Source organism: Vicugna pacos, unplaced genomic scaffold, assembly GCF_048564905.1.
Source record: "Vicugna pacos unplaced genomic scaffold, VicPac4 scaffold_77, whole genome shotgun sequence".
Taxonomy (NCBI): Eukaryota; Metazoa; Chordata; class Mammalia; order Artiodactyla; family Camelidae; genus Vicugna; species Vicugna pacos.
In genome coordinates, this window is record NW_027328758.1 from 2,314,337 (window position 1) to 2,439,375 (window position 125,039).

General features: G+C 44.5%; 1 protein-coding gene and 4 long non-coding RNA genes across 5 annotated transcripts; 4 read left to right on the forward strand and 1 right to left on the reverse strand.

Moving 5' to 3' along the window:
- Positions 1-77,611: 77,611 nt before the first annotated feature.
- LOC140694671 (uncharacterized) lies at positions 77,612-86,167 on the reverse strand. Its single transcript, XM_072957813.1, has 5 exons — positions 86,149-86,167; positions 83,785-84,034; positions 82,178-82,343; positions 78,855-78,984; positions 77,612-77,949 (listed from the first exon to the last, which is right to left on the reverse strand). Exons 1-5 carry the CDS (start codon positions 86,165-86,167, stop codon positions 77,792-77,794), a joined length of 723 nt encoding a protein of 240 aa, XP_072813914.1. The 3' UTR covers positions 77,612-77,791.
- Positions 86,168-89,395: 3,228 nt separating this feature from the next.
- LOC140694665 (uncharacterized) lies at positions 89,396-93,605 on the forward strand. Its single transcript, XR_012070250.1, has 4 exons — positions 89,396-89,481; positions 89,829-89,980; positions 92,866-92,983; positions 93,338-93,605. It is a non-coding gene; the product is annotated as an uncharacterized lncRNA (long non-coding RNA).
- A 221-nt stretch (positions 93,606-93,826) lies between these two features.
- Positions 93,827-97,457, forward strand: LOC140694651 (uncharacterized). Its single transcript, XR_012070233.1, has 6 exons — positions 93,827-93,921; positions 94,745-94,895; positions 95,472-95,555; positions 95,692-95,804; positions 96,024-96,112; positions 97,190-97,457. It is a non-coding gene; the product is annotated as an uncharacterized lncRNA (long non-coding RNA).
- A 23-nt stretch (positions 97,458-97,480) lies between these two features.
- On the forward strand, positions 97,481-102,436 carry LOC140694655 (uncharacterized). Its single transcript, XR_012070239.1, has 4 exons — positions 97,481-97,744; positions 98,263-98,451; positions 100,803-100,927; positions 102,167-102,436. It is a non-coding gene; the product is annotated as an uncharacterized lncRNA (long non-coding RNA).
- A 15,328-nt stretch (positions 102,437-117,764) lies between these two features.
- On the forward strand, positions 117,765-119,038 carry LOC140694662 (uncharacterized). The gene is made up of 3 exons (XR_012070247.1): positions 117,765-117,896; positions 118,189-118,252; positions 118,772-119,038. It is a non-coding gene; the product is annotated as an uncharacterized lncRNA (long non-coding RNA).
- Positions 119,039-125,039: the final 6,001 nt, after the last annotated feature.

The window sequence follows — 125,039 nt, forward strand, 5'->3', positions numbered from 1 at the left end:
CACGAATCAAAATTCACCCTGATGAGATAGGACAGCAGGGCCCAAACCAGGCATGGCTAATGGGACTGAAGCAATGTTCTAGTTCCAACACCTTTGCTGAATTCCTGCAGGTCCAGCGACAGACTATAGCCAGGAAGCGTCTGCAGGAGGAGGCGGGAGCAGGCCTTCCCGCCAGGCTCCGGGATGCCGGGGGCCGCGCGCCGCAAGGGGGCCACCCGCTTGAAGGAGGCGGACTTGCAGTGGAAGCCGATCAACTCGTAGAGCTCGGAGAGGAGGCTGCACTGCGGAATTCTCTCCTCGGAATGCTGAAGCACAGGGAGAAAAGCAACAAGCATCTGAACGAAACATGTTAGTGAAAAAAGACCCACAAAAAAGGCTTTCCCTTAAAACAGAGACCCGATGACACAGGAAGGAAGAGGAAGGCTGACTTCGTGCACTGACGGGACCGGATGCAGAAACGCAGGGAAGCAGCGCTGTGCAGACGCTCCAGACCCCCTCCGGGCCCCACCTCTCCACGTTCCGCCTGTCCTTTTACTAGAAATGCCCTTATTCCCTGAAATAGAGGAATCTGCTACCTAAACATGGGACACAAAGAAGGGAAAGAGGAACAGGAAGGGAAAGTAAAGGAACAACATTTCATCTAGTCCCTAGGGTTTGGGCGGGACTTTCACCAAACACACAATCTCTCAAAGCACAGAGCGCACAGTGAGAGGCTGACAGTGTGACTGCGACTTCTTCTCCTTAAGCACCAGCTACCTGCCGGCACACGCTGCGCCCGTTACTGAATCATTACAATCATCTCAGAAACTATTACTACCCCGGCTCACAGGCAAGGAAATCTGAAACTCGGGGAGGAATTATTATCATCCTGGACAATGCCCCACAGCCCAGAATTGTCAGAGCCTCTGGCAGACCACGGACTAAAATGCTCCTCATCACCACGGGCCCTGAGCCTCAGGCTGAGGCCACGTCAGGTCTGCACGGGCCCAGAGCACGAGGCTGTGGTACAGGGAATGCTCCCACTCGAAGGGCCAGGCCAAGACCCTCAGGAAGCTATGTAACGAAACCAAATTCCCAAACTCATTTCCAACCCACTGCCGTGTCCGGGAGGACTGCTCGGCACATCTGCACTGTCACCTGTGCACAGGCTGTGCAAGGGGCCCAGACAGTGACGTGAAATCCCAGTGGAAGTGGCTCGGAGACCACTTCATCACAGGGCAGACTCTCCCGGCTTCCAACGCTAACTCTCCATTCCATTTCCAACTGGAAAGGAAGTTTAGACTTGTTTTCCTCTCCAGAAACAAAGAGAGTGGTAACATCAGCGGGAAACTCAAGACTGAGGAAGAGTGTCCTGGCCATTTGGAAGGATAGACCAGGGAGGGGACAGAGACAGGGATCAGAAAGATCCGTTTTCCAGTCTAAAGTCTGCACGTCACTCGCTTTTACAGTTTCCTTTTTAATATAGGTGATAAAATCTAATTATGATTGTTGGGAAAACTAAATGAAATAACGTATGTCACTAGCATAGGTGTAAAATCCTCCATGAGTGTTCCAGAAATGGACGTGATCGTGGTTAGTTACTGTCTGCCAAGTCTTGTGTTCTAAGCTCACATCAGCCAACCAGAGATGTGCCAGAGAATGCCTCACCAGCCAGCAGCCTTCTCCAAGTTGGAAACTCACAGTGTCCGAGGAGCAGGCAGTGGTGGATGCTTTGGGGCACTGTGGCGGTAGCACTCCAGTGATGACTTTAAAAAGCTGGGGAGAATTTAGGGGACCATACAGTTCAAATACTGAAAACTCATTCCATGTCTACAAATATTCAACTCTAGCCATGATGATTCAGAGAGGAAATACATATTCAAACGTACATCATTTTCCCACATAAGTGCATCAAAACAATTTGGAAAAAATGTAACTTTTTCTCTAGATCACACAACGGGGATTGCAAGGTTTGTACTGACAGCCCTACTTGTAAGTCATCTGCAAACGTAACTGGGTCCACTATCAGTCATCATCATTCGAAGAGAAGGATGGAAAAGAGAAAAGCCAAGCTAATACGCTCCAGTTTTTTGTTTGGTTATGATGTCACAGAGACGGACAGCTCAATAAGGAACCACTCTGCCGTGATCACGGAGCCGGGGAGCGGGATGGGCGGCAAGATGTATGACGCAGTCGTAGCTGTGCCAGCGCTTCTAGGCAGGTACCCAAAGTCACCTCGACAAGGTGTCAAACGTTTATGCCCACGCCCTAATCACCTGACATGTTTTAAAGAGAAATGAAAACCTATAAACGGCCAACACCCTTGGTGGATAAACCGTCCAAAGGCCAAAGTCACAGTTTGACAACTGGCCATCCCAGTTCCCTGGGATTCACTCTTGGAGAACCTTAAAAGCCACTCCTCTGTCCTCAAGAAGTGCTGCCTACTTGTCCTGTCTTTGGCTCAGGGATACAGCACTTTCACGTGGACTTTAATATATGCACAGATTTGACTATCTTTCTCCAGCTTCACTTGTCCATTCTGAAGAGGCCTGAGTTAAGTCCATCTTCCATAAGATCAATTCCCTCCAGTGACAACTCAACGAGCCTGCAATTACAAGCCAAATGAACAGGACTATCCTCAGATAAAAATGTCACCCACCCTTCACTGCTTTCTTAATCTCCTCTCCTGGCTAATTGCAACAGGCCAACACCACCCTCCACCAAGTTCCCCAACTATGTCAAATACAAAGTAAGGTCCATATAAGAGGAGACAACTCCATAGTCACCTCTGAATTCCTAGCATATAGTAATGTCAATAAATAGAACTATGTGGAATTCCTAGCCACAGCAGTCAGGCAAGAGAAAGAAATAAAAGGGATCCGAATTGGAAAAGAGGTAAAAGTGTCATTATATGCTGATGACATGTTACTATATATAGAAAACCCTAAAAGGCCCACACAAAAGCTACTAGAGCTGATTGAAGAATTCAGCAAGGTAGCAGGTTACAAAATTAATGTTCAAAAATCAGTTGCATTTCTTTACAGTAATGATAAATCAACAGAAAAAGAAAGTAAAGAAACAATCCCCTTTAAAATAACACCCAAAGTAATAAAATATCTGGGAATAAATCTAACCAAGGAGGTGAAAGTTTATACACAGAAAACTATAAACCATTGATGAAGGAAATTAAAGAAGACTTTTAAAAATGGAAAGATATTCCATGCTCTTTGATTGGAAGAATCAATATTGTTAAAATGGTCACACTGCCCAAGGCAATCTACAGATTTAATGCAATCCCTATCAAATTACCCAGGACATATTTCACAGAACTAAAACAAATCATAATAAAATTTATATGGAACCATCAAAGACCTAGAATTGCCAAAGCATTTCTGAAGAGAAAGAATGAAGCTGGAGGAATAACTCTCCCAAACTTCAGACAATACTATAGAGCTACAGTCTTCAAGACAGCATGGTATTGGTACCAAAACAGACATATGCACCAATGGAACATAATAGAGAGCCCAGAAATGAACGCACAAACTTTTGGTCAACTAATCTTCGACAAAGGAGGCAAGAATATACAATGGAATAAAGACAGTCTCTTCAGCAAATGGTGTTGGGAAAACTGGACAGCAGCATGTAAAACAATGAAGCTAGAACACTCCCTTACACCATATACAAAAATAAACTCAAAATGGATTAAAGACTTAAACATAAGACAAGATACAATAAACCTCCTAGAGGAAAACTTAGGCAAAACATTATCTGACATATATTTCAAAAATTTTCTCCTAGAAGAAATAAAAGCAGGAATAAACAAATGGGACCTAATGAAACTTATAAGCTTCTGCAGAGCAAAGGAAACCAGAAATAAAACAAGAAGAAAAGCTACAGAATGGTAGAAAATTTTTGCAAGTAAAACCGACAAAGGCTTGATCTCCAGAATATATAAGCAGCTCATATGACACAATAAGAAAAAAATAAACAACCCAATCTAAAAATGGGCAGAAGACCTAAACAAGCAATTCTCCAAGGAAAACATACAAATGATGATAAAACACATGAAAAAATGTTCAATATCACTAATTATCAGAGAAATGCAAATCAAAACTACAATGAGGTATCACCTCACACCAGTCAGAATGGCCGTCATTCAAAAATCCACAAATGACAAATGCTGTAGAGGCTGTGGATACAGGGGAACCCTCCTACACTGCTGGTGGGAATGCAGTTTGGTGCAGCCACTATGGAAAACAATGTGGAGATTCCTCAAAAGACTAGGAATAGACTTACCATATGACCCAGGAATCCCACTCCTGGGCTTGTGTCCAGAAGGAAATCTACTTCAGGATAACACCTGCACCCAAATGTTCATAGCAGCACTATTTACAATAGCCAAAACAAGGAAACAACCGAAATGTCCATCAACAGGTGACTGGATAAAGAAGATGTGGTATATTTATACAATGGAATACTACTCAGCCATAAAAACCGACAACATAATGCCATTTGCAGCAACATGGATGCTCCTAGAGAATGTCATTCTAGGTGAAGTAAGCCAGGAAGGGAAAGAGAAATATCGTATGAGATCACTCATATGTGGAATCTAAAAAAACAAAAATAAAAACAAACAAAAACAAAGCATAAATACAGGACAGAAATAGACTCACAGACAGAGAATACAGACTTGTGGTTGCCAGGGGGGTGGAGGGTGGGAAGGGATAGACTGGGATTTCAAAATTGTAGAATAGATAAACAAGATTACACTGTATAGCACAGGGAAATACACACAAAATGTTATGATAACTCACAGAGAAAAAGTGTGACAATGAGTGTGTATATGTCCATGAATGACTGAAAAATTGTGCTGAACACTGGAATTTGACACAACATTGTAAAATGATTATAAATCAAAAAAAAATAAAAAAATAAATAGAACTATGATTATGGCTTCTTTCCTTTAAAACCTTTCTGGTTATTCGAATGAGACCATGGAAGGGAAGTGTTTGGGTCCAGTATCTTGATCCAGAAGACTCTGGAGGCCTGTTTCGGAATGGCTGTCCACTGATTCATTCAAAACACAACTTGTCTTTCCGGGAGGAGCTACGATTTTCTACCAGGAGTTTGTGGTCACTCTCATGCCAGTACAGCTTTAAACTAAATCCTTACTTTGGATATGTTACTTTTCCCGCTTCCAAAAAAATTGACTTAACTTACTGTCTTGCCGTGAGGAATGCTTTTTTTCTTTTCTTTCTAATTCACCCTTTTGTAAAGCAGGATTCTCAGGATGTGCTTGGCCTAACATAACAACAGCCATCCAACACCCAGTGTGAGAGGCTTCGGGCTCACCTCCTGCCCTCCTGCCAGGGCAACTGAAACTCAGTTCAGGAGCCAACCGGCACCCCAGGGCTTCTAAGGCTCACATATCTCCCAGAATCCCTGCTTTCTGGTTTGTCTTGGCTTCTGAGGATTTCCCCTCACTTTCTTGACAATTAGCCTTGCAGCTTGAAAGATGAGGAAGGAAGGTTTTATTTCTTAATCAGCATTTTAAGGAACTTATGTAATGAAGGTTTTCACGAGTTTCTAGAAACCTCCATTGCCGAGACAGAAAACATAGTAGGTATTTTCTAAATTTAGCTATCATGTGCATCTTTTCTTTGCTTTTGTTTTAACTACTAACAGACATTTTTTAATTAAAAAATAAAATAAGGCCCCAAATAGGATAGAAAATTGAAGGGGCAAACAAAATTAAAGGGCAAAGACAGAAAAATGATAAATACTCTACAAAATTAATAGAATACATACACTATGTATCAGATCAGCAATTCTCAGTAACAGCTAATTGAAACATGACCATGAGGTAAAATGTCTCTCCTGTCAGGACATGGCCAACAGAAAATAGAATTTAATCAACAAACTAAAATTCAAATTCTGGCAAGGTATAGAAGTCTACCAGCTAAATGTGTCTTCTTCTGGAAAAGAGGGAGAATCACCAGCTCTTTTCTTTGGAGCCTGAGCCCACGGGAGGATGGTGAAGTGAGCTCTGTAAGTACCCAATTAGCAAAGTGAGTGATGAATGAAGAGACGTGAGCTTTGATGACAGAGATGATACTACTATTCACTTGTCCTGTCAAGTATGATTTCACGTTCAGTGATCAATACCTCGGCGTCCTCAGGGATTAAGATTATAGGAAAATGCACAGCCCAGGCCGAGACCTCCTCTGTGATTGTGACACTGCACTTAGATGTCTCAAGGGCACCTCCAGCTCCACCTGCAAAGAGCTGACTTCACGGTGTTCCTCCCATAGCCGTCCTGCCCACGGCCCCTGGTCGGGGGGCAAGGTCTCCCTGCCTCTCCCAGCTCAGGCCCGTCACTCACAGATGTGACAGGACCCCTCCTTTAGGGCCCAGATTTCCTCAGTCACCGAGCCCCACCACTCACATCTGACCTACCAGGTACTCACTGGCACTCACTCAGCACTGACTCTGTGCTGGGGACCACGCTGCACACTATGCACACGTCATCTCACTGGATCTCCACAACAGTCCTGGGAATTGGGTACATCACTGCTTCAATTGATTAGATAAATTGTTTCACTTCCTTGAGTGCGTCATCCAAAGTGACACGGCTGCTGAGCCACAAGCCTGGGCCTGAAAACCACTTGAAAATTGAACACTGCTACACCTCGCAGCCACTCTACTATGACTCATCACATCATCTCCTGCCGAGCCTTCTAAATGTTTCCAAGCATTCTACGAGACAAAAGTGAACTACAAGAGCACCCCACTCCCCTACTTAAAATCTGTCAATGACGGTCCACTGCCCTTAGGAAAAAGCCCCACCGGGCCTGAGCACAGCCCAACGGCCCGGCATCCGCGTTCCCTGCGCGGCCGCGCCGCCTCACCCACCACGCAGCCCTACACGTACCGTGTCCAGGACAGGGATGCTGACTCTGTACAACCCAGGGCTTGACTCACTCAAACAATGATCACCCTCTTCAATGCTGACTCTCAGAAAAATGTTTTCTCAAGATGAATCAACATCTTTTTCCTTACAACTTCAAGTCATTGATAATGAGCTCCCCCCAAAAGAGAGAAGACTTAATCCTAAGTCTCCTTATCTTTAATGTGAGAATAACAAGGAAATATGAGAGGTTTTAAGAGAAATAATTTTCATGTGAGGCTGAGGGACAATTCCCAACATACAGTAAGCACTCAATATGTGCTTACTTAATATTAATAAGAATAGATTCCATTCCAGCAACCTTAAATCACTGCTTTATGTCTTTGTCCAAAAGACCACTGACAAACTGTTGGACGAACCCCTTTGAGCAGATCAGCACAAGCGTACTGGGAGAGGTAAGCGCGGACTCCAGTTACAGCTGCAGCTACCCAGCACTACGGGGCAGGGGCAGTTTGCTCAATCTCTTACATGTTGCTTGAGCATTTAGTTGTAGTTATTGAATAAAGAGAGGTATTATGTAGTCAAAGCTCCTGAAACATAAATCTTCAAAGATTGATGCAAATTAGGCTTTAAGTACAACACTTTCAGTAGAAATTATTTGAAAATTATAGTCTTATTTCCTCCGCACATCAAAAGGGCATGTTCTTAATGTATCTGACTTTATACACTGGAAGGATTGTTTGAAAGAAATTAAGATGAAGCCATCCTGAATAAGCCCTCAGTATCATCTGCACAAAGCCCCACCCAACGGTCTCATTTCTCACTTCCACATAGGTGTTCAGGTAGCTTAACCTGGGTCTTGGTTTCTTATAACACGGAGGTGGGAAGAATTGTGGATAGATTTATGTAGCAAATATAAACCTAGGGTATTTGCTGTGTAGGAATCCTAGAAATAAATAAATTGATATATAGTCCCACCCTTAGGAAGCTCAGCCTTTCCATTTACAACACCAAAAATAAATAAAATGAGAGATACATTTAACAAAAATTTACAAGATTTGTACATTGAACATTTTGAAGTATCACCAAAAAATAAATTTTAAAGATCTACATATATGGAAGGCATCCCATGTTCATGGAATGGTAGGCAATATTGTTAAAAATATTAAGGCTCCCCAAAGTGATCTACAAATTTAATGGAATCCCTATCAAAATTCCAGCTGACTTCTTTGGAAAAATTGAAAAATTGATCCCAAAATTCATATGGAAGTGCAAGGGGCCCAGGACAGCCAAAACAATCTTGAAAAAGAAGAGCAAAGTTGGAGGACTCACTCAAAGGTTGCTACAAATCTATAGTACTCAAGTGATTATGTTACTGGCATAAGTTTGGATGTATAAATCTATGAGACACAATAAAAAATTGAGGGGGAAACATACATTTACAGTCAGTTTTCCACAAATGTGCCAACAACACTCCATTGAAAGAGTAGTCTATTCATCAAATGGTGCAGAGACACCTGGGTATCTGCAGGCAAAAGAATGAATCTGGAATATGGACCCCCGTATTTTATATAACAAATAAATATTAATTCAAAATGGATCACAGACAGAAATGTAAAAACTAAATTATAAACTTTCTAAAGGAAGACATAGTATAAATCTTTTTGGTCCTAGGATAGGCTATGGCTTCCTAGATGCAATATGAAGAGCATAAGTGATAAAAAAAAGCAGATAAAATGGACTTCATCAAAATTAAAACCATTTGTTACAAAGGACAACATTAAGAAAGTGAAATGAAAGGGAAAGAGGGTAGCTCATGTGATAGAGTGCATGCTTGGAAAAAAAAAATGAATAACTCTAACTACCTCCCATATAAAAAATTGTTTTAACGTTTAAAAAATGTAAAATGAAACGACAACCTGCAGAATAGGAGAAAAATTTTTCAAAGCATAGATCTAATAACAGAATAGTATCCAGGATGTAAAACAAATGCTTACAACTGACCAATACAAAGAAAGTCGACCCAATTTTTAAATTTGCCACGAATTTAAATAGATACACAATTGGCCAATAAGCAAATGAAAAGATGCTCAGCATCACTAGCCAAATCAAAATGAAAATGTGATCTCATTTTACACCCACCAGGATGGTTATAATCAAAACATGGACAATAACAAGTGTCGGTCAGGAGGCAGAGAAATGGGAACCCTTATTACGCAGCCGTTGGAAAGGAGCAATGGTGCAAATTCTTTGGAAAAGCCTGGTGTTTCCTCAAAAGGTTAGAATTATATGGCTCAGCAATTCCACTCCTACATATAAAGCCATCCCTCAGTATCCTCGGGGGTTTGGTTTCAGGAACCCCCCACCCTGGATACCATTATCCAAGGATGTTCGAGTCCCTTTACAATCAGCCATCTGGATCCATGTAGTGGAAACTACAGATATGGCGGGCCAACTGTACAGCCAACAGAATGGAAACGTATTCTCACAAAAACTTGCACATCAATATTCATAGCAGTATCATTCAGAGTAGCCAAAAGTTACTAACAATATCCATCCATCAATGAACGGGTAAACAAAATTACCAAGAATAGGCCCACAAACTTTTGGTCATTGAATCTTTGACAAAGGAGGTGAGAACATACAATGGAGTAAAGGCAGCCTCTTCAGCAAATGGTGTAGGGAAAACTGGACAGCTGCATGTAAATCAATGAAGTTAGACTACTTCCTCACAGCATACACAAAAATGAATTCAAAATGTGTTAAAGACTTAAACACGTAGACAAGACACTATAAACCTCTTAGAAGCAACCATAGGCAAAATATCTGTCATACATCTCAGCAATGTTTTCCTAGAGCAGTCTACTCAAGCAATAGAAATACAAACAAAAATATAAAAGTGGGATCTAATTAAACTTACAAGCTTTTGCAGAGCGAAGGAAACAGTAACAAAACAAAAAGACAACCTATGGAATGGGAGAAAATATTTGCAATAAATGAGACTGACAAGGGCTTAATTCCCAGAATATGTTAACAGCTTTTACACTTAATAAGAAAGAAAAACAAACAATTCAATTCAAAAATGGGCAGAAGTCCTAAAGAAACATTTCTCCAATGAAGACATACATATGGCCAATAGGCACATGAAAAAATGTTCAATATCATTATCAGAGAAGTGCAAATCAAAACTACAATCAAGTATCACCTCTCACCAGTCAGAATAGCCATCATTCAGAAGTTCACAGACAATAAATACTGGAAAGTCTCTGGAGAATTTGGAACCCTCCTACACTGTGGTGGGAATGCAGTTTGGTGGAGCCATTGTGGAAAACTGAAGAGAGGTTCTTCAAAAGACAAGAAATTGACCTCCCATATGACCCAGCAATACCACTCCTGGGCATATATCCAAAAGGATCTGTAATTCAAAAAGACACTTTCACCCCAATGTTCCAGCAGCACTATTTACAATAGCAAGACATGGAAACAACCTAAATGTCCACTGACAGATGACTGGATAAAGAGGTTGCAGTATATTTGTCCGATAGACTACTACTCAGCTGTAAAATTAGAATAAAATAATGCCATTTGCAGCAACATGAATGGACCTGGAGAATGTCATTCTAAGTGAAGTAAGCCAGAAAGAGAAAGGAAAATACCATATGAGATCGCTCACACATGGAATCTTAAAAAAAGAAAATGAAAGCAAAGAAACAATAAGATAAAATTATGTACAGAACAGAAACAGACACAGAGACATAGGAACAAAACAATGGTTACCAGAGGGGAGAGGGTGTGGGGAATAAATTGGGAATTCAAGATTTGCAGATACTGAGTATGTATAGAATAAACAGCAAGTTTATACTGTATAGCACTGGAGAATATATTTAATATCTTATAGTAACTTATGTTTAAAAAGAGTATGAAAATGAATACAGGTATGTTCCTATTTAACTGAAGTGTTATACTGTACACAAGAAACTGACACAACATTATAAACTAACTAGACTTCAATGAAAATATTTTGAAATAGACCAAAAACGAAAAAAAAGAAAAAGGATATTATCAAACAAAAAGAATAAAGTACTGATTGAGGCTACAATATGTATGGACCTTGAAACTTTATGCTAAAATAAGCCAGACACAAAAGGCCAAATAGTGCCCTTTTAGGTGAACTGTGTCTAAGCTTTTATTGTACTACTCCTGTAAATTTTCCGTAGGTTTGAAGTCTATCAATATCAAAATAAAATGTATTATTCATTAAAAACATAAAACGCTTCCTCACAGGAGGGCTTATTTATTAAATGCAGAAATGCATGGAAAGCTCTTGGAACAACACTTTGCACGTCCACACACAGTCACTGCTGTCACTGCCACTCAGAGGGCGGTGCCAGCTCTGATGAGAGCTGCCTCCCCTCGCTCCCCTGCAGACAGTTGTGAGGGCCTGAGCTTTGACAGGCAGGGTTTGCGTGAACCTGGGTCAGACACAGCCACGTCCCAGACTCTGCGTTACCCAACTTTCTTATACAAACTGCAACATGTAATGTAAACACGCTAGAGGGATGTATCTTACAACACAGGGAATACAGCCAATGTTTTACAGTAACTATAAATGGAGCATCTACTGTACACCGGAAACATATCATATTTTAAATCAGTTATATCTTTATAAAATATTTAAAAATAATTTAAAAATGTTATCACTTTTCTATTCAATTCGGTTTTTAAGTAACTACTAAACAGCTTAGAATGTATAAAACCATTTAAGTGTGCTGTTTGTTTACATATTTATTTACTTTCAGCCTCCTGCTAAAAGAGAAATTAAACAATTTTTTTCAATACAGCTTAACAACCATAACAACAAAAAGGCAAAACTGAGAGTGAAGAGAAAATGGAGATTCAATATTTAAATGAAACCAGGGGGATAAAAAGTCATAAAAATGGATTCCATGAAGTCAGGGCAAGTGTTAAAGACCGACTAGAAATTCAGCTGTAAGATCCTTGGCAGCTAAAGCAAAAAGAAAAAGACGATGGGGCGGGTGGTAGAGCGTGTGCTTAACGTGCACGGGGTCCTGGGTTCAAGCCCCAGGTCCTCCACTAACAGATAAGTACACCTAATTACCTTCCCCCCCAAAAGAGCTCCAAAGAAAAGAAAAAGAGAAATTTCTTTCCCAAAAAACCTTGATATTAAATTTGGATTAAATACTTAAAAATAAAATAGAAAAGATAAGTGACACTGTGAAGGAAAAGCCCAGCTGGGCTAACAAGCTAAGTCACATATCTAAGTGTGATAATTGTCGGTTTACTTATCTAAGTTTTGCTGGGCTAACTGGTAAATCTGAAGTTTAGAGTCAATTTTCTGGACTAATAAGCTAACTCATTAATCCAAGGTCAACAATTGTCAGTAACGTGATCTGTTCCAAATTGATAAGCTTCAGTGTACTGATTCCTTGCTTTTTGTTGTTTGAGCCTTATTGGCTAATAGCCCCATACTTGTAATTAACCCTATAAAACCTCATGTGCACGTCTTGGAGGTGCTCAGAGCTCCGGAACAGAAGCCCCTCAGAGCCCGCCTGCGTAATAAATCTCAGTACTCCCACCCTTTGACTGGTGCTTGTTTCTTGGCTGGCCTGTTGTTTCCGTAACAACACAAGCGGTAATGCCAGTGAAATAAATCTGCGGTGGCTGCTGGCAGGTCCCCATGTCTCAAATGGGAAAATCTGAAACATCCTTCTCACCACTCAGAGTCATCCTCAGCCCACCCTACACTTCCCGCTGTTAAATGCAGGAGCACAGGTAGAGCCCGGCCTTTGCTCTCTCTATGTCATCACAGTGAGACAGGATGGAAGGGGGCAGAGCAGAGCCATTCTAGGAAGGCCACAGCAATTATCATCAAAATGGTGAAGGATTCAACTCCCTATAGGCCTTGAGGCTCAGGATGAAAATATTTTACTCCTAGCAGATCTTGAGCTTCATTAAACACCCATTGTAATAGTAACATGGTGAATAACACGCCCCCAGGCACCATGGCAGTCCCAAGGCTAGCCACAAAAGGTCACAGGGTGGGAAATGGCCAACTCCCTGGGAATCCCAGCCCCTTGCCCTAAGGCTGGTCCTTCTACTTATTAGCATATGAAACCGCCAAGCCCAAGAAAACGAGCAGCACAGCGCCACCAGGCGGTCATCACTCTCTCTCCCTCTTCGGAGAAGACCCACAATCTGTCTGTGGAGTGTGTACCTACTTTTAATCTGAGCATCAAACCCCCACACGTCGTAACGTTTCTCTTGCCTTTCAATGTATCTCTCTGAATAAATCTACCTTTACTCAACACTGGCTTGCTATCGAATTCTTTAATGCATGAAGCCAAGGAACAAAATCTAGTGGGGCAAATCCCAGGGGCCCAACCAAAGCCTGGGACACAGCCCTTCTCATGCCCAACATTTTTTTTCTTGTATCAACAGGACTGGGTTGTGAAGGGAGCTCCGAAGCCCCAGCTAAGGGACAGAAGCAGCCTCCAGGGCTCCAATTGGCGGGCAGCGTCTCCCCCAGCAAGGGCCTTGGGGTCTGCCCGGTTCTCTGTTTTTCCCTGTTGTGCTGACTCCCCAGCCAGAGAGCTTTCTCCTAGGCCTGTCTCCACAAAACCCTTCTCTCCAAAATACAAGCACAACATGCCACAATCCTATTGTTCAACCAGGAAATGCTCAGCCCACTTTTTCCCCTCCCCAGTAAAGTACCCAACTGTCCTCCCTCCCGTCCCACCAATTCTTTCTTTGTGAGAACTCTGCACTCTCCACACACCATCCTGAACGCGGGTGCCCTGCTGGCTGGGACCGACATATTTCTTTCTCACACAGCCTGCGTCCTTTCACTTTCCCCTTGTTACCTTAAAAAGCCTTTCCTGAGACTCCCACCACTCTGATGCTGAACTTCACAAAGTGCTGAGGTTACAGTCACTATGTGCACACCTCCCAGGTTTTGGCAAGGTTTCCTTCGCAAGATCTTCATTAACGAGTTGCATCAAGAAATTGAAGAGGCTATTCTTACATCAGAGCGGAGGAGCCTGCATAAAATTTAAATGGCTTTCAAGAGAGAGTTAACCAGGGACAGAGAGGTCGCAGGTCCTAGTCAACAGTGTCATGAGGCAAAATGTTCCTCAAAGGCTCAGAGTGGCTTCTGAACGCGGAGTTGGCAGGGAGGAGGTGACAGGCAGTGAGTGGGTGAGTGACACAGGGTACGCTCCCCCAGCTGGGGAAGAATTGAATATTTTTCTAGTTTTCCAAACAATTTCTTACTACCTTTTTCTCTTATTGTCACATACCATTTCCTATGAATTAAGAATATCAATGTCAGTCATTTGGGCTGCTTGGGAGAAGCTACAGGATGACATTCAAAGGGCTGGGACATGACAGACACACCAGTGTAGGTTGAAAGACCAGTGGGAGTATTTCCAAGGTATAAATGGGCATGCAGCAAACTCCCCAGCTTCAATGACCTCATCTCAAAGCTGGGGCCAATAAAACTACCAAAAATGTACGTGATGATTATGGCCGACATCTGTTTACTAGGAAAGTGCCCGTGACAGCTGCCGCTTAATGGGCAATGAGTATGATCAACGAGGCCCAGTCTACCTGGCCACACGCGCCCTGCCTTCCTGCCTTGGTGCAGCAGCAGAGTTTGTTTAGCTGAGATGAGCGCCCCCAGAGCAGCCCGACGGGAAAGCTCCCAGCTCTGCACGGCGAGACGTGTTCCTTTCCTTCTCAGAGCTGATCACAGTTTGCTGTCATCTGTTTTTATGTTTATCCCTTTTGCCTCTCCTCCGGAGATTTTGCTCAAGCAGCGCAGGGCCAGGTGTGTCTTGCGGCCTGCCGGATATTCTGGGCTGGGAAACAGCCGACCCCACATTTGGCTCTGGTGCTGAACGGAGAGGGCAGAAGGCCCAGGGGCCCATGCTGAACCGAGGCCCCTGCACCCAAAATTATGGTCTGACTTTAGGCAAATTGCACAGTCTTCTTTACCCTGAGATTCCTCATCTGTCCATGAAAATAAGTACCCATGGCACACAGAGTTACAAGGATTAAAGGAAATCACCAAATTCACAACCTAGCCAAGGGGCTACCATTGCATCCTCAACAGATAAATACTGTCTTTATGGCTCTGACACACGCCAAGCGTGGTGGCCGCACAAAGTGAACACTGCTAAGTGCCAGTGTGTTAAGTGCTTCATGTGTGCTATAATACTCTTTAGAACTTACAACAATCCGAGGAAGAAACGAGTATTATCATACCCATTTCACAGATTCACCAACAGATTAAGAGAGGTTACATTCTAGTCCAAGGCCCTATGGTGAGGAAATGGCGATTTCAACCTGAATATGGGTCCAGGCCTTGGCTCCATCTCTCTCCCATCCTCCTGACCACTTGCCTATGAAATCCACCTGTTCAATACCCAAGTTTGCAGCCGTCCAGCTCTTAAATGCAATGTGTGCCACCGTTTGTCAATGTTCGTTAATTACCATAAACAGTTCTCAGAAAGCACTTCAGAAAAGAATGTTGGACTCACGTCCCTGCCCACAAAGAAGAGGAATTTTGCCTTGCCTTCTCCTGTAATGTGCAGAAACCCTTCCCATTCACCACCGAATCCTTTTGTATGCTTCCTCCGTGTTTATGTTTGCACCCTGCTTTTTAATGTAGAAGGTACCTGCAGTAATTCCATCTCGGTTCCTTTCCAAGATTCCAGATTATCCATAATCAGGGTAATATCATAATTTTCTGTGAACGAAAATACTACAATGTGAATGAAACTACTGCAACCATGTCACTAAACATAGAATTCTGAAACCAAGTCATCAGCGCTGCCGCCACCCCCCAGTGAAGACAGGCCTGCAGCCACTCACAACGGTGCCCTCTGAGCAGACGCAGAATAAGAAAGGACAGATTACTGGCCCTAGATAGCTAGGTGCTTGTCTCAAGAATACATTCAGTGAACCCAAATGTTTGCTTCCTCCCATATATTGAAAAGCACTAAATTCTTGAACTTGAGATAATTAGCTTTCTTTAGATAACAAGCAATGTTTTATTGTTCCAACTACCTGGTCTTTGTTGTAAAGCTCATATATATCCTAGCTCTTCTCAACCTCTTCTGAGCTGTCCGTCAGAGCGATCTGAGTGGTTGTCATCCCAGCTTGAGTTCTCCCGCCAAATAAAACATAAGTCTTAACTTTTAGGCTGAACATGTATTTCAGTCAACAGTTTTGGACACCATGAAGGGACCCAGAGCAGACTTCTCTCCACCTGGACTCTCCGAGTAACTGGGGCCTTGGTACCATCAGTGGCCCTTTGTGACCATCCGTCTCCTCAGGGAGTCCAGATGAATTTGGTTGAGTCTCTCCTGGTTCTCGGATCTCCCATATTGATTGATGTTCCTGAGTTTTATTTGGCAGTGTATCCAGGTACCTGGCCCTCCAGTTGAAAGAGACTGGGGGGAATTACCCACCCAGTGGAGACATGCTGGGTGAGGCCTTGTTGAAAGGTAACAGGAAATACCTACCTTGAGGAGACATCTGAGGTGGGGCTGGTGGGAAAGACACCTGGAAAATACTCACCCAGTGGAGACCTCCCGATTGGGTCCAAGTTGAAAGACACTGGGTCCAGGACTGAGTGGTTAGGTAAGAGGCTGCCCTAATGCTTTCTTCAATTTGGTTATCTCCATTGAATTTTTCGGGATAAAAGTAAAACTCTTATGAGGAACCTTTCAACTCCAAAAATGGGACCCTCCTCCTGGCTGATAACCGCTTTCTCGGGTAACAGAGAAATTTGCAGGAGTGGTAGAGGCAAAGACTTCATGCCACAGAGTTGTCCCTGCGGGAAATCTTACTAGCAATTTTATTCTGACAACCCGGCCTTAGAAAGGGTCATAGAACTTTAAAAAAAATAAAAGAAAAGAATAGAGAAAGTAATGACAGATTGCCAGCCTCCAAATAATATCCCAACCAGGATTATATACCTAGAAAACTTACAACTTTAATTGGGAACTAGAAAAAATAATCTCACTCTGAAAGTAACTAACCAGGCCTGATAAAAACATTTTTTGGAATTCTGAACTTATAAAAACAAAACCCCTTTAGGGGGAACTTGGATTTCTCTTCCTGTGTCCTTGTAATATAAACGTTTTATATTTCTCTGGGTATTTTATGTGTGTGTATGTATGTATATATGTTTCCTTTTTTTTTAAAGGAAACCTTGGACTCTGCCATGCAAAAGGTACAAGTATTGTGCACATATGGTGGCCATGCAAATAAATTGAGATTCTCAACAATCCTTTGATTGTACAATTTTTCAGACATTTTGCGATCTTAACCTTTTTTGCATCAGCCTGGACCACAAAGGCCTTTAGCTTTCGGAGAGTAAACTTTTGAATTTTATTTAGGCAACACCCCCACTCTCATGTGGAAAAGCCTCTTCATCTTTTTGGTTTAGATATATATATATAAATTGATGGCCATATGTTGGATCCTTTAATTTGGAAAAACTTTTTAATTGGTGAAAGTTGAAAGAGCTCTCAATATAAACAGCTGTTTTCTTGGTACGTATTAAAATCAAGTTTAAAGGTAGAAAAATATATCTAATGGTTAACCTAAGAACTTAGTTAAAAAAAAAAAAACTGGTTTGAAAAGCTACATTTGTGTTTTTCCTTTCCCATCAATGGTTTTAGAGATGCTAATAAAAACTTAGAACAATTAATATTAATTAGGTTGAATAACTGGAAAAAGGATTGTAAAAATTTCAATTTTTTCTTAATGAAAATAAAGAAAGGTAAGGGGCTTATCCCAAATGGATAAATATTTTTATATGGTTATTTTGAATGAGATAAATAAAATGGACAATTTTGGATTTAGATACAAGGTTTTGATACTACAATAAGTAAAGTTAAAAAAAAAAGGGCCAAAGAGATCACCTACTTTCCCCCAACATTAAAGTTCAAACAAGTCCGTTTTATTTACCACAGTTTAATATGTATGTATGTATAGGGCTATAATATACATATATATATATGTTTATACTGAGATACTTGATCAATGATTGGGAAAACAGACCAATTAATCAAATTAAAAATTGAGAAGGGTGTAAGCTCTTTGGCTCAAACTTGGGGATCCCAGAGACTTTTCTATAAAATTAGATACAATGCACAAAAAACAAACAAAAAAATGCTTCTGGCACTCCTTCTACAAGTAAGAATTATTGATTAAACCTAATAAATATTAAAATTAAAGTTATAAGAGTTAATAAATTTGAGATAAAAGTTTGTAAAATTGATATATTTAAATCGGCTTTATATAAACCTTTTACTTAATTATGTTGTGGGATAGGTATGTTTCAATGGAAAAACGCTTCCCCTTTTTGGTATTATAAGGCTGGGCACATATCTGTCCCTCAGAAAATATTGACTGAACAAAGTAAAGGAAACCAATAGACTTACATGAGCTGTCCAATATAACGTAAAACTAAAAACTAATAGTGGCTAATAAAAAAATATAATAAGAGGTTTACCCTGGGTTTAACTTATAACTCAAGGGAAAGAGACCTTACTAAATGCCTTATGCAAGCTTTGGGAGAGAAGATAAAGTAAACTTTAAAGTTTTAACACATGGAATTCTTTGTCTACAGCTCTTCACACTGATACAAAAAAGCAAATTAAGGAGATGTAATTGGGCTTGGGTGACAGAGCAGTTCTCTGGGGAACTGGAAGAGAGTGTCTTTGTCTTGCAGATCAGAAATATAAATACAGCAAACAGTGACCTAGGGGCGAGCCTAATTAGCTCAACGAGATAAAAATTAAGGCCAAAGAAAGTTTTCGCATTTTAGAACTGAGAACTCTGACGGGTCCTTCAGACATTGTCAAGAAATCTTTAATATCTGTTTCATAAATAGTTAGCCTTAGTGATTTGAGTAAGCAAATTCAGCTTACTCCAACTATTATTATACCTATCTTATAAGTAACTTTTAAAGTGAAGCTATGAGATCTCTAGCTTTTGTCTGTTTATAATCCTGCATACACATTATAGATGTGAGATATTTCTACCGCTAAAAAAAAAAAAACAAAGTGAAAGAGCTCTGTTTAATTGACGTAAAAAATAAGAGCTTAAAAATTAAGTATTTTTAAAATATAAACTGAGGAAATTGACTTTCAGAGTCACGTGAGCTGGAAAATATTCAATATTAAGGTTATATGGGATATTGTTTAGTTTAAGTATGTTCTAATTAAAATAGACATCTTTAAAGTCATCAATATTAAGTATAATACCTTTACTGTACCTAGGTTTAATGAAAGTCAAATAAGATCCTGTTATATCTGTTGCAGATTTGTCAAAAAAAAAATAACAGTAATGTGGTGTGGTAAAATTTTAAGTAAATTAAATGCAAATGAGATGAGAGCTTTGGGTAAATTTTTAAAATATATTTTTAAATGTATGCTTAAGATAATCTGTAAATGTTTGTTATCTTTAAATTCTAGAGTTGTGCTAAATTAAGTTAAATGATTGGATTTTATTAAATAGCTATGCCATTTTCAGAAAAAATAAGATTGAAATATGAATTACTTAACATTTAACTTCCTCTTACAGTGAAATTAAAGGTGTTTAGAAATATTAATAAATGGTTGTTGCCACACTGAAATAGTCTCTATTAGTAAGGAAATGATCTCAGTATCCTAGGAAAGTAAGATAAATGTGTAAAGGAAGATGTAAGAATGGAATTATATTTTGTTAATGAAAAATAGTGACTTTGTCCTGAGGCTGGTTACTTCTGAATGGAAGAGAAAATAAGGGACACACTAATATGAGTATAGAAAGCTGTGGAAGGCTTGTGGAAGAGGAAACCTGAGGAAAGGATTTTGTACGTGGTCAGAATTGGCTAAGTTTAGAATCAAATTGGGCAACGTAAATGAATCTTCGAAGTAAGCTGGTACAAGACTAGATTTGTTTTTCTCTCTGTTAAGAGGAAAAAAATTTCTTAAAATGTTAATCCACCTTCAGTAACAGATTGCAAAACTTCTTATACCACTTAGCTGATTTGTTCTGCCTTTACTTTTGACGTATTTTCTTGTTAATAAATAAGTACTACTTTACAGTGATCTATATGTTTATCTGACCAAGTGTTCTGAAACCTTTAACAAGCTCCCCAAATATCAATTTCTAATTAAAGTACTTTTAATCTCCAGTTAAGTTTTGGATGCTACAGAGGGCCCCTGAAACATTCAAAAGAGAGATTTTAAACTAGTAAGTTTCATTTGTCATGTTAAATAACATGGTATTGTCAAATCAATAATAAATCTTCTAAGGTTATATTGAATCAGAAAATATTATTAATATAGATATTGTAGAAATTATATGGACTCCCTAAAATTCTGGTATATCTGAAATGTTACCAGTGATAATTCTGGGTATAGTGAACAGGTTTCTTTATCGATTATAGTGCAACGGTGTTTAACCATGCTTTTAAATCTTTTGTCATTTATAGACAGTTAATTGTTTTCTTCTGATGGTTTTGCAAAATGCTTTCTCATCAAGGAGATTTACTGATTTCTAATAAATTTCAAACTATAGCAGTGAAATAAACTGGTTAAGAAATTTTAAAGTTCTAATGAAAACTCTCATTAAAAGAATTAGTTACATGGGACTGAGTAAACTGGTGAATATGGCTATAATTTTTGATATTGTTTGAAATACTACTGGCTTTTAACCTGTTTCCCAGACATAAAGAATCTCTTCTCCTTAAGATAGTTATGGTTCACAGAAATTTGATAAATTATACCTATGTAATCAGACTTGGAACAGTTATCTTTTCCCTCAATCTGATCCCTCAAGAGACTAAAAACACTTAGGTCCCCAGTGGCTCTATCAGACAAATTAGGAAGATCATCTCCTAACACATATAGGAATATAAAGGTATTTTAAGGATTTTAAAGAGAAAAGAATTTACCTAAATCTGTAAGGCAGAAACCCATGACAAGCCCTGAAATGGCTTTCCTGGCCTTAGAAAACCTTATTAACATTCTACCCTGAGACTCCATATTAAAACTTCCAATACAGCCAATTTAAAAAAGCCTATATTATCAAATAATCAGACTTAACTTGTAAAGAAATTAATCTTCATTTGGCTTTATTTGAGAAAACTGAGGATAACTTTAGAAAGAAAAAATTTTATTTTAGTGGATATTAAATTCTAGTTTTGTTAATTGAGGTCCATATTTACTAAGACACTTCCCAGATCATCCTTTGCTGTTATGTTACATTGCTGTACAGTATAATTGAATTATGAAAAGGATACTCTAGGTTTGTTTCTGAAGCTCAGTAATCTATCCTTAGGTAAAGTTCCAATGCCCCATGACCTGCAGCCAGAGGATTATACATACTGGAACAGGCATGACTTAAAGAACTGTCTCCAACCTGAACGGAAGGTCCCTTTGTAAGGTACTCTTAACTAGACCATACGCACCAAAGCTGAAGGAAATGGACTGTCGGATTCATTTCCTATCAGGAACAGCCCCTGCAGTGAACTGGCCTATAGAGCACTGCTCACCTTAAAACAATGCCCAAATGGAGAAAAAGCTACCAGGCCAGGATGAGAAGAAGATGACATCTGAGCTAGACAGCTGACCCAAGACACCGGACCAGGCCTGTATACCAATTACTTTGATAATTTCTCCATCCTTTGATTATGAACTACTCCAATTGTTAAGTTTATGATAAATTACCTATGTCTAGTACTTCTGTGTTACCTTGGAGGGTTTCCCTACTCCAAGGCTCTAACAAGATAGCCCTCAGAAATGTTATTCTCAAAAGAAATTATAGTTCTCTTTAGGCCACTGTTCATCTTACAAGGTGGGAGACTTCACCTGGCCAATTAATACCTGCTCTGACCCTGACCATAAATATGAACTTTCTCATAAGATCAAACTCAATCAGAAACACAAGCAAAATTTTAACCCCAAAATACAACTTCTCGACTATTAAATTCTTACTCGTGACTTTATTAACGTTACTAGCTGTATTATTTATAGCCTGTCTATTTTATAAAATTGTTGTCTGTTAATTTCCCAATGTGTAACTAGGCCTACAAGATTGATGATGGCTAAATATCTTGAAGAAACAGATAAAATTTATAACCCTGAATAAAATAAATATAATAGTGTGATTATAGGTATGGGAATGAGCAATGAAGGGTAAACATTTCCTGGATCATAATAGACTAGTAAGACAGGTGATCCAGAGAACTTTTAGTATCAACAGGGTGTGATAAAAAAACTAACGCCTTGAATGGCAACTCAGAAGATTCTTCACCTGAACTAGGAATGAGCGATCCTAGCACAGTGGGACAAAATTGGTCATGAAATGTATCTCAAAATATTGGTCGAATTTAGGACCAAGGGGGAGAACTGTGAATGAAAATGCTACAATGTGAATGAAAATACTGCAACCATGTCAGTAAACAAAGAATGGTGAATCCAAGTCATCAGCGGCTGCTGCCAACCCCCAGTGAGGACATGCGTGCAGCCTGGCCTCTCAGCCACTCACAGAGGTGCCCTCTGAGCGGACCCAGAATAAGAAAGGACAGGATACTGGCCCTAGATAGCTAGGTGCTTGCCAAAGGAATGAATTCAATGACCCAAATGTTTGCTTCCCACCATACATAGAAAAGCACTAAATACATGAACTTGAGATATCTGGTTTTCTTTAGATAACAAGCAATATTTTATTGTTCCAATTACCTGGTCTTTGTTGTAAAGCTTCTATATATCCTAGCTCCTTCCCTACCTCATGGGAGCAGTCCCTCAGAGTGATCTGAGAGGCTGTCATCCCGGCTCGAGTCCTCCAGCCAAATAAAACAATGCCCTTAACATTTAGGCTGAACGTTTATTTCAATGAAGTCCCAGAAAAGACACAACACATCAATTCTGTAATGGAACACACTGAATCAGGAATCAAAAGCGTGTTCTAGTCTGGAAAGACTCCGGGTTCCTATTTCTTCCTGTCATTATACAATCGCACCAGAACTCATTACTTTGCTGTCTGCTCCTCTGGCAACCAAACTCAGAGAGGAGTCAACTCAGCAAAGCTCCCTGCTGGGGAGAACCCCCTACAGCAGCACTGCAGGCTACCTGCCCTCCCGCATGCACTGCTGACCCCTAGTGTCCTCCGTGGAGACCAGGCCAACAGAGTTGTTCCCAACAGCTGCAAAGTCCCACATGTTAAATAAAAACATTTTATTTTATACGATATGTTACTTATATAACCATCTCTGAAAACAAATTTGCCAGGAGCCCAAATCTTCAACATTAATCTGCAAAGGCAAATCCGGTCCCCAAGGGAAAACAAGTCTTAAGACGATGCTAAGGCCTCCAAAGTCCCCTCCACGACCATCAACCAAACTGCCCGCAGGTCTGCAGCTGCAGGTGGCTACATGTCTGTTTTTAAAGCAACCCTTTCCTGCCCTCGGGAATTACAATGTCCCTCTACGCTCTCCCATCTCAGGGTAAGAGCAGCTGCTGCAGAACCTTGCAGGGCAGCACTGACAGGACTGGACACAGAGGATCAGAGCTAAACTAAGACTTCTGATGAGACGAGCTTGTCACTCTGTCACTTTACAGATGAAGATATATATATAGAGAGAGGTGGGGTGATATTGCTCAAAGTCACACAGATAATAAGTGACAAAGTCTATAACTCTGCTCCTCCCTCGTGCGTGACGCCCCAGCTGGGACGCCCACAGGGTTCTCTTGTGCCTGCCTGACCAGTCCTTTCCTGTCACTCATGACCCACCACAGGGTCTGATCTTAGCCTGCATTTTCAGCATCTGTTCCCTCCAGTTTCTCAGGAACAAGGCTGTTCGGGCCACTGTATGAATTCTGGCTCCAGGAAACCTCCGTGCTCAGGCTAGTCTTGCCTGTGCATCCGGCCTCCTGCTCAGAGGCTCTTCCTCCCCTGCAGGAGGACGTTTCCCCTCTCCACAGGGACACCCCCTCAGGGGAGCCCTCTTCTCGCCCTCAGCACGGCATGTGTCCCAGGCCACATCCTGAGCTGCCCCATTAGGACTGCGGGTGCCCAGGTCTGCTAATCAGACCAGCAGCCTCAGAGCCAGGGATTATGCCCAGGTCACCCTACAAACCTACTGCCCGCCTCACAGCCCCCAGCCAGCAGGTCACCTGGATGTCACAGCAAGTGCCCCACCCAATCCAGAAGCCTCTTCATTTGCCAGCACCGCTGATGACTGGTTTCCAACCTTTGGTCAGTTTCACACAAAACAGCACCATCTAGTGTGAAGTGGATGATTTTCGCTTCTGCTCCGCATCCTTACTGGAAACGTTAAGGAAACCAAAAAGGCCTTTTCTCAACCCTTTTCTGATGACACCCTCCCACCCACAATACTCTCATGTTCAAGAGCTTTGGATCCACGTGATTTTGTTTCCCTTACGCTAAGTGGCTCAAAACACTGCGGGATTCTTTCTCTTTTGAGGGTATTTGTACTCAGTTTCTCGGCTTTAATCTGTTTTTGTCTCTCTCTTCCATATCTCAAGCAGTATAACCTCTTCTTACTCCCTTCAGCAGCCTCCCTCCCAACATCTAGTCTAGGAAATCAGCTGTGATGAGGGGCCCTGGGGCAGTCACAGAAGATGCAACTAAGGCACAGAGAGGCTACATAATTTGCCGAAGAAATCACCTTCAACCCCCAACAGAGTGTGTCACAACCCTCTTTTTAACTCTTATGCTAAGCAAGTTAATTTTTTGTAGATTATGTTTATAAACAGATGAGGTATCAAAATACATACAAGGACACACATCAACTGTATGATGTTCATTAACTCCACTATTTTGTTTCTATTCAATTTATTTCTATTAAAAAAATTAAGAACCCCTACAGTCAATATAGCAAAATGTTACAGGGTTTTAAATCCAGAATATAGAGGGGTTCAGTGTGTCATTACTCATCCTTATTTGTATGTTCACAAGACAAAATGATTTGAAAGTCTCTCTCCCCTCCCCCTACTCACTACTGGCTCTCACCTGAGCTCCCAGACCACACATCTAACAGCCTTTAAATTTACCCACAGCTGAACTCCTCAGTTTTCCCCCAGAACTCCGTCTGCAGCTTTCCCTCCTCAGAACACAGCGGGATCATCATTTACCTGACTAATCCACCCAGAAACCTGGGTCTTACTCCATCCTACCTTCACAAACAGCATTCATCCTTTCCTTTTTACCATCTAAACATGCCTTCAATCTGTTCACTTTTACCCACTGACCATCCCACCGCTCAAGTGGAAGCCACCAACACTGCCCACCTGGACTCACGAGTCTCCCAATTGGCCCAACAGTCACTCTCCCCTTCTTGAGACAAATGGGATTGTTTCCCTCCAGCGCTTTTTGGACTCTTTTCAAACCCACTGTTCTTAGAAGAAACTCCAATTTCTTCACCTGGTGAAGGTCTTTGCCATGAAAACTGTCAGCTCAGGGAGGGCAGGACACGCCGTCTTCCCTCGGACACACCCTCTGGCAGAGCATGAACTTGGGAGGACCTGCTGAGCTACACCAGCCTGTATTCTGAATCTGGTCTTGAGATCTTAGCAAACTGCTTCACTTATCCATACAAATCCAATGTAGATTAGAAAGATTTTAGATGTTGAGCTAGACTATTGATTTGGCAATTTTGCACTAGCAACCTGCAAGTATATGTTCTAATGAATCTGTCTTCTTAAAAACACACCCAGATTTAAGTAGTATTTGTGGAATGTCTTCAGAGTAAAGGGGACTGTACTTTTACAGACTTTATGTTTTATAACATGAGCAACCCGGACAGGGTCACAAATGGAACTGCCTCACAAGTGACAGAAGACAAGAGATAGGCATATAGCAACAGGTCACAAAGATTGTAAGAGCAAAGTTGTTTCTCCAACCCCCGAAAAAATTCCTCTAAGAACCAAAAAATCTGAATTTTGAAAGTAAAATACTATCATATAAAGAAATAAAATAAATAATCATCTTCATCAGGGTTTCAAAATCTGACTGCAGAGTTTTTAGCAAGCCATACTGAATCCTAGCACAGAAAAATCAGATGGACTAGTGATGAGTAATTTCCAGGAAAACGGCAGTAATTCCTCCACTTGTAAGAGGACACACACTCACTTGTCGAAGATGATTGTAAACCACATTCTGCTGAAATTCAGAAGATTCAAACACCACTTCTAGATTGTGATGACACGGAGGACGGCTTGGATGCATGCTTCTAACTGAGTCACCGGCATTCTTACACTGCAGGGTGAAACGGAGGACCTCAGCCAAGAGCAGAGATGTTCCTGTCATGTCTCCCAGGCAGTGCCTCGGGGACTCAGTGTCCTGCAGCAGTCCGGCCCCAGGAGAGGACCCGCAGCGTGGCCCACCCAAACAGGAGGGGCACTGTGCTTTAGAAATCCCATCCCCGATGGGAGCAAGAGGGGCTGGTGGGGTTGTGTGAACCTATAAATGCTCATAGAAATACATCTGCATACATTCAAGTGATACAATTAACAGTAGCAGGCTATTTAACAAAATTTCAATTGTCAGTGTTAATTTTACCATTCCTTTCCTCTTTTCCCCTGCACTCTGAGACAGGCTTAGGCTCTCTCACACCTGCAGCTCTGATGCAATAGATGTGAAGTTATTTTACTTTGCTGCAAGTGTCTTCGCTCCCCGTGTCACTGTGACTATCGTCACTTAACACAGTCAGATGTCTTCCTGGATCTCTCCCTGAGTTCCTTGCTACTGCTTCTCAGATCCTGAGATAAAGAAGAGGTGAAGGCACATGAGCAGGAAAGGCACTGTGCACTTGACCAAAGTCCTCAGTGACCCCTTACGTGAGTGCTGCCCACCCCTTATCTTTGATTCTCAACGTTCTGCCCAGGGTGACATCCAGACAGGAAAGAGTCCTAGGCCCAATTAAAAGCTGTGTGGCTTGGGTGCGGGGAAAGGTGCAGGAGTTGGTTCCGGAGCCGGGCCCCTCCCCACCTCTGCTCCTCTCTCTCCCGAGGCCCCGCTGCCAAGCCCCCGGGCCCCCTGATCTTCTGTCCTTCTCTTCTACGCTACTCCAAGCCCTTTTTTCTCTTCCTTTATTCCCTGATTATCCCCAGCTGGAGTGATTTTTCCATCACAGTATATGAAAAAATTTCCTGCAGCTGAAAAAGAGGTCTCCAGAGGTCAATGCCCATATGGTGGTTCCTGAAGAGAGCCCCTGGTTAGGGGGACGCTCACCAACACTCACGGGACATCAGACATGTTGCAGGGTCGAACACCCCCAAGAAGTTTGCTGTGACCCCAAGGCACGCACAGCATCCCTGCTCACAAAACTGTAGTTGGCCCACTTATCCGTTATTAAGAAGCAAAAATAAAAAAATTGCTCATGTTTCTTACTAAAATTATTTATGAGGGAGAAAAAGAAATTGTAATAGAAAAGAACAAATTTGACTCCATGTTAGATGTGTTCATTTGGCTTTAAACCTGTACCCTATTTTCTAGGCTCAGACTTGCTATCTCTGCACCTTTTGTAAAAGAAAGTTGCCTTTAGCCTGAAATATGCAGTAGAGCCTATTCTCCGGGCTCTAATCTTTAAGGATGTTAGCTCTTCTAGACTTATGTAGAGATGGCAAGTTGCAAAATAGAGAATAACCTTTGGGTTTTTTGGAGGTTTTACGGGGGCACCATGATTTGACCCACATGAACAGCTGCAAGAACAAAGGATTCCAAGGACAAACAATTCGTACAGCAAGAAGTTTTCAACAACTAACCACATCCCCCCCTTTTTAGTATAAAAGGAGACTGAATTCTGACTTGGGGAAGAGAGTTCTCCTGGATATCAGTATGCCATTTTCTGGGTCTGCCAGCTTTTCAAATAGTCACTATTCCATACTCCAACATATCATCTCCCGATTTATTGGCCTGTCATGCAGCAAGCAGAATGAGTTTGGACTTGGTAACAGAATGACTGCATTGGAGATAGTATGACTCCACTCTTTCCTCATCTCCAGTATGTCACAACCTATCAATTTTATATGCTGTTTAACAACATGAACAAAAAACCTATTATACAGAATTGATTCCACAGAAATAAAATTATTTCTACTCCTTCAAAACTTTTTCTTTTCTATTTTATTTTGCTTTGATTATTGAAAAGAGAATAAAAGTCAAATCGTTTTATTTCACCAATTTTTTTATAGCTACATATTATAAATACTGCAAAGATATTTAAATTGCAATAAAAATTGTTCATATATTAGTATAAAGTTATATACACAATCAATGCAGATTAGGAAAGGAGAGGATATTTACTAAAAATCCACTGCACATCCAGTCTTTAAGCATATCCTGCAATATAAGCTCTATTATCCAGGGGTCCCCCACCCCCATTCTCACTGCGGATTCCCTTAGTAATCAACTACCAAGGCACCAGCATAGAACCATGCGATCGCTATTTTAGGTATAAATGAGGGAATTAGCTCATTCAATTCTAAAACAGAAACCTTAAAATAAATACTGAACTTATTTACAGATAAAGAAATATGGATACAAAAAAGAACAGTATCTCCCCCACATCACAAAGATAATAACTGGTAAAGGCAAGATCTGAACTCATCTGCCTGATTCTAAAAACTAAGGTGGAAATCCACTTAGACTGTGGAGGTCCAGTAGCACAGCCTATCACCCTATCTTTCTTCAGATCTAGGCTTAGACAGCCTGAGACAGCACCCCATTCCTATGGAAATCGAGGGCAAATAATAATAATAAGGATTTTATATTAAGTAGTTTCTTAGGTCTCATTTATATAAAGTGTCAGCAGGTCAGCAGAAAACTCTGGGAAATATGAGTGGGTCCAGAACTTTTTGCTGATAAGAAACTCAATCTATGAGGTCAGAGTGACCTTCCCAAGAGAGGCCTCATGGACATAAACTAAAGGCAGCTGAACAATCAGAACTAGCAGGAGCATGGAACTCAAGCAAGGAGGATCCCTGCCATCCCCTGCCCAGTTGCCTCTTCACCCACTTGGACAAAATGGGAGAAGACCCAGGTTCTTGTCCAAGCTACATCATGGATTCTCACCCATAAAATGTTATGACTCTATGCTGTCTTAAGTCTTTTCCAACTCAAATATGATGACACCAATATCTCAGTAGAATGTCTATGTCTCCACCTTCTCTCTTCTATTAGGAGACTATATCTATGGCCACAAAGCAGAAATCCAATTAAAAACACCATGCATGAAGCCTGGTGAAAGTCTGTGTAAGAGACATTTTTCTCATGCTCAATGAATGAAAACTCAGAAAAAATGGTCCTTCTCCCTCTGCAAATGGGAGGTAGCCTGATTTTGTGTGTGTGTGTGTGTGTGTGTGTGCACGCACGTGTGTGTGTGTAAATCAAATAAAATATATTCTGGGATGTGCACAGATTTTTTTTATGATACTATCATTTCATGAGGATGAGCCAACATTTAAAGTAATTTGAATCTAGTATTCTGAGAGAGTCTCAGGCTCTTTTGGTGGAGGATGGTAAAGGGGAAAGGAAAGGAGGAAAGAAGTAAATGAAGCAAAGCTGTAAGAATACTGCTAGGGAAAGGCAAGACATTAATTTTGTTCTTACTTGCATCACACACAAATTAGGGACTGGCTTTCCCCCATGTCTTGTCAGGCACTGAGTTGCAGAAGAACAGGCGACAGCCCATTTCTCACTGAGCTTGTGACTGTACGTGGCATCTTATAGACACAAATTATTTAACCTGATCAAACACTCTAGCAGCAGGATGTAATTCTCCTACTCTGAGAGACAAGAAAACCGGAAGTGAAAGAGGGTATATAGCTTGACAAAAGTCAGAGGACCAGTAAACTAAAGAGGATGAATTCAAATTCAGATCTGAATGCAGAGTCTGATCTTCCCACTCTGAGGGATGGAAAATCCTTAACACACAGGGTCCCCAGCTCCTCTGCATTGTTCCTGGCACCAAGCGTTTCCCATGGCGAAGGTCTCCAGTTCTCAGACACAGCGCTCTGTGCAGCCAATAACCTCCATTCGACCTTGATCATCTACCTGCCACACCCACCAGGCTTCACCATACAGGCTGGAAAGCTGGCTTTCAAGTGCATACAAAGCCACCCCTGGTCTAACCTGGTCTCTTCAGCAGCTTTTCCAGCATAAAGGCAGCCATGAAAGTGCTCACCGTTTGTACATGAGCTACACTACCTCTCTCCATCTGTCTCCCCACCTATACTACTTAGCTATGACCATTTTGAGAATCTTGGAAACAAATTTTTAAACACAGAAAAGAAAGGATTCAATAACAAGTACTTAATACTTACAATTTTAAATGAGAATTTACAAATTGAGTATTTACAAACTGAATCTGCCTTCCTAGGTGTCAGTTTTAACAGTTAAAAATATAATAGCAAAAAAATTCTCACTTACAAAATTAACAAAAAGATCAACAGTAATCTGGAATAAACTCAGAAACAATGCCCATGTTGTACATGGAGAAACTACAGGACTGTACTGAGGGGTAAAGTAAGAGATGTGAATGTAGAGACATCAACATATTGTATGGAAGAAAGCAGTTTTGTAAAGATGTACGTTCTCCTAAAGACAATTCAAAACTTACTAAAAAATCCCATGACAACTCTTATCTGTTTTTTTTTAACTTAAAAAAAGTATTTTAGAATTCTTCAGGAATAATAAAGTCATAATACTAGCCAAGAAAATTAGGGATGGAAAAAAGAATAAAAAAAATCGCACTGTCAGACATTAAATAAATTTTTACAATATGTAAGATATAGCACTGGAGTAAGAAAGTAAGATTGACAGAAATAAACCATGAGCTCAAAAACAGACTCTAGTGTACATAAGTATTTTTCACAGGTGGGATTTCAAATTAAAGAGCAAAGTATGAATTCAATAATTGTCTTGGGACAATTAGAGAATCCCCTGGAAAAACAAATTCTATTCCAGTCATAATGAGCACAAGAAAAATTACAGAAAGTGATGTAATTATTAGAAAGTACTAATAACAGCAAATACAACCCTTTGCTCATATTAATTCAACTTCTCCTCACTATGACAAGTACTATTATCATCTCCATCTTAGAGATTAAAAAAAACCTACAGAAGAGATTTATACCATTATAAGAAAGTATTTCTAAGAATAATATCAAGGATAAAACCCAAAATGTAGACATTTACTATCTTAAGATTATTTTGGGCCACAACAAAAATGAACCTACTGAACAAAATGAAAGGGAAGAAATGACAAGAAAAAGCTCTGTGATACATGTTGATGAAGAAAAGGGGTTAATGTTCATAACATACAAAGAGGTGTCACAAAGCAACAAGAAGCTCCCTGACTTAAATGTGTGCAAAGGACAAAAGGGATCATTCACTTTTTAAAAATCAGATGGCTAATGAGTGAAAAATGCTCAATACCTCACTGGTCATCAAGTGCAAACTAAAACAATGAAAAAACACTTTTGCCCATCATATTGGCAAATATTTTTAAAAGATATTGTAGCTAGTGTCCATCTTTGATAGAACAAACTGTGAGCGATCCTTTTGGAGGATGACATGTCAATGGATATGTAAACTCTGGAAAACGTGTGTACACACAGACTGAACTCCACTTTTAGGAATAGTTTCATTTAGAAAAAAAATCAGTTCAAAAAGATGTACTCATCAGAGAATTTACACAGCACTGTTTACAATGGTGGGAAGAAAAGCTGAAGTGAAATCATATCCAGCGATAGAGAATTGGTTACATCAGTTATTCTACATCTTTTCATTCCCCACAGGAGAAGGAATTTCTAGAGTCACTTGAAAGGAGCCTGTGATGAATGTAGTTGTCATATCTAAGGACTAAATTTCCAGAAACCTTAACTAAATGAATACTCTTACAAGATCATAGGAATGTTTGTACAAGAAGGATGCCAGTCAAATACCCTTTCTGACAGTGGAAAATGGAGAAAACTTAAGTGTCCACCATCAAGACAATGATGCGGTAAATCAAGGTGAGCTGTGGGCACTAAGTGGCCGGTGTTTCGGCGTGGTCCAAGGCCTTGTCCACAGTACTCTCCCACGAAAGGTGTCCTTACACAAGAGACCAAACCTGCACATCAGGAGACCCCTCTACTCTGTCTGAAAGGACCAGGTGATTCTGGAGGGGAGAACGTCTATGATATATACCTGAGTGAATAAACCGAGCTGCAGAAAACATATACTATGGCCTTATTTTTCAATAAAGCATATATACACACACATATACATAGATTTCTCATATATGTGAATGTATGTATGTGTATATATATATGATATAGGCATAAAGGTCATGAAATATATACACCACGTTGTCAGCAGTTTTACACTCAGGAAAAAAGGGGAAGGGATGTAGGGGCCTTTCGGTACCACCACAGTTCTCTTTTCAGTATTTCAGTAAAGTATACTTGGAATTTAAAAGTTTATTTAGTCCGAAGTAAAATGGACGATCCCTCCACAAGACAGAATGCTATACTGGTCATTAAAAATCATGCCAGGGGAGATAGAATATTGTAGAAAAACGTGTAATAAGCCAAATGGAAAATGGAGGTCTCCACACAGTTAACAGGCACAGAGTTCTTGCTGGTTTTTATGACAGAGGTAATACACACTGATGAAAAGAACAGAAAATAGATGTTAAAGTGTTAATTACTATCTCTGAGTAGTGGGACCAGGAGAGACACTTTTGACCCTTTTTTCCGACTTTTATAATAAATACACATTATTTTTCATCTGAAAAAACATTTTTAGATGTCTAGTACCACAGATTAAAAAAAATACACGAGTACTTACAGAAACAAATAACTAGGAGACACCATAGCAGCGTCACACAATGTAGAACGGGTGATCCTGAATAACACCATGCACTTACATAAGGACCCACAGAGTGAGAGCACCTGCTGTAACAGGGCGTGGCCCCCTTCTACTTGTCAGTTGTGTCTTCAGGGCTGAGGCAGTTCTGAGAACGGAAAGTGTCAATGCTAGTATTTGGATGGATGCCACTCGAGGTGAGGGCACCTGAAAGCCGAGAGGAAGAACAGAAATCATCCTCTGCTTTTTCTGTCTTGTTTCTTTGTTACTTTTAAAGAGAGGCGTAAATAAGATAGACAATCTTCCCTACTGAAATTTCAGTAATGAAACCGTTTTTAAAGTGTTCACAACTTATATTCTGTCTATAACTGTCTTTTCAAAAAAGCATCATATTTATTAAATGTTAATTAACTCAGTTAATTAACTACCTGTTGAAACCTATTAAAGAACATGAAATGCACTATGTAAAAGCACCACGCCTGTAGTGACTATCTTAGCTTTCTTGACAGCAGTGCAGTCAGCCCCCACCATTCCGTGGCCCTGAGCTCCTGATGCTGGTAAGAGAGCACGCTGCTGCCTCAGATGGAGAGAAACTGTGAAAGCATTTTCTGAAATGTACAGCACTGACAAAACATAACTGACATATCCCAGGCTCCTTTGAGGCTGTCATTTTCTGTTTCTGGCCAACACCCGTCAATGAGCAGATCCACCCCATTCCCGAGCAATGGGACTCACGTGGGAAGCAGTTTTGGAGAATATTCCAAGTATAGAATGTAACCAACATACATAGAACGCTGAAAAAGAAAAGATGCAATATTCTGATTTCGGAAGACACTCAAAATATTCTCCTAATCCCTAGTAGCTGGAAAGGCTGGGCTTCTCCTAAGACACTTAATTATTTCACAGCCAGTGAACATCTCCCACAAACCCTGCTTCCCTGTGTCTGCTGGGAGCCTCAGGCACACTGTTGCTGTCGATCTTATAAGTCACAAGGCAGAGGCGTGTGTCTCACGCCTGCAACCCTCACACAGGCTCACCTCCTAGCCTCACTGTCTGAACTTGGCCCCATTTTCTCAACTGCTTATTTGGTATCTCTTCTTCTGGAAGCTGCCTGAAATGCTTTTTGGAACAAGTCAGAAGAATGAGTGGGTAGAGAAATGGACAGATGGACAGGTGAGAGATGGGCAAACAGAGAGACTCTAAGAAAAGGGGAACAAAGAAAATTTCCTATGCAAAACCATCTTCTAGTCAGGGAAGAAAACCACCACGGAGAAGTGTGAAGAGGCAGGTGGCTTAGGACTGTTTCCTGGATTCCATGAAAAGTTACACCTAGAGATGAGAGGGTAGAACTATAAATAATAAAAGAAAAAAAGCACGCATGCTTGAAAAATATATCTACAATATGTACTTTCTAAAGAATAGATTCAAATCAGCAGGGCCCAATAACACAATTCTTGGGTATTTACAGAAGTGAGAATCCCATCTTCAAACCACAAGGCATCACTTTGGAGCACTGAGAGTCTACACGGGGCGGTCATAAAGCCGTCACCGCAAAAGCTATGCTATCCTGCACTTACGAGGAATGAGCAGCTGTGCTCGGGCTGCCCTCGCGTGTCATTTACACCCCGCAGCACTTCTACGGGGGGGACGACTAGCGAGCCCCGTCTCTGCAGGACAGAAAACAAGTCTGGGAGAGGCTAAGCCGACCTACCAGTTCTCCATCTCACAGGACTGGTCACTCCAGATCAGGACTCGAAATCGGACCCACGTTTGTATCCACTGTACTACCGTGTTTTATGTGCTATTTGTGTGTATAATACATTTGTTTCTGGCATGAAAGAGTATTTAATAAATGATCGGTTGTCTTGTCTATCTCATTAGCTCACAATCTTTATATTTTTGAATTGTACTCTTTTCCCTGGAGAAAGGAACGGAAAGAGCAGTGGTCAGAATGAGGTGAGGCTCCATTCTTTATCTGTTACCTCATCTCATCCAAGTCCCCAACCAGGGAGAAGGAGCAAATGTTCTCTTCATCTTTTAAAGAGAGGGCTTCAGTGATGGTGACTAACTCAAATCCAAAACCAAGTCTGGGGGAAGGGCACATGCAGCAACGAGAGCAGTATCACCTGCAGGAAGGCGAAAAGAGCTCAGGGGACGGCTCAACGGGTCAGCCTGATTTAACTTCAATCGATAATACAATAACACACTCTAAAAATAGTAGCATGCAATGGATTTGCTCTTTCTTGACATCTAGCAAGTTTCCACAGCCCACATGTAACATTATCGTGAACTAGTGAAAGGAAGAGTCCACAGACAAGGAAAATCAATGCCACAGGCAGGCTGAAACACAGGCTGGGGGAAAGGAAGGGAAAGGGCATGGTTAAGAAGAGGGGAATATATGGGAAAAAGACATCATCACAAGGACTCTCAAGCAGCATCCAGCAATCATATAATCATTCGTTCAAGGAAGAGTTATTTAGGTTCTATTTTGTACAAGATTTTACAGAGGGCAAACAAAGGCCGCAGCGTCCATGGTGGCAGCAAGTGGCGGGGCAATAATACAATTCGAATCCCTGTACCTAGCACACTTATCCTCAGTATAAAGGCAAAAAAATAAAGTAAAATAATACTATGTAAACTCTACTCATAGCTGAAAAAAAATTAAAGAAGGCCTAAATGTCTGGAAAGACACACCACGCACATTCCTGGATCAGAAGACAGCGCTCTTGGTATGGCAGTGCTCCCCAGACCGATCCGTATACTCAACGGTGTCTCGATCACAATCCCAGCGGGCTCCTCTGCAGAAACTGACTAGCTGCTGCTACAATTCATATGGGAATTCGAGGGTCTCAGTATCTAAAACGTACTTGAAAAAGAAGAACAAATTGAGAGGACTTGTAATTCTCAATTTCAAAGCTTACAACTGTGTCTCCAGGTGAGATTAGAGGCCACTTTTAAGTTATTACTGTGTTTATCCTTATTTTCTAAATTCTGTACAATGAATATACCTGTTAGAATAAGAAAAATAAAAAGTAAGGTATCTTTTAAAACACGCACACCGATTCATTCATTGGGGAAAAAAATTATTTTAACTATGAAGAGGTAAACAAATATCTAGTGAAAAAGGAGTACTTAAAAACAAGTGTGAATTTACAATTTTCATAAATTGAAAACTGAAAAGCACAAACACATCAAGTTTCTAGGGAGACCGATGAAATATATTAACAGTCATTTGCAAAAATTCTAATTGAACAATGAAAACTCAAAGGGAAAATCCTGATTGACAGCCAACTGCAAACACATGGAGAGCAAACGCCTACAAATCATTGTTCCTTTAAATCTGCTACTAACTCAATAGGAGAGGAAATTCCTCACTGAGGGGACAGTGGAATCCCATACATAAGACAGGATACACAGTACAATCTGCAGTAGTATCGGGAGTGAATATCTTAGGATTCTAAAGTTACAACATTGCTGAAAAACTATAAAAACAATGACAGACAGATTAAAACACACAGTCATATATATTATATAGAAACATATGAAGTCTGCTATCATGTTGCATAGAAATACAAACATATTTGTTCATTTATGGGCATTGATTATTTTATCCCAGGTAGAATATTTCAACTAAAACAAATAATCAATAATACACTCCTCTTGTCAAATCTACTTGATAAGTTACTTTGCTATGTAACCATAATGTGTCTAATATAGATCTAAAATTAGTGAAAAATATTTTTGTATGGTTTCTTGAATTCTACTCAAAATTCCAAGCTTAATTTTAAAATATATCTGACCAATATTTCTATATTATCTTTTCCCTTGTGAAATGAACAACACAGTCTGCTGTCAAAATACTGTCTTTACAATGATTCACGAGCAACGTATCCTCACAAAACTGCTGGACAGCAAGGCACTATCCAGACACTGTGACCAAACCAATGAAACACAGGGAAGACAGTGACCCTATTATGGAGGGCTTATAATCTGTGTCAACACCGGTGTTTTTATTTGATTGGTTTGATTGGTTAGAAAAATAAAATCACTCAAGTACATTCTCCTTTGAGCATTCTGTAAATCATCACTGTTTTTAGTGTCATGAGCAGGAAAGACTAAAGCATGACTTGATTAGGTCAACTAGCATCAATCATCACTGGAGAGTGAGTAATAAAGAAGTTAACTGATAGCAATGCTTCTGCCTACATGAGACCTAAAATAAACCTACACTTGTTTCCGAAAGGAAAATGAGGAGATGAGGTCCCCAATGAGAAAACAAACTAGCAAGAAATCAAAAAAGGAAAGACGTTTTCATTAACGATTCCAGGCAGTAGTGGAGCATAGTGGTGAAGAGCACAGATGCTGGGGACAAACATGAGGGTCTGAACTCCCACAGCACTGGATAGCTTTGACACTGATATGTCAGTCAAATTCTCTGCATCTCAGTCTCCGATCCATAGACTGGGGACAACAGCACCCGTCTCCTAGAACAGTCCTACGAATTAAGTTATTTTATATATAAAAGCTTAAATAAAATACCTCAGATTTTAAATAATACCCCAAAAGCACAAGGAACAAAGAAAACAGAGATTAATTGGAGTTCATCAAAATTTAAAACTTTGCTTCAAAGGGCACCATTCAGAAAGTGAAAAAACAACACAGAGGAGAAAATTTTTTCAAATCATTTATCTGATTAGGAATCTGTATCTCCAAATTAAAAAAAAAACTTACAACTCAACAATAAAAAGCAACTTAATTAAAAGTTGAATAATGGATCTGAAAATGTATTTTTCAAGGCAAATGGATCTGAAAATGTATTTTTCAAGGCAAATGGCCAATGAGCACAATGAAACGATGTTCAATATCATTAGCTATAAGGGAAATCAAGTCAAAAGCACTAGGAGAAACCGCTTCACACTCACAAAAATAGGATATAATAAAAAAAGAGTAACAAGCACTAATGAGGACACAGAGGAAGCAGAGCGTGCAGTCCTTGCTTGTGAGGACGTAACACAGCATGGCCACTTTGGAAAACAGCCTGGCAGGTCCTCAGAGAGTTGGACATTTGGTTTCTGAATGACCCAGCAATTCTGCTGTCTGAGCACACATGTAAGAGAACTGAAAACAAATGCCCACATAAAAACTCTTAAAGGAATGTTCACAGTGACACTACTCATCACAGCCAAAAAGCAGCAATAACCGAAATGTCTATCATGTGATGAATGGGTAAACAGTGGGGCCCAGCCATACAGTGGAATGTTATTCAGCAATAGCAAAGCATAGAATAGTGACTCAGGCCACAACGTGGACAAACATTGAAAACGTTAGTGTGAAAGAAGTCAGCCAAAATAGACGTTTCCACTTACATGAAGTGACTCGATTTACATTAAATGTCCAGCACAGGCAAATCCACAGAGAGAGGAAAGTGGCTCCTTGGGGCTGGGGGAGGATGGGGAAGATGGGAATGTCTGCTTATGCATACAGGGCTTCCTGTTGGGGGGATGAAAATGTTCTAAGATTGAATGGGATGCACATTTCTGGGCATAGAGTAAAAACTGCTGTACATTTTAATGGGTGAATTGTATTAAAACTATTAAGAACAAAAGCATCTCGGGCCAGTACCTTCCATAGTAAATGCAAATTGCTAACTTTTATTAGAGGAAGAAGAAACTGCCCTCAGCATGAAAGCAGGAGATTAGCAAATGTGAATTAACTGAAATTGGACAAGAGCATTTCAGTTGAAACAGTTGCTGAGTGTACACGAAATATTCAGAAATACGAAAATCAATTTGACATCACGAAGAAGCATTTTGCTTCAAATGCAGATAAAGGATTCTGCAAGCCCAGCTGCTAGAAATGACCAGAGAAGAAACCTGGCTCTTAAAACAAGCACCAGAGCCAACAAGGAAATGGTGGTGAGGAAAGCACGCGGCCGAATATCTGGTACAGTTTGCTACAAATAATTTCTCCACCAAAAATTTAAAAATATAATAAAAGTGATGAAATTCTCTGTTGACCTCACGTGAATGGGCTTCCTTCGGGGCTCGGCTCTTCTGTAACCCCGAATGAGAGACTCAGTAGAATAAGCATGGCTCCTGGGAGTTTCCAAAGGACTGCCCACCAGCACGCTGACCACCATCACATCTGCCAGGGTTGAATTGCAGAGAAGAGGCCAAATTCTGAAAGGCACAGGAAATGTTGACAAGGGAATAAAAGGCTGCAGTCAGTCCTGGGACAGAGGCCCTGAGAGCAGAGGCCAGAAGGCTGCACGTGAACTGCAGTGGCCCTGGGGCAGGAAGGGACCACGGGGCAGCATATTTCAATTCTCTTCTCTCTCTCCCTTGGGTAGGAGAGATAAAGCCTGCATCCTTCTCACCTGGAACTGTGGGTTCTGGCTGGCAGAAGTCTTACCGACACAGAATGATTATTCAAGACTCTGTGGAAAAGATAAAGAAATTGAGAGGGAGTAGGGAGCCAACTCCACGAGCCTCTCAAATGCTCCCATATTTATTGTGTATAATCAAAGGAAAAAGTCATTAAAAGTTGTGTGGTAATAAGGAGGAAATTCGGGAAAGACAGAATGAGGCAGAGATTGTAGAATACTCAATGAGTAGAAAGGATTAGTGTATCTTTAGGGAAGTCATGGGGTGAGGGGAACAAGATACATTTTTAGATATGTGAATTACAAAGCAGACCACCAGACCAGCCAGGTCCTTGTTTTGGGGATAATAGACTAACAGCACACAAGCCCAGCTTTTATAGCTGAGGGTCTCGGTCCTTGCTTTGCAACCAGCAGAGTGCTATCTAAAACCTCAACTATGCAAGCAAAGCATTGTCTCTGCTTTTTAAGGCAAGGAGACTGGAGTGGGGATGCACAGGCACTTGTTTGCAAAGCAGTTTCTAAGCATATTTTTTTCTTCTTAAAGTTCACAAGCGGCTGGGGTGTGTTACAATTTGTTAACCCAATCATGGTCTCCCACATGGAACCATTATGAAGGACACCCTAGGATGACAAATCCTGGCTGTGGGTCTTTTTCTGTCATCTTCAGCCACTCTAGCAGGGTCTAGACACATCCGAGAATAACGATCCTACAGAACCAACCATACTCTTAACTCCTGGTGCTTGAAACTTAATTTTAGCTCTACACAACTTACCATAGAAAAGTTTCAGAAATAAAAGATATAATATTCTTTTTATAACTCATCATATTACTGATTTTTCTGATTGCTCTAAGCTGCTTCTACTTGGTAAAGCACCTCATTCTGCAGGTGAATTCAGTAATTTCCATTGGGCATTTTTAGCCACTTTGGGCTCGCTAACTTCTATTGGTCAAATACCAATACACTTAATTGATTTCTTTGTTTATCAATTTCAGCCGGGAGGAGAGGGAGTGTCACTCTGTTCCTCAGCCCAGCCTCAACTTTTTCTCATCAACTCAGGCCTCCTGAAAACAAAACAAAGCATTTGTTTCCCTTCTACTCTTTCCACAAACCCAACAGGAAACATCAGCCTGGAGAAAGTATTAAACACAAATGTTAAAACAAAAATCTATAAACCTGAAGCAACCCCATCTCCGAATCATGATACACAATGACATGAGAGTAAGTGTGTCAGGCACAAAGCTTGCATGAGCCTGACCACCTGATTTCTATTCTTCAAAGGAAGGAAGGTTTTCATATTTTTTATTATCATACTTGGTCTTTGTTTATGATTATGCCAAAAAATAGTTTATGAAATAATTATGCACTGCAATAACAGATTTTTATTGTATCAATTATAGAAGGCATTCAGAGGGGATAGGAAAACCCACCTCTGTATAAATTCAAAATTTCTTCCCCTGTTAAGAACACGTATACAAAATGCAACAGAGAATTCAAATTCTTGTGGAGAGGACAAAAGCCACAGAATCAAAGCAAAGTCATTACAATGAGTCAATTCAAAATTCACTGGACAAACATGCTCAATGCATTCAAATAATTTTAAAGGCACACTGCAAACCATTCATTTAATGATCTGCAGGCTAGAGGAAGAATTTCCCTCTTTAACAGACAACAGAAAAAACTAGGGTGCCCCACCAAACAAGGAGCAAAGTACAATCAGGTTTTTAACAGTTCTGATAAATCAGCATGTTCTAAACAACAAAATCCAGAAATTTTAAACATTCATTCAAACCACAATGAAACAAGCACTTAAAAAAAAAAACAAATAAACTAAGCGCATAGATCATGTAGATAGATCAATGAGAATTTCCTGTACCGCTGGAAGAAATAACAGGCTACTTGAAAAATAAAACTACTTTTAAAGATAACTGCTGAAACACATTTCAACATTCATGTTGCCTTAAAAAATCTGACGTACTTGTATCTGATCAGAAAAGCAAGTCTGACTAATAGTATGTTACATTACAGTGCAAGTTTGCTTTAGAAGAAAAAAGAAAAGCTACTGTTTCTCATTCTGCACAAAGTATAAAGAACCTCCCTGCCTTTATCTCCTCCCATTTCGTAAGCTCATACTCCCCAACCCTTCTGAAACAAGTATGAGAAAGTCTTATTCCCAATATGCCAAATGACAGAAGAATATCAATTTATTTGTGTAAATATATGACTACACCGTGAACTGGAAGAGAAAGGTATCAGAAGTCTATATGGAACTTATTTCTACCTTCCTGAAATCACACACACACACGTTCACACAGACACAGACACATAACCCCTGGATTACTGGGCACTTCACAAGCTTACTACTTACAACTTGTAGAAGATAACTTTGTAGTTAGTTTAAAATACAAAACTGTCAGCTTTTGAAAGCCTTCATCATCTGCTAAACCATCCAAATATCAAAGAGACCCAATTAGCCTTCTCTGTAGAATGTAATTTCCTTTGATGCAAAACAAACCCTAAGAATTACTGGATCCAAGACTCGTGTTTATCACTACCTATGATCATTTTTAAGCACATTAACAGATTCAGAAATGTGTGTCTCAACATTTATTCCTATTGAAATAGCATATGTGTTCAATTTTCTATACAGAGACTAGGTCCCAGGATGGTGTTTAAGAGATATTTTGTGTATAGCAATACTTATTTTCAAGTGTAGAAAAGGAGGGTGTGTATTACTCAGTTGCAGAGCACCTGCTTAGCATGCACAATGTCCTGGCTTCAGTCCCCAGTACCTCCAAAAAAATAAATAAAAATAAGTGCATATTTAAAAATAAGAATAAAGTTATAAAAAATGCAGATTTAAAACCACTGCCATCTAGGTGCTACAATTATACAAAAATACAAGTGTTTCTATCAAATATTGACTATATGCCAATCACAGACAACCACGAGTCACACCTGAAGCATCATGTGTGATTCTCAACAACCCTACTAAGTAGACACGAATGAGAAACCCGGCTCTGCGGATGAGGAGACGGAGCTCGGAGGAGCCGGGGACGCTGACCGCCCTGCTCCCCGTGACACCACGTCACCCCAGGGCAAGCGCTGACAGAGCTGCACTGAGGGGACACCCTGCTGCATGGAACCTTGGGGCACTGGGGAGTCCCAGAAAACAATAAAAATTTTTCGGTGAAAAACCAGCTCAAATATATTACACTGTGTCGCATCCTTTTAGCAGGGAACATGACTGAGACCTTTTTTATGCCTCCGTGTCCTTTCTGCCATCATCAATTATTTGCCCTCTCAGCGCGACCAGTGATGAACTGGACCCCATATGAAGTGCACTCAGATGGTAGAGCTTTTAAAGCTGTTTTATGAAGTTTGTAAGACTCTGTCTATGCCTCACACAGGCGGTCATCCATCACTTCTCACCGGTGTGGACGTACCACCTGAAATCACTCCTATCTGCTTTTTAAAATCCCTTCATCTAATCCAGACTTTTCAACAGCAAAGAAGAAGCTCAACCACAGACAGTGGACAGCTTTTCACCAAATGGACTCAAACAGCCCATCGGACTACCTGGAAGTCCTTTTCTTCTATTAAACCCACTTCCAGGTACTTCATCATTTTCTGATTGGTGGACTCGGCCTCTGTCTGACCTACTCAGAGAGCTCCCATCCTCACATCTGGGAGTGGGAGAGGACCCTGCTGTTGGAGGAAATCAGTGAGGAAGGCAGAAATCCTCCAGCCAGGTCTGGTCTGGTAGATGTGCCACAGCGTGCTCAGAAATTATACCGTCAGCACCACTGGGCTCCCATGGACTGGTTTCACATTAACCACACTTATGACACACTGATGAAAGAAAACCATAAACTTAACTTACTAATGTAACAGAAGACGTGAATCTATGAACCAGACTGAAATATCAGAGTTCAACCATGAGTACATTTTCTCCTCCACGGCCCAATCACGGGCAGGCAGTTACACGGCAAGCATGGACAGAAACAGAGCAGGAAGGGTTTCTAGATTAACTCAAAGGACTAATTTTCTGTTTTACGTACAGATATACTTCCCAGAAGATAATTAATGACAATCACGGTGCGCTATCCGTGGACAGTGGCTGAGACATGACTATGAGCACCTGTGTAACTCTCCTTTCCCTGTCCTTTCTGGGCTGATGCACAGAGGTACAAAGATTCAGGGATGCCGATAATGCTAAACACCCAAAGCCCATCTCTGGGCGCCTCAAAACCAGACAGCCAGGGTTTAAATACCAGCTCTGCCACTTACTAGTTCTGTGATTTTGCCAACTTTCTTACCCTCTATGTGCCTCAATTTCCACACTGTAAACCTGGGATAACAATCAAACCTTCCTTACTCGCTTGTTGAGAAGATTGAAGGATTCATTTCTGTAAAACTCCCAGAAAAGAATGTAGCACATTTTGGGTGTTCAACAAATGTCAACTTAATATCAAAGTGATTTACAAGTCTCCCTTCTAATCATCTTATGTGTTCCCTACCTTGTCTAAGTCCCAAAGAAAATCCTTATTTCTCCTTTTATAAACTCTTGGGGAGCACACTTCTCTTCCATCATACCACCTGTTTAAATCGAGGGAGGTGATGCCTCCTAACCACTCCTCTGGGCCATGGAGTGTGCTTCTCCCTTCACACCCCTGGCCCCTGACCCACAGCTAGCACTCATCACACGAACAGACTGAGGTGTGAGTCCGGCGAGACAAGCAGGGCGTTTGAAACTCTTTCTTTCACTCTATTGTTGATCACCATTGGGAAGCATCTGGGATGTCCAGCTCCATGGAAGGACAGCACTGTGCATGAAGGGGCAGGTCCCCTCAAGGGAAGGCTCGCTGTGGCCCAGAGCTACATGGGACAGTGTGAGTCTCTATTTCTGGGACACAGTATCATGACACGCATTTTCCCACAGCCCTGAAGTTCATGGAGAACGTGGCTTCATCAGTAACAAGGAAGACATTTATCGCCTGCCTACTCTTTTGTGTTATCTCGCTGTTGGCTGCTGGAGACAACATGTGTATAAGTATTGGATCCCCTTAAGCCCCAACATATATGAAGTAACAAATAATTCTGTGGCTTAATGTTGGCTCAGGGCGACTGTTTAACAGTTCTTACTCTACTGATGCTTAATTATGGGTTTAGGAACTATGGAACCTCCTCAAATATCTTTCATCATAAAACCAGCTTTTCTGATTTTCCTGTTTCTTAGTAATTGCCAAAGACTCTCAAATAATGTCTTCACACAAAACCGCAGCTAAAGTTTATGAGCCCTCTTGACATACCCACTGTGATAAGTACTTTACATAATTCCTAATTCTCACAATTCTACAAAGCAGATACGAATGTCCCCATCTCACAGATGAGGGAAATACTCAACACGAACTGACTCAGGCTCACGTGGCTCAGTGGCAGCGCGTGCACGCAAACTCAAGTCAAAACACTACACACCTTCGTATAGGCACCAAATCACCTCCCACCAATTAACACACAGCGGCGGAGTCAATACTCAGGGAACTCAATACACTTTTCAGCTTTAAAGTGCTCCAGAGGCCGCTTCTAGCCGTTTTATAAAATCCCGGCTCACTGGTTTCTAACACTGGAAGACAAGTCCGATTTTGCTATTGTTTACACAGAAAGTCTGAAATGTTCACAGCGAGATGACAGAATAAAACTAAAATATAAGCAGAATAATTTTTCCAGGTAGACAGACATAATGGACATTGGGCTATTCTGAAACATTAAGCAAAGAAATTAAAATAAAATAACGTTGTTTAAGCCTTCCTTTACAAATAGGAATGTTAAGAGTGTAAGAAGGTGCAACAGCGCCACCTATGGCTACAACGACCTTCCAGGTTGCCGGGAAACATGCAACACAAAAATTGCCTGTAGGATCAGAAACGAGAATCAGATAACTAAAAGCTTCTGTAACACATACTGCACTTTGCTTCGGGGGAAGGGAGGGGTATTCAGTATTTAATCTGATATTGCTAATACTCCTGAATATAAACAGAAGACATAAGCTCTTGGAAACTCATCTTAGAAGAGCAAATAATCCAGTCCAGCCACTTCATTTTACAGGAGGGGAAACTGAGACATGGAATGTGTCCTCCTGGCAATCGGCAGCAAAGTCATCCTAGGCCTCATGTCTTGCACTGTAGCAAAAACCAACAGATCTGTACTAGGCTTACATTCATAAAAGTCACGTTTGTATTTTTCCAACAGTAAGTTATCTAAGTATCTTGCAAAATACTTCTCAAAGAGCCAGGAAATCATACAAGTTTGCTGAAATACAAAAACATTTATTTACATAATAAAACAGTGTGAGCTTTATTCTCTCTATTAAAAAAGTGACATGTCAAAACAATGTTTTGATATTTTAAACCTGTTAAGAGTGCAGGAAAAAAATCTAAATTTTCTTTAACACAAAAGAGAGAAGCTTATTTCCTGAAAATGATCGATGTGGATTTTACTAAACTTAATGGATCTGGTGAGAATTCCACGAATTTAAAATTCTGAGCAGATGGTTACACGGCAACATGAATTCTGAGTTGTAACAATAGATATTCTGTGTAAATAATCTTCAAGGTCGTCTGCTTAAGGCAATTTACCTAGTCCCTGTCTCACTAGAATGATACAGATTTCATTAAAACTTCATACTGCACTAAAAAAAAAAATAAATCTTTGTTACTTTAAACCATACTCAAATATATCATATATATACATATAGAATATGCATCAGAAATAAGCGACACACTTTAGTATTCAGAGTTGATCATTCTAAAATATCTGTCATTGTGACAACACATTTTTATTAAGCACCTCTTGGGTTCTTTGTATACAAGGTGTCTAACTCTCACAGTCAGACAAGATAAACGATATCACTCAAATTTCACAAACGAGGAAATGTACTTAAGCCATGAAAACAACTTACATATTCATCATCAGGAAAGAAAAGAGTAAAGATTTTACTTAGAATGCTCACTGACAATCTTTTCTTCCATATTAAGACTTCATAAAACCAGTTCAGTCTTTGTATTTCTGTCAATAAGGGCCAGTAGAGAAAAATAACTAACATCATTAGCAGTGGTTGGACTTTCAAACCCCACTTCTCTTTTGCACTATAATTATTTTCAATGTTTTGTTTTTAGTACTTACAGAGCACTAAAATAAAAAAAATCTTTTTATGTAATTACCTGAGAAATAAACATTTGTGAAAATGTACAATTTTAACTTATGCCACTCTATCTCACATTCTCACTGGTGTCTCTCCTTTGAAGGCCTCATCAGGCTGAGATCACTAAAATCGGTCATTTATGGAGTCACAGGATTTCGGGTAACCACTCAACGGGAGGCTGATTAGAGGAGCAATTCAGAATGCATCCTGTGTAGCCTGGGTTCCAGCACCGAGCTTGCCACCGCCAGCTGCGTGTGATTTGGGACAAGCTGCTCCAACTCTCAATCCCTCAGCTGCAAAAAAGGAGACACTGATACCTACCCTCAAACACCTGCTATGAAGTAAAACATAAGGAAAGCATTTTAGCCTTATGTAGGTGTCCACTCAGAGCGAGTTTGGTCATTATGAAGATGAGGACGGCTGTTAATAAATTAAGCTAGACCAAAAAGGAGAAATCACCTTAAAGGAGAAACATTTTAAGTCAATGAGCATTTCCTTTTGGATGGATTGCAGAATATTATAATGATATTTTTAAAAAACCAAGTTTTGACCATTAATTTTAGATTCACAGGTTCATGGACAAGTCTCCAGAAAAAGAATTAGAGGCCTCTAGCCTCTGAATACAAAGAAAGTAAAGTTTAAAAAAAATTAGGGGGGAGATTATACCTCATTTGGGACAGTATGTGCTTAGCATGCATGAGGCCCTCAGTTCAGTCCCCATTAACTCCATTTAAAAACTTTGCTTTTAAGAAATGGAGAATTAAAAGAAAAAGATGGAGGAATACATAATTTTTTAAGAGACTCATCTCAGGTTTAAGATGGGGATGAAACCATCCATTTCTCAGAGGAAATCTTGAGAACTTTGTAAACAGGATCTGAGATGTCTAGTCTTCTAACATTATTCATGAATTCATATTACCAAGTCTTAAAACTACCTGATAACCCACAGTGGTGATACTGATCTTAACAGCTGCCAACGCGGATCGAGCTCCGGCTAGGACTGCTCTGTTCTGACATCTCTGCCCCTGAGGCCTCACCAGGCTGAGAGCACTAAATTCGGTCATTCATGAGCATCTCGTGTTAAGTCCTCCATTTGTGCTTCTCACTCTCCCCTCACCAGCCCCTCTGAGGGAAGCACTGTTATCATCTTCCCCACCCGCAGATAAGGCCACTGAGGCACAGACACTAAATCCGTTCCATGTCACATTGGCATTAAAGGACGTCTGTATTTCTGCTGTTTTGCTTTTGACAAAGGAATCTGAGATATCAATTCAGGGGAGACTGTTAAATAATCAAGTCTGTCAGGTCTTCACCTCAAAGAGCAGATACTATAAATTCCTGATGTAGGATGAGGCTGCCGCCACAAAATGACTCAGCTAGAAATTAATATCCAAGATGAAGCAGTGGATACACGTAAATATTCATGACTGTCAACTCCGCTCACAGGTCTGGGTCCTTCGCTGCCTGAACGGGGGTGAAATCCCCACCCGTGTCTGGGAGGGAAGCGCGGCTCTTCCCGGGCTCACCCAGGCTTCACAGGCTATTTCCCCCCACAGACTGTCCTCAACAATTAAAAAGCTCTCAAGATTTTTACACCATGCAAAACTGAAAGACATTTCTGCATATGGAGCACTTTCTCAGGCTTAAACCTATTTTGCCTACACTCAGCAAGGGGAAAATAAGAAACATGACTCTGCAAAGTCTCTCAGTCTCACCACTCACACGAGTAGAACGGCCTCAGCACAAGATGAGCCTTCACATTGCAGGATGAGAACAAAATAAAGCCAACCCCAACCACAGGCACTCCCAGAGACAGCGCTCAGCTGCCTTCTGTGCACTCATGGTTGTGCAGCCCTCACCACCATCTATTTCCAGAACACTTCATCACCCGAATAGAATCCTCCTGTCACTAGCAGTCCCTCCCTAATCCCCCTCCACCCAGCCCCTTGCAACCATCACCTGCTCTCTGCCTCTGCTTGTGCCTTTTCTGGGCATTTCAGATCACTGAAATCAATAATATGTGGCCGTTTGTTTCTGGTTCCTTTCACTTAACATGCTGTTATCAAGGCTCGTCCATGTTGAAGTGGTATCAGCATCACTCTTTTTTTTTGAAAACATTAAAGTTTATTAGAAGTTGGTAAGTACTATCAAATAGAGTAGAGTGGAGCATAAGTGATTGGGTTTCAAAGGGAAAAGGGCGGGTTCAACAGTCAGGGTGGACTTCCCAGAACAGGGGGCCTTTTTCATTTTCCTCTTTATTTTTTTTCTTTTTTATTCACTCTTACGTGTGAATAATGTTCCACTACATGGAGATACTACATTCTGTTCATCCATTCAGCAGCTATGTATGGACGAAGTCCAGAAGAATGAGTGTAAGGGGTGACTAGCATGTATGGAATTTAAGCAAAGGGCAAGATGTGCTTTCAAAAAAAGCCAGCAAACAGAGGCACAAGAAAGTTCAGTGCGTTTCTGAGCAAAGTGCATGCTTGCTTCGGCAGGACTACCTTGCAGGGCTGGGGCGGATATTGGCAGGAATCACGGTGAGGGGGTCACCTGAGAAGACGCCCCACTGTAAGCAGCTCAGCCAATTCTCCTCCCTCATCCTGTGTTGTTAGAGCCATGTTTCTAGGTTACTCTTATTTCAAGTAATAGCACTTTAACTGCACATCTGATCATCTGCATTAGACCACATTACCTCCAAGCCACAGAAAATCATTCAACGACTGGAGCAGCACCAAGACATAACGGTGATGGATCAGGGAGTCCTGCAGCAACCCAGCCTGCAGGTACAAACCCCACATGTGCCCTTGTGATGTCCGAAAAATAAAATGCATGGAAATATCTCACTGCTGGTACACATCTGCCCACAAATTGCCCCAAAATCATGCTGGCAAAGCACTACTCAACCCTCTCACTACAAAAAAAAAAAAAGGCTAAGAAGGCAAATTTAGGCTCTTCCATTGAAAACCAGCAACCAGCACTGCCAGTAACTCAGGTGGAATGCTCCTGACTTCAAAAACCACTACGCAGTTACTTTTCAAACGTGAAAGTCATATATGTATTCCACGTAGATGATATTACAGTAGGATTTTTCTTTTCAAAATTTCCAGTTGCAACATTAGCACAAGAAAGTTTATGTTTCAGGTTTAAAAAAATCAATTATCCTCCACTTTCTTAATTTTGAACCTATTATTATTTTATAAATGTAGCTATGCTGCTTATTATAAACCAACTTTTTGATTTCTGCAAAAAAGACCTTTATGACCTCACTATTTCAGAGCAAACTTTAATGATGTTTTGAGAGGTGGGGCCTGGGGCGCTCACTAACAGCTCTTTAAATACTGACAAGGATGTGCTATTAAGTAATGCAAAGGCTCTAATTCCATATTAGCTCAGAAAGCAAAGTAACTACAGCAAAGACTTACTTTAACATTTTTATCTATTCCTATTCTTTTGAATATTAAAGTTCTTAAAAGATAAGATTTTTTTGAAAAAGACAACAGCTGTATTAAATTTCCTCTCACCAATAAAGCAATCTTTATGAAGAATAAAAACCCCTATGGAAATCGAAATGACGGGACGTTTCTGGCTAAGTGAACATGCAAATATCAACACAAGCCTAAATCCTATCAGATCTCACTCGAACAAGCTCAACAAAGTCCTGGGCTACCCCTGGAACTTAGCTCTTCTGTTCCAAAGTTAGCTGAGCTAAGATCATCCCACAAGGCATGGAAGGAGAGAAGAGGGAACTCCACCTGGCGGCCTCCATCTGTTTTCTTCTAGCCAGAAGCCGCCTCTAGGGCGGCCCCGCTAACAAGCGCCCCGCATAAGGAAATCCGGCATCCACACTGCCCCTGCTGTCCCCAAGCAGCCACGACGCCCCTCTCCCAGCCTGTGAATGGTCTTCTAATGATCCTCCTAGTTGGTGGCACCCTCCCCCTCTTCCCAGCTACACACACACACACACACACACACACACACACACACACACACACACACAGAGCCACTGCAGCCTTCCGAAATCACAAGTTTGACTACATCATCCCCACTTCAAACCCTTCAGAGGCTCCTTGGTGGAATTCTAGCCACACCCCAGACCCTGCTCGCCCAGCCTCACCTCAGTACACAGATCCCCAGTGACCTCAGAAGCCACCTGACCTGCTCCTACTTCCCACTTGCCTCCAGGCTCATTTTGACTTTTTCCCAAGGAAGCCTTCCCTCCCTCCAAACTCCCGAATTTTTTCCTCTGTTCCTAGAATATTCTAGGCTAATTCAACTTCTGACAATGCTAAGCTCACAAGAACCAAATACATTTTGCTTACCACTGTGGCTGAAACTTTTCTCTCCTTGACACTCAGAAGTGCGAGGGTTATGAATAAATGAATGATGGGATGGGCCTCAAAGGCACAGACAGACCTGCTCTCGCTCGTCCCGACCCTTCTGTCTGTAGAATATCAGAAGCAAAACCAGAAGTACCTTTACTGATGGTCACATTCTGATGAAACCCTTCACTGCCTACTGTGTCAGTTCTAGTAAAACCCAAACTTTTCCAAAGCCCTCCACTCCGGACACTCTCCAGTGTCCTCCCCAGCAAGGGCACACTCCACCCTGGACCACACAGGGCACTCTCACCGGGTACCGACGCCAAAAGCCTCCAGGCCTCCTCCCGGGCTGCACCTGCCACCTGAGCGACATTCTTGAATCCTTCTCCTGGCTGACTCTTACTCTGTCCTCACAACTGAATGTAGAGCCCATTTCTTCTAGGAAGTCCTCTCTCATAATGTCCTTTAGGTCTTGGCTGGGCTCCATCTATAACAGCAGCACATGGTGACCAACTGTGTGTTTGCCCGCTCCTTTGAGACCACTACCTCTTGCGGGCCAGGTGGGAAGGAGTGAGAGATTACAAGAGGGGTCGGGGAAGCAAAAAGCAAAAATCACAGCCCAAGTCCCAAATTCAAGGATACTTTCTCAGAAAAAAGTATAAACTATTTCACACGTGTGCAATTTGGCTAATATTTCTGTGGCTTGTGGACAGCAAGAGCTTGGTTTTCTAGCCCAAAGCCCAGATTACATGCAAATAAATGTACATATTCATATCCAAAGAAACCAGAGCTGCTCAAAAACAGTTTGCAGTTAGAATTGAAAGGAATTTTTATAAAAGCAATCTCTCTCTCTCTCTTCTTTCTTTTCTGGCATCATATAATTTTAGAAGTATTTGCGTGACTAAGAGATGGCTAGAGCCCGTGATTCTGTACTGGAGTGTTTGGGGCTGAGGAAGCCCAGATTATATTCACTGTGTAAATGCAACCACACCAACACACTGATAGGTGCCGTGGTGGTGGATCTGATGTTACAAAGCAGGCAACCTTATGCTGTAAGAGAACTCTAAATAGAAAGTAAGAAATGCAATGTTCTGTACTCAATTTCATTTGCTATATGGGCCATTAACTGATAGTTTATCTTCACTAATGAAAACCAAAAATAAATTGTCAACGTCGATTTTCTTCATCTGACCATTTTATGCTAACTTTGGATATTAAACCCTCAATCCCTACGGAACGCTCAGACCTACGCTGCAGCACAGTGACATCCCGCGGAAGAAAGCCGATCAAGGGAGAACTGGAGAGTTTCCCTTCAGAAGCTGCTAAGTGCGGTTTTGCACCTGTACGTCATTTGCAACCACGTCATCGTCAAAGGTGTAAGACCTTACATCTGTGGGGCGAAAAGCACTGCGGTGCTTCCGAACCATCAAAGAACACTGAGCTTTGTGAAACAGTCCTGAGGCACTTAAATCGTAATTTTTCTGAAAGGCTCCAAAAGTGACCCACTTCACCATTCTACGTACAACAGAGGGGAACCGGAATTAGTAGAGAAAACTTGCCCTTGAAATCTGACAAGGCCATGCTTGAATCCTGCTACAGCATTTACTTGCCACTAAACGGACCAATTCCTTAACCCCTCTGAGAAGGCTTCCCAATCTGCAAAAGGCGGCTGCCACCGCCCACCTGGGAGGCATGGATGTGAATGCAACACACAAGTAGGGCGGCAGACTGGTACCTGACATGGGGCCTGGATAGTTTCCCTCCGCTGCCCTTCTCCCCCTTTAAAATTGCACTGATCCCCTGATAAGGATCAAGCCCCCTGACCAGACTGCCCGATTCTTCTGTGTATCCCCGGATACATGCCTTACCCTTAGGAGGCCAGAAAAACAACTGCCTCCTCCCAAGTCACTATCAATGTTCTTAAGAGTCTGGGTATTTTTAACTCTATTTTTCAGGGAGACTGTTTCAGAAATTTCCAAGCACCATCATCCAGGTTGTCTCCCCTCCCAGCGCCCATTCCTTCTCACCTCAGAAACCCTGTATGATTGCCTTCTGTTCATGGGAAAGCGAGTCTGGTAGGGTGGGGACTCCCAAGGACTCTCCCTCTCCCTCACAGGTAAGTGGGACTACCTTCTCCCCACTCCCAACTCCAACTCCAGCTTCTGAGGATTCTACCCTCTCGGATACTGCAGACTCTGCATCTTCCCAAGACACACACGAGTGCCACGACCCTCCTTTCAGACTTCTTCCTGGCTGGCCCTGCCCACCCCCCGGCCCCTTAAAGATAAATGGCATTGGACTGAAAATCTCAAACGCCGCTGACTGACACACCAAAGCTGCATGGTCTGGGCTTTCCTCCAACCAAGGCACAGCCCTGCCCCCACTCAGCCTCAGTCTGCAGCTCTATAGATGATCTGCTTCACATGCAAGGCTGTGAACACCAGCTAAGATTGACGACTCCCAACGTGTATCTCTATTCCGGCTCCTTCACCTGAGCCCCAGGCTCATAGACACGAGTGCCTCTTTGAAGTCCTACCTGGAATGACAAATGGCATCTTAAAAATGCCAAATGTCCACCATTTACTCTGGAATTCGATTCCTGGCAGGTACCTCCCAGGCTCCACATTTTAGTAACAGCCCTAGCACCCACCTATGTGTTTGAGTTCACATTCAATTTCCACTGATCCCTCCCCCAAGCCCTGCCCTGGAATCAGTCCTATTATTTCCGTCGCTAAGCCCATCTCAAGTGTGGTTCTGCAGGGACCGTGGCTGTAACCCCACAAGCTCACAGCAAGGTGCACTGACTAACAGTCCTCCGTAGGGTGCTCCCTGGAGGGGGAGGCATCTCCTGGCACGGGTCACCTCAGAAGGCACTGGATTCTCACAAAGGAGGCCCAGGAGAAGGGACTCAATGTTCTCCCGTGGTCTGAGCTTTGAAGGGCCCGAGGTCTTGGGGAGCTCCTAATTAACAGTCACACTTGCCAGTGAGCAGATGAGGATGGCGGGTCCCAGGAAAGGCTGTTCTTAATCCGACCCCTGGGCTCTCGGGAGCCACGGGAAAGGCATGTGTCCAGGGCACAGCCCGGCCATCACAGATCCCAGCCAGCATTTGCCAACCCGGACAGCCTAGATTCCAGCTACTTGCGACACTTACTTCTGTTCTGTTCCCCACCCAGAATGTGATCGACTCATTCAAATATTCTGACCTGTCTCAAGCGAGACAAATCCAGTGAAAAGTGAAGTGTCCACATTTGGACCAGAGCATGAAAGGAGAAACAAGGCCTCATGTTCAGCATGATGGTGATGGCCAAACCCTTCCCCCAGGTGAGATGAACCAGGGTGGGGGTGAGAATCCAAGGTCCTAGGTCGGCCAGAGCAACTTCCTTCACGGTTGACTGGGGTGTTGGGGTCTCACTACCGCAAACTAACGACAAGGCCGTCAGTGGTGGACGTCAGCTGCAACAGACACGGAGTCAGCTATTTACTGCCACTATGAGTTACAAGTGAAGGCCGGGGCAGCGAGGCCTGCACGGCTGCTGAGGCAAACCACAGACCCGGCTCTGAATGCCCACTGGCTGAAGCAGAGAGGAAGCTACGGTCCCCTTTATTGGTCTCTTTGTCCACCAGATCCAGGTGAGCCAGCTACTTAGGAGAAGGCCATGTTGTCCTGATACTCAGAAGAAACAGCCTCGTAAAATAACAAAAGAGTGGCATGGATTTTAGACCCAATTCTGCCCCTTTATGAAGACAAAGTAAATGGCACGGGGAAGTTGAATGCAAAACAAAAAAAAAGAAAAAATAAATAACCAAACGGTGACTGCTTCCTCCAACAGCGTCCCCTGCAGCTGCTCACCCCCGAGGCTGCCACTTTCTCACCAGTGACCGCAGGGCAGGAAGCGCCATCACGCACGTCACACAGCGACAGGCAGGAACCGCGTGCTGAGCACGTTTGTGTAAAAGCAGGAATCGAGCAAGATGCTGCAGAATTTGACTTTACAAGTTTAAATACTCCATGAAAAGAATCCCTCAGCAGCCGCCTAAATCAATTCACATCTCACTTCTTCAAAACGCTGAAACAAATTTAATAAGGGCGCATTTGTCACCAAATATAAGGAGGACCAAACAGGTTCCTCAAAGCAAGGATTATAACAGGTATCAAACTCCAGTGGGTGATGTGGTAACAAAGCAAATATTCCAAAAATTGGAAAATAAAAAATGACTAGGTTAATACAGGGATCAAGGCAGCTGTTAAGTTTTTGCTTTTTAAAGCGATGGAGACAGTACGAAGGGCAATCTGGCTATTTCCAATGCAGGGTATGCACAGCCCACATTTTCAGAAGCAATAACATGCTCAATGGGCAGTACAAGAGAAAAAGGAATAAAGAAAAAGGAAAAGAGGAACAAGAGAAAATTAGAAACACGCAAGAACAAAAATGATTTTGACAGCATGTACAAGAATTTACGTGAGTGTGTGAGGCCAGGGACGCGGGGACGGTGAGACCCACCCTCACCTCCTGCTCCAGGGAAGGCAGGGTCCTGAGGGGAGTGGCGCCTCCGGAGGACCCCAACGTGGTCGGCGCCCCTAACCAAAACTCCACCTACATGCGTCTAGGCAGCTTTTGAGCTACAAATTGTGGTCGCATTTCAGGCTGGACAGTTTTACTCACTTCCACCAAGAGTAGCAGGAGAGAATTAGGCTCTGCTCCTGCACTAAAGCATTGTTTAAAAAATTAATGACTGTGGAATAGTAAAAGCAACAATGGAGTAAAAGTGACTAGAGGAGAATGTGCTTGACCTGAGCTCACTGGCCGCGTTATCTCACTGACGTTAAAATGCTGGCTGAGCCCTTATGGTACCAGAACAGACAGACGACCAGGAGGGAGGTTTAATGTGCTGCTGTGTTTTGATGCCGGGAGCCATGCCTGGTACACGAGGTTCTGGGTAAACAATGGTGACAGTGTCAACCACTATGGGCTAAGCACACACCAGCTACTCCGCCAAATCCCAAGGGCAGACTTCAAAAGGCAAAAACAAGCTGGCATTCTCTGGTGGTTCTGTAGAATCAGAGCCAAGAAGTTGCTGAGCAAAAATGTCACCTGTGCCTCCTATGACAGAAGAGTAGGCACCGGCCTAGGGGCTGGGGCAGGGCTCTGGGCTTCCACTGCTCACCCACCAGTCTGTTCAGGGGGAGAAGTTGCTCCCTGCTAACATTGCACCGATACACCTACCTTGACTGACGCGTGGGGGCTCAGCAGGTGGTGACATGTGAGGTGAACGGAGCTAGCCTTAGTGTTGCACGGTGCTGGCAGCGATGCCCTCAGCAGTGCTCAGTCTCCTAAACCTGATACCTCATCTCCAAGGAGCAGAAGGGGAATGCGGGCATGTAGATCACAGGGCCCTGTGAGGACAAGTACAGATCATGGCCACGACATGACTTTCCCCTTCCTTAAGCCATAGAGGCATGTCTGGAAGGAACAGAAAATTCATCCAGAGCCCAGTAGGCACCTCACGCAGGTGGGACTCGGGTCCCCTGTGCCTCTCACTCACAGGGCTGGTCTCGACATTCTTTTTATCAATTCTCTGGCATCTTCTCCTCAAACTTACCAATAACCAGAAAGTAGAATCTGATCTTAGTTAAGTTCAAGGATCACAGAGCACAGCCTCCACAGCGGGCCCAGCAGCACATGCCAGGTCCTCCGACCGTCGCCTGTGGGACCGCCATAAGCGCTCTCCAGACTCAAGGCCCGAGGCCATAGGCCAGGGGGACACAGCTTCCCTCACTCTCCCCAGTAAAGGGGGACCACCTCTCGGCAAAGGCATCTCACCCTCTTCTGCCTGAGGGACAGCACGATAGATACACGGGGAAACAGAGCAGAAGGTGGGGCGGTAGGCAGCCCAGAAGTGCCCGTCTGTACTTCCGAGGAAAAATGGGGCCGTTGACATAATTACAGGGACAAAGTGAGGATGAACATTTCCCTGCTCTGTCCCATTCTCCGTGACACGCCTTTCCCTGCATAAGGAGCTCATTCGGAAGTCCCTGGCGGTGTTTCTGATGTCGAAACTTGGCATGGTGTCTGTCGGGCAGGAAGAGAGGGCCAGAGCCGAACAGGTGCTGGGCCTGGGAGGCAGGAGACACCGGCTTCAGCCCCAGCTCAACCAGCACCTCATTCTGCGTCTCGGGATTCAGCATCTCATGTATAAACAAAGGGATGAGACTGTCTCAGGACAGGCTGCCCAACAGAAATGAAATGAGAGCCATGTAAAGAAAGTTTCCCAGTTGCCACATTTAAAATGGTAAACAAAGAAACAAACCAACAAACAAAAAACAAATACTAGAAACTGATTTTAAGAACAGATCTTACTTAATCTACTGTATGTAAAATACTATCATTTTGACATGTAATCAATATAGGAAGTAACAATATTGTTTATATACTTTTACTACACAAGCCTCAGCGTCTGATGCGCCTTTGACCTACAGCACATCTCAGCTCAGAGCAGCCTACTCCCCAGCCCTTCTAGCATCAGTGGCTGTGGCTACTCTATTGGACAGCAACTCCAGGGGTCCCACTATGGTCCTGGCTGAAAAGCGGGATTAAATGTGCACACTAACCCTAAAATTATCTCTGTGAAATAAAGGCGGATTCACTTTGAAATGTCTGTAAACCGGCGGGCTGAACCTCCCTCCCCCCTTGGCTACAAGAATCCCTCTTCCTTGCTGATCCCTTTCTTGATGTAGGGAAGCAATACAGCACACAGCCAGGGTGGACTGGCCTCCAGGTAAAATTACCTGCTGTCTGTGTCCAGTGTCATGAAGTCCTCCTTCTCAAACGGGATGCAGAGGAGTGGGATCTTGTCCCCAGATTTGTCGGGGGCCCCATCCAGCCACTTGGACTTAGGCAAGATGAAGAGTGACTCAGTGAAGTCCTCGATCCTCTTCTCCACCACCCTGCAGTCCTCGTAGATTGAAGGACATGTCAGTGAGCGGCTGCTAGGCTACCTCCCCATGCAGCACACAAAGAGCTGAGAGTCATTCATCGTGGTGCCATACAGCTCCTCTGCATGTGGAGCTTCACAAAGGCCTTGGCCGAGGGGCAGTCGGTACTGGTGAAAAGGCCCACGACCTTGTGGTGGGTCTGGAAGCCGCTCCACCCATTCTCGGGCGCATAGTGGTGCCTGTAGTGGATACAGAGTGCCCACTGGGAGCCGCACGGGCTGATATGGCTCACCAAGGAGATTCACTTATAGATGCAAAAGAAATTCTCCTCTGAGATGATCCCCATGGGTTGGACCACAATGGGAAGAGTCTGGTGGTCCTCAGCACACTGCACGTAGTCAGGGATGCTAATGTTGCAGGACCTGCCGAGAGGGGAGAGGAGATTGAGGTATATTCTGTGCTGCGGGCTGCGGGCCCATCTGGGTTGCGGTGACCTAGTGTGTACCAGCCAGAAGGCAAGGGAAGCCAAAGCAAATCCGGGTGTACAGTTTGTCCTCAGAGTCTGCACATGGCTACCGTAGCTTGGATGACATTACCCAGCCTTTGGTCTAGGCTTCCTGCCCCTGCAGAGAAGGTTCATTTCTTGTTTTCTGTTTCCAAGCACCTAGCAAGGCCCTGATGCAAAGTCACTGCTCAAAAATGCTGAATAAAGAAATGAACAAAGGATCTGCTTTCTCCAGACCCCTTCAGCAGAATATAAAGAAAAGGACCACAGTAGGATCAAAAAATCTAGATTTCTATCCAATATATTTAATCCCTAAGCTTCATAATAATGGATAAGAAAACTTGCCTTCGGGAGGAGGGTACAGTTCAGTGGTAGAGCACGTGCTTAGCATGTACGAGGTCCTGAGCTCAAACCCCAGTGTCTCATTTTAAAAAATGAAACAAACAAATATACATAATTACCCTCCTCAAAAAATATTTTTTAATTCAAAATTCTAAAAACACCTTGCAATTGACACAACATTGTAAACTTGACTATACTTCAATTAAAAAAAAATCCTTGCCATACAAGAATATATCTGGATTATGCAAGTTTGCAAATGTAAAATGCCTAGGATACCACCTGCATAAAAAGGGGGGACTGTACAAATTTACTATCCCTCCTTTATGAGCTATATTTCCTTTTGGGGGGTTATAACCTCTCAGAGCTAATTTTCTCAGATTAAAAAAAATAAATATTACCTGATTCTCCGTACTGCTGAAGAATCAGAAAACCCTACGAAAGCATCTGCCCCACAGAGGTTACTCAATAAATGTTTCTTGAATGTATGAATAAACAAGCAAAGTGAATGCTGCTCCCTGCCACAGACCATCATAATGGTACTGCCTGGACATCGCAAGCCCACGGTCCATCCGAATCTACACTAACCATGTGGGTGACCTGGGCAGGCCTGAGTGATTCTCTAAGCCCCAGTTTAATCGTGAATAGAAATCAGGGCAATAACACAAACCTCAAATTGTTAGTGAGTCAGTAATGAATTGTACCCAAACTTTGCATGATGGAACCATTAAGGAAAACTGGGCAAAGGGTCCATAGGCCCTCTCCATATAATCTCTTACAACTACATGGGAATTTACATTACATCTCCAAATAAAAAGTATAATTTTTTAAGAGGTTATTGAGGTTAAGTGAGTCTCAAATAAGGAACACACTGTACAAATAGGACAATGCCCAGTCCATGAGATACACTCAGTTAACATTCCCACTGAACCCACTGGTACCTCCAACTTCAGATGACAAGGATGGGTCCTCGTGACAAGAGGCCACTGCACCTGAAGCTAACAAAGCTAATGGTGCCCACTTCCAAGAGCCCCTGTCACCACCGTTGTTCTAATTTTCTATTTGTAATTTTTTTCTTTTTATTAAATAGAAACTCCCAATTGCATAGCCTTCACCTGACCAGACATCATGATGACAGCCTTTCAAAACCTGACCACAGAGATCATGATATCAGCCCTTCTTGGTGAAACAATAAAATGAAAATCCATTTCCACAAGACCTTGTAAAAATCTACTAGGGAACTTCATCCTGGACTGAGAGGAAGAGGACTGGGAAGGAGGGGGCAATCTGGGGCACAGAGAACTATGGGCCATCTGTCCCACGATGGACTTTAGACTCAACCCTCACCCTCCAGTAACTTCAAAATACACACCAACAGAGTGCTATGGACAAGGTTTTTTTTTTTTAAAACAAATCCCTGAATCCCAGCATATGTTGTTTCTACCAAGACACAAATGGATTATGTGTATAATGTTTCACAAAAGCCCTAAAATATTATCACCCCAACTTGACACATCAAGAAACTGAGGTAGAGAAGTTTATCACATTGTACAAGATTAGAGAGAGGCCACATCAGACACCGTATTTAAATCCAAGCCCCTGCTCCAGTGCTCACACTAAAAAGTGTGACATACTGCCCCTTTCCTGTCCTCTCTCTGCAATAAACCTCTGAAGAGTCTTTTCTCTGTCACCTGGAATCACAATCACATCAATTTTCCACAAAGAACTATGTCAATCCTTGGAGGACTTACCAAAATCTATAGGGTTGGGTTGAGGGGAGAGATTTGCATTTTCTGTTTCTCAAAGGAAACATGGCTTTAAAAGAAACTGAAAAGCACTTATCTAGTCTAAGCCCTCATTGTGCAGAGAAAGAAACGGAGGCTCTGAAGAGATGAGGAAAGGGCCTCATTAACAAATATTGCCTCAGCGCAGCACCAAGCCAGACCTGGCACTTCTAGGGGAGGATCTGGAAGGCCCAGGAGAATGAGTGTTAGAAAAAGGAAAGAGAAGAAGCGTACAAGGCCCTGTCTCTCCACCACCATACCATGAAATTCCACCAAATTAACCAGTATGGGTGCAGCCAATATTAAGATGGGCTAAACAGGTTATAGAAACCTGGAATTCTCAACCATAGTGGAAATTCCATCATTTACTGTGCTTTTTTCCCAGTTCAAGCATCACCTCAGTGGTCACTCTGTACCAGGGACTACACGAGGCCTGTAGTTCTCTCAAATACAGATCTGTGTTATCACGTGTGCAAACCACATAAAGGCAACCAGAAGAAAAGCACCCATAGATAAGATGGAATTACTGAAAATGAAAGCAGCCAAAGAGCATATATTACTAGGAAAAACGGTGCTCCTAGAAATGGACTCATGGCATAGAAATGAAACTGTGTTTAACAGGCAGGAAAGGGAGGATTAACAGATACACATTAATAAATATAAAATAAATGACAAGGACCTACTATATAGCACAGGGAACTATATTCAATTTCTTGTAATGAGTTGTACTAAAAACAATCTTAAACATATGTATATACATATGCATATGTTTATAACTGAGTCTCTGATGTACATCTGAAACTAACATTGTAAATTGACTACACTTCAATAAAAAATAATTTTAAAAAATAAGTAAAAGTAAAATCAACGCTATTAAGAAAAAATAAAAGAACACTCTAATTCCCTTAGCTGTAAGTGCTGGAGAACTCTGGTTGCAAGTACCTAGTCCACTGGATCATTCCAGCACTTGCTGTCACTCTTTCTGACCATCAGAGAGTCACTTGGCTTCACTGAGGTTCTTTTCTCTTCTGTGAAAGGCTACAGTTGCAACTAACGATGTATAGAATCTCATCATTCACAAGCCCAACAAGTAGTGAGGACTTCCCATGGGCCAGGCTCTGGACAGATGAAAACATAGGGTCCCAGATATATTCATGTGTAGAAGAAGTTTATGCCATAAAGACATTAATTCTTGTTTTGATAGACAGATTCATTGCAATTGTGATTAGAATTCCTACCCGATTTTTCATGGAATGTAACAAGTTAATTTATGGTCAGGAACAGCCAAGAAATTTCTTTAGAACCACCACTGGGGAGGGGTGAATAGGTCATTCATTTCCACTGGTCTTTCTGAATTGATGAAAACGTTCTGGAATAATTATGGTTGCACTGTTACGGAAATGACAGGCCAGCCAAGAAACAAGCACCACTCTGAGGGTTGGAGTACTCAGATTTATCATGACAGCGGGCTCAGAGGGGCTTCTGCTCCGAAGCTCTGAGCCCCTCCAAGACGTGCACATGAGGTTTTATAGGGTTAATTACAAGTATGAGCTATTAGCCAATAAGGCTCAAACAACTAAAAGCAAGGAATCAGTACACTGAAGCTTATTAATTCGGAATAGATCACGTTACTGACACTTGTTGAGCTTGGATTCACGAGTTAGCTTGTTAGTCCTGTAAACTGACACTAAATTTTAGATGTATGAGTTAGCACAGCAGAACTGAAATCAGTAATCCGACACTTGTTACACTTAGATTTGTGACTTAGCTCGTTAGCCCAACAAACTGACACTAAACTTCAGATTTACGAGTTAGCCCAGCAGAACTCAGATCAGCAATCCGACACTTGTTACACTTAGATTTGTGACTTAGCTTGTTAGCCTAGCTGGGCTTTTCCTTCACAAACTCATCTACAAAACAGAAACAGACTTGCAGTCTTAGTAAACAATCTTAAGGTTAGCAGGGAAAGGGAATGGGAAGGGATAAATTTGGGAGTTTGAGATTTACAAATGTTAGCCACTATATATAAAAATAGATTTTAAATAAAGTTTCTTCTGTATAACAGAGAAACCTATGTTCATTATCCAGCAATAAGCTATAATGAAAAAGGCGATACAGCCGCCAAATGAGGAAGCAAGAGAAGAAAGGAGAGTTAGTTATGCTGGGCTAGAGCCCACTTCTTAAATCCTTGTCAGCCACCGAGGCTGTCCCGAGTACACTGAACCTTCCTACCAGGGACAGGCTGACATGACATGCGTCCTGCAAATATGGGGCAGCGGATGCCGTCCCCAGGTCTGGCCCTGGGGGAGATGGGAGCAAGTCCACCTGCTCCCCTTGGGGCAGCACCCCTCCCCGCAGCCCCCGCCACCTGACGGCACCACACCTGCCTCTCAGAAACCCACTGACTTGAAAACAAGTGTTCCACGAACCTGGGGTAGCGGCAGGGAGCTGGGCAGCGGCCTGGCAAGCTGGTCGACTTGCCCCCTTCTCCCCCACGGCCTGTCCAGGGCTCGGCCTCTGCTGCTCCAGGCACGGCCCACAGGTCAGCCTGCTCCCGGGAGGAGGGCGCGGTGTGGTCGAAGGCAGTGGCGGGTTATGGGGTCTGCCCACGGGAGCCCGTGGATTTGCTTCAAACTCCCCAGCGCATGGCCTGAGCTTGGCCTCTGCTGCCCCAGGTTCATGGAACTCAGGTTACAGGTCAGCCTGCTCCTGGAAGGCGGGTGCTGTGCTGTCAGTGAACCGCGGCGGCTCCGATGGCGGGATTGGGGCTGCCCTGTGAGAGCGCGGGGCTTGCAACCATTTCCCGCTGCTGCTGCAGCCATCCCAGCACACTGATCACACGGAGCCCACCTCCCAGGAGCAGACTGACCTGTAACCTGAGTCCCACGAACCTGGGGCTTTAGAGGCCGCCACCAATGTCAGGACGCGGGGAAGATGGGAGCAAATCCAGGGCCTCTCATGGGGCAGCCTCCATTCCATCCGAGGCCGCACGACCGCACCGCACCCGCCTCCCGGGAGCAGGCCATGATCTGAGGGCCAATCGGGGATGCTCCGGAGCCGTCCGGCGCCCTCCCACCTCCCGGGGCTGTACCTGCTCCCCTAAACCCGGGTTTAAGCGGCGGTAAAAACGCGGGGTTCAGGAACTACTAATAGCGGGGTTACCACGAACCACAGCGGCGGCTGGGACCCGCCTCAGGGTCCAAACGGGACGCGCGGCCGGGACCTCACCTCCGCACCCCTCCCTGGGCGCCTCCCCAGCCGCACAGCCCAGGCGTCACCCGCCGGCTCCCCGAGCAGCGCGCCCCCACCAGCGCCCCCTTGACTGCCCGGCAGCGGCAGCAGAGTCGAGGGTAAGCGGCGTCCGAGACCCCAGTTCGTGTTCCTCTTCCAGGAGCTGGTCCAGGAGCAACCGGCTCCCGCCGGCTTCCACGCGTTCTGGGCGGGTTCCGGCGTCCGCGCGTCTGTCCATCTGCGCGTGCGCGCCCCTCCTCCTCCCGCCCGCAGCGCAAACTGCTCGGGTGGGTCTCCTGCTTTACCGGCCCTGGCCACTGGGGCCGGGAGGAGCCAGGTGGGGCCCCTCCTGCTCGTCCCGCCGGGTCTTCACCCCCAGAGCCTTCACCCAGCCACCGACTGTGTCCTGGCACTGAATTAGGACCACGACTGCCCTGGGCCAGGCCACACCCCGCCATCCCCACTTCCCCTGCTCCCCTTCCCCTCCCTGTTACTACCCTCCCACCACTGGCCAGGCCCAGTCTCCCACCAGACCTTGAAGACAGGGCTCCTTCTCCTGAAACCGAGGTCCCTGCCCTGACACTCCATACTGCTAGGTCCTAACCTATGGCTCCTACACACTCATGCCTCACCACAGGACCCCCAACATCCTGAAATTGTCCCCCTCACCTCTCAGCCAGGTCAGTTCCACTCTGAGCGGGCCCCACACTCCTCAACCTATACCCCCTCACCGTGGGATCCCCTTCACTCTGAGTGCACCCCTACCCTGAGCTCACTCCCTCACCCCTCACCCTGTGGGTGGGGTGGGGAAATCCGTGCTCCAGTAATGATGACTACTGCCACCAGTGGGGGATCCAGCCTAGTGTGCACCTTCATAGTTAATGTCTGAGGCTACAGGGCGAGGCAGGCTGGTATGAAGGTGGTTCCAATTCCCGCCCTGCCACCCTGATCCCCGCACCCTGTGTCTCATCTGACCTGATGGGTCAGGGTGATCCCAGGCTGACAGCCACTGGCCTGTGGGCCCTGGGTGGTTGATGGTCCTGATGGGGATCTGGACCCCTAAGGCGGAGGATCTGGGCACGCGGACCTTTGGGGTGGGGGAGTTCAAAGGGTCCACTTGAGCACACGGATAGACAGCAGATGGTGGGCTGTGTGCATGGGACTGTGTGTGTGGCCTGGGCTCAGCCTAGGTGGGTGCAGGGATCTTGTTTATTCACAGCAGGCCAGAGGGAAGAGGGACGGGTGCTTTTGAAGCATCAAAGTTAGGAAGCCAACGCTGGAGAGAAAAGTAGGAAGGTGCACTGTCCAGGCCACCATGGATCCCACCACGATGCTTGTCCCTTGCATCAGGGGATACTGGCAGTTGACTGGTGAATGAGACATCCCCTGCTGTTGTATAGTTTACAGGCAATTGAAGGGATTTTGACAGGTAATGTTAATCCAATAATTGTCACTTTCTCTGCAGGAGATCAGGTCCAAAGTCATGGGGACTCTGGTAGTGATCCTGCCTGAACTCCAGCCTGGGAGAGTGGAGGACCACCCAGGAATCATCCTCTTAGCTCTCACCAAAAGAAACTGTAATAGAGAAGAACAAATCAGACTCCATATTGGATTTGTTCATTTTCCTTTAACCCTCTGCCGTGTTTTCTAGGCTTAGTCTTGCTAGCTCTGCTCCTTTTGTAAAACAATGTTGCCTTTAGCCTGAAATAAACAGGAGAGCCTATTCTCAGGGCTCTGAACTTTAAGGATATAAACACTTTTGCACTCCTATAAAGATAACAATTTTTTGTACTGTGTCTGTATTACTCTACTAATTCTAAAAGGATTAAAATCCTATGTTAATGTGACCCATCCATTACTCATCTATGGAGTAATTAAAGTACATTAATTCTATTTTTAAAAGAATTTAAAGCCTTCTCAGGACTCAGTTCCATGTCAGCTCCATGGCAGCAGAGGATCTCCAGGAGGTCGTGTCTCTTCTGAATCAGCATCCAATAGAGGTGAGGAAGAAGTACCAGACTTGGACACTGAAGACTACAATAGAGAAGAGATTCTGTGAAGAGAAATTAAGACCTACATTCACAGAGAATATTTCCATATTCATGGAGCAGAAGGCTTCATTCTTCTAAGATGACAGTAGTCCACGAATAGATCTAAGGATTCAAAATATGCCTACCCAAATCCCAGGTGGTGCTATGCAGGAATTGAAAATCAATCTAAAATTCACGTGGAAAATCCAGGGGCTCAGAATACATGAGTGAATCTTGAAAAAGAAGAACAAAGTTCGAGGAATGGAAAGTCAGATGAAACCCACGGTTAATACAAAAGCACTTTAGCTGAAGATACCTGAGATTCAATAGATGTAGAAGAAAATCTATCATGGAAGCCAATTCTCTCCTCTCCCTTTGCCCTATTAAGTTAGGTTGATAACAAAGCCTTTAACTTTCACCATTTAACATGGTAGTTACTTTTCTGGTTGGCTCCTGCGTGTGTATAAATAAACCGTTTCTCTCGTTCATCGCCTCTTTACTTCTGTGGGCTCTTTGGGAGGGACTCTGGATGATGGGGACCTGCTGTTTTCTCACCTTCTTTAGTGATATCTTTTGTGATTAAAAAAAAGTGATCAAAAAAGGAAAGTCTCATTGGTTTTTGGGTCAGAATTGGAACATGTATACCTTTGGAGACCCCCTGGAGGAACAAGGGGGTTCAATACTGCTGGGAGAATTTACTGGTTGTCTTGTCCAAATGCCTAACAAGAAGCTATTTGCAAGGTTTTTTTTTTTTTTAAGATTCTTACCCTAAAAGAAATACCCTATCTAAACCTCTTGGATGATCAAATAGAAAGAAAAAAGGAGAATCATGTCTGGCCTAAGAACACTTCCTTAAAAAAACGGAAGGACGGAATCAGATTCATAGCAAAAATTAAAATCCATTTATACCAACAACCCTCCCACTCTTTTGTACACTGTCCTCATGTAATTTGCCAGAAGGCAGCCTGGAGAAGGCGTTTTTCCCGGAACTCGTGCTCATTTTCAGAGCTCAGCCAAGCGGGAGGTTGGTCCCCAAGGCCTGAGAGGGGTTATGTGTGAAAACTTCTCTGCTGAGACCCAGCGGACTGAAGGGAACTGTGTGCTCTGAGGGAGAGAGAGCACACCAAGCATCTGTGGAGGCATCTCTGAGGTCATCCCAAAGACACACAGCTCTAACTCTGGACACGGGAATTTTTCATTGGCATCTTATTTGGAAATCTCCTCCTGGATAGAAAGAAGAAGATTGAAGATGTTGCAATTGGATGGGCAGGTCGGCCTCTCGAATTTGTCGATGAGGAGGACACGCAATTCTCTGCAGAAGTAGGAACACCCATCCCTGCTCTGCTGACTTCATCTACAGAGAAACAGAGACACGGCTCTAGGGGGAATTAAACACCCACCAACCCTTCTTACCGACGTCAAAGTCCCCACTTTATTCTCCTGTCAGGTCTCTGCACAAAAACTGTGGCTCAGCCCCATATATCACATACCCATCACCCTGAACCACTCTGTGTCTGTGCCCAACTCGAGCATTAAGGCCTGTGACCGTTATTGTCAAATCGTGTCCCCCTTTCATCCCGTCTCCCGCCATCATCCGAGCCCAACCTCGGTGTCTCTTTCCAGGTCAGCAGCACTCTTCCCACTGGCTTCCCATCAGCTTACCTTGCCCTGCTTCCATTGCTTATTCCCCACATGTTACCGACAGCGGTCTTTTTAAAGTATGAATCGGATCAAGTTGTTCCACTTTGCAAAATACTCTCGTGATTTTCCATTGTATTCAGAGGGATATCCAGAGTCCCTACCAAGGCCCTGTGTGATCCGGTCCCTCACCCGTCTCTGCAGGTCTTACCGTTCTGCTCCAGCCGATCTTCACCGCCCAGATGGTCCCCACCAGGACAGCTTCGTTTTTAACTCCAAGTCTCGTACTTACACTTCTCCCGGCCTGGGAGGCTTTTCTTGTCTGTTACCTACTTGGCTTATTTTTGCTTCATTCAGGACCTTGTTCAAATTATTTTACCCTCAGAGAGGACTTACCTGATCACATTATTTAAAATAGCACGCACATATGTCCTATTCAATCATTTTCTCTCCTAATATGTTTTATGTTTCTTTGTGGAAATTAGTAGTACTTGGTAGTACATAATATATTTATTTGCTTACTGGTTTATTGTCTATCTTTCTTACTAGACCTATATTCACGGAATCACAAATAAATATTTTAAGCAGAAACTTTCAAACCACCTTTAAATGAATTATTTTATAAGGTGAGAATTTCAGAGGTTTCCACGGGTTGCTTAGGGGAAAAAAGAGAAAGGATTCAAGTTGAACTAGGTTATTAAGGACCTGGGAGTTGGTTATTTATTTTATTCATAGTAGTGTGTACCTGTTAATCCCAAACTCCTAAGCTAGCAAAAGACTGAGCTGATTACTATGTATAAAATGTTTTTTTCTTTTAAAGTTGGATTGTTTGAGATCTCTTTTCTTCTTTGTTTCTTTTTTCTTTTTTTAAAAAAGTCTTTTTCTTATTATTTTTTTACATTGAGGTACTGGGAATTGAACCCAGCTCGTACTCTACCCCTTGAACTATACCCTCCCCTCCAAAGACAATTATTTTTATACTTTGACAATACCATACTGAATTAAGAATTTTTTACTCCATTTTCCATCCAGAGAGTTTATAACGGAGGGAGAGAGGGTCAGAGGAAGCCCTGGGCCATACCTTCCTTCTCAGCGGGTCACTACACAACAGTGGAGCTAGGCTGTGGCAAGGCCCAGCTTACCATTCTGCTCTGAGGGGCGACTCAGGCCACTTCTCTAAACAGCGGCGTGTTAGAAGCAGCAGAAAGCCAACTAGCAAGCAACAATGACAAAACTGACCCCCCTGCAGTTGGACATCATCTGCTCTGAAACGAACTTCTTAAAGCTCTTCTTCCTATTAGTGGATGGTTTCCAAAAATATTCCCAAGGAGATGACTCTCACTCTATTTTTCTGGATTTCTTGGGCCTTCTGTGACTTTAACTGCAGGCTTGATTTTCTGCACAACGTCTGCATTGAAGCCAGGCAGAAAACGTGAACAGACCCTGCAGGCCACGGCTGAGGCCTCCGGTCAAAGCATCCTTGTTGTGCAGAGCCTACGTTCATGGGACCATTTTCATGATTGCTGTAATTAGTTCTCATCCATGTGTCCCACCGAAAATGTTTCTAGATGGACGGTGGTCTGACGCAGGTGAGCAGTGGGGATGTGGGATGCAGATGGCAGACAGACTGGAAGGAGAGACGGGAAATATTTCCTCAGGTTTCAGTTTGGAAGATTTCTGATTTTCATATGGACAATAAACTGGGTCAGGCTGAAGCGCCGTATGCTCTAAGACCGGGTGATGTACACGTGTCCCTACAATTTCTAAAAAATATTTTGAAGTTGGACGTTACAGCCTAGGGGACAGACAGCTTAGAGTGACACCTACGTTCCAGGATGCCTATGATCTCGGGCTCACAAAGAGGAGAGAATACACATATTTTGCGTGTGTAGCTCTATGTGAAATTATTTTGACCCTTGCCGGATGGTGTAAGATCAGAGATCATGTAGTTTTTCTTATTGTCGCAAAGATGACAATTCTTCTTGAGGAGTCAGCAGACTGTTTCCAATGGCCTGGGGTCTGTGCCAGACGTTAGCTGTCGAGACAAATACCACACAGCCCCCCATTCCTCAAGGAGATGACAGTGTGTCATGGAAGAGAGAAATTTAAATAGGTTTTCAAAACAATGTGCTAAGAGTCACTTGGCATCATATATACTATATGTTCAGAGGGGCTCTTGCACTGCCTGGGGCAGGGTTCTAGAAGGTAGGGAAGGTGTCAGAGAGGAAATGCTTTCTGCACTGACATTTGAAGGATTCCAGCAAATCTCCAGACCAGGAGAGTGCGTGTGGGCACGGGATCCTCGGCAGCTTTCGTGTCTCGTGCAGAGGTCTGGTGGTGTCTAACAGCATTTTGCACTTAGGGAAGGAAGGTCAGTGAAGCTAGAGGCTGTGGGGAAGTAACGGCAGCTGAGGCTGAAAAAAAGCAGCAAGTGTTGAGAAGGTGTGACATTAAATCAGGGAGCGTGTACATCCTCACATATGCAGCGGGGAAGTCTTTGGGGTTTTAAGGAGGAGAGTGACACAGATTAGTCTTAAAAGTGAGCAAAGTGGATTGCTCATTCTAAAGTACAGCACTGGGGAGACTAGCAAGGGGTGGAAATTAATGCAGTGGGGAGCGAGGGGCGGGGACTTAGTTGGGGGACATTAAGGAAGAGAATTGTAGTACTGACGGGGGTGAGGGTGTGGAAAAGTAAAGGAAAACTCCCAGATGTATGTCACGGAAAACAGATGGGATAGTGATGTCACTGTTTTAAGAAGTAAACCTAGTTCTGAGCGAGTGTAAATCCAAACATACAGAGCTTGAGATTTTTATGGGCTAATCAAGTGGGAATGTCTACATGTCAATTATAAGTGTATTTCTGGGACTGAAATGAAATGCCCTTGCTGGAAAAGACTTGACAGTTAATCAGTGGACAGAGAGAAGTTGAAGCCACGGGAATAAATGCCACCCACTGACGTTTTATCAAAGAAAAGTGTAGGAGGGCACTTCTGGTTCAGAAAATATGGCAGACCGGAAACTTGAAGACCCACTCACTAAAGACACATAAAAATGTAGGACACAATGCCGCCAATCTTTTCTTTTCTTTTCTTTTCTTTTCTTTTCTTTTCTTTTCTTTTCTTTTCTTTTCTTTTATTTTACAGCACCTTTATTATGGTATGATTCCTGTATGGTAAATTACACATATTTCACATGTACTATTTGATGAATTTGATAGATGTCTACATCCAGAAAACTATCACCACAATCAAGATAGCTAACATTTCCATAACTCCCCAAGAGGGACACTTTTCCAATTCCCATATTTATCCCTTCCCATCCCCTTCTCTCCCTGGTAACAATAAGTTTGTTTCTGTATGTCTGTGGGTCTGTTTCTCTTTTGTAGTTAAGTTCATTTGTGTCTTTTTTTAGATTCCACATATAAGTGATATCATATGGCATTTTTCTCTTTTTCTGGCTTACTTCACTTACAATGACTATCTGTACATCCATCCATGTTGCTGCAAATGGCATTATTTTGTTCTTTTTAATGGCTGAGTAGTATTCCTTTGTATAAATATACTACTACATCTTTATCCAGTCAGGTGTTGATGGACATTTGGGTTGTTGCCTTGTCCTGGCTATTATAAATAGTGCTGCTGTGAGCATTGAGGTGCATGTGACTTTTTGAATTAGAGTTTTCTTCTGACATATGCCTGGGAGTGGGAAGGCTGGATCATGAGTTAAGTCTATTTTCAGCTTTTAAAGGAAATTCCACACTGTCTTCTCTAGTGACAATGCAGCCCGTTTTGTGAAAGCAGAGCCATGCTCAGAAAGTAATGGGTATTTCTAGGGGCCAGACATGAAGCACAGTGAGTGTGGCCTGTTCAAGAATCAGGGGGCAGTCTGCCAGGGCTGGGGGAGAGTGACAAGGGAAGTGTGGTACATGTAGGAGTCAGACCACGTGGGGACATGGCAGGCTGGGATAAGGAGCCTGGACTTCCAGTCACCCTTGGTAACAATGGGGCACTGGTTCCAGGACTCACCCTGACATCAACATCCATGGACTCTGACGCCTCTTATATAAAATGACATAGGACTTGCATGGAACTTATGTGCACCCTCCCATGTACTTTACATATATATATACATATATATATATATTTATATACAAATATTTTTTATTGAGTTATAGTCATTTTACAATTTTGCATCAAATTCCAGCTTAGAGCACAATTTTTCAGTTATACATGAATATACACGTATATTCGTTGTCACATTCTCTTTTGCTGTGTCCTCCTGTGCACTTTAAATCATCTCTAGATTACTCACGGTATCTAATACAACATGAATGCTGTGTAAGTAGTTGTCAGTGTATGGCAAATTCAAGTGTTGCTTTTTGAAACTTTCTGTTTTTCCATGAATATTTTCAAACCACTGTTAGTTGAATCTGCTGGATAGGGAGCCCTAGATATGGAGAACCCCCAAGCTCTTCCTTTCCACCTCCTAAATTTCCACTGCAAGCACTGAAGGAGTCCAAACATAGAAGAGCGCCATCTACCTGCTGGAAACGCTGAGGAATTCCTTCAGCTTATGTAGCGCAGGACAGAAACTATAGGGACAACTATTGGGAAAGGACGGCCTGCCTGGAGAGGAAGGAGGAAGGACCGCAGTGGAAGCCAGCTCGTACCCTTACTGGAGCTAGCTGATAGCCGTGAGGGAGGCCGAGGAACTGGAGACACGTCACATGGGGGGCGATCCTGGCCACCATGTGCAGGGTTCGCATAGCTGGGACCCATTTTGCAAGATCAAAATAACAAGGGTGGAGAGGAGCTGCCTCAGCCCCGGAATCCTGAGAACGGCCACAGCGCCGTGACTCCAGCTAATGTAGCTCCCCTAGTAAGCCAGAAAAAGGAAACTCTGAGCCAAGGTATTGCAGATTCCACCGCAGCCACGCGGATAACTAAATCTCTAAGCTGACAAAATGTAACCACCAGAAACACGAATCTTTCCTTTTCTCTTCATTTGGACCTTTGGACAGGGAGCCACACATCTCTGACGGGAACCATCTTTAATCCAATAGAGAGCTCACTTTTTCAGGAATAAGCATGGAGAAAAAGAGTGGGGTGATGGTTTAAAGCGGAAGTCAAAGTGGAAGCCCATCTGAGAAATGGTAAAAACATGCATCTCAATGAATCCGAGTTATGGCGAAAAGAAGGAGGAAGGTTAAGGAAATCTCTATCCAGCAGACAAGTCTAGCCAGTCATAAAAAGACAGGACTTTAAATCAAGAAAACTTTTTTGGTTTTTTGGTGATGAAAAACAATGCCATATTTTAAAACAACTCTTGGGCCATCAACAACACTCTGAGGGTTGTTGAGAAGGAGAATATAAAGCTGCATATATACATGAAAGTGTTCCAAGACCACCACTCAAAAAAACTTAGCCAATCATGTGTCCAGTTGATTTGAAAATCCTGATAAGTAAATAACTCAAAAGTGGGAAAGACATGGTATTAAATTGTGGTAGTGAGCAATGAAATCCAAGAAGTTTATACCTATGTTTTCATTGTTAATATAACAAACTGAAAGCAACTGTCAAAAAATAGTAACTGGAGGACACATACACAAACACACACACGCGCACACAGACACAATCTGGAACAGCAGAGAGGTAAAATATGCTAAATTTATCATTATTGTGGAACAGGATCTAATAGATTATTTCATTTTTGATAGTGTTTTAGGAATACTGGTCCAATTACATATAAAGTTATGAACTTAGAGATGATTTATAAAAGTTTAGAGAGAATTTTCATTAAAAGGCAATATAGCTTCCAAATCATTGAAGAGAAAATTAACGATATAAAATTTAATCAACCCAGCTAATATGAAGTTAAAGAGACCATATTTACCATCCTAAAATAATCCACAAAGTGGATACAATAAATGAAGCAATGATTTTTAAGACACGTGAAAACAATCATCCACTAGGACCTTGTCCTACCACCCCCATAACAAGGCTGCTAGGCCTCCTACTGCCATCACCAAGAATGTCCACCAAGAGGCTACATTTCCTTCCTCTGCTCCTACTGCAGAGACAGTTCTGAGCAGTCCTTTTCCAGGTTTTGGCAGGCAGCTCCCTGAAGTGCTCTCGTGGGCCTTGGTCCCTTTTGGCCACCAGCAAAGGGATCAAGGATGAGCAGTGAGCCTCCTTCCTCATCCAAGACCTAGGAACCTCTCTGAATTCTGAGCAGGGCTTCACTCTTGTCTGCTGTCTGGTACTCTTCACCCGGCTTCCCAAGTCCCCAGCTTGGACAGCCTGCATGCTGGCCACAGCCCATCAGAATCTGTTCCCCTGCCAAGAGGCCACGTGTAATCGTGAGCAGAGCCCCAGGCCTCTGGAGCAGCATGGCTTGGACTGCATCCTGGCCCTGGGCGTGCGAGCTCCATGTCCTTATATGAGTCAGTTAATATCTCTAAGCTAAGTTTCCTCATCAGTAAAATGAAGACATATCAATATGGAAAAAAAATCAGAATCGGGGGGGTAATAAATTTCTGGTGACTGAAGATTGTTTAATTTTGAATTATACAGCGAAAGACATCATACAAATTTTACTACTTCAGAGTTCTAAAGGACAGCTTCTACTGTTAAAACTAATGCATGCATGTACACACAAACACACGTGCAGACACACTGGCTTTGCTCCACATACTTCCCTACACACACACATACATGGACTCATGTACCACACACACACATACCATACACACAACCACACACGTCCTCAGGCGCACACACACACATAGCATACACACAACCACATACATCCCCAGGCCCGTGTGTGCACAGCCACACACACACTCACAGTCATGTACAACACAATTCCCCAGGTGCGTGTGTGCGCACACACACGTCATACACACCTTTGGCGTTATTCTAAATCAATTTACAATTGAGGGTCTCAGTGTCCATTTTTTCATCTCAGAAGATCCTGGCTTCGGAGCGTGAAGCAGGAGCCCCTCCTCTCTGGAGACGGTCTTTGCCACTTACAGTCTCATTAGAGCCAACATAACTGCTCTGGACTTTTGGAAGTGCAGTTCCAGAGCATACCTGGGAGCTCATATCCTATATATCTAAACATTTTAAGTGCAGGAGGTTAAAGTCCTACCTTTACAAATATACATTCATTATCAGGGGGAAGGCCAGGTTCAGAATTAGAATTCCCAGACTCAGGGGAGTCCTGCAAAGAAAGTGAGTGTGTGGGGAGAGCTGATTCCCAGACTCTGATCACTAGCCTAACTCTTTTCTTCCCAATGCTGGGTCCATCCCTTGCCATAAGGGGCCTTGGATGTGCACAGGGGGACACTCAGAATTCACTTCCGGGCTCTGCCTATAACCTCCATGCAAACAGCTGCCCTTTGGCCTCTCTGCCAGTCCTGGGAATCTGAATTCCGGGGAGAGACGGTGCAGACACTAGAAATGGATCAGGGGCTGCTGAGGCAGGGCATTCGGAGTCCTGGGTTTCTAGAGCACGGGATGGAGCCAATGACCATGTCCCCTTGGCCCTGCTGACTCCACCCTATGGAGGGCGTGGCCAGAGGAAGTGTCAGGGCCAGGGGGACCATCTGCAGTGCAGGACTGAGGGCAGCGGGCCCCCTTGCCGGGTCTAAGGCGAGAAGCCCTAAGGAAAGGTCTGAGGAGGCTGTAAGGTATCTTCATTGCCATTAATTAAAAAAAAAAAAGCAAAAGCTTACCACAGGCGTGCGTGGGAAAGGTTTTGTTCTAACAAGGGAAGGGACTTGCCAATGTCTGGCCATAGAGGGCTGGTGGGCTTGCCAGGTTGATGAGGAACTAAGAGGCCGTTAGCTTACCCTGGGTCTAAACACTCCCTGAATTCCTCCAGGTGACACTTAAATGCAGTGAGACATGGAACCCTCTCAAGTTGCTAAAATATTCATGGTGAGCCATTCAACTCTCTCCTCATTCTTGGCTACGGAAGCACGATAAACACAGCTGGGAATCTCATCAGCCTGTTGGTTGGTTCACTGTCCATCTGGCGCCCCCTCTTGTAGGAGCCTTTATCACCTCACTCAGGGCTGATCCATCCCAGGATTACAGCTGATTTTCTGCAGGTAGCATCAATTGCTGGTGACACGAAGGTGGCATGTTAGCCACCTCCCAAACACTGAGGCTTCTCCTGGGAGGAGCCTGCAGACCCCCAGTCCAGCCTCTGTACAATGATGCTCCTCAGTGTCACTCCTGGTTTGCTGCCCTGGCAAGAACCTCGCTGGATTGTCGATAAATGTCACCCAAATACCACAACTAAGCTTGGGGTCCAGATGTGACCATGGTTCTTAGTTTCTTCCCATCGATGGATTGTTTGATCTTCGTGTAATCGTGTGGGCAGGAAGGCCAGTACCGCCCTCTTGAGGCCTCCCCAGCCGCCTCTGTCTATAACTGTCCTAGCGCCCCAGGGGATCGGGTCTGAAGCCTGGCACTCAGACACGAGGATGACAGCTGGAGAGACAGGAATCCACTCCTGCTGTGGCTTCCGCTGAGGCTCGATATGGCCATACAAACGAATCAAACAGGCCCTGAATTCACTTGAGTCGCTGCAGGGATGCTACCACACTGCCGCATTGCCCCCAGAGACCGAGGGCTTTCTGCTTGTTCCCGAAGGCCCCACCCTCGAGGGGAAACTGGGTCCAGTGGAGCGTCCAGCCTGGTTCCCTGCCAGCCCTTAAGGCTTTCGTGGGGCCTGGAACATCAACTACCCTCCCCTTAGGGGCACGTTTGTACTTTCCAGCCAACAGACCTAGGTCATAAGCACTTTAACTCACCTGAGACTGTCTTCCTCACTTCAGGGGCAGTGAGGACTAGGTTTCTTCACACTCCAAGTGCCCCCGTTCGGGATGCAGACAGTCTGGCTCTCCCCACAGTCCTGCAGGTCCCAGCCACACCTGCTGCTGTTCACTGAGTCTGTGCTGTGTTCTCTTCCAGGACAAGAGTTGCACTCTGCCCCCCGCCCCGCACCGCCCCCACCAGCGGTGGCAGGGGCAACGGACACCCAGGTGAGCTGGGGCCTGAGACCGTGCCCGCAAATCAGTGCCCCAGAGGCCGCTAGTGACTAGAGGGACCACGGGGCAGAAGCCAGCATGCGAAGGGAGGAGGAGGAAAGTTCAGGATAAGAAGATGAAAGGGGTAACGGATACCACCGTGAGGACCACGACCATGAAAGGGAAGAGAAAAGACAGTGAAAGCTGTAGCGGTGTCGGCGTTAAAAGCTGCGGGCTTTTTAAAAAAATTTTATTAATTACCTATATATTGACAGATTTCTTATTTTATTAAAGATTATGTGCCATGTCATATAACAGGATATAGTATGATATTATTTATTAAATAATACATAATAGAAGATATACTAGCATATTATGCTGTTTATTTATTAGCAGATATTATATAATACATATGTAGGTGTTTATATACATAATATATAATTCATGCACCTATATAACATATAACCCATAACAAATAATGTAAGATTATGATTAATGTATAATATAACAAGATTACATAACAATAATGATGTAATATTATCCATTGTATATCTTGGTTCATGAAACATTCTCATCGTAGGTGCCTGTCAGAGGCATTTATGTATTAAAATTAATATTATAAGACACAGTTATGAACTTATTACCCAGCATCATAACAGGAATATTGACAGTGACATACTGTGTCCTCTTTCCCTATCCTGCTCTTGGCCCCTTCTCACAGGAAGTAACCAGCATCCTGAATCCTGGCTTACCCTTCTCTTAAATATTGTGTGTGCGAAAATAACACAAGATCAGTTAAAACAAATGAACTGCAGGTACATGCAATGGAATGGATGAATCATACACTCTATGTTAAATTGAAAAAGTAAGCCCTAGAAGGTAGCCTATAGTGTGCTATGATTTTAACTGTGTATATATATGTTAACTAAACTCACTAAATTAAGAACAACTACAGCTAGAGTCCAGGTGGGAGAGAGACAGATAAAAGGTGAGGTGAGCAGATTTGCTGCAGGCGAGCGAGTTCCTTTCCAGTGACATGTCATTCTCTCTGAAGCAGGAGGCAAGGCCATCTGCTGGGAGTCAGGGAAGAGACAGAGGGAAGCTTAGAGGTGTGCAGAGAGCATAGAATGTTGACACCACTGTGTGGCAAGTGGGGAAATGTGCTCACTAGAGAAATCCTGGAGGATTGCCTGGCAGTGGCAACATGCTGGGCATTGATTTGTAGTCTTAGAAATCTGTGCTGGGAGAGCCTGCTGCCTGCAGGCTCAGAACAAATAGAGCTGGGTGAACCGAGATGGAAGTCGTCCTGGTGAGGAACTGAAAAGATCAAGGGTCAAGGGGGTTTTGTTTGTCATAAAGAGAGTGCTGACTGTGGATGCAGAGCTGGAAGGTGGGGAAGTGGAAGTAAGAGGAACGTGGACAGGCAGGAAATCAGAGGAGTCAGTGCTTGATGCCCCAGTGAGGGTGAAGGAGGGCCAGGGAAGCTGTTGGAGAAGCAGCTGGATGGATAGAGTTGGGCACATAAAGGAGAGAGGCTTGACCTGGGAAGAAGACACGCCCGGGTATGAGCCTGGGGACAGGGTGAATGGGGGGTGGCTGGCTCAGGCTGACAGAGAAGAAGACCCTACAATGACCATACTGGGTGGTGGAGGGAGAATCAAATTTGATGTCTTGATGGTAGGAGGTGAGGCAATACAGAGCTTGTGGTCCAGCTTCTCCTGACTGAGGCAGATGAGCAGGGAGGCCAGGGTGGCAGGCACTGCTAGGAAAGGATCTGGGTTTTCCAGGTGCTCCCAAGAGAGGAGGAGCAATGATCTGAAGGTGGAAAGTGAGCACAAGGAAGTCAACCCAGGCTCCTGATCAAACGGGGGTGTGTGAGGGGGCAAAGTGTCAACTCCAGAGATGGTTACCCAGGAAGCAGGGACCACGGGTGAAGTAGGCGACACTTAGAGAAGAGAGGGAGAAAAGTCTGGGTGTAGGGGGAAGAGAGGCCCCAGGACAAAGGAGCACAGAGGCACAGTGATGAGGATGGACTGGCTCTATGGTGATACTGAAAGGTTGGCTGGATCTTTGTCCTGAGGGCTTAGTTTGGGGGGACTATTGGCCTCATGAGGACTCCCCTCTCAGCAGCCTGCACAGAAGCTCTCGCTCCTGAGAGCTGTGTGGCCACCACTGTTCCCGGAGGGGCTCTGCCTCCACCTTCTTTTATCAGACATTCCTGCCCAGCCCCTGGCTGCTAGCAAGGGAGCCTGGGCCTCGCAGCTGCTTCCGGTGGAGGGACACAGGCTCCTCGGAGAAGCAGGCTGATCTTACTTTTCTCCGTAACCAACGGCCTAGCAAAGCGCCAGCCCATGTGTGGGCCATGTAGGGGCTCGGATACTTACTGAATTAACTCAAAGCAGTATAAAAGCAGAGCTGGACGAAGTGACCACTGAGCTCACAGAGTTCACTGCCCACACCCCCATTCTACAGATGAGGAAACAGAGACCAAGCGTTGAAGCAAACTTGGCCAAGGTCATGCTGCTCTTAAATGCTGGCCTGTGTCGGGCATGCCAAGTGATGAGCTGCAGTAAAGGGGCTGAGAGAGGGCTCTGGGGCTAGACAGCTTAGGTTCAAGTCCCAGCTCTGCCATTTATTAGCCGTGTGATTAATGAATATCCTTACCTTTAAAGTGGAACTCATAGTGGTGCCTACTCATTGGATTTTCGTGAACACAGCGTTCCTGGAACAGCAGGACAGAGTTCTGTAAGGGTTTGATGTTGCTTTGGTTACTACTATTATCACCAAGTGAACCCTGAAATGAAGAACAAAGGCAACAAGAATTTTTATTTTAAAGGATTTTAAAATCCTCTGATGAATGATTCATTTCATCTATTCAAGTTTGCATTTGACCCTTATTAGCAACTACATAATGGATGACTTTTGAGGCAATCTTGCTTCATGTCTTTTATTCTCACTAAAGACACAGGCTATTTAACAGGCAGCAGTTTCTTTTCCAGGAAAAGGGACAAAAAGTTTAAAATGACTCAGTGCCTCTTGGTCCCCAGTGACTTGGTTGTGACCTGTCAACCCAGCTTTGGGGAAGTGCCCATTCCCCCTGGGCTCACTGAGCTGCCCCACAGCCCCCAAGGGTCACTGTACCCCCACACGAATCCAGTCTCTTGGTTCCTATCTTTCCTTCAGATCCCTCAAAGTCTTCCCATGCCCCAGGGACCCATCTGCCCCACCAACCTTGGCTGCTGGACTCCAGGACACTATCCTGGGTCTCAACCATCCTCTGTTCCTATGACTGCCCCACTACTCTACATTTTGTCCTTCAAGTGTGGGCTCCTGTAGCTCTACACACAGCAGGGGTCTCCCCGTCCTCCACCTTGGGTAACTGCATTGTCCTGCACGGTGCCTAGCGAACCCGTGTGGAGGTAGGAAGAATACAGAACAACAGGTGCTCAGAGGGGCTGCCTTTCCCACTGCAGGGGCCCTAGAGAGTTTTCTCCAGCTGGTTTTTCACAGGCGCTGAAGCTGTGGAATCTCGATCTCACCAATTTAAAAGGCATCATCACTAATTACAAAAGCAATCATTTCTTCAGCAGCAAAAGGTGAAAAAACTTTGTGTTCTCCACCTCCAACTTTTTTCCTCCACCTTCAGATGTTTCTCATCTCTGGGCAAGGGTAGAAAGCAACTCACAGAATTTTATTTTTCAATGTTTTTTCCCACTCTGAAGATTGCTTTCCCAAAACCGATGAAGGCTAGAATGGTTTAGCTATCCTGGACTGAGTATTCAGAGTCTGGGGGGGGAGGGGGGGAGGGGAGATAACTCAGCAATATTGAACCTAACAGAGATATTAAAAGGTTCTATTCTAAACAGAAAGGAAGCAGGATGCTATAGATTCAGGACAACCATAGTTGGAAATGCAATAACGAGTTACAAGAGAATAAACATAAAGATGTAAAAATGAAAAAGGACATCAAAATAAAAAAAGGTGGGAATGGGAGAGGGGAGCAAGAAAATATAGATTTTTTCTTTCTTTTTTTTCTTCGTTATTCTTAGGATGTGTTGGAGCCTACGTGATTATCAGTCTAAAGGAAATAGATATAGCAATGGGTTGATATATTTGAAGAATAAGGTAACCACAAATCAAAAGCATACAATAGAGTCACAAAAAAACCAAAAAGAAACAAAATCAAAATGGCTTAAAGGCTTAAATATTAGACAAAACACTATAAACTTCTCACAAGGAAACTTAGGCAAAACATTATTTGACACACATCTCAGCAATGTTTTCCTAGGGCAATCTAAGCAACCAAAGCAACAGAAATAAAAGCCAAAATAAATAAATGAGACCTAATTAAACTTACAAACTTTTGCACAGCAATAGAAACCATAAGTAAAACAAAAAGACAACCTATGGAATGTGAGAAAATATTTGCAAAAGATGAGACTGACCATGGCTTAATTTCTAGACTATATAAATAGTTCATACATCTTAATAAGAAAAAAATAAACAACCAAATCCAAAAATGGGCAGAACAACTAAACAAGCAATTCTCCAATGAAGACACACAAATGGCCAATAGACATATAAAAAAATGCTCAATATCGCTCAATTATCAGAGAAATGCAGCTCAAAACTAAAATGTTATCATCTCACACCAGTCAGAATGGCCATCAATCAAAAGTCCACAAACCATAAATGCCAGAGAGGTGTGGGGAAAAGGAAACACTCCTACATTGTTGGTGGGAATGTAGTTTGGTGCGGCCACTGTGGAAAACAGTATGGAGATTCCTCAAAAGACAAAAAAAAAAAAATACTTATCACCTAATCCAACAATCCCACTCCTGGGCATATATCCAGAGGGAACCTTAATTCCAAAAGATACCTTCACCTCAATGTTCACAGGAGCACTGTTTACAATGGCCAAGACATAGAAGCAACCTAAACGTCCACTGACAGATGACTGGATAAAGATGTGGTATTTAGATATAACAGAATATTACTCAGTCATAACAAAGAAGGAAATAAGGCCATTTACAGCAACTTGGGAGGAACTGGAGCTTATCTCACTAAGTGAAATAAGTCAGACAAAGACAAGTATCATATGATATCATTTATATGTGGAATTTTAAAAAAATGATACAAATGAACTTATTTATAAAACAAAAACAGACTCACAGACTTATAAACAAAACTTAGGAGTTTGGAATTAACAGATACAAATTACTCTATGTAAAACAGACAAACGACAAGGATTCACTGCAGAACACAGGGAACAATATTCAGTATCTTGCAACCTATAATGGAAATGAACCTGAAAAAGAATAGACTATGTATACGTACAACTGAATCACTATGCTGTATACCTGAAACTAACAACAGCTGTATATCTGAAACTAACAAAACATTGTAGATCAACCACATTTCAATTTAAAAAAATTGATAAGCTCTAAATACCTTTATTCAAAGAAAATCTTGAAGTCTTCCCTCTTACAAAACTTAAAATGTGTAGCTTGAGCAGGACCAAATTATACTGGATGGGCAGTTACATACCTTCTCAAGCATGTGGCCCATGCTACACACACATCGTGTTTTCCTACAGGTAAGAACAACCCTGAGTGCACAGGGAGCGAGTCCTTCTGGGACAAGGTCTCTGTGGCAGTGGCCTCCTTGTCACTGCTCCATCTCACCAGGAGGCCAGGGTTTTCAGAGGTGAGGGGACATAGAGCTCAAACACTTCAAATTGATTTCCCGAAAAAAACTATGGAAAAACCAAATTCACCTGCAGTGTGGGAAATATGAGCAAGGCCCCTAAGCAGACTGACAAGCCCAAAGTAAGATGGCCCGATGTTCAGATCGGAACCAGAACAACGACCACCTGGCCCCAGTTAAATGACCACCGCCTCACCTGCAATGAACTGCTCATACTCAATGTCAGGGATGTTTCTGTTGAGACTTGGGAGGTCAAAGGAATCCGACCAGGGAATCCAGACCTGGTTGATGTCGGGGCTCTGCCAGTGGTAGAGGTGGCCCCAAGGGGATAGCACCAGTACCGGCTCCTCCATCCTCAGCAGGGTCTTCAGGAGGAAGGCAATGTGGATGCAGATGTTCCTACGGAGGCTGAAGCCCTCTGGAAGCTTGAAGTCACACAGAATGTACCTGGCAGGGAGCAAAGGAGAGCGGGTCTTCAGGGCCAGGCCTCTTCACAGGAATCCCGGCTTAGATAGAACAGATACAACGGGAATCCCTGCACAGCCCATGGCCTAGACTCCAGACACATACAGCAGCTTCTGGTTTGTAAAGTGGAGGCACTGTCTGCCCATTTCAATGTGGCCAATTACTTCAAGTCCGGGAGCAGTTGCGGAAGACATCTTGGCGTCCATCTAACACCACTAAGCACCTGACTATCACCTGAGCACCCGTTCTCCAGGGGCTCTCAAACTTCTTGTTCTACAGAACCCTATACACTCTTAACAATTACTGAGAACCCCAAAAGTCTGCTATTTATGTGAGTTAAATCTATCAATATTTCCTGTGTTAGAAGTTGAATAAGAAGTTAGAAAAAGTGCATGAATTCACTTAAAAATATTAACAATCTGCTGTATGTTACCATTAATACTCTTAAACAAAATATAATTCTATTTTTCAAAACAAAAATCATTAGTGAGAAGAATAGCAGTGATTTTAATTTCTGCAAATCTCTTTTGGACTGGTGAGAGCTGAATTCTCCTATCTGCCTCTGCATTCCCTGTTTTTTGATATCACAGGCCAGGTTTTCCCTGGAAAACCCCACAGGAACTCTGGAGAGCAAGAGTGTGCAAAAGGCAGGTGACATCCCGGCGTTTCTATGAAAATGGTCTTGCACCTCAGGGGCCTTGGATACACTTTGATAACTGCTGCCCTATCCTAGGTGAGACTCTTCTACATTAGAGCCAGGCAAGGGTCCTGGATTCTGTAATGAGTTACCGCCACCACACCCCTCCCTTCTCTGTGTGTATCTCACAACCTCCATTACTGCAGATGAGGATGTAATCCTCAGCCAGGGCCTCTAATCCCATAAAACTGCTAACTTCAAGAGAGAGTGTCCCATCTACCATCCCTACACCCCGCATAGTTTATTTTGAGTTAAGCCCTAGATAACTGCTTATCGGCACTGACCCTTGTGTCTTATTCCTGAGGTTGACTGAAGGAACCAATATCTGGAATGAACTGAAATTTCCCCGCAGATAAACAAGGCTGATAAACCACCCCATTCCAACATCTGATTCTGGGGCTCTTCAAAACCCGGATAAGGTCCCGCTTCATCTAAGATGGGTTCTCAGCCTGCCCTACCCGGGGGGTTCTGGGAGGCCGTGGCCACCAAGGGAGACCCAGATTCGCGGCCCCAGCCCCAGGGCCTGAGGGGGAGGAAAGCTTGAGGCTGTGCCCAAGCCCTGCCCCGCCCCGCCCCAAAACGCTCCCAGGCACCACAACCATCCCTGGCCACCACCCCAACCCCGATCCCACCCCGGTTCATGTCCACCGGCCCCGCCGTCGGCGCGGAAGTACGTTTACCGTCTGTGGGACGCCACCCCAGACAGGATGTCCGCCGCCTACTGACCAGGCCAGAACTAGTCGCCCGGCCAAGCAAGCCGCCAACCCCAGAAGCAAGCACCGCCATGGTCCCAGGCAGCTACACACTTCCGGAGCCCGCTCCCCGCCCCAGAAGCGCACTGTGGCCCGTGAGGAGCGCGGCGCCTGTAGCCATGGCAACGCCTCGGGGCCCTCCCCTAGCGTATGCGTCGTGCGTCCTCCCGAGTCTAGTTGTGCGAGGGCAGAACTTGCGGAGCCAATGGGGGCCAGGGCGCGGCCTGGACGGGGGTGGGGGGAGGCTTATGGAACAGCTGGGCGGGGCCGTGGAGGGTGGGGCCGGGCGGAGGTCCTCACCTGCAGGTGGCGCCGGCCGGAAGCTGGGGCGGTACTACCACCAGTGGGCGGGGCAGAGGGGCAGCTAGGCAGGGGGGCAGCTGGGCAGAGGGGCAGCGGGGCAGCGGGGCGGGGGCACCCTCACCTGTCTGTGTGTGGGGATCAGCCTGGGCTCCGCGGCGTCCGCTTGCACCGGACGTGGACCCAGGCTGCCGGTGGGCAAGATAGAGGACTGAGCCCAGGCACGCACGGTTGGCCAGGTAGGGCACCTGAAATGCAGATCCGCCAGGCCCGCTGCCGGCCTTGAATACGCGCTGCTAGGCAGTTTCCATGAAGACGGTATCTGTCATAAGAGGGGAGGTAGGGCTGGGGTGCCAGATGCCGGGTTGGGTGCAGTCTCAGAGGAGAGCCACGGTGAGAGGGCGCAGAGCGGCCCCTGTGTTGGCTGGGCTAAGATTTTGGGGTATAGGTTGGGGGTGGTGTGTGCCTTGCTCTGTGGTCTCCCCAAGAACCCTCACTCCAGAGCCAGGGGCTCTCCTCCCCCCACCCCTTACTGCACTCCCTGCCTTCCCCAGCACCACCTGGGGTGTGGTCATGCCGGGGCAGGGAAGGCCCAGGGAAGGGGCTCATTCAGGGGGAGGGGCCACTCTGTAGGGATGCTGGACCTGACAGCAATGCAGTGCTTCGGAACTCCCCTGGGATGGGTTTCTTACCAGTGGGATGGAAGGGCCTGTCCTTCCTGGGGTGCAGTTGGAGGAAATAGATCCATCATGAATGTCAGCCCTGAAAATGGAGGCTGCATTACATCCATTCCTGGAACGAAAAATCAGGCCCCTCCGGCCAAGGTGACTAAGGAAGTCATTCAGCAATATTCGGGGTCCCCAGTTTAGGCTTTCAATTAGAGCTGAGCGGCTCAGGAGGCCAGATCCCTGTCCGTGGCTCCCAAGTAGGCTTTCTGCTGGGGGACAGGATCCTCAGAAACACCTGTGTCTTTGTGGGTCACTCCCCTTTGACAAGCTGGGAGGCAGGGTGCAATTGTGGGAAATCGTGTTTCCATGAGGAGAGGGCCACCAAGAGGTGGGGGCACAGGAGACAATGAGAAAGATTCCCGCAGCCTTTCTGGAATCAAAAAACTGGCAAATATGGAAAAGTGCATAATTTGTTTTATTGAACAGGCTGCTTATGTGCGTTTGAAGGGCCAGGTTCAAGGACTCTGCATCCCTCCAGGACAATAGCCTCAAGAGTAGAACAGACAGAGTAGGAAGAGATGTGGGGCTTCTCCCAGGAATGAGGCAGAACAGGAATTTCTGCAGATTTGCAAGGAGACCCCGATCACTGAGCACGGGGTTACAACCCCACGTGACCCTTGTCGTGTTTGGCTTGGGCTCTGGGTCTGGCCTGATCATGTATTCTTCCAGCTGAGTTCCAGAAACTCAGAGGGTAGACTTAGAGGGGCTGAGCTTGGAACCCGGTGTGGCGACAGAGGGTCCTTTATCCTGAGCCCCCTCAGCCTAATCACTGTAGCTGAGTTCCAACACCACCCAGACCCCCAGGGTGGCCGTGGAAGGAGAGCAAGCCTGGAAGGTGACCCAGGGGTCCCACTGCTGTTCCCCACCCTTATTTTTGTTCCCCTCCCTTATCTTTGTTCCCTTTCTCCCCGGAAAGTGTGATTGTCTCATGTCATGCTAACAAGCCATCTCTCTTCTCTGTCAGGTGGGGTCCCCACCCCCGCTCAGCCTTCTCTCTGCATGGATGCTGAAGGACCAGGCTCACTTGAAGTTCTGAGCTTGAGCAGTAAGGTGGAAACAAAGAAACCAATGGAAACAAAGAAACAAGTCATTGTGGCAAAGCTCCCCACCACAGAGAATCTGCCCTGAGTGGAAGGGAGGGTGTGGGCATGCCCATTTGTTTCCTGTCACCCAGTGCTCTTAGCTTTCTTATTGCAGACCTGCATGGTTATAACAAAATGATCTGCCAAACTGAAAATATTTACTCTCTGGCTTTTACAGAAAAGGTTGGCCAGCCTCTGGTCCCTGTAGCGGGCAAGTGATTGGAGTACCTTTCCAATTTGGAAACATCTGGGCAGGCCCAGGTTTGCAAAATTCTTTAAGAGTAGTTACGGAGATTTGCTTCTAAACATTTTTACGGCTGTATACTTCTGAGCTGAGGTTGTGCTGTGTAATTCTGATCTGGGATTTTCTCAAACTGTTTCTCATTTTTTATACCTGACTCCCCTATCTTCCAAGGGGAATGGGATGTTAAGGAAGCCATGGATTTTAGGAAAAAGATACAGATTTCATTTCCATTTAAACATCGATGTATCTCCTTCCTAGACAGTATCGGTTCTGTGGTATTGATAGAGGAATTAAATAGCAACCAAATTTATAGAAAATAGTGGGTCATTGGGTACACAAGTTCTTCTTTTCAACATTTCTGTAGTGTTTGCAGTTTAAGATGACCAATCCTGAGAAACAGGCAGCCTCTTAGAATGAAATAGCATTTTTCCTGAACCATATTCAATTTTTATTTCGTAGACAGCAGGAAGGACAATCACACATCCAACACTTGGGGACCTCAAAGATAAAATGTAACTTTCTGAGAGCACACTCCCCGCGTCTCCCTCTGTTCTTTTCACTATCCCATTGTCCCTGAAGGCTCTTTCGTATCTTCTGCTCATGACTCCAGTAACACTTCCTCCTCGTTCCTCAGCTGGTAAGTTTACTTTTCTACTTTGACAAAGCAAACGGAAGCCAACAGAAGAGAACTTTCACCAGCAACTCCCAGCACATCCGCTCGCCTTCTGATGTCTGTGACCTCACTCTCGCTGCCCCACCTCTTATTACAGGTGACATCGAAAGCCAGATCATCCAAAAGTCGCCAGGGGGCCCATCCATCCAATCTTCTCCGGGCTGTCACTCCCACATCCATCCTCTCTGTCACTACCTCATCTATTTTCTTCTCCTGCTAGTTGGCTCCTATCAGTATATAAAAGTCCATCCTCTTAAAAGAAACGAACAACACTCCTTGACCCAAAATCGCCCCCACCAATTGCCACCCCATGTCTTTGCAGCAAATCTGTAATGGGTATTTTAAACTCACTGTCTGCATATTCTCTTGAGCCATCCCATTTTGCACCCACTCTGGCTTTTCCCCTGATCCGTTGCTCTATGGAAACTGCTCTGTCAAGGCCATCAGTGACCCCATGTTGCTAAATATAGTGGTCAGTTTTCAGTCTTCATCATGCGTGGCCCTTTGGCAGCATTTGACCCAGCTCTTCCATCCCTCCTCCCCCGTGTTCCTGCTTTACTTGGCCTCCAGCCCATCGCTGTGCTTTCGATCCACTGGCTGGTCTTTTACCAACGTCTCCTCTTTTTTCCAAACATTTACTGCGAATGTGCCCCAGAGTTGGGTCCTGGGTCTCTCCTATATCTCTCTGCTATACTTTTGGTGGAAGCAACCAGACTTGGAAGTTGACATGCTATCAATTTCTCGATTTGTCCAAAACTCCCTGATTTGCCCTTTCCATTTGGAACTCTCTCCCTGATACTCATTTTCTTTTTCTTCATTCATCTTGCTTTCACATTCATACATATGTTCTACTGTGTAAATTACTTTTCCAAATTTTGAATCAGTCCATACATATCATGTAAAATGCTCAGATCTCTATTATTTCCACTAAGATGCTTATTCTCCCTTAGAACCTTTCTGTATTTCTGTATTTATGTCAGTAAAGGGAATAGTATTTCTACAAGCCTCATAGTTAAACAGTGTGTTTGTTTGGGGCTATTATGTAACATGAAATAATGATACATCAACTCCTTTTTTATTTAATTTTATGTAACACAAAGATGAGTTTTTTGCACTGAAGACTGGTTTTATTGAAATTTTACCTACTTTATGGACAGTCAGTTTATGTGAAAGCCCTCATTTCTCCCCTTTTCTGATATATTTTCCATTTGGCTATTATAACATATAACTTGGCATGAAATAAAATTCAAAATTCATTCACATAATAAATTTAATACAATTAAATTATATTTTTTAATGTTAAAAAGAAAGAAAAAAAAACCTAGACTCCTCTGCCTGTTAGGCATTTCTGTGGCAATATCTAATAGACTCCTTAACCATGACATTTAAGAACTGAGCTGATTCCAGCCCCTTTCCACCTGCTCAGCCCCATCTTGTCCCATCCCCTGTGGATGGAGAGGACATCCATCCCATTTTCCAGGTCCAGATGTTGGAACCATGTTCTTTCTCTCTCTTTCTCTTACACACACACACACACAGCAAATCCAGCTTGTTAGAAAATTCTGACTACTCTGAATTCATTAACCACCTACTCCCTGTTCCCCACCTTCCTAGGAGTCACCTTCAGCCCCTTCTTGGACACAAATAGCCTCCTTCTTCCATCTTTGCTCTTCTACAATCTCATCCACACAGAGTCAGAGGGAGCCTATAAAAGCATACATTGAGGGGGTGAGTGTAGCTCAGTGATTGAGCATATGCTTAGCATGCATGAGATCCTGGGTTCAAACCACAGCACCTTCACTAAAATAAATAAATTACCCCCCCCAAAAATAACAAAACAAAAGCATAAATTGGACATCACCCATCCCATCAAAACTCACTAAAAGGGTCAAAATTTCATTAGGAGCCAAAGTCGTCCCAAAGTCTTCCAGGACCCGCGTGCTCTGCCTCTCCGGACATACTCTCCCCATCACTCTGGGGGCTTCTGGCTCTGGCTCTTCCTTCTTCCTCCGGATCTATGCTGCTTCAAGTTCATTACTCCGTGCGATCTGCCAGGATTGCCTAATCCCTCCTGCCTGCCTCCCACCCCACCACCATCACCTGAGCTTGCTCATATCACTCTTATTTTTCCCCAAGCTCTTGCTACCCCCAACATGCAGCCTGTTTCCTCTGCTAAAACTCTGAGCCCCCAGTGATGGGGAGTCGTGTCTATTTTGTTGACTAATAAAGCCCAAGAGCCTTGGGAACGGGTCTACTTACTAGATTCCCATATGTAGTAGGAGCTTATACAGATATGCTGAATGAATGCAGAGGCCCTGGTCCAATCCGATGGAGCACTTCTGTGTCCTGCTCAAAGAAAAACTCTCCTTTCCTCCTGAGAGGGGGTGATCACTTCCTTGGTGATCAAAGGCAATATCTATTTTCTTTATGCTGTTAACCTTAGGCGGGGAGACTGGGGGATCTTCATTTATATTTTAAAATTTGATTCACTCTGCAGTTTGTCTTCTGTCTATGTATCCTTTTGAGAAACCGTTTATCAGTGATCATTCTTCCATCAGATTGAACAGGATCCGGGGGAAGGACCAAGCCTGTCCCTTCGGCCATCCTGTGTGTCATGTCCTGTGACCCAGTGGATGCTCAGCATGTAAGTGAACCGACAGGAGTGAGTGAAGAGATGGGAGAATCTCATTATTGTGGTGGCTGCACTCTGTCCGATGTCTTGAGATTTGGGGAACGGTTAACAAGTGCGGAGGTGTGAGGGCAGGGCCTCTGTGCTCTTCCTGAGTGCCCTGGCCTTACCCATTCCCCCAGCCTCCTCTGGGCAGGCAAGCCCAGGAGCTGGGCCACCGGGCATTGTGCTGATCAATAATCAACCTCACCCAAAGTCTGGGGGTAGGAGCGGCCAGCAAAACTGGTTGTAGACTCTGGAGTCAGGTCCTTGGAAGAATTCCTCACTGAACAATGTTTTGGACCTTTTATTTTTCTCTATAGCCTTCAGCTGAAGAAGAAGATTGCCTTAGATACATGATACATGTCTATCTCCATGGAGCCCAGGTGGGGCTGGGAGTGTGCTGTTTTTACAGCCCGTGGGCTCGTGTTCCTTTGGGCATCCCTGTGCCTGAACTCCAGCAGTACACTCGGTGGTAAGGATGGGGGCGCCTGGCAGGGAGGGAAGAGTGTCGGGAGACTGTGCAGCTGGGGAGATGTTAATCTGGGGTGAGCGGGAGACGACTGAAGCATGGAATCTCGGTGCAGGGAACTCTCCACACTCAGAGAGGTTCCCACTCCCGCAGGGTCCCTTTAATCAGGATGCTGGGCTGTCAGCACAGCAGGGTCCCCGTGAGGATCATGGTGCCTTCAGGCAGTGGGAAGTGAGGGGTCCAGTGGCACTTAAATTAACAGTGCACCCGAAGCCAACCCCCGTCTCTTTCAGCCTGTTTCCTAATCTGCAAAACTGGAATGATATCAACCATCCCGCAGGTTCGTTGATGGGCTGGGACAAACTAGACAGCCAGGAACTGGAATTCCTCTGTCCCCTGATTGTTTTCCTTCCTTCCCACTATTTGCTCTCACAAGCTCAGTCTCTCTGTCTCTCTCTCTTTCACTTGCAACTTTCTCTCCTGCTCTGGTTTCATTTGATTCCCACCCTCCTCCCAATCCCCAGATGAGTGAAATTAATTTCTGTGTGTCAGTTCCAAATTCCCGGGAAAGATGCTCTGTCCCCCCTGGATTGGTTGTCCAACCTATCAGTTGCAGCCAGAGGAGTGAGTCCCTCTGGATCCAGTGGAGGGGCTCTGCCCAGGCCCCCAGCCACCACTGTGGGAGCACATAGCTCTCCGAGGAGGAGGTACTGGCTGTGACTTGGTGTCACTAAGTGTGAATTTACGTCTCTTCTTGCCCCACCTTCATCCTCCTAAACAAAGATGAAAATTAAACATTCCCGAGATTTGTGTAATGGAACCCCCAAGGTGGGGGCTAAGAGGGATGGATTCCCTGCTGAGTGTAAGGGGCTACAGTGACTCCCTTACGATGGCCTATAAAGGGAACAGCACCAGCCCCACCGGACACTTAGGGTGCTGAGTCTGCGTGACATTGAGCCAGGCTTCTTACCACAGCACAGGGATCTGGTCCGACCGGTTAGTCTTTGAAACCAACCAGCTTTGGATTCCTCAATCCCTCCCTGAGGTTTTACCTGAACCACCAGCTTCTGTATCTCTGAAGACATATGATGAGGACCCTTCACGTAAGACATTTGCACAGCCCTGTGCGGGAATTTGGGCTGCACGGTCTGCCCGGCGATCTGACCGAAGTTGGTATTTTACTGATGTTAGAAATAGTCTGGTTTCCTGATGCACTGTTTCACTGAACAAGCAACAGAATCCACCTCTGGCTGATAAAAGCAAAAAAGGGACTTAATGAAAAGATACTGGGAGGGTGCCTGGAGTGGCCCGGACCAGAGCCGACCCGGGGGCCATAGGAGATTTTGGGGAGCCCCAGGCACCAGGCTGGGCAGGGTGTCACCGGGCCCCCTGCTGCCCCAGCAGGGACCCCCCTCCTCCTGACCCTCCACCTCACTGCAGGTTCATGTCCCGCCAGGGCCAGATCACACTGAAGCCACCAGCACACACCTCAATGGGGGATTTGGCCCCTTCTCAGCTGAGGGCATGCCCGGTGTGGGGAGAGGCCCTGTTAGAGGAAGGCGGTTCCCCTACTGTTCCGAGTTAACATGCAAGTAAGTGCCCATCACTCAGGAGAGCCAGGCTGTTCTGACCTCATTGTGGTGACTAGGTCGTCTGAGTTCAATTATTACTGTATAGGTTGGAAGGTCCAAGAGGGAGAAAAAGTGGAGGTTCTAGTATTATTTTATATTTCCCATGGACCAGATACAGTAAGCAAGCCACTTCAGACAAGGCCCAGAACAACAACATAAATAGGCCACAAAGCAAGTCGTGCAGTCAGGCCTCTGCAGCCCCGAAACCCGTGTCCCCATCGGCTCCGTAGTTACCAGTGGAAGTTGTAGGGATTTATGGGACTGTGTGCTCCTGTGGGGGCTGGGATGTGTGTGTTTAAATCCACATCGTCAGAAACTCGGCTAGAACCACAGCCACTGATTGCATGGAGGCAGAGGAGGGGAGGCCTCCAGCCTCTGGTCCAGCTTGTGAGGAGCTCAGAAGTTGCCCCTTCTGTCCTGAAAACAACACCAGAGCCAAGGGAGCTGAAAACCCACTGCTCTTCTTAGATCCACAAGAAAACTGAGGGGGAAAGCTGCTCCCAACCCAGAGAGGCAGTCGGGCAGGGTTGGAGAGTCACAGCTCCCAGGGAAGTACCCGCTTTTGTAAGAACCCTGGGGGCAGGCAGATTTAACAGTTCCCTGAGGCCAGCGGGAGGCTCAGCGTGAGGAAATCTGAGTGTGACAACTCCAGGGGGACAGTCAGAGGGGCCCCCTGCTCTTTTTCATGCATTTTACCTCCAGGACCGTACCCTGTTCTCAGAATGAAGATTATAGGAAAACTCCTCATTTTTCCTGCCAGGAAAGGAAAAAATAGCTGTATTGAAATACACCCAGAACATTCTCTTCCATTGTGGGGGGTTGTGTTTTGTTTTTTTTTTTTTTAATGAGAATTTATTTTACTAGAGCTTAACCTACATGGGGGAAGGGAAATAACTTCTGTCTCACCCAAATTGGGGTGGGGGGAAAGAGAAACATTTGTGGAGGTCACAGCTCAGGGCACAGTCTCAATGATAACTAATCACAGGACTGCAGATGCCCTGCTCTGTCCCGCTCCCCCAACACCTTACCTACATGTCAGTAGGGCCCCTGTGTAATAACAGGAATAAAATTAGAAGAAGTAAATCTCTCAGGAGTGTCTAGGGAAAACCCAAAGACAGCGGGGAGATGTAAACAAGGACACACAGGTGGCTTTAGCCTCTCGCACGAATAGCTGTAGCAAACTACACACAGCCCAGCCCCAGTAGATAAACAGAAAACCTCACAGAAGAAACTGTTTATTTTGGCTCTCTTACCCAGTGCATTCCATGGTGCATCCTCGCCTAGAATTGAGAGGAAGCAAGTCCATCTCAGAAGGGACATAACTGAAGAGGAATGGCCTTCCAGACTCTGAAGGGCAGAGAGAGCACCAGCCTGGGTGAGAGCAAGGTGAGGGGTGGGGTAGGGGGTGGGCTGCCTTCTTCCCCAAATAAGGAACCTTCCTGAGGCCAGCACAGTGGGAGGGAGGGCCATGGGGTGGAAGCAGACAGACTTCTTCCTGAGAAGTGATAGGATGCCTCAAAGGGACCATTCAGGTGCCCAAACTGGGCCCTGAGGGTGGGAGCCAGTCGGTCTGCCTCAGAGCCCAGGACTGAGGTGGGAGCACAGCAGGCCGGTCTTACTTGGCCGGATGCATTTCACTTCTCCGAAGCCCTGTGTAAAACATGAAGTGTGGACGGCCTGGTGAGCCCAGCTCTGCCCTCAAGACCGGTTTCAACTCCTCCCTTCCCAGAGAACAGCATCTCTGAGCCCGTCCTTGGTGACCTCACAGAGATCACCCTAGTGGCCCAGGCTAGTGAACGGGAACGTGTACCTTCCTGCAGCCAACCCCAGACGTTCACTGATGCATCATATACTGGCAAAGATGTGAGTCCCTGTGCATTGGTCTAACAGCAGAAACTCTGCCACAGGCCCAAGAGGTGGTGTGTGGGACATGCAGCGGTGCAGGAGTGTAGGCAGTGCAAAAGTGTAAGTTGTGGCAGGGGTGCAGGGGCTGTGGAAGGTCCAGGCAGTTCAGGGGATGCGGGGGTGCAGACAGTGCATAAGTGCAGATAGTGGCAGCGGTGTAGAGGTGCAGGGAGTGTAGGGTTGCAGGGAGGTGCTTAGGCACGTAGCCAGGGTTAGAAGTCAAGTGCACATCCTCGCAGTCAGCCTGACCCTGGGAGGCTGGTGTAATGGTTTGGGGCGGCGGAGGCGGCGGTGGAGGCGGCGACGGGTGGGAGGCTGCCCGGGCAAGCCGGTCGATTTCTTCTCTTCCCTGCAGCCTGGCCTCAGGGGGCCTTGGCCGCCGGAGATTCGCCAGATGTTGGACTCCAGGTGAGCTTGCTCCTGGGAGATGGGTGCGGTGCGGTCAGGGATCTGGTAAGTTGGTGGCTGCGGGGATAGGGAGGCTGCCCCGGGGTAGCTTGTGGATTAGCTCCATGTCTGCACCACGTGGCCTGCAGGCGGCTTCTGCTGCCCCAGGTCCCGGGACACCCCTGTCCCACTTTGCCTGCTGGGGGCGGGAGGCAGGGTAGTCAGGGTGCAAGGGTGGCGGGGGTCGGAGGCCTGCAGCGGTGGAGCGGGCCCATTTACTCCCATCTTCCCCGCGGCTCGTCCTGGTGGCGGCTTCTGTTGCCCTGGGTTACGGGACACGTGTATCCTAGTCAGCTTGACCCCGGGAGGCGGGCGTGATACGTTTGGGGTGGTGGAAGCAGCCGCGCGTTTTCCCATGAAGCCGGTCCATTTGCTCCCATTTCTCCTCATGGTTTGCCCTGGGGGCGGTCCCTGTTGCTCCAAGTTCGCCGGACGTCCATCTCCAGGTCAGCCTGCTTCCTAGAGGAGGCCACTGTGAGGTCAGGAGGCAGGAGCGGTGGCTGATGCGGGGGGATGGGGATGAATTGGGGAGTTGGTAGATTGGCTCCCGTCTCCGCGATGGCCTGGTGTGGGAGTGGCCTCTCCTGACCCAGATCAGCAGACACACCTGTCCCATTCAGCCTGCTGGGGAGGGGCGCCCTGGGCGGTGCCTTTAAGGTGCTAGGGTTGCGACATCGAGGGTAGAGGGCCTGCAGGGCGGAGCTTGTCAATTTGCTCTTCTCTTCCCCGCGGCCAATCCTGGGGGCGTCCTCTGCTGCCCAAGAAGCCCGATGCCCATCTCCAGGTCAGCTTTCTCCTGGGAGGCGGGCGCGATGAAGTCGAGGGGAAGGGGCAGCCAGCCGTCGCAGCTGCCTAATGGGGCCACTTCTCCTTTTCCCTGACCTGGCCTGGGGACGGCCTCTCCTGCCCAAGATTCGCCTGACACACCACACCAGGTCAGGTTGCTCCTGGGAGGTGGGTGCGGTGAGATCAGGGGGTGGAGAGGAGAGGGTTACTGCCTATTGCGAGCTGGAGGATAACCTCCCATCTCTCTGGAGGCCTGACGTGGGGGGGGGGCCTCTGCTGCCTCTCGTTCCCAGGTCACAAATCTCAGGGTCATATTGTCACGGGGGTGAGTTAAGTTGCGGGGGCAGCGGGGTGATGGTGAGAGTATGGGGCCTGCCACTTGGGAGCTAGTGGTTTAGCTCCCATCTCCCCAGCAGCTTGGCCTGGGGGCAGCCTCTGTTGCCCCAGGTTGCAAAGCACAGTTTCTCTGACAGCTTAGCCACCAGAGGTGGGCAGGGTGTGCTGAGGGGACTGAGGCAGCCACCAATGCAGCAACGGAGGGGGCTGTCCCTGGCAAGCTGGTCAATTTGTTCCTGTCTCTACCTTTGCTGCCCTAGTTTTGCAGGACGTCCTTCTCCAGTTTATCCTTCTCCTGGGAGGTGGGCTCAGTGCATGCAGCCCAAGGTCTGGGCTCTCCCCTTGGGAGGGGAAGAACTCTCTTGTTCTCCTTTGTGTTTATTCTTCAGTGAAGGGGTTACTTGGACCAATTCTTAATCCTGAGAGAGTGTAGCCTGTGTTATGGAAGAGCTGCTGGACAGTGTGGTTTCTAGGTGGGTTTTCACATCAGCTGATGCCCCAGGCAGACAGGAAAGCTATTACTCAGAGCTTCTTAGTGTGGAGTTGGGGGATGGCCCTGCTGTCCTCACCATACTTTTTAAAAATATGTTACTTCCCTCTTTTTCCTAGGTGACATTTTAGGTTATTGGGTCACAGATTGCTGGCACACACATCCCTGTTCTCAAACATCTTTTAAACTTGGGTGAAGTGATAAGTAGGGGAAGAAGATGATTTACTGAAAGGTAAGAATACGTAAATTTGCATTAAAGCCACCTTCTGTCAATCTTTCTCAAATGATTTTTGTCGGATTCAAAATCAACGACCTAGTGAATGTTGTACTCTTGTGTAAATCATTGATCTTTACATCACATTTGTTGAGTGGTCAACGAGATTTGTTTAGTAGATTATTCCTGAAAGGAAAAGCTCAGGCTTTTGATAATTCCTTGTCTGATGTTACCCAGGCAGTCACAGTAGAAGACACAGCTGATATAAAAGTCCCTCACCTGCCTGAACTGCAAAGCTTCTGGGATTACCGATTCCTGAAATGCAGGTGACTCTTGATGATAATCTGGGGGATGGTTTATATGATCAGATTCTTCCAGTCCTGTAAATGGGTTCCGTGGCCCCAGCCCCGGGAGAACTGGTCATAAGGGCTATATCGTGAGGGGTGGGATGGGAAGGCAAGGTGTAAGAGCTGGAATCACTGAGATTCAACACTCGCTAAACACAGACTCCAGAGCCTAATTGTTCTGTTCTGGATTTGAGAGTTTTTTCAGACATGATTCTTGCCCTTCAGGAGTCACTGCCTGGGTGGAAGTAACCTTTACATAAATCTGAGGAGGATGGAAATTAAGTAGATGGGCTGTTATGGTTCTCAGTGTGCCTAGGCTCGCTCTTCCAGGCACTCATTGGACTAACGAGAGTCATGTTATTCACTCATTCACTGATTTATTACCCTTGAACTGATCATTTGTCCCACAGTAAGTGAAACAAGGGATCAGGAACCTGAGTTTTGTCCCCTCTCCTATCACTGATTGTATCTGTCAGTCGGGCTCCCTGCGTATGCATTGTGAAATGGTGGTATTTCTTGCCCAATGGGGCTGCACTGTCAGTTCTGAGAATCAGGGGAGACACGTGGGTAGGAAAGCACCCTGACACACATGGCCCCCCCACCCCGTGAGACAGCATTGTCGATGCTCAGGTGACCCGATGTAGACCGCGCTGCTAAACCTGAGCATGGTTAGTGATCTTGGTGGCTATGAAAATACAGACTACCGGTCCCTACCTCTGGAGGCTCTGAGGGTGTGTACCCCAGAATTCTGCATTTTAAAAAGGACTGTAATTCTGGTGAAGATGATCTGAGTGTCCCACTGAGAAACACTGGTGTTCGAGGCACCAATATTGAGGATTCTCAGGGAGCGATGTCTTTTCAGGATGGTCCTAGGGCCCTCACTTGAGACTTTTGCCTTGGGTTTAATTGTATGTGTTCAGAAGTGATGTCTCTCACTTCCAGTGCTTGTAAGCGTGCTCTGTGCAGGGATTTACTCTCAGTAGATGGCAAAAACTATGATTCTTCAGGTCACCGAGCTAGAGTGTGAGCGATCTTTTATTTTGGTGTTCTTTATAGCAATGCAGAGTCTCCCGAGAAGAGATTCAGACTGAATAGCTTTGTGTCAGACTTTGGAAGACCGCTGGTGCCCAAGGTGTTCTCTGGCAGGGCAATGACGAATCTAGGTCCCTCTTTCACTGCTACATCAATGAAGTGGACCACTTGGACAAGGCCAAAGCTGGTATCTCAACCATTGCCCTTGACAGTGATATTCGGCTCCAGGAAGCCTTCAGATGCAGCAGGTGGCCAGAGGAGGAGCTGAACAGGCTCATGAAATGTGACATCCCCAACTTCATCAATACAGACCAGAACTCTTCCGTTGGGGAAGATGATCTCCTGATTTTGGAACCACCGATTGTTCTAGAAAATAAGCCATTTGCTCAGACCTCACACAAAGACTTGAATTGAGAAACGTGCTTTGTCAAGTGTCTTTCTGAAGATGTGAAGTCTGTCTTTGTATGGCAGGAATTGCCCTTTCACAAAATTGTATGTGTTTGTGTCTGAGAGAGGGAAATGGAGACAGACAGAAAGACGGAGACAGAAGAGAGCCCCCTCAGAAGAGAGCTAGTTAAGGTGAGTTTTTGTGCCTTTAAAAAAAAATTTGGGGTTTTGGGGGGAACAAAGTATTTACACTGTTTCATTCTCCTACTTGGAAACCTGGCCCCATCCTCAGTGTCAGTGGCCTTGAATGGGGTTGGCACGGTGCATTTCATCTGGCACTGTCACTACCACGCTCTGCCTTTAGCATGTTGCTTTGCCTGTCAGGGCTGCCACCCTTTTAACCTTAAGGCTAGGAGTCTGGGGTAGATGATTCATCTCAGCTCTGCTGTTTTGAAAATTCCTGATGGCAGCATAAACCAGGCCCTACCTCCTGTCTCTTGCTGGGGCACCCCTCAGGTCTGTGCCTTCTACTCAACCATTTACTAAGCCCAGTTTTATCAGGAGCCCAAGTGCCTACCGGGATGGAAGGAGACTTGTCTCTCGTGGTCACGGTGGACGACATTTCCATTGGTTGTGCTGAAACAGCTCTTCTGAGATCCCCTGGCCACCCTTGCTCAAACCTGAGGACAACACTGTCGTTTCTTTCCTAGGAGGAGGATCAATGCATGGTGCATTTTATGACAATCCTGTCCTCAGGAATGCACGGAAGTTTTTCAGCTGAGTGAGGGGAGGTGCCTCTGTGTCCCTGTGTCCCTGTATACCTGTCTGCTCACACTACCCTGCCACCGGCTACTGAGCAAGAAAAGTGCTATTCACCATGCTGTGTGTTTTGCAGATGTGTAGGTGATGGTCGTCTGGCTCGTGTGTGTGGGCTTGGAGCTGGGATGTTGAAGGGCTTATAAATACCTCATCAGCATGTATTCAAGGTGGCCTGGTGCCACACAGACTTGATTCATGAAGGCAGCAAGCCTGCACACTGGTTTGGAAACAACTTGGTTTTGATCAGTCACACTGCATGCATGACTCGCTGCTAATCTCTGGGTGTTTTTTTCATTTTAGATTTATTCACCCAGTGTCTTGCTTAAGCTGAAAAATACTTTTATTTCACCAGAATATTCTCTGATTCTTTGTTTTCACACATCCAGTTTTTTAATTCCTTTAAAAATTGTTCTGTGTTTATAATGCCTCCTGATTTCTATCATTTCTAGTTTCCCTGTGGCCTTAGCCATGTGCCAGATTTGATTCCGGAACTGTTCCACCAAAAGGAATCCCCTCGCTATAATATATTTTGAGGAAAATATTATTCTTTAAGACCCTAACACTAAATCGTAGAACAAAGCATGGAACATTTCTTGTAGTTAATACATGTTCATGCAAAAAGAAACGATATTTTCATTGAAGAATGTTGATTTTAATAACTTTTACTAATGTGAATATTATTATTCATAATTTAAGTAACCAAATAAAACCACAGTTATTTATTATTAAGATTGAAAACTATTTACATCATCTCTCAATTAGAAGACTGAAGTGTATTTAAAAAATGGAAAAATACCCATGATGACACCATCTTTTTTATTAACTAAATATCAAGAACTGTGCAGGGTTAAGATTTGACCACCTGCAAGCTGCCAAGTTAGCATGAGGTAGTTTGTGGATGCTGCCAGAAGACAGGAGACTCCCCCAGGATCAGAGACAAAGGACTTCCTGCCAGCACAGCAGACAGCCTGTGGTTCATGTTCATGTTGGTTCCTGAGTTCCTTTCCTATTGCTGTTGTAACAAAGGACCACAGACTCAGTGGTTTAAAGCAATACACATTCATCTTCTCACTGTTCTAGGGTGCAGAAATGCAAAGTCAATGTCAGTGGGCTAAAACCAACGTGTGGCCAAGGCTACGTTCCACACCGAGGCTCTTGGGAGGGATTCACCTTCCTACCTTTCCCAGCTTGCATAGGTGCTCATACTCCTTGGCCCAGGGCCCTGTGTCACTGTGACTTCTGCTGCCACTTCACATCTCTGTCTCTGACCAATCTGCCTCTCCTCTAAGGACCTCCGTGATAACGTTTGCTTTCCCACAGTGATCTGCCATCCCAAGGTCCTTGACAGTCACACCTGCAGAGTCCCTTTTGCCATGCACAGTGACATATTCCCAGGTTCTAGGGATCAGACCGTGGACATATTGGGGGCCATTATTCTACAAAGTTCTTCCCTTTGGCTCCACTGGTTCTTGTCCATCCCACATGCAAAATGCATCCACCCCATCCCAACACCCTCCAGAGTCTCATTTACTACACCATCAACTCAAAGTCCATCATGTAGTCTAAGTATTATCAGCTCAAAAGCCTAAATATTTTCATCCTCATTGCCTAAGTCAGGCATGAGTGAGACCCTGGGTGTGATCTTCTCTGCTCAAAATCCTGCAATGGCTTCTCATTTCACACAGTGAAGAAGCGAGAGTCCTTATGGTGACCTTACAGGTTTCCTCCCCCTCCCCAAGCTGAGCTCATCTCCGGTTTTCTCCCCGGCTCACTCTGCTCCAGCAACATTGGCCTCCCTGCTGGCCCTTGGGGACATCAGATTTGCACCCACAGGCCTGTTGCCGTGGCCGGTCTCTATCAAACTCATATGCTGAAGTCCTAACCGCCAGGACTACAGAACATGACCCCATTTGGTAATAGGGTAGTTGCAGAGGTCATTGGTTAAGAAGAGGTCATTAGAGTGGGCCTTAATCCAGTATGACTTGTGTCCTGATAAAAAGGGGCAATGTGGACACAGAGACACGTGTACATGGGAGATAACGTGATGAAATGTGGAGAGAAGCCAGTCGTCTCCAAGCCAAGGAGAGAGGCCTGGACCAGCCTCTCCCTCCCAGTCCTCAGGAGGAACCAGCCTTGCTGACACCCTGCCTGCAGACTCCCCGCCCCCAGGGCTGTGAGACAGTGAGCCCCTGTGGTTCCCGTCACCCAGTGTGCGGTGCTGTGTTAGAGGAAGCTCAGCAACCAGCGCCCCCTTCTCAAGGTCCTCAGTGAGGCCAGCTCTGGCCATCTCATTTTAAACTGGAAACTGCCTTCCCCTTGTCCCTGCCCCAGAAACCCCCTCTCCCTGATCATATTATTTCTATCACCTTCGAGAATACCACATATTTCACATGACTGTCACGACTGTAGTTTATGTTCTGCTCTTCCTCAGTCCTACAGGGACAAGGATCCTTATTTGTTCACTGACGGACCTCAGGTGGCTTGACCAGTACCCGTGGCACAGCAGTCAATACAAATTGGCCAGATGGAAGGAGGGATCGTTCCTTACATTCACAGGTGAGTGAACGAAGATTCCGGGGGATTGAGTGTTTCGCTCAGAGCTGGTAAGTGTCAGGCCAAGGTGGGTTTCAGGTACCTATGAACCTGAGGGGGGCTTGAGTGATTCCCTTTCCATTGATTAGTATTTCTCAGGTGTTTCTTTTTCTGGCTCTAACTTTTGACTTCTTTCTGGTATTCTTCTAAGCTTTCAACCAGTTTTAAGTTTTAATTCTGCTTTGTCTCAGGTAAACAAATGAAATCTGTAAATCTTTTAACTCATTATTTCATCTAAATACATTGTGATTCGTGATGATGTTGTATTTCTGGCCTCTTGTTTTGTGATTTCTATTTGCTTTGCGCTGCTTTTCTCCTGCCTGTTATACACCTTGCAGTCATGGTTAAGGGCATGGCGTCTAGAGACAGCCTATCCAGGCTTGGTTCCCTCCCTTGCTAACCATGTAACCAGGATATGTAATCCCTTTGAGACTCACTTTCTTCATATACAGAAAGTGGTACTATCCACCTCAAAGACTGTGAGCATTAAGTGATAAAATGGATGGAGAACTTAGAATAGTGACCGGCCTATTTTGCATTCTTCATTTTGACTTCTTTATTTTTATTCTCTTTTTAAACAATTACTTTAGAGATTACTGTTGAATTTTAATGAACACCCTAGATATTGAAGATTAAAATGTTACTTAACCCATACATTGAATTTTATATGCCAAATGATATCTGTATTTTGTTTCCATAAGTTCTGTTTAGTTCTATAAAAAAATTGATCTGCTTTCTTTTACATGATGTCCTGATTGTTCATTATGTTGCATAAGATTCATTTTATCTTTTAATGATTCAGTCATACTTATTTTATGCTCTCTCTTAGATTGTTTCATAATTTTAGGCTCTGGAATATTAATCATCCTGTGTTTTACGGTGAGCTCTTTCTTCCCTGTGGCATTTATTTCCTTCTGTTTATAGTTGTGTGTCTGTGTGTGTGTAGAGTTGTGGGAGTTTCTCTATAGTGAGTACAATTTTTTTCCTATGATTGTCCCTTATATCCTGGTTTATAAAGTTTCCCTAGAGAACAATTTTGTGTTGCTTATCCTAAGGCTCCAGGTGATATGATCAACCTTGAATTAAATTTTTCAGTTTGGGAATTCCGGAATCATAAGTGGAGTATCAATATGGATTCCACATTCATATAAAGCAGGGGCGTGGAGATTAGATTTTTTTAAGGGAGATTTTGTTTTTCCCTAGAGAACCGGCTGTTTCACCACTTTCCTGCATGCACAGGTGGAGAACTTTGAGTCTTCCTTTCAGTGAAGAGGCAAGTCATCCAATACGTTTTATGCAGAGGTTTCTATAAAGGAAGACCCTTCTACGTCTGATATGGACCCTTTTTCCTAAATGGACATTGTATCCCTCTTTATGTGCAGATGAAAACCCCTTCCCTCCAGGGTGCGGTGGCATCAGCTCACAAGATTACCATTTTGGCGTTAAGTGTCCTCTTTTTATTGTCACCTGGGAACTTCTCTCTCCATAGTTATCTCTGTGTTACTTTTGTTGTTGTATTTTATCCGGCAGTACTGAAAGGTTTACTTAAAAGGGATCCTAATTAGCTCTGTTTACCTGTTTCCAGAGCTGAAAGCTTCAGTTCTAGAGTATCTGTTTGATTTTTCTTAAAAATACATTCCAGTATATTTCTCTGGTGAAAGTCTCGACCCTGTTATTTGTTCTCCCATCATTTCCTTATTTTCTTGAATATATTAAAAGTGTTTTATAGCCTTTATTGGTAACTCTGATTCCTACATCACCTGGGGGTTTGCATCCTTTGTCTAATATTTCTTATTCTCATTTTATCCATCATATAGTCTTGACATGTTGCACGTCTAGAAATTCTTTATTACATGGCAGACATTGCAAATGAAAAATCCATATCTTATCTTCCGTAAGAGGTTTTCTACCTCCCCGTTAGGCAGACAGGGTGAGGGACTGATCATCTCACTCCAATAAGGCCCTGAGTTGCGTCGACAAAAGTGCCTTTTTTCTTAAGACAGCTTTGAGGTATACTTGGCAAAATAATTTTCACACATTTAAAGTGTACAACTTAATGCGTTTTGACATAAGTATATCCCCAAGGAACCATGACCACATTCAAGACAGTGAACATACCCATCACCCACAAAACTCTTCTCCTGCATTTTGTTGTCCCTCCCTCCCTCCCCGTCTATTCCCCTGGAAACCATTGATCTGCTTTCTATCACAACATACTGGTTTGCATTTTCATGATCGTTGTATGAATGGATTCATGCAGTATCTACTCTATGTTGTCTAACTTCTTTCATTCAGTGTAATTATTTTGAGAGTCATCTGTGTTGCTGTATTAATAGCTTATTTTTCTCATAGCAGAGTATTGCTTAATGCTGAGTTTTTCCTGAATAGTTTATTGTGAACAGTGTTTGGTTAGACCATACATTGTTTCTCCATTTACTTCTTGATGGATGCGTGGGTTATTTCCAACTTGAGCTATTATAAATAATATTGCAGTGAATATTTGGTTACAAGTCTTTTTATGGACATACACTTTTATTTTCTAAAGCACCAGATGAGAAATATCTGGGTTATATGGTAGATAGGTGTTTACCTTTTTTAAAGAAACTGTTAAACAGTTTTCCAAAATGGTTGTGCTATTGTAAATTCTTCATGGTTTGTATCAGTTCTGGTTGCTCTACTTCCTTGCCAGCACTTTGGAAGGTCGGTCTTTCTAATCGTATACATTCTAGTATATATGTGAACTAGTATCTTACTGTGGTTTTTAAAAGCATTTCTATAATGACTAATGGCATCTTTAATCAGCATCTTTTCATATGCTTATTATCCATCTGGATATCTTTACTGAAGTGTGTTTTCTGTCCTCATTCATTCATTCAGGTGTTTGCATTATTATTGTGTTTTGAAATGTTTTTATTCTGGATCAGACACAAAGAGAGACCTTTACCAGATATATGATCTGCAAATAGCTTCTGTCTATGGCTTGTCTTTTCATTTGCTTAGCAGTGTTTAGAAGAGCTTTGAAGAGTCTTTATTTTTGTAAAGTTCACTCTATCAGTTACTTTTTAAAATAGATGATAATTTTGGTGTCATAGCAAAGAAATATTTGCCAAACCCAAGGCCATAAAGCTTAAGCCTATGCTTTTTCTCCTAGCTGTTTTATAGTTTTAGATTTCCTATTAAGATCTATGATTCACTTTGAGTTAATTTTTGTATATTTTGTGAGGTGTGGATCAAAGTTCATTTTTTTTTTTTTGCGTATCACTGTCTAACAATTCCAGCACTACTTGTTGAAAAGATCCTTTTCTCCACTGCATCCTTTTTGAGAATCAATTGTTTATATAAGTGTTGGTTTAGTTCTGAACATTCTATTCTGTTCCATTATTCTATTTTCCTGTTTTACACCAACAGCATACTTTCTGATTACTGTAGCTTTATAAAAAAAGTCTGAAAATTAGATAGTGTAAGTCTTCCAACTTTGTTTTTCTTGTTCAAAGTTGTTTTGGATATTTGGGATCCTTTGCATTTTTATATGAATTTTACAATCAGTTTTTAAATTCCTTACATCCTGTTCTACCAAAATTCCACCCATGTCTTTGGCCATCTCCAAAGCCGCATTTTCAGAAGTCTCTCTAGATCCCAGGTGAAAGGAATTTCTCTTTCTTCTGTGCTCCATTCACATTTCATATTATTTGATTACATTTATTCATATTTGGCTGTATGTACTTGTCTGATCTTTCCAGCCATATGGTAAACCTCTCAAAATTAGGAATCTTGACTTGGTTCCCTATATCTGCTGAGAAAACTAGTTCTATGCTTTGCAGCAGTGAGCCCTGCAGCAAGAGGTATCTGCAGCACACATCTAGCTCATTGCTTGCATATTGTCAAGAAATCCTGCAGATTTAGAATTGTTTATTGATTGTTGTCTCCAAGACGTCTCAGTCTTTTTTATTTCTATTGCTACTGCTGCAGTTTCAAAGAACAATGGCTAATTATTTTCCAAATATCAAAACATACTGTAATTGAGTTGTGATGTAAATTATGTGCTGCTGTGTCTTAAAAACCTGCTTAGTGTTCACAGGCTCCTTCACACATGGAAATTTTGGGAGAATGACATATCCTTAGAGATAGCACTGCTGACTTTGGCGACCTGAGCAGCAGTATCTGAACTCACTCCTGCTGTTTTTCTAGTGCCCCATCTAGCACTCCTCCAGCCCTCCATGGGGGGACATGCAGTTCTGCCCTTGAAACGCCTGTTGCTTCTCAAGAAGACTTCCCTTTGAAACATAATCATGTCCTTCTTGTGGGGACATTCAGTCCAGTGACCTGACAGCAGGGGGAAATGTTTAGTCTGCTCTTGGTAGAGCCTAAACTCTTCCATACTTATTAGAAGCAAATCCAATGAGGAAATTGTGTTGGCATCTAACAAATCAGCATAAATGTCTGGTGAAGAAGATCAGCTTCCCCATCCCACTCAGGCGTCATGTTGATGTGACACTCACCTTGGCTAACATTTTCTCCTGTGTGCAACGTAAGTTTCAAGACATTATGAATGGCTTTTTGTTTTTCTTCCCTGGTCTTTCCACATTCACTATGTCTGGTGAGATTATATGAATCCTGCTTATTTTCAGCCCAGCAATTACCCTTTTTAAAGGATCACGTGTTTAAAAGGCTAGTGGACAATTTGTTAGAAGATAGAATTCCTTAGATTTTGGTCCTGGAGTTGAATCTTGGTTAGGGGTGAATGAAAATTCCCATTAAAATTTTAAATTCAGTGTTACAAAGTTTTAAAAATAGTTAAATATTAGTCAATTTCATTAAACACTTTAGCAGTTATTTACTTTTAAGCCTGTTTCTGGGGCAATTTTTTAATGATTCCCTCTCTTTATTGATTCCCTCTTTATCAGAATCTTTGAGAGGCCCTTGTCATCACTGTCAGTATCATCATCATCATCATCATCATGGAACTGATTCCTCTGGACGATTCTAGGAAAATAAAGAGATCAGTGGAGTTATGTGTAGGTCAGTGTGTGCATATACAATAAGAACAGTTATCAGACATTAGATGCAAGATATCCACTTTATTTAGAGAAGAATGTGGTCATGAAATCCTGATGTGGTGAATGAAGGTAGCAATGGGAACAGAATAGTCAGTGGAAAGGAGGAGGAAGTGAGCGAAACAGGGAGCATAGATCCTTGGTTAGCTGATCATCAAATTGGTGAGAATGAGGGGAGTGTGTTGGCAGAATCATGTCCCTCCCCCGCCACAGGTTAGCCAACTGTGACATGTTTCTGTACATGGTAAAAGGGATGACAGATTATATTAGGAGAAAAATCTTAGAGGATTTCTGTCTTCTAAATTGTCTATTAGCCTTTTAAACCCATGATACATTATTAAAGATTAGTGGAGGGCCACAAATTAAAAGGATTCATATAATCTCACCACACATACTGAATGTAGAAAGACTAAGGAAGAAAAACAAAAAGTCATTCATAAGTGCCTTGAACCTTAAATTGCTCATGAGAGGAAATGTCACACAAGGTGAATGTCACAGCCACATACATAATGCCTGAATGGGAGGGGAGAAGGGGATCCTGAGATGAGACAATAGGATGAGTAGCCTGGATTGTCCAGGTGGGCCCAATGTAATCACAGGGGTCCTTAAAATGGAGGACATAGCCCAGCTGAGTTTAAACTCAGAGGGAGGTGTAGCCATGGAGCAGTGTTCAGAAAGGCTGCTGGCCATGAAAATGGAGGAAGTCGTGGGGCACAAGCTAAGGAAGTTGGGTGACCTCTGGAAGCTAGAAAAGAAACCAAAAACAAGGAAACATTCTCTTCTAGATCCTCTAGAAGGAAGGAACCCTGCTGTTAAGTTGAATTTAGCTCAATGAGAACTGTGTTGGATCTCTGACCTCCACAGCCATAAGGTGATAAATCTGTGCTGGTTTAAGTTGTTAAGCTTATGGAAATTTGTTACAGTGGTAATAGAAAAATAACATAGTGGGCGGTAGTGTAAGGGATTAAAGGTCTAGGCTGGGGTGTGGAGAGGATTCTGACATTTATACTGAAAAACAACCAGGTGCAGTGGGAAGGTGTCTTAAGGAAGACCTACCTGGCAGGGCCGTTAAGACGACTATTTGGAGTGAGGAGAGCATTGGATTAGAGGAATCAATTAAATCTCTACCAGAAAAATAAGGAATAAAACAACAGGGCTTCAGTGTTAGTGGATGCAGGAATGGAAATGTGCAGAGGGCTATAAACATTACTTTGATATTAGCTACAGGTTTGATGATTGCATGTTGGGGAGAGTTAGCCGATGTGAGGGCTGAATGTTTGCATCCCCTCAAAATCCATATGTCAAAACCCCATCTCCCAGGGTGATGGTATGGGAGGCGGGGCCTTTGGGAGGTGATTACTAGGATAAAGTGAAGTCATGAAAGTAGAGCCCTCATGAATGGGATTAGTGCCGTTATAAAGGGTCCCAGATTGCTTGCTTCTCTCTGCTCTCTGGCCCATGAAGATAGAGGGAAGACAGCCATTTTCGAGCCATGAAGGCTATTCTCTCCCAGATACATTGACCTCAGCCTCCAAAACTTAAGGAACATGCTGGTTGTTTAAGCCACCCGACCCACGGTAATTTGTTACAGCATCCCAGACTGACGAAGACAGAGGAGAATGCCTCTGAGATTGACTCTGATTGCCTGCAGAATGCTGAAACCCAGGGAAGTGGGCAGCACAGACGTTTACTCATTTAATCCTGGCAACGCGGTAAGAGATAGAGTCTACATATTTCTCGCTATTTAAAAGGGAAGGAAAAAGAGGCACAAATAACAATAACAACAACAACAACAACAATAATTTTTCCAAGATTCACACAGAACCCCCTGGAGGCAGAGTGAGAATTTATGCTCAGGCAGGCTGACCCCAGAGCCCCTGCTCATAACTACTAAGTCAGATCACCTTGCTTATGTGGATCAATTTTTTTCAAGTGTGATATGAGGGTACTGTGTCCAGTAACTTATAATTTCAAAATAACTCACTGTAAGGGAATCATTAGTCACAGGCTTTGCAAACCACAGAAAGCTAGACATACAAAAATAACTTGTTAGGGCAAGATAACCAATAATGTTTTTAAATATTATACTTGCTGAACTTTTGCAATAAAATGTGTATTTATAATTCTGTCTGGCTACAGAATAACTTCATAATCCTGAATGTGGCTGGTGGCTCCCATGGTGGGCAGCACGGGCCTAGAGAATTTAAGTGACTTTTACAGCCTCGCTCAGGAAGCTCATGGTGGGATCAGAGCTATAGGCTGGGACTTTTCCTTCCTATCCAACAAGTCCCTCTTGGAGGCTTAGAAGCTTCTCCTTTGGTGCCCAGCTGTCTGTCCGTACATATGACATCTTGTCAGGTGTCCCAGCCTGCTCCTGAACATCAGCCAGAACCCACTTCTGCTCTTTTCTGGCCAGGTAATACATTCTAGCAACTTCCATTGACTTCTTGGCATCAGTTCTACCTGGAACGGTAGTGGCTAGAGATGTAAATGTGTCCACATGACAGGGTTTTCATACACATAGCAGGAGTTGTCAAGAGAAGAAAACGTCAGGAAGACGAGTGGAAGCAGGTCATTTAAAATACCAAATGGGTACTTTCAATGTATGTTTGTCTTTCCAAGTCCAGACTTGTTCTGCTTGTGCATTACAGGCCAGTAAATCGGGAGAGCAGGTTTTGGGGCAAGAAATAGCAACTTTAATTTGGAAAGCCAGCTGAAAAGATGGAAGTCAAATGTCCTGGAAAACCATCTCCCAAAGTCAGAATTCAGGATCTTTTTATATTAAAAAGGGGAAGCAGGAATGCTTGGTTGTTGCAAACTTCGTTTATGAATTCTTTGTTGTTAGAATCTTTTGTTCTTGCAGCTCTTCACCTGGGTCAGATTCGTGTAAACCTCCAACAAACAAATGTTATTTTCTATTTTGTAACTTGTTATCTTTATATGAATGGAAAAGTGTTAATTTCCTTTAAGGTCAGAGCCTTGAGAATAGGGTCTCCTGTATATTTCAGGCTTTAGGCAACACTGTTTTACAAAAGGTGCAGAACCAACAAGACTAAACCTAGGAAAAAGGGCACAGGGTTAAAGTCAAACGAACAGATCTAATATGGAGTAAGATTTGTTCTTTCCTATTTCAGTAGTGCCATGGAGAAGGCACTTTGGGCAGCTTTTTGTAGGGTCCTGGAGGCTTTCTCTCTCAGCCTCTGTGCTCCTCTATGGTAAACCCTTCACAGCTGTCTGGCCTGCTGGAAACCACTCCGACTGTTTTGCCCGGAAGATGTGTTCGGTTTATAACTCATCTCTACTCCTTGGAAAACAACTCAAGAAAAACTCAGTTGGTTTTTCACCAGCCATTGGCAAGGTTGAGGGATAGCATGTTATTATTTTATAAAATAAATTAAAAATAAAAATAAAAATAATAATAATGAAAGAAGTCTTATAAAAGCACTGGGCACATAGGAGAGAGTCAATAAATGTTTCCTGGCTTAAATTAACAGTGATGGCTCAGTGATTCCATGGCTGCTGTATTTGCTGTGCTGGTTACTCCTTTGCTCCATTACAATTTTTTTTAACTGAAGAAGAAATACATGCATATGGTTAAAAAAATTTCAAACAGAGCACAAAAATACACAAGTGAAAGAAATTTTCCCTCATCCTCTGTTCTTTCAGGCTTCCCTGGAGATGCCACTGTTTACTATCCTTTGGGTGATTTTCCAGATATGCTTTGCACATTCCTACCTATGTATGTAAATTCCTTTAAACTTTTTTTTTTAACTTAAAGGGATTTAAATCCTCAAGTGGCTTCTGCCTGGGTAATAGAACAGAACAAATCTGACTCCATATTAGATCTGTTCCTTTGACTTTAACCCTGTGCTCTGTCTCCTAGGCTTCATCTTGCTTGTGAAACAATGTTGCTTAGAGCCTGAAATATACAGGAGAGCCTTTTCTGAAGGCTCTGACCTTTAAGGATATTTAACATTTTTTCATTCATAAAAAGATAACAAGTTGCAGAATAGAAAATAACGTTTGTTTTCTGGAGGTTTACAGAGATTTGAATCAGGCGGATAGCTGCAAGAACAAAGGATTTTAACAAAAAAGAATTCCTACACCAAGAATTTGCTACAACCAAGCACGTAGGAAAGAAGCCTGAATTCTGACTTGGGGAGATGGTTTTCCAGGACATTACTTTGCCATCAAGGTCTACAGAAACTTGCTATTCCATGCCCCAACACCTGGTCTCCCAACTTACTGGCCTGTCCTGCACTGAGGAGAATGAATTTGGACTCAGTAACACTCCTATCTACACAGCAAGCTGGGCACTGTAAATGAGGACAGCTCTCCCACACCCAGGGACCTACTGTGAGCCCTTGATGGTTCCCCTAGGGTGGGGTGGGGTTTAATCAGGCGGGATGGGAATATACACCAACACTCAGGCAGTATGCTCCCTCTGGGGCTCTGATTTTATACCTCCCGCTACCCGCCAGCTCTACACCTGGGATAGTGGAGCTAAGGGCAGAGATCTTGCCTGCCTGTTTCCCAGCGTGTAAAAGGGGAATATGTACTCTTCCCAAGGTAGTTCTGAGCGACAACACCCTCTGGTGCTTGGTTCCCAGAGCAACAGGAAACACATCTCCGAGTGGGGGCAACGGACGTGATCCCATAGGGGTACTGCAGAGGCCTCGACTGAAGGGCTGGACCAGGGAGATAAAATTTGAGCTGCGGGCCTTGAAGTGTTAGAGAAGGCTGCAGAGGCAGGACTGCCGCCTGTTTCGGGGTGCCGCCAGAAGTAAAGCTTATTCTCTCCATCTCTGCTACTCCCCTCCCCTCTCCAGATCCCTCCGTTCTCTCTGCAACTCCTGTCCATCTGTCTCCCTCCACTTTTCCCCTCCTCCCTTCTTCCTCCCACTTTCTCCCTCCCTCACTTCCCCAGCTTCTCTCGCAGGAATCAGAGGGTCGCTGGCACAACTGCGCATGCGTAGTCGGTGCCAGCTGGACCGCGGTTTGGAAGCTCCAGCTCAGAGCCCGGGATCGGCCCCAAAGGCTTCTCAGCTCTGTCGCCCGTTAGGCCTTTGGCTTCTGCCCGGGGCCGGGGCCTCCGGCTGTGGAAGTGCAAGGTATGGGCTCCCGGGAAATGTTCAGGCTGCTGGGGGAGGGCGGTCCGCGTGTCACAGCCCGCGAGGGCGCGAGTCAGCGTATGTTCAGCTGAATTTCTCGGGCTAGTCCCCTCTGCCCCGGCGCCTCGGCCACACCTGTCCAGGGCGAGGTGTGAACCTGCCGCCTCTCGCCCCAGCCGGGATCCCCTCAGTCCGAGGCTGGCGTCCCCTTCCCCTCTCCCGCCTGCGAGAACTCTCCTCCCAGGCTTCCTCTCCTCGGCCGCCTACCGGTCCCCACACCTGGGCGGGCTGTGTCCCGCGCGGGCGGGGTCTGAGGACCCGGACGGGGGCGGGCGGCTGGGGCTGGCCTCCGAGCGGGGCTGCCGCACGCGTCCCCCACCCAGCTCTCCCTGCCCCACGACCCCGGGGCTGCCCTCCTCTGCCTTTCCCTCTCCCTGCGGACCAGCTCAGTGGCGTGGGCGCTGCTCCCCGGGCTGAGAGCCTCAGGTTGTAAATACCAGCTTCTCCTGGTGGAGTCGGGAAAAGGTAGCGGCAGTGCTGAGGGAGCTTCTGTCTCCTTGCTCAGTATTTCGGACCCAGGTAAGTACCTTGAACACTTTCAGGTGTTATGATGGCGGTGCTTGATGATGTCACGTGTTTTTATAGTGAGACGGATTTTAGTGGTGAAAGCAGGGCTTGGTTCACCTAAAAATGAGCTGAAGGTATGAGGCTGTGACATCCTCCAGGTTTCCCTCTCCGAGGGTGAAACGTGTGACCGTAGATTTTAGAAAGATAGTTACAGTCCCTAACTAGTCCAGCCCAGCTAGTGTGTGTTAACAGGAACAGCACCACCAGAGGCCTTGGAGACCCAGGGACATTGCAATCCTAAAGAGCTCCTGGCACAGTTTAGTTTGTTCTGGCTTTTTGGTTTTCTTAAATTGTGCGGCAGACTAGTTGTATAGAGGGGAAAATAATTGTCAAGAAATATTTTTTTCATATAACAGCTTTATTGTGATTTTGTTCACACACCATGAAGTCCATCCATTTAAATGGTACAATTCAGCAGCTTTTAGCATATTCACAGTGCTGCAACCATTATTATTCCAGAAGGTTTTTCATCACTTCAGAAAGAACAGTGGAAATCAATGACCTATTCACCCTTCCCCAGTGATGTTTCTAAAGAAGTTTCTTGGCTATTCCTGACCATAAATTAACTTGTTACATTCCATGAAAAATCTGGTAGGAATTCTAATAAGAATTACATTGAATCTGTCTATCAAAACAGGAATAATTAATGTCTTTATGGCATAAACTTCTTCTACCGATGAATATATCTGAGACCCTAAATTTTCATCTGTCCAGAGCCTGGCCCATGGGAAGTCCTCACAAATTGTTGGGCTTGTGAATGATGAGATTCTATACATTCTTAGTTGCAACTGTAGTTTTCACAGAAGAGAAAAGTAACCTCAGTGAAGCCAAGTGACACTCTGATGGTCAGAAAGGGTGACAGTCAGTTCTGGAGTGATCCAGTGGACTTGGTGCTTGTAACCAGAATTCCCCACCACCTACAGCTAAGGGGATTACAGTGTTCTTTTATTTTTTTAATGACTTGCTTTTATTTTTCTAATTATTTTTTATTGAAGTGTAGTTAACTTACAATGTTAGTTTCAGGTGTACAGGAGAGATTCAGTTATAAACAGATGCATATGTATATACATAAGTTTTAGATTGTTTTTAGTACAACTCATTACAAGAACTTGAATATAGTTCCCTGTGCTATATAGCAGGTCCTTGTCATTTATTTTATATTTATTAATGTGTATCTGTTAATCCCCCCTTTCCTGCCTGCTAAACACAGTTTGTTTCTATGTCCATGAGTCCATTTCTAGCAGCACCGTTTTTCCTAGTTAATATATGCTGCTTGGTGGCTTTCAGTTTCAGTAATTCCATCTTATCTGTGGGCGTTTTTCTTCTGGTGGGCCTGTATGTGGTTTTCACACGTGGTAACAGAAATCTGTATTTGGGAGAACTCCAGGCCTCATGTAGTCCCTGGTACAGAGCGCCCACTGAGCTGATGCTTGAACTGGGAAAAAAGCACAGTAAATGTTAGAATTTTCACTATGGTTGAGACTTCAAAGTTTCTATAATCTCTCTAGCCCACCTTAATTTTGGCTGCACCCATACTGGGTAAATTGGTGGAACTCCATGTTATGGTGATGTAGAGACAGGGCCTTGTATGCTTCTTCTCTTTCCTTTTTCTAACACTCATTCTCCTGGGCCTCCCAGATCTTCCCACAGTGGTGCCCAGGGCTGGCTTGGTGCTGCACTCAGGCAATATTTGTTAATAAGGCCCTTTCCTCATCTCTTCTCAGCGTCCGTTTCCTTCTCTGTACAATGAGACCGTAGACTAGATAAGTGCTTTTCAGTTTCTTTTAAAGCCATGTTTCCTTTGAGAAACAGAAAATGCAAATCTCTCCTCCCATCCCAACCGTTTAGATTTTGATACGTCCTCCAAGGAGTGACAAAGTTCTTTGTGGAAAACTGATGTGATTGTGATTCCAGGTGGCACAGAAAAGACTCTTCAGAGATTTATTGCAGGGAAAGGGCAGGAAAGGAGCTGTATGTCACACTTTCTAGTGTGAGCAGTGGAGAAGGGGATTGGGTTTAAATACGGTGTCTGATGTGGCCTCTCTCTAAACTTGCACAATGCGATAAACTTCTCTCCCTCAGTTTCTTCATGTGTCAAGTTGGGGTGATAGTATTTTAGGGCTTTTGTGAAACATTATACACATAATCCATTTGTGTCTCGTTAGAAAAAAGAGCTGCTAGGGAGTCAGTGATTTCTTTAAAAAAAAAAAATCTTGTCCATAGCACTCAGTCTGTGTGTATTTTGAAGTTCCTGGAGGGTGAGTGTTGAAACTAAAGTCCATCGTCGGACAGGTGGCCCATGGTTCTCTGTGCCCCAGATTGCCCCCTCCTCCCCAGTCCTCTTCCTCTCAGTCCAGGATGAAGTTCCCTTGTAGATTTACACAGAAGTCTTGTGGAAATGGCATTTCATTTTATTGTTTCACAAAGAGGGGCTGCCATCATGATCTCTGTGGTCAGGTTTTGGTGAACTGAAGGCTATGCAATTGGGGGTTTCTATTTAATAAAAAGAAAAATAAATTATAAATACAAACTTAGACCTAGGTTGGTGACAAGGGCTCTTGGAAGTGGGGACCACTAGATTTGTTAGCTTCAGGTGCAGTGGCCTCTGGCCACGTAGACCCATCCTCGTGTTCTGAATTTGGAGGGACCAGTGGGTTCAGTGGGAAATTTAACTGAGTGTATCTCATGGTCTAGGGATTGTTCTATTTGTGCTGTGTGTTCCTTATTTGAGACAGTGAGCTCATTTAACCTCAATATCCTCTTTAAAAAATTAGACTTTTAATTTTGTGATGTAATGTAGATTCCCATGTAGTTGTAAGAGATAATATGGAGAGGGCCTATGAACTTTTTGCCCAGTTTTCCTTAATGGTTCGCTCTTGCAAAATTCGGGTACAATTCATTACTGACTCACTAACCCTTTGAAGTTTGTGTTATTGCCTTCATTTCTACTCATGATTAAACTGGGGCTTAGAGAAGCACACAGGCCTGCCCAGGTCACCCACATGGTTAGTGCAGAGTCTGGTGAACTTGGGCTTGGGATTTCTAGGCAGTACCACTATGATGCTCTATGGCAGGGAGCAGCATTCACTTTGCTTATTTATTCATTCATTCAACAAACATTTATTGAGTAACCTCTGTGGGTCAGATGCTTTCATAAGGTTATCAGATTCTTCAGCAGTACTGAGAATAAGGTAACGTTTTCTTTTTTTTAATCTGAGAAAATTAGATGTGAGAAGTTATAACCCCCACCAAAGGTAATATAGCTCATAAAGGAGCGATAGTAAATTTCTACAGTCCCCCCTTTTTATGCAGGTGGTACCCTAGGCATTTTACATTTACAAACTTGCATAATCCAGATATATTCTTGTAAGGCAAGGTTTTTTTTTTAATTGAAGTATAGTCAAGTTTACAATGTTGTGTCAATTGCAAGATGTTTTTCGAAATTTGAATTAAAAAATATTTTTTGAGGAGGGTAAGTATGTTTGTTTATTTGTTTCATTTATTAAAATGAGGTACTGGGGTTTGAACCCAGGACCTCTTACATGGTAAGCACGTGCTCTACCACTGAACTGTACCCTCCTCCCCAAGGCAAGTTTTCTTATCCATTATTCTGCAGCTTAGGAGTTCAAACAAATTGGAATTGAAATCCTGATGTTTAGATCCCACTGTGGTTCTTTTCTCTATATTCTGCTTAAAGGGATTTGGAAAGCCGTTCCTTTGTTCATTCCTTTATTCAGCAGTTGTGAGCACTGACTTTGCATCAGGGTCTGGCTAGGTACTTGGAAACAGAAAACAAGAAATGACTGCTGTGCAGGCGCAGCAAGCCTAGACCAAAAGCTGGGTAATGTGATCCGAGCTACACTAGCCATGTACAGACGCTGAGGACAAACTGAACCCCCGGCTTTGCTTGGGCTTCCCTTGCCTTCTGGCTGGTACACACGAGGTCACCGCAACCCAGAGGGGCACACAGCCCACAGCAGAGTATGTATCTCGATCTCCTATCCCCTCTCTGCAGGGGCTGCAACATGAGCATCCCTCACTACGTGCAGTGCGCTGAGAACGACCAGAATCTCCCCGTGATGGTAAAAGCCGTTGGAATTATCTCAGAGGAGAATTTTTTTTGCATCTATAAGCGAATCTCCTTGGTGAGCCAGATCAGCCCGTGCGGCTCCCAGTGGGCACTCTGTATCCACTATAGGCACCACTATGTGCCCGAGAATGAGTGGAGAAACTTCCAGACCCATTGCAAGGTCGTGGGCCTTGTCACCATTACCGACTGCCTCTTGGCCAAGGCCTTCGAGAAGCTCCACGTGCAGAGGAGCTGTATGGCACCTCGTTAATGACTCTCAGCTCTTTGTCTTTGTGCTGTATGGGGAGGTGGCCGAGCAGACGCGCACCTACGTGGCTTTCAATCTACGAGGCCTGCAGGCTGGTGGAGAAGAGGATCGAGGACTTCACTGGGTCACTCTTCATCATTCTGAAGTCCAAGTGGCTGAATAGGGCCCCCAACAAGTCTGGAGACAAGATCCCCCTCCTCTGCACCTTGTTTGAGAAGGAGGACTTCATGGGACTGGACACAGAGAGCTGGTAAGTCTACCTGTAGGACCGGCCACCCTGGCTGTGTGCCGGATTGCTTCCCTCCATCCAGGAAGGGATCAGCAAGGAAGAACGCTGTCTTGTAGCCAAGGGTGGAGGAAGGTGCAGCCCGCCAGTTTACAGACATTTCAAAGTGAATCCCCCTTTGTTTCAGAGAGGTCCTTTTAGGGTTAGTGTGGACACTTCCTCCCGATTTTCAGCCAGGACCACTGGTGGGACCCCTGGAGTTGCTGTCCAATAGAGTAGCCACAGCCACTGATGCTAGGAGCGCTGAGGAGGAGGCTGGTCTGAGCTGACATGTACTGTAGGTCAAATGCACATCAGACGCTGAGGCTTGTCTAGAAAAAGGAATGTATTCTATCTTGTTACTTTCTATATTGATTACATGTCAAAATGATAGTATTTTACATACAGTAGAATAAGTAAGATCGGTTCTTAAAATCATTTTCTAATATTTGTTTTTTTGTTTGTTTGTTTAATTTTTAAATGTGGCAACTGGGAAACTTTCTTTACATGGATCTCATCTCATTTCTGTTGGGCAGCCTGTCCTGGGACAGTCTCATCCCTTTGCTTATAGATGAGATGCTGAATCCCGAGACGCAGAACGAGGCTCTGGTTGAGCTGCAGCTGGAGCCGGTGTCTGCTGTCTCCCAGGCCCAGCACCTGCACGGCTCAGGCCCTCTCTCCCTGTCCGACAGCCACCATGCCAGGTTAGGACATCAGAAACACCGCCAGGGACTTCCGAATGAACTCCTTATGCAGGGAATATTGTGTCACGGAGTATGGGACAGAGCAGGGAAAGGTTCCTCCTCACTTTGCCCCTGTGATTAGGTCAAAGGCCTCACTTTGCCTCGGAAGTGCAGACGAGCTCTTCTGGGCAGCCTACCCCCTCACCCTCTGCTCTGTTTCCCCATGTGTCTATCTTGCTGTCCCTCGGGCAGTAAAGGTTGAGATGCCTTTGCCGAGAGGTGCTTCCACTTTACTGAGGAGAGTGAGGCAAGTTGTGTACCCCCGGCCTACGGCCTCGGGCTTTGAGTCTGGAGAGCGCTCATGGCGGTCCCAAAGGTGACGGTTGGAGGACCTGGCACGTGCTGCCGGGCCCGCTGTGGAGGCGGTGCTCTGTGATTCTTGAACATACCTAAGATCAGATCCTACTTTCTGGTTGTTGGTCAGTTGGAGGAGAAGATGCCAGAGAATTGATAAAAAGAATGTCCAGTCCAGCCCTGTGAGTGAGAGACACAGGGGACCCGAGTCCCACCAGCGTGTGGTGCCTGGCGAACTCTGGATGAATTTTCAGTTCCTCCCCGGACATGCCTCTGTGGCTTAAGGAAGGGGCAAGGCATGTCGTGTCCATGATCTGTACTTGTCCTCACAGGGCCCTGTGATCTACATGTCCGCACTCCCCTTCTGCTCCTTGGAGATTAGGTGGCAGGTTTAGGAGCCTGGGCACTGCTGAAGGCACAGCTGCCAGCACCGGGCTTCTCCCAGACTGACTCCGTTCACCTCACCTGTCACCTCCTGCTGAGCCCCCAGGCATTAGTCAAGGTAGGTACATCGGTGTAACATAAGCAGGGACCACCTTATCCCCCTGCACATACTGGTGGGTGAGCAGTGGAAGCCTGGAGCCCTGCCCCAGCCCCCTGGACAGTGCTTCCTCTTTTGTCATAAGAGGCACTGGTGACATTTTTGCTCAGCAACTGCTTGGCTCTGAGTCTGTAGACCCACCAGAGAATGCCAGCTTGTTTTTGCATTTTGAAGTCTGCCCTTGGGATTTGGCGGAGTAGCTGGATGTGTGCTTAGCACATAGTGTTTGACACAGTCCCCATTGTTTACCCAGAACGTCGTGTACCAGGCATGGCTCTCGGCATCAAAATACAGCAGCGCATTAAACCTCCCTCCAGGTGGGTCTGTCTGTTTTGGTACAATAAGTGCCCAGCTAGCATCTGAACGTCAGTGAGTTAACGCGGCCAGTGAGCTCGGGTCAAGCACGTTCTTCTCCAGTCACTTTTACTCCATTGTTGCTTTTACTATTCCACAGTCATTAATTTATAAAGCAATGCTTTGGTGCAGGATCAGAGCCTAATTCTCTCCTGCTACTCTTGGTGGCAGTGAGTAAAACTGTCCAGCCTGAATTGCGACAAAATTTTGTAGCTCAAAAGCTATCTAGATGCATGTAGGTGGAGTTTTGGTTAGGAGAGCTGATCACGTTGGTGTCCCCGGCAGCGCCGCTCCCCACAGTCTCCTGCCTTCCCTGGAGCAGGAGGTTAGTGTGGGTCTCACCGTCCCGCGTCCCTGGCCTCACACACTCAACTAAGCTCTTGTACAGGCTGTCAAAGTCATTTTTGTTCTTCTGTGTTTCTAATTTTCGCTTGTTCCTCTTTTCCTTTTTCTTTTTTTCCTTTTTCTCTTGTACTGCCCAGTGAGGATGTTGTTGCGTCTGAAAAGGTGAGATGTGCACACCCTGCATTGGAAATAGCCAGATCGCCCTCCGTACTGTCTCCATTGCTTTAAAAAGCAAAAACTTAACAGCTCACTTGATTCATGTATTATCCTAGTCATCTATTTATTTTGTAATTTTTTGGAATATTTGCTTTCTTAGCACATTACCCACTGGTGTTTGATACCTGTTAAAATCCTTGCTTTGAGGAACCTGTTTGGTCCTCCTTATATTTGGTGACAAATGCGCCCTTATTAAATTTGTTTGTTTTCAAGAAGTGAGATGCGAATTGATTTAGGCTGCTGCTGAGGGATTCTTTTCATGGAGTATTTAAATTGGAAAGTCAAAGTCTGCAGCATCTTGCTTGATTCGGGCTTTTACACAAACGTGCTCGGCATGTGGTTCCTGGCTGTCGCTGTGTGACGTGCGTGACGGCATTTCCAGGCCGGCGGTCACTGGTGAGGAAGTGGCCGGCTCGAGGGTGAGCAGCTGCAGGGGACGCTGTTTGAGGAAGCAGTCACTTTTTTTTTTTTGCATTCAACTTCCCCGTGCCATTTAGTTTACTTTGCCTTCATAAAGGAGCAGTATCGTGTCTAAAATCCATGCCACTCTTTTGTTCCCTTTACGAGGCTGGTTTCTCTGAGTATCAGGACTACATAGCCTTCTCCGAAGAGGCTGGCTCACCTGTATCTGGTGGACAAATGGACCGCTAAAGGGGACCGTAGGTTCCACTCTGTTTCAGCCAGTGGGCATTCATAGCCGGGTCTGTGGTTTGCCTCAGCAGCCGTGCTGGCCTCCCTGCACCGGCGTTTATTTTAACCCATGTTGGCAGTGAATAGCTGACTCCGTGTCTGTTGCAGCTGACGTCCACCACTGACGGCCGTGTCGTTAGTTTGTGGTAGTGAGACACCAACACCCCAGTCAGCCATGAAGGAAGATGCTTTGGCCGACCTAGGACGTTGCATTCTCACCCCCACCATGATTCATCTCACCTGGGGGAAGGGTTTGGCCACCACCATCATGCTGACCATGAGGCCTTGTTTCTTCTTTCATGCTCTGGTCCAAATGTCGACTCTGCGTTTTTCACTGACTTGGTCTCGTTTGAGACAGACCAGAATTTCTGAATGAGTCCATCACATTCTGGGTGGGGAACAGAACAGAAGTAATTGTCGCAAGTTGAATGAGTTTAGGCTGTCTGGGTTGGCAAATGCAGGGTGGGATCTGTGATGACTGGGCTGTGCCCTGGACACAGGCCTTTCCTGTGGCTCCTGAGAGCCCAGGGGTCGGAGTGAGAACATCCTTGCTTGGGCTCCTCCATCCTCTTTTGCTCCCTGGCAGGTGTGTCTGCTCACTAGGAGCTCCCCAAGACCTCGGGCCCTTCAAAGCTCAGACCACGGACAAACCTTGAGTCCCTTCTCCTGGGCCTCCAATGTGAGAATCCAATGCCTTCTGAGGTGACCCGTGCCAGGAGATGCCTCCCCCTCCAGGGAGCACCCTTCAGAGGACTGTGACTCACTGCACACTGCTGTGAGCTTGTGGGGTTCTGGCCGTGGTCCCTGCAGAACCAGACTTGAGATGGGCTTAGTGACGGAAATAACAAGACTGATTCCAGGGCAGGGCCGGGGGGAGGGAACAGGGGAAATTTAATGTGACCTCAAACAACTAGATGTGTGCTGGGGCTGTTACTAAAATGGGGAGCCTGGGAGGTACCTGCCAGGAATCGAATTCCAGAGTAAATGGTGGACATGAGGCATTTTTTAGATGCCATTTTTCATCCAAGTTAGGACTTCAAAGAGGCACTCGGGTCTATGAACCTGGGGATCAGGTGAAGGTGCCGGACTAGAAATACACTTTGGGATTCGTCCTTCTTAGCTGGTGTTCACAGCCTTACATGTGGGTTAGCACTTCTCCAGAGGTGCAGACTGAAGGTGAGGGAGGGCAGGGCTGTGCCTCGGTTGGAGGAAAGCCCAGACCATGCAGCTTTGGTGTGTCAGTCAGCGGCGTTTGGGATTTTCACAGCAATGCCATTTATCCTTAAGGGGCCGGGTGGTGGGCAGGGCCAGCCAGGAAGAAATCTGAAGGGAGGGTCGTGGCCACGTGTGTGTCTTGGGACGTTGCAGTCTGCAGGGTCTGGGAGGGTAGACTACTCAGAAGCTGGACTTGGAGTGGGGAGTGGGGAGAAGGTAGTCACACTTACTTCTGAGGGAGGGAGGTAGGGAGGCCTAGGGAGTCCCCACCCTACTGGACTCTCTTTCCCATGAACAGAAGGCAATCATACAGGATCTGAGATGAAAAGGGATGGGTGCTTGGAGGGGAGCCAACGTGGAGAATGGTGCTTGGACTGTTCTAGAATAGTCTCCCTGTATAATAGAATTAAAACAACCCAGACTCTAAAGAATATTGATAGTAACTGGGGAGGAGGCAGTTTTTATGGCCTCCTAAGGGTAAGTCATGTATCCGGGGATACAAGAAGAATCGGGCAGTCTCTTGCGGGGGCTTGACCCTTACCAGGGGGAACAGTGCAAGTTTAAAGGGAGATAAGGGCAGCGGAGGGAAACTAGCCAGGCCCCGTGTCAGGTACCAGTCGGCCGCCCTAATTGGGTTTTCCATTCACATCCATCCCTCCCATGAGGGCGGTGGCAGCCCCCTTTTGCAGATTGGGAAGCCTTCTCAGAGGGGTTAAGGAATTGGTCCGTTTAGTGGCTAGTAAATGCTGTAGCAGGATTCAAGCAGGGCCTTGTCAGACTTCAAGGGCATGTTCTCTCTACTAATTCCTGTTGTACCTGGAATGGTGAAGTGAGTCAGTTTCAGAGCCTTTCAGAAAAAGTACGATTTAAGTGCCTCAGGACTGTTTCACAAAGCTCAGCGTTCTTTGATGGTTTGGAAGCACCGCAGTGCTTTACACCCTACAGATGTAAGGTTTTACTCCTTTGACGATGACGTGGTTGCAAATTACGTACAGGTGCAAAACCAGACTTAGCAGCTTCTGAAGGGAAACTCTCCAGTTCTCCCTTGATAGGCTGTCTTCCGCGGGATGTAACTCTGCTGCAGCTTAGGTCTGAGATTTTCGTATGGAGTGAGAGTTTGATAACAAATGTTAACATAAAACCATCAGATGGAGAAAATCGACATTGGCAATTTATTTTTGGGTTTCATTAGGAAAGATGCATTGTAGGGTAATAAACCATATAACGTATGAAATTGAGTACAGAACATTGCATTTCTTACTTTTTACTTAGAAATGTGTTCTATTGTAAGGTTGTCTGCTTTGAAAATTCAGCTCAGACACTATGGCCCCTGTCAGTGTGTTGGTGTGATTGCATTTACACAGTTCATGTAATCTGGGCTTCCTCAGCCCCAAACACTGCAGTGCAGAATCATGGGCTGTAGCAATCACTTAGTTACACAAATACTTCTGAAACTATATGATTCCAAAAAAAAAAAAAAAACGGAGAGAGAGAGATTGCCTTTATCAAAGTTCCTTTGGAATTTAACAGCATACTGTTGTTGAGCAGCTCTGGCTTGCTTTATATATGAATATATACATTTCTTTGCATGTAACTTGGTCCTTGGACTAAAACACCAAGCTCTTGCTTTCCATGAGCCACAAAAATCGTAGCCAAATGACACATGTATGAAACATTTTACTCTTTTTTCTGAGAAAGGATCCTTAAATTTGGGACTTGGGCTCTGATTTTGCTTTTTGCTCTTCCCACCCCTCTTGTCATCTCACTCCTTTTTCCCACGTGGCCTCCAAGATGTCATGGTCTCAAAGGAGTGGGTGGACAAACATCAGTTGGTCGCCATGCAGTGCTGCTGTAGAAGAAGCCCAGCCAAGAGCTAAAGGGTATTATCAGAGAGGACTTCCTGGAAGAAATGGGCTCTACATTCAGTTCTGAGGACAGACTAAGAGTCAGCCAGGAGAAGGAGTCAAGAAGGAGGCTCATGTGGCAAGTGCAGCCCGGGCAGAGGCCTGGAGGCTTGTGGTTGGGGACTCGTGGAGACTGCCGTCTGTGGTCCAGGGTGGAGGGTGCCCTGCTGGGGAGGACACTGGAGAGGGCCTGGGAGGAGGGCTTTGGAGGAGCTTGGGTTTTACTAAAACTGACACAGGAGGCAGTGAAGGCTGTCAGCAGGAAGTGACCCTCAGGAAAGGTACTTCTGGTTTTGCTTCTGATATTCTACAGAAAGAAGGGCCAGGACGGGCGAAAGCAGGTATGTCTCTCCCTTTGAGACCCATCCCGTCATTCATTTATTTATAACACGTGCACTTCTGAGTGTCTAGGGTAGAGAGGGTGGACCCACATTAGTAAGCAAAATGCATTAGCTTCTTGGGAGCTTAGCAGTGTCAGAAGTTGACTTAGCCTAGAATGTTCTAGGAACAGAGGAACAAAGTGGGGAGGTTGGAGTGAGGGAAGGCTTCCTTGACAAGCAGTCAAAATGAGCCTGGAGGCAAGAGGGAATTAGGAGCACGTCAGGGGGCCCCTGAGGTCCCTGGGGACCTGGGTACTGAGGTGAGGCTGGGCAAGCAGGGTCAGGGGTGGGGCTAGAACTCTACCAGGGAGCCTCTGAAGGGTTTGAAGTGGGGATGATGTAATCAATTTTGTGCTTTGGGAAGGCTGCCCTGGCTGTGTGTGTGTGTGTGTGTGTGTGTGTGTGTGTGTAGCGGGGAAGAGGAGGAGAGTGCCACCAACTGGCGGGGTCATTAGAAGACCATTCTCAGGCTGGGAGGCGACCAGTGGGAGAGGTGTGTCTGGGCTGCTTGGGGACGGCAGGGGCAGTGTGGATGCCGGATTTCCTTATGGGGAGGGCTTGTTAGCGGGGCCGCTCAAGCGATACCTTGTGGCTGGAAGAAAACAGATGGAGGCCGCCAGCTGGACTTTCCTCTTCTCTCCTTCCCTGCCTTGTGTGATGATCCTAGCTCAGCCAACAAAAGGAACAGAAGAGCTAAGTTCCAGGGTAGCCCAGAATTTTGTTGCGCTCGTTCGAATGAGATCTGATAGGACATAAGTTTGTGTTCAGATCTGCATGTTCACTTAGCTAGAAACGTCCCGTGTTTTGGATTTCCATAGGGGTTTTTATTCTTGATAAAAATTGCTTTCTTGGTGAGAGGAAATTTAATACAGATGTGGTTTTTCTCAAAAAGAAATCATATCTTTTAAGAAATTTAATGTTAAAAAGAATCGGAATATTTAAAAATGATAAAGTAAGGTTTTGGTGTAGTTTCTTTGGTTTCTGAGTTAATGTGGAGTTAGAGCCTTTGCATTACTTAATAGCACATACTTGTCAGTATTTAAAGAGCTGTTAGTGGGCGCACCAGGCCCCACCTCTCAAAGAATCGCTAAAGTTTGCTCTGAAATAGTGAAGTCATAAAGCTATTATTTGCAGAAGCCAAACAGTTGGTTTATAATCTGCAGCATAGCTCCCTTTATAAAATAATAATAGGATCAACATTAAGAAAGTGGAAGATAATTGATTTTCTTTTAAAGCTGAATCATAAACTTTCTTGTGCTAATGTTGCAACTGGAATTTTGAAAAGAAAAATCCTACTCTAATAACATCTACGTGGAATACATATATGCCTTTCACGTTTGTAAAGAAAGTGCACAGTGGTTTTTGAACTCAGGACCATTACACCACAGATACTGGCAGTGACGGTTGCTGGTTTTCAATGGAAGAACCTAAATTTGCCTTCTTAGCTTTTTTATTTTTTTGTAGTGTGTGGGTTGAATAGTGCTTTGTCAGTATGATTTTGGGGCAATTTGGTGGCTGAAGTCATGCACCAGCAGTGAGATATTTCCATGCATTTTACTTTCTGGACATCAATAGGACACATCTGGGGTTTGTACCTGCAGGCTGGGATGCTGCAGGACTCCCTGATCCATCACCTTTATGTCCTGGAGCTGCTGCGGTTAGTGAATGGTTTTCTGTGGCTTGGAAGTAAGGTGGTCTGATGCAGATGATCAGATGTGTACTTAAAGTACTATTACTTGAAATAAGAGAAACCTAGAAACATGGCTCTAACAATACAGGATAAGGGAGAATTGTCTGAGCTGCTTGCAGTGGGGAGTCTTCTCAGGTGACTCCCTCACATTGATCCCTTCCAATATCCGCCCCAGCCCTGCACGGTGGACCTGCTGAAGCAAGCAAGCAAGCACTTTGCTCAGAAACGCAGTGAATTTCCTTGTGCCTCTGTTGGTTGGCTTTTTTTTTTTAAAGCACATCTTTCCCTTTGTTTAAGTGCCATCCCTGCC

Bases quoted from the DNA above. Each gene is read 5' to 3' on its own strand.
- LOC140694671 (XM_072957813.1), bottom strand. The intron at 82,344-83,784 runs GTCAGTAGGCGG...GCTCCCTGCCAG, and splicing joins GGGCGACTAGTTCTGGCCTG to GTACATTCTGTGTGACTTCA. The intron at 77,950-78,854 runs GTAAGGATATTC...CTTTCCTAGCAG, and splicing joins CTATGAGTTCCACTTTAAAG to TGCCTGCCACCCTGGCCTCC.